The sequence below is a fragment of the Ostrinia furnacalis genome, unplaced genomic scaffold (assembly GCF_004193835.3).
Source record: "Ostrinia furnacalis isolate ACB-3 unplaced genomic scaffold, ASM419383v2 OfSCF3549, whole genome shotgun sequence".
NCBI lineage: Eukaryota > Metazoa > Arthropoda > Insecta > Lepidoptera > Crambidae > Ostrinia > Ostrinia furnacalis.
This window is the reverse complement of record NW_021133788.1, coordinates 106001-217011: the sequence shown is the minus strand read 5'-3', so window position 1 is coordinate 217011 and position 111011 is coordinate 106001. Positions and strand designations below refer to the sequence as shown.

Genomic DNA, 111011 nt, shown 5'->3' with positions numbered 1-111011 from the left:
GGCTCTATACGCAAACATCACAATGTCTGTGTTTTGTATCGAAACACATTTATTTATCAACAAAACTTAAGAAGGATGTCTCGGGTAATATTTCGGATGCGCTATTAATAACATTGATTTATTTCTCATCGATACATAATTTTTGTCCATCCATAATGTGAACGAGAAAAACTGAGATTTTTTCAACATATTACGTATTATTTTATTTTCCTTAAAATGTACCTATTTTATCTCAAATAATTGTACTTACTCGTAATTGCATAATCGATGTATATTATTTTACATCTGAAGCAGATTAGTCTTTACTAACCTATCCCTTATTTCATTTGCTACACGGCACAATAAAATAAAAAGAGTTTAAGTAAAACTTACTCTGATTAAATTCTTCAGAAAAGGTAGACAGCAGTCGTGTCACTCTCGGTGGGTGCGAAGGTAGACTCCTCGGAGGCCTTAGGTTTCAAGAAGTACTTTGTGGTCCAGTAGGCACCGAAAGCTAGCATGGCAGTCACTAACAAACTGGAATAATGTTACTAATTATTTATTTTCCACTGGAATTAGAACATCATAAATTCTTATTTTTTTAAAGTGAGTATTTAACTGGTGACCATTTCATAACACCTACCAGCTTTTGCCCGTGTAAACAACCTATCACAAATCGTTATAGATTATAGACTATTATTGAGCTTATTTTAAGAGAATGATCAGGATAATAATTCGACGACCTCATAAAGGTAGTGGGAAAGCGCTGGATGCAGACCACTAACAACCGAACCGGGCGATGTGGAAACCACTGGGGGAGTTCAGCAGTGGACGCCCTGTGGTTGAAATAATGATGATGGTCAAAAACTTCTCGAGGATATTTCAGGGGTACATTCCTATTCCTCTACAAAACCCGTGAAAACAAACAAATGCAAATAATGCTTAATTTCGTTTCGCATAAATATAGATTTTATAGATGCGAGGTGATTTCACTAACAGATAGCTTTATCATTAGGTACTTACTATGCGTATGCCATAATTTGTAGTCACTTTTTAAACTGTCTTCTAATGAATTTCATATTTCACGTCTTTTCTCATGGTACTTTCAAATGCTATGAAGTCATTCCTCTTCAAATAAGGGCTGTTTCACTAACACTTTAGGCTGGGTATTTCAACTTTAGTTGGGTACCCAACCTACTTACTAACTACTACTCGAATGTTTATGTTGTAATTCCCCATTATGAAGTCCATGATTTAGATAATAATCTACAATGATTTTCTACATCTTTCTTGAAGAATTACATACGATGTCTGTTCTTTACTAGTTGCCTTAAAGCTATTTTATTTATATGGATGTGTGATTTCAAAATGGCATAGGTATTGCCTTAGATATTCTGCCTGAAAAATTACAACAAACTTCAATAGAAAGAGGCAGAGCTATGTGGTTTGTAGGTAGGTACATTTTTAGTTACCCAACAGAGGTACTGATTTAATAAAATATACACAAAGCCCATGAACTCATCTATTTATTTAATAAACAAATAATTACAACTAGACGTCACTCTGCACCTCGCCTTATTCTAGACAAAACAATGCCAGTTTTTAAAACACGAAACAATAGGACTCTAATTTGTAAACATACAACCTCGGTTGACATACAGTTCAAAGGACCGTGAGAATATCATCAAATATGTATAGGCTGATTTTTCCAGGCGTAACAAACCTTTTTTTTAACAAATTGACTATTTTCATTAGATATTTATGGGACATAGTACGCAGAACTGACGGCCGATGAGGCAGCAAGGTTCTGGAGTGGAGGCCACGAACCAGAAAGCGCAGCGTAGGACGTCCACCCACAAGGTGGACCGACGACCTCATAAAGGTACCAGAAAGGCGCTGGATGTTGGATGAATGTTCTTATAATATCTTAAGTCTTCTTATATCTAAAAAGTACAATTAAATTGCCTTAAACTCTAATAAGTACAAATTTTACAAAAGACCTTATACATATTTGTAAAGGTCCAATCCAAATTCATTTTGTATAGGTACATCCAGACAAAGAATAATATCTATAAAATGAAAACATATTTTGTATTTTTCGAAAATGGGAGTTTGAAGTTATGAACGACAGGCTCCACTAGTCCTCAAACATTTTGAGAGAGTTCTATGGTAAGTATAAAATATTTCTTTATGGAAAATGTATACCTATACGAAAATTCCCGATCGAGCAAAGACAACAAATCCTGTAGTCGTGCATCTTTGTAATATTCTAAGACTTGTTTTACGTCACAGATGACGTCGCAAGCGCTACATCTGCGACGGCATTATGGTGGTGAGGGAGGCTCCCGTGGTCTTCGCCTCTGGTAGAGTCAGGAGGTATTTGGTCGTCCAGTACGCTCCGAATGCTAGCAGGCCAGTTATTAGCAGGCTGGAAAGAAAAAAAGAAATAATTTCAATTAGTACCATGAAAAAAAAAACAATACAAAGCAATAACAATTATTTTTGTCTATGGTCTTCATGAGTTAGTTGCATAAAATACCAGTCTAAAACTTCTTAGATGGCAAACACTGCAAAACTTCTTATGACAAAAAAGGAACGATAAAATAATTTTATAGTTCAATAATGCTTTTTTGGAAATACAATACTTAACTCCGGTAAACTTAATAGTAGTAAATCAAATAGAATTAAACTGCATATTACACTAAACACAAATCACGTCATAACACTTTAATTATACTTACAATCCAAAAGGCATTTTGAAGCAGGGTGACTTCAGCTAACTGACCTTTCCACTGACTCCAATACACTATTGTGTCTAGCATTGTTGAAACTTTATATAGATCACCTTATTGTTAGGCTTAGTGCATACTAACTGGTAAAGTGCATGCATGGGCACATCGTTCGTTACTTTCATATCAGCCAAATGACGTTTTACTGCTGGACAATTTGCGTTGGTCTCATCATAAATACATCAGATAATGGCGAAAAAAGACATCTTTGGATGAACTGTCATCATCATCATCATCATTTCAGCCATAGGACGTCCACTGCTGAACATAGGCCTCCCCTAATGCTTTCCACGTTGATCGATTGGTAGCGGCCTGCGTCCAGCGCTTCCCTGCTACCGTTACGATGTCGTCGGTCCACCTTGTAGGTGGACGTCCCACGCTGCGTTTTCCGGAACGCAACCTCCATTCCAGAACCTTGCTGCCCCATCGGCCGTCAGATCTGCGTACTATATGCCCTGTCCATTGCCACTTCAGCTTGCTAATCCGTCGGGCTATGTCAGCGACTTTAGTTCGTTTACGGATTTCCTCATTTCTGAATGAACTTTAAATCCTAGATAACCTATTGTCGTCTCCATAATAGGTACGTAAAAAAGTAACCTGCTAACTGTAAGTACTGTACTAAAGTACTGACTGTTCTTACAACTATCGGTTGCCTTTTTGGCTTGATAATAATAACCCACGATTGTACAGCTGTTGTAATATTAGTTTTGGAATCAAAAATAACCATCAACTGTATAGTTATTTTGTTCCAGCTGAGGATAGTTAATTTCAGCGTTCTGAGCCTGTAAATGGAAAGTTCACTTTCACGTTTGTGACTGAAAGAAAGATACAGACATTATTTTTATATTTCTTTTGCTACTTAATACTCATGTGGTGTTAATTAAGTAGCTAAGAATAAGCATCCGTCATTTACTTATTTCTTTCTTAACTTTTCAAGGGTTTATTTTACTACAAGGGTAATATTACTTTTCTTTTTAAATCTTATAATGAATATTATGACAACTCTAATATAATAATTAGTTTGCGATTGTGAGTCCGCGGTTTTATTCCTCGCCGTCTAATGTTGTATAAACAGTAACGTGTAGGTATAGTAAATTATTTGCAGCATTAAAACTATACGGTTATTAAATTAAGTTCACCTACTTTTAAACAGTTACATCATCCAAACATAGCAAAGTTTTAACAAAAAAATGTATCATAAACCCTTTTAAAATTATTCATGCTTATCAATACCTAAGGTATCTTCATTACTACCTTACAAATACATGCGTTATAAAGCATCTCCTAGTTAGAATAAAATAGAATTTAATGTAAAAAAATCATCTTAAAAAACTTTTAGGATTAAAATAATTATCCTAAACACGCCTTAGTGTACGTCACCTGATAGTGTAGATGTATTAACACGCTCACTGCGTTATGAGGTCTAAAAAGCCACATGCAGAACTTATCGCAGGTGCGGCAGTCATAATCGCGTTCTCTCACTCTGTGCGGGGGGCGACTATTTTAACATTTCTATGAGTACAACAGAGACAAATATATCAAATTGCTTCTCTTACGAAGCCTAGCATAATGACGTAGAAAATATTGTATGAGGTCGATTAGGTCCCATACGCACTGGATAGAAATTAATCACGTTCAGTGCGCCGTGAGGTCTGAACTGCCTCAAAAATTGCAGGCCTCATAACCGCACAGAGTGAGGCGCGGGCGCCGCGCATTTTGAGTAGTGATGTGATAAGTTTCGATACGTAAGCACGCTGTTAGCCGGTGACACATTAACACTGACTTTTTAACTAAAAAATGGCATTTGTATACACTTAACGCACGTATTTATTTCAGGTATTCCTAGTGGCAGATAATAATAATAATAATAAGCCCCGCAGGGCAGCTTTGTGGCGAGCTGTTGGTGAGTAGCGACACCACGGGGCCAGTTGTTAATCCGAGTGCTCCCGAGAGTCGGTCAAGACCCTCGTCTTCGGCTTGCCGAAGCGGAATCCGAGACGGTCTGCAGGACTTTCACCTCTGGCTTGCCTTAACCGGCCGTCCAGAGTGGAGTCGCTAGAGCTATATGCTCCAGGGGTGGAAGTGTTAAAGGGCATAACGCCGCGAGTAACTCCGGAGAAAGCGCAGCACACCTCTCTACACCCCTGAGCTGGCAGACGCCAATGTTGCCCCTCAGTCCGGTCTATACGACCCATGACGCCAGGGGGGGCCCATTTAGTCGCTGGCTAGTCACCGCCTGCCATTTTTTCAGTCCGAGACTATGAACCAGGCAGGTGGCCTAAGACTAACACTAAATAGCACTCAGGTTGCAAAAAAAAAAAACTAAAAAAATTGAAACTTTTTGTGTTCTGTGTGACAAATCCTACTGTTTGCCCTGTTTTAATGAAAAACACTTTAATTAAAAACAAATATTATAATTTTATGGTAACTGAAATTTTGTTTTATTCCCATCCCTAGTCGAGACACAAATTGGACTTTCATTCAGTGCGAAATGAGGCAGAAAAGATGTCATATATATTTTTTTAATTTATTCAATACCAAAATGTCATAACTGCGGGCGAAGCTAGTTTAAGGTTAAACATCTATTTAAGTTTATAATAGAAAAGTTTCAAGCCAATATTGTCTTTCCTGAGCTATATTTAAAGTATTTTTAGAAACAAAATTTTGTGAGGCAGAAAAGGTCTCATACGCACTGTAAAGAAGTTCAATATTGACTCGAAAAGACCTCATACGCACTGGCTGAAAGTCTACGAAAAATAGTTACGCAGTGAGCGTGTTAAAAAGTGAAGAAAACGTTACATTAGAAAAAGTATTGTATTTTTTTTCTAATTCTTCGGAAATATTGTCACATCGATGATGGTGCAGGCAAAGTTGCAGACGTCGGAGTATACAGTTGATTCGAAGGTGATGTTCCCGTACACAAAAGACCCACCGTAATACTGCTGACTTAAGTTGTTTATGTCGAAATAGTTGCTGTAGTTACCCTGAAAACACATATTTCACGTACAGAAGCTTTTCGTTTATCTCTTTCAGCCTATGATTTCATTCACGAAGACGCGCCCCACCATTCTTTCGATAATGTCTGACTGTTATCGGTACACGCTAAATCATCCATGAGTGCACACGCACAAATGACACTCGGATTGCTCGGATCAAAATCTCCGCATCCCGAGCTTCCGTCGACCAAAAATTGGTGAGGCGCGTCTATACGAAACGAACTATAGTACACTGCTGGGCCTAGGTACTTGGGCTTCTTTTATACAGCCGCTGCTATCTTCTTCGATCATTGGGCTTAAGTACCTATATTAAAATTTAACTCGGGGTCAGGTAGGAGAGTCAAAAGTTTGATACTTGGTCATCATCATCATCATTTCCATCATCCACTGCTGAATGATTTCAATAATGACAGGTTGGTAGCGGCCTCATCCAACGCCTTCCTGCTACCATTATGAGTTCGTTGGTCCACCTTGTTTGTGATGTGGGTGGACGTCCTGCGCTGGTCTTGGTCATACTACTCGACAAAAATATAGGACCAACATCATAATATATTGGTCTGATATCGAATGGTTCTAAATCACCAGTCTGATTTAAACATAACTTCAAACTTTGAAGTTTAAGGCTGGGTTGCACCATCTTACTTTAACTTCGACAAACGTCAAAAATCTGTCAAACTCCATGCAAAAAGCACCAGTTATCGTCATAGATGCCGTTAAAGTTAGATGGTGGAAATCAGCCTATGTCTAACATTAACAAATGAATTACGTAAATAACGCTAAATAAATAACATGTTCGAAACATTGTGTTATTTTTTTTTTTATGTGATAGGAGGCAAACGAGCAGACGGATCACCTGATGGCAAGTGATTACCGTCGCCCATAGACACCCGCAGACCCAGGGGCGTTACAGGTGCGTTGCCGGCCTTTAAGGTAAAGATACGCTCTCCTCTTGAAAGCTTGCAGGTCGTATCCGTCCGGAAACACCGCAGACCACAGTCCATTCCACAGTTTGGTTGTACGGATTATCATAATAGTTATTCTCGGATAATCATAATGTGAAAAAATGAGATAACAGGTGAGCAATATACCTTCGGGCACACGCAATTTTTTGTCATGTTGTATGTTGCTGAGAATATAGAACTTATAAATATATGTTGACAAGGATTTTTCATTTGCAATCTTAATAAGATTTTTCCGTTGGCTCTTATTATAACTTTACCCTGAAAAAGAAATATTACTTTATACTTATTACTTTAATCCAGACCGATGTGTTAATAATAATTACTAGTTATTATTTTCTTTTCATGATTAGTTGAACCATGAAACTATAAGAAGAAACTTAGTGAACCCTCATAATTTATTATCTTATTTCAAAAATGCTTCTGATTCAAATGTTTTTTCCTTGAGGCCTGACAGGGTGCCATTTTAATTTGGCAGCACATAAAAACGAAAGTTTTAGTTTTAGTGGAATTTGAACCCGCGTTCCTCGGATTTCGAGTCAGAAAGTCCGACTCGATACCAGTATTATAAAGTATTTCATAATATTTCATACTTTGGTTAAGGTTAGCTTCTCTTTAACAAGCACGTCAAATCGTACGGCGGTTCGATTAACTATAGCGTACCCCAACTCCGTACAGCTTTTATGCTTAGGACCTTTGCATAATGCGAAGTTGGTCAAATTCATATCAAATTTACCCTGAAACAAATACACGTTATTTACTTATTTTATTATTATTAATAGTTGTTAAGAAAAACATTCTGATGTGTATAATAATAGCGTAGAATTTGAACATGATTGAAATCGTTAATGTTTGGATATGAACTATGAAGTTACATAAATACACTCACTATTTTTTTGACATTAATTTTATTTATATTATTAATTTATTATTGGACATGATTTGTATTTATTTGTTATTGATTGATTCTGCAATTTGACTGTATTGATAATTTCACAATTTTACATGTAATGAATATTATAAATAAATTTATTATTCTTATCTTACTAAAAAGATACTACTAATACTACATACTTACTACGTCGCTAGTATAGGTCACATATTTAAAACACTTTTATGGAAAACTGAGTTTAGCATTTAAAAATGGTGGATTATTCTACAACTATTACGTGAACATAGTAAAAATGTAATAGATTTTGAAAACACTGGCATTTAATTGATACCCATTAGATAAAAGGGATGTCTACCTAACTAACCCTGCCTCTATCGTACTTACAAAGGTTTTTTCCTGCATGGGTTGTGTGCTGAATATACCAATCAAAAAAATAAAAATAAATACTTTTAACATTGTTTAAATAGTCCAAAGTGATACACCTTGTAAAAATTTTATACGAGTAGTAAAACCATTTGAGGTATTCAAACCATTTTTGTATAAATGATTGGCCAGCTTAACTTATCTGATTGTTCCGATTGTTACTCTAAATCATGAGCAAAATTAAATAGCCTTGTGCCAACAAGGCTATATAATCATATCAAATCAAAATTTATAAAAAGTACCTACATTTATAGTTTTTGACAGAGGTCTACTGGTACTACGCATTAATAATTCGAACTCATTAAATTTTAAACAACCATTCATTATAATAGGTACTACCTATGCCAAAACGCTATCCGTGATCCATGGTCGTGACGTCATTCAACATTTGTATGTCACTTATACATATATTATTTTCAACCAAGTGACGTCTACGGAACTACAATCCCCTCCCCCAATAATATTCTGTGACCATTAATTAAGTAGGTCTTCGGTAGGTACACAAAATAAGAACTATTTCTAAGACTAAGGCTGATGAGTTGCATCGTAATTATAACTTTATCCGGTATTTTAATGTGAAGTTTGACAGGCCTGACGTTTGTAGTTATTGTAATACGGTGCAACCCAGGTTAAATGTCATTATAGTGGTTTATTTGCTTTTCCTCTATTCCACGGACCAGCGTGGCTGAAAGTATTTTCATTTGTTCTTGAAAAACTTAATTTCTAATGAGAGCTTTGTAGTTAATAGGATTTTAGGATAATTTTGCATAAAGTGATGACTATTCTTAAAATCTTTATTTCTAGAAACATTCTTAAAAGTTAAGGGAATTAACAAAATAAAACAGTATTTTAATGAAGATGCGTTTATGTAAATGAGTAAGGACTTTAAAAATACAATAATAAATCAAAATTTTAATTCATTTCAAAATGTAAGTAAAGCTTTCTGTTAAAAGTCCGTTGATTGAAGTCAAATTAAACTAATATTCGTAATTTAACTATTCAATTTTGTTGTTAATCCTTCTTCGGAAATAATGCAACGTCGAGAATGGTGCAGGAGAAATTGCAGACGTCCGAATAAAAGACGGTGTCGAAGGTGATGTTCCCGTAAACAAATGATCCACTATAGTACTGTTGAACCAAACTATTGATGTCATAAAAATTTACGAACTTACCCTGTGGACAACATTATTACTTATTAACTATGTAAAATTAATTAAGACGTGGTAGTTTAGTCTTAATTTCTTTTTGTCTTCAGCCGAATGATAATGTTATTTAATGCTGATTATTAATAAATTCATATTTGTAAACGTGCATGAGTGCAGGCAAATTAAACTCGACACGCAGTGTAACATAATTTTAAGTATTTCTCTCAAGAAGTCCGCCTTGAAGTCTCAGTGCCACATTCAATTTTCTGAAATTCAAAGCAAGTCTCATTTGCTACGAATTTGCATTAAAATTAAATACCTTTGGACACAGACAATTCTTTGTCATATTGAAAGTTGATATGAACAGGTTTCGCAAAAACATATGTTTACAAGGATTTTTCATTTGCAATCTCAATAAGCTTTTTCCGTTAGATCTTATTAAAATTCTACCCTGAAAAGAACATAATTTTACATCATTAAAGGCAAATTAACCTCTACCAAAGCCTCTGCGACATCTAGTTCCTTATTTATTATGTAAATTGAAGAAGTAATCATACTTTTGTTAAATAAACCTCTTCCTTGACAAGCACTTCAAATCGTAGGGTAGTTCCACCAATTAAAGCATAACTTGTTTCGGTACAGTTTTTGGCCTTGGGACCTTTACATAGTCCAAAATTGGTCAGGTTTAAATCAAATCTACCCTGAAACAATTACACGTCGATTAGAACTTATTCGGTAATTTCTAAATAAGTAACAGAACAAATTATTAAGTTAGAGGCAAAAGACCAATCCCACTCTGTTTCCCACCACTGCAGCTCCGTATTTATATTTTTGAATGCAGTTCTCTTTGTTTTCAAAATTATAGGAATGTTTTCTTTGAGTAAAATTTTCTATCTACAGTATTAAGAGTACTTTCCCTCCAGGTGGCATTACAAAATTCCACCCTGTATACCTACCGATCTCCAATGAAATCCATCCGGCGTGATGTGAATTTAAATACTGTCCTTTATGTAACAAAAGAATGTCCCTAACCCTCCTATTACAAATCATACAGATTTCAAGTGACATACTCGTAAGTGGATACTTAAGTGAGTGTTACTTACAAAAGATTTTTCCTGCATTGAGTTTACGCTGGTTATACAATAAATAAAAATAAATATTCTAAACATAGTATAGAAAGTCCAAAGCTTCGTTTCTAAATAAAAAACTAATGGTCCTTGCTGCAAATCCCCTCTAACTGGTTTTTAAATAATTGTCAATTTCACTGAAAAGACATATCTGATTGTTCCGATTGTTAAACTAAATAATGATGCAATTATTCAAACTTTTATTGCCTTATTTAGGTACTATAGCCACCACTTACATGTTTTTGAAAATCACATTGAAAATCTATTTTTATAACTATTTTAAAGGTATTTTGAGTAACCATACTCACAAACAATTTTCACTGACATTAATATTGAACCTCCTAGATAGGTATAATCCTACTATAACACTAGCTAAATGTTAAGAGGGAGCGAAGTTATTATTAGGGCAAGTTCATTGATCGCCTTCAAAAGATTTATACTAAATTAATTTAGAACTTTGTAGATTAGTTATGACTAGATTTACTGGCTCTAGATTTAGTTGTTTAGGCCCAGTAGCTGTAGGTATAGACCACGAAAAGCACTCGATTTTTTTTAGTAAAAAAAAGCTAAATCGCAAAATACAAGCTGTTCATTATAAAATCTTCTTTCTTATCGAACAATCAGGTTGATTTTACAAAATACAAAATATTCATTTTTACGCATTCCTGCGTACCTATATTACGCGTATCACAGTTTATCTAAGTAGCAGGAAGGCGCTGGAGGCAGGGCGCTACCAACCGGGCAACATGGAAAGCATTGGGGGAGGCCCATGTTCAGCAGTGGACTGGACATCCTATGGCTGAGATGATGATGATGATGATGATGACAGCTTATCTCGTACCTAATTACATAAATAATTTCATTTACCAGCTTTATTCTGAGTTCAAACCTAATTCGAAGAAAATTGAGAAATAACCATCATAACAAACTGTTTATTAAAATTATTAACACAAGGTTTTTCAGGCAATTATAGCTGTCTAAGAGTTCATTTAAAAAAAAAGCAGATCCATTTATTATATCCTGCCACTGCTAAGTTTCTTAGGTCGTTAGTCCGTCAATTTAAGGAACGTGTGCTGAAACGTGATCTCCTATTAATACCACATATTAAATTTTATTTTATTTCAAACTTTATTGCAACAAAAGGTAAACAAAATGCTAAAAATTTCTCTTTATTTAGTTATTGATGCTTAACAGAGCTGTAAGTTCGGTGATGCTTATTAAGACAAAAGTTATACATATATTTTACATTACAGATTCCATTTAATCGTAGTATACTAAACTTATTCATTCTTCGGAAATACTGTGACATGTATAATGGAACAGCAAAAATTACACACGTCCGAGTGAAGAATAGTTTGAAAGCTCATATTCCCGTACATAAAAGCGCCTCCGTAGTACTTTTGGCTTAAACTGGACACATCATAATCGGAAGGGTAGGTACCCTGTGGCAAAAAATACAAATATCAACAAAATAACAACTACAATTATAAGCTATCTACAGAGAACTATATTAATTTAGTAGAGACAATATTCACAAATTCCTTGACAAAATTTCTGAAGAAATACAGGGTGGAATTTTGTAATGCCACTGGAGGGAAAGTACTCTTAATACTGTAAATAGAAAATTTTACTGAAAGAAAACATTCCTTTATTTTTTTAAAGAAAGAAAACTGCATTCAAAGATTTTTGATTTTTTTTTCGAAAATTCACTACCATACCATACAATTTTCTGTACAAAATTAAAATAATTTAAGATTTCATAGTTTTCCTTTCATTTGGTTTATAAATCAAGTTTGTTAGAGAGATTTCATCCTTATACTTAACCCTAACGATCGATGCAATAAAAATACAGGGTGTAATTTTTAACACATTTTAGTTGGTTCGATTCCCGTGTGTGGCAAGCAAATTTTTGGAAATCTTTGAATGCAGTTCTGTTCTTTTCAGAAATAAAGGAATATTTTCTTTGAGAAAAAAAAACTATCTACAGTATTCAAAGTACTTTCCCTCCAGGTGGCATTACAAAATTCCACCCTATATATTTTTAATAGCTCTTACTTATAGCTGCGTAGCTGCAGCTGCGCATTCCTGACAGCTGACAGAGTGGATAACAGTCAACATGTAAGGAAAGGTAGGGAAAAGTATAGCAATGCAACCCAGCCTTAGAGGAGTATTCCATACAAAAACTAAGTAAACTAGTATAAAACCAGAAAACTCACCTTCTGAACCAGACAATTCTTTGTCATATTAAAAGCTGCCATAAATACTGGTCGCAAAAAAAAGTGCTGACAAGGATTCTTCATTTGCAATCTCAATAAAATTTTGTCGTTTGATTTTATTAAAAATTTGCCCTAAAAGTAAAATGATGAACTCAAAAAAACCTTATAAAATATAGTAGCCTCAAAACCATCATAATTTATTTAGTTATTGATACATACAAATCATTTTAGCGCTCCTGCACACGACGCCGCCACCGCTGATGCGCCGCCGCCGCGCCGTCAAAGCCGGACCAGTGAAATTATGCTTTGACGGCGCAGTGGCGGCGCGGCGGCGGTGCGGTAGCGGCGTCGTGTGCACGAGCGCTTATTTGACATTCAAGCTAAATAGGAACTAAATACACAACTATTGTATTGATAACATGAAGATAGAACACGCTTATTCCAAACTTAATGGATATATAATATGTTTAAAATGAATAAACGATGCATACTTTGGATATAGTAGTAGGTTCGTGGACTACTAAATTAAAGAACACTGATCCTCGATTCGCCCGTACTTCACCAGATGTTACCTCTGTACAATTTTTAACTTTAGGCCCTTTGCATAGTTCAAATGAGTTCACTTTTAAATCAAATTTTCCCTGAAACAAAGACGATAAGATAAGATAAAAAATTATTTCATAAGTTGTTTACATACTATAATACCTACAATTATTCCAATTATTTTACGTATTACAAAACAAAAATCATAATATCAGACTTTATTTTATTTCTTTTAAAACAGTACCTACCTATATCTGAAAATTAAAGGTTCCACAGTATTTAGCTTGGTGAGTTTGGCTCTATAAAGTCTTACAGAGACTACAGAAGATTTGAATCTTTTGTTTTCCTAGTGCATTTTGCCTGAAATACGGATTTCGGCACGCGTGCAGATAAGATCCACCTGTGTCACAGAATACATAATAGTAGCAACAGAAATTGCACTTCTTTGTGTAGGATCAGATGCCGACATTTTAACGGTAATAATAATAATGCGAAATATCCAACGCACATGGTGCATTCGAAATCGCACCTTACTACTACGCTCACAAGAGCGCATTTTTTTTGTGTTTAGAATTGATCTACGTCACCGCTCAAGCGTCAGGGTTGTATGAGCAAAGTAAAATAAATAAAAACTTAATTTTAAGAAGCATTTATTGTATTTACGATTAGAAAACTTTAATCTAGTGGAGTTTGTATAATCGTACCATCTCTAAAGTACCNTTTTTTTTTTATTATTTAAATCACTACAGTTAATTATTACTCCTAAATATTACAATTTTTCATTAAAGAAGAATAACAGTGCTGTTGGAATAATAAACCTTAATTGCGACGATGATCGACCGAGCGTGTATAGAAATACGCGTAAGCAAACAGGCGCGTGGCGGCCCGGACTGATTTGCAACTTGAAGTTGTCGGGCGCTGTAGGTAATTATCTCGGCCGGCATAGGCGAGTGACGGAGGCCTGCCTGTGTGTAATAACGCTGCTGGTTGCACACAGGACATAGATTTCGCATTGTGTGCCCGCAGCCAATCCGCGTTCCGCGTGCGTGTAGCCCGCGTATTAGTAAAAACCATGTATGAAATATTAAAACGCGGGCAGCCCGCATGCGCAATTTAATCCGCACGTGTGCTGAAATCCGCATGAGAGGCAAAAGGCACATTGAAGATTTGGTATTAAAATCCATTCACTTACATAAACCTTTTCTTTAATAGAATTTATGCTGGTAATAGCAATTATCATTGTAAGAAATGATACTTTCAGCATGACCAAGACCGCCATAATCACAAAAGATTATCTAAGTATTGCGCGAAAACTATTGACGTTTACAACAAAATACTGAAAATGCCTTTTGACTGAAATAAAGACTTATCTGATAGTTCCAATCGTTGCTCTAACTAAACGATGGGCTAATTATGCCTTGTTAATGTACATTTGTGTTAAATAATGTAACCTAACCCTGTTTCGTCTGTTTCCAATATTTTTTTAAATACCTACAGTCTACACATTTTATCTTTTGTCCCCAGAAAAGTAATAATATTGTTAAGGCACTGGTATTGGTATTTAAAAAAAAATCCCTGGGAGCTAACGTCCAGCAGATTTTTGCAACAAAAAATATTTAATGCATGAACACAGTTTTATAAAAAATAAAATCCGAACCCATCAATCGCAGAGGTGATGACGGATGGGTCTATCACTCTGCCAGTGTCACAATGGTAGCAAAATCAGCATATATTCAGAGCAAGTTTAGTAATGGAGCACCTAACCTGGTATTTGCTGGTCTATCAAAGTACTCAGCAATGCCGTCCCTACGACTGCAACGACAGTGATATCTTCAGAAGGCAAAGCTGAAATGCCTTTGGAAGAAATAAAAAAATATATAAGCATATCTTTGAAATTGTTAAGTCTTGGATTAATCATAGCTGCTGGAGGATTTTGGGCTGGCGCAGGAGTGGATAGCAGGCCTAAATACAGAGATGAGCAGACCCTGGTAGCAGGAACTATTTGGAGCCAGATTTTGATCCCTATAGGCCTACTAATATCCACGATAGTGAATGAAGAGCTTGAACATTTCATACATGGATATTTCCTAGTTACTGGTTTGATTCTAAAGTTTTCTACGGGTATAGTTTTGGTTAGTAAAATACTTTTAATTTATTGTGAGTTTAGTATTGATTGGGATGATTGGTGAGCCGGGGGCAGGTTTAGTTTAACAAGCCCCCAAGAGTCCAAAACGTTTATGCCAAGTCGAACAAGGCTTCCATTTTATAAGACATGTGAATTGATCATCATCATCAGTCATGATACTTCACTGTTAGACAGAAGTTTTCCCCAAGGAACTCCACAAAGCATTATCTTCCGCTTTCTCATCCAGTCACTGCCAGCTGTCTTATTAAATCTATCTGTGGAATCGCCACATGGCTTACCAAAAGGGATGCTCGTGCCTACCCAGCCTCTATTTAACTTTTTGCTCTTTCAGCTATCCTAACTTTTGTTACAGATAACATATGAATGCCTGTCTATAGTCAGGCAAAGGCGGTCAATCAGGCAAGTATCCGACACGAATCCAAGGCGAAAGAGAGTCGTCAGGTTCGAACTGGTGTATGATAAGATTTACTTATGTATAGGAATTTTGTCCCTTTTGGCTGGTGTTTTTACTTTAACCGATTTTGTTATACTTTTGATTTAAAAGCTTAATAAATGATTCTCTTTGGTCATTTTGTTTTTATGTTAAGTCTTCATAAAAGTAAATACAGAATCCACGATTGCTTCGCTACGAAACTGCAGCCCCAGATAGTTGAAAAGGCGCATCTAACATTTTTTTCGGATATGAGTTAAACTCAAGGACAGCTAAGAATTATTCAATTCAAATTATTTGAACTTAATATCACCGTTTTGACTTGATAATTTGTATTAGACGCGGCCTTTTAACTATCGGGGGCGGACCTAGCTAAAATTGGGCCAAGTCGCTGGAAGACTCACACATTATCTGTGTCTCAGATCAAAATAGACTTCGGCAATTTTGATTTAGTGCAATTCATTAGGTTTTAAAATTAGTCATCAAAATGTTTGTTTAAGCAACCACAACAATTAAATAAACCATAACAAACCCATGAAACTGACTTAGAAATTACAAGAATTCTAAATGTACACTTTGCAGAAAAGTATCAAAATTTTCAAACGAAAAATTATTCTCTGCTCTTGGACAATGTATCCCAGACTTTAAATAGTGGGGTTAAAAGTAAATAATACAATAACCACCCATTTAGGCAATCATGTAGTTTAGTGCTGTTTTTAACATTACTATAAAATAGTAAAATTGGATGCTGCATTTAATTCTATACATTTGTTTTATTTTCATAATAAAGTATAGATAGGTAGGTACTTACGTTTTCCATGCGGTTTCAAATATATTACAATGAATATGAAGATCTTTATCATATTCATGGTTTCCCTGACTCTACGATTTGTTAGTTTGAAGCAGGAAAAGAATTTCGTAAGTAAATGTTTTAATTATGTGTTATCAAGATACTAGCTGTGATCGCGACTTTATACCTACGCGTGAAAATATTTTGAATAATGTTTCTCTCTTTTTGCAACATTTTTTTTACGTTCTGCCTTCCTCAATAAATGGTCTATCCAACGCAAAATCTTACTTAAATCTTACCATTAAACAAAGAGAATATGTATATGTGTACTGTATACCTACTTCATAATCACTAATATTTCAGGGAAAATTCAATTTAATACTCGATGTATTCGAAGGCTGTAAAGGGCCGAAGACCAAAGATTGTTGCAACATAACCATTCACCGCCTTAACCAAACCGCCGTAGACTATGACGTACGCTTGAATAGGCCTATGACGTTAACTAAAGTAAGTAACTTTCATCGTATTAACATAGTATAATAATGAGTTTAATACGTCCTGAAATACATTTTTAACAATTTAAGGGATTACCCTTTACCCATAATGTTTATATAGTACCCACAAGGTGGATCGTTGACCTCATAAAGGTACAGGAAGGCGCTGGATGCAAGCTGCTATCTACTATTGGGGAAGGCCTATGTTCAGCGGTGGATGTCCTATGGCTGAAATGATGACCATGAAGGGACTCCCTTTTTCAAGAATTTGGCCTCAATTACTACCTAAGTTATCCCACCTATTCACTGCACCATTTTAATGAATTATTTTTTAGGGCAAAGTCACTGCCCGTACAAATGGTAGCGACTTTTTCAGGCTACAGTTGAAGAATCCATGCAACCATATTTTTTTGATGTCGATTTTGCAGACCGCTTTAAACATTACTCGAAAATGTGTTATTAATCCGGTAAGTACCTATTACCTACTTTTGCAACAGAATTACCACAACTATGACGTATTTTTCTCCCTGGCACCTAAAAATATCTGGCAAAATCTGGTACGCAAAGAACCGTTTTAAGATGCAGCAGTTTGGCTTTTGTGTTTTCTTCTATTTTCAACCGACGCACATTGACTTTTGTATTTCGCGTTTAAATTTGATCAAACCTAGTGCCTATACATATAATTTCTTATTCCAGGGCCATTACCACATGATTGCTGATATCAACAACATCGCGCAGTCTTACTACGGGGGCTTGTTCCTCTACGGCACTTTCCATTTTAGATCTCTCTTCTTGGCCGAAGACTGTAACTACTCGTGCACTGACGTTGTAGTTACGTTTGTACCAAAAAAAACTTAGTGCAAATTGGGGCGAATCTATAAGTAGAGCTGAGTTGCACCAACTTACATTAACCATAACTATAACCAGTGTTTTTGTATGGAGTTTGACAGATATTTGACGCTTGTTAAAGTTGAAGTAAGAAGGTGTTACTCAGCCTAATACTAACAGAATAAATTACCCTAAAAACACGTAGATATTAATTGAAATCATATTAATAAAGCTATTTTCCAAACTCTACAGGATTAATTCTTTGTAAAAAATATATCTAATGCATCAATATACATAAATAAAACGAATGTTTGTTTATTATTTCTTTAATAAAGTTTTGCAGTATTGCTTGTGCACTTAAACTATTATAATCTATAATAAATTATTTACAACTAATAGTTAAATAACGTAATGTACTTAATTAATAAAATATACATTTAGTCGAATGGGCAGTCCTCTTCAAAGTTCAGTTTAACGCAGTACATACCACGGGAGCTGTAACAAAAATAGTTGCATTATTCAAAATTAATAAAATTCCAATATGGGATAGGGCTAGCGATAATTTAAGACGATATTTTTATGTCAATTTTATCGACAAAAATGCCCATATAGAATATAAGCCCACTCACGAAGCCGGCGTGTCTTCTCCCAACATGATGGACCGCCTGTCCAACCTGATGCCCCACTTCCCACTCTCTTTGGGGCAGGAGGTGTCACACGGCACCCCCACTAGCTTGAGCCTCCGTCGCACTGAGGCGGCGAAGTAACAGGAGCTCTTGAAGTGGCTGCATCGAGATATTCCTGTAAATAACATGTTACGTATAGTAGAAAAAGAGCAGAATAGAGAAGATACTTGTAATAACTGTGATCGCAATAAAAATCATTTTATTTGATAAAAAAAAGCGGTTACAAAGGAGCGACTGATGCGCCTAAATAAACTTTCTTTATAATTTCTGCATCAATTGAATCGAAGAAATCGATAAGTAAAGTAGTGGGAAAGATTGATTTTATTTAGTCTAATGATTTGACAAAGTAAGCCAGTTTAGGGAGATCTCAACTTAATCATTTCATCAAACATTGAATTTTTTGATAGATCCAGTTTATTCTGTAACCTATTATTGATACCATTGAATAGAGCTTGTGAAGCACTTTTAGAATCAGTATTTAGTCTAATGATTGACAAAGTAAGCCAGTTTATTAGGGAGATCTCAACATAATCCACTAGCTGCTACTTTTTCCTTTTAAGATCTACCTTTGCTGGAGGGTATGAAATCTAAACTAGACTCACGCCCTTCATCATCATATGCCCCTTGCAGATTGGTTGCAAACTGGTTGCAGCCTGCCCCCATTAACGCAGAAGTTTGCGTGGCCCACCAATCCTGTCTCCCCCAAGAACCCTGCGTTGGTGTAGATGACGTACACAACATTCACATCATCTCTCACTGGATCTAGAATTTTTTCATACTCACGCATCATATGCCCCTTGCAGCCTGGTTGTAGCCTGCCCCCGTTGACGCAGTAATCCGCGTGGCCCACCAGCCCAGTCTCTCCTAGGTATCCGGTATTGGTGTTGATAACGTTGTACCTACACAACATTCACATCGTCTCTTACTGGATCTAGAATTTTTTCATACTCACGCATCATATGCCCCTTGCAGCCTGGTTGTAGCCTGCCCCCGTTGACGCAGAAATCCGCGTGGCCCACTAGCCCAGTCTCTCCCAAGAAACCAGCATTGGTATGGATGACATGCACCACGTGTGCATCATCTCTCCCCAACCTGAACAAACTGGAACCATACGCGTTGACTAGGGGCCGCGCTGGATCTAATCCTGAAAAGATATTGAGAAATATTTTTAAAGAACGTGGAGTTAACCTTACCTACTATAAGTAACTTGCATTGGTGTCGAGATATACATATTGTGACAACAATATTTTCCAATGTTATTGTTCATTTCTATGACGTCACACGATTTTCCATGGCATAATCTGTTCTAGATTTGAGGTACTAAGAAGGTAAGTATACAGCGGAAAAAGATATTGTTGCCGTTATGTTTGTAGCCCACCAAAATCTTATAGTAAGTTTAGTTCGTTTAAATAAGGAATTATTTTATTTATGATACAAATAAGTAGGGGCTTGTTAATTGATATGAGTGTTCACAAACATTATTGATAATGTTGTACCTCTACGCACATAGAAACAAAATAAAAATGGAGAAATTCGATAAGCAAACTGATGCTTTCTTACAAAGTTTTAAAGGACCTTCAAATGTTATGGTTTATTGACATTTCAATCGGTTTGATAGTGTTGTAATTGCAGTTGTTATCTCCTTTGGTTTAATTAAAAGTTAAGTGATAGTCAAATGTTTACATAGTTATGACATTATGGAAAAAATAAGAGTTTATAAATCCTTCTCGATTTATCATAATAGGTATTACCTGAGTAATTATAATAATTAGCTGGGCTCGACACTTACTTTATAATTAAATTCATTATTTATTGCTACAGTTACATTATGATATTCTAAATATATCATAAACTAATTTAGCATTATTAAGAGGTCTTAAAATAAGATCTAATTCCAATTCCGCGTATGTAGGCCCTTTTTGCACTAAGGCGGTTATCACACTGCGCCGCGCTCCGCCGCGGAGCGCGGGGCGACAGATAAACGTACAAGTCCTTTTTTCCTATGAAACTTTTTGACTGAAAGGACAAATTGAATGTGTTAGTCATTGTATGCAAGTACCTCAGTTTGTATAGAAAACACGCGCGGCACTTCACACTGACAACGCGTCCGCGCGCGTGATTTTTTATATGAAAATCACGCGCTCCGCGGCGGAGCGCGGCGCAGTGTGATAACCGCCTAACACGTCCAGAATGTAGCTTACCATATCGTTCCTTACTAAGTAATATTTATTGTGCAATTTTGTTTACAACATGAAATTCAAACGCCTGAAAACAAGTTATCAACTACACCAACTCTATCGGGCCGCTCAGTTAAGTTTCATACACTCATATTATGTAACTACCTACAATAACATACCTATATTGCTTCAAAACAATCAGCGTGTATGCTCGAACGATAGACATAAGTACTAAAATAATGCTTCGTTTGTCGAGTCTGCCGATAGCTTATCCGAAAAAGTCATTATTACTGTGCTTGGCGTTATCTACGGTTATCAAGTTCAAGAAAAAACTTCTATTTATCTCCAGTTATTCTATTATAGGTGTAGTACCTATTGAGATTTCATTTTATAAACTTAAGCATGATAGGTAGGTACTCACTTTAAACTATTGACTAAAAAGGCAATTACCCACCTGTCTGTTTCTTAAAACGTAACGTGACTGATATGGAAACCTTATCATAGACCATTTTTGTACATAAAATATCATCTCAATAAATCTAGATGCCATATCAACATAATAATTATACCTATACTAAGTAGATAATAGAATTTGTCGCTCCTCGTTAGAGATGAAAGAGATAGTAATGAAAATAATAGAATCCTGTGTTCTGAAATCAACATCATAAACTGAATTTAAAAATCGATAAAGCAATGAATCCATTAGTAAATGTAATCCATACTAATATTATAAATGCGATAGTAACTCTGCCTGTCTGTCTGTCTTGCTTTCGCGCCTAAACCACTAAACTTATTTTTATGAAATTTGGCTTAGAGATTTGAGTCCCGGGACCTTTCTCGGGATATAGGATAGTTTTTATCCCGGTTTTTGAAACAGGAACGAGCGTGATAAAAATTTTCTGTAACAGACAAAATTCCACGCGGGCGAAGCCGCGGGCGGAAAGCTAGTATGACAATAAAACATCATTAATACATTTATCGGAATTTATAGTATCTTACCTTCCTGGCATGACACCTGTATATAATCATGTATTTTTATTTTGTTCATTTATTTATGCACGAAACTAGACCTTTCAAGCGTACAATGTAGGTGGCAATTGGTAAGATTGAAAATGCTTGAGTATCTAAGTAAAAACCAAATTGATATGAAAAATTAAGACGTGGAGCTAAAGATTATGTTATCGTCGGCTTATCAACCCGCGTGTTGTTGTGTGGGATCATATTTAACTAGAAGAGCCGGCCGGCTTCTTACTTCGCGGGAGACCGCCGGCTGAGACACACGTGGTGAACAGGAATAACGAAAATGGCCAAAGTTGAAGTTAAATACACTAAGGTTAGTTCATTTTGTACTATTTATTTTGGGATACAATTCACAGTATTTTTATTTAAGTATCAAATATTTTTGTAAATTGAAAATATTACGGCATACCCAAATATGTCATCAATTTTCTTTATACATTCCTCGTTTTGTAATTCTCATATTTCCGGTTACTACATAAATTCTCTAAAATTTTGAATTAAAAAAAAATAGAAATTGTAGAGTGGGTAGTGGGTACTCTACACTAAGGAAATTAAGTGCTCATTATTTTTATTCGGGTCTTGTTCTACTTTTCAAAAATAAATTATATCTCTAAAATAAAATAATATTTAAAAATAGCATTTAACACCGAGTTTGATAAAAAAAAATTGAGTATGTATCCAAATTTCATAGCGGACGCAATGATCCAAGTAAAGATCGAAATACTAGGTACATCCATTAATTAAAATTTATTTGCTTTTCACTAATTCACTTAAACTGTAAAAAAAACCTTGCCTCATGTTATTTCTAAACCTTAGGTACGTTCTTAGAACTGCATGTTTCCATAAACAACAACTCCTTGAAGTAACTGTACAATTCCTGATTGATATTTAATCAAAAGAATAATGGACATAGGTATTAATTGTTTTAAGCAAGTTATGTCCTACTAATAAATATTGAAGAAAACATCGGCAAATTCATACATTATTTGTATAGTATTTACTAAAATGTAAAATGTTTGTTAACATTTTTAACATGTATAAAAAATCATCTGGGATATTTCATTAAACACATTCATACCATGCATTCTTGTTATCAACAAATGCAATTCAAAGAACCATTATTATGTCCACACTTATTATGTCCAATCTCTAGTTTAAGTAGTTTGATAATTTGTAATTGAACTTTAGAGATTAATAAGTACAATAACTATTTAAGATTACCCCTCCCTTTTAGAACTATTCGAATTAAATTATTCACTATAGCGTAAGTATATCGTTACAACACACCCACACCAATTGAATCAATTTGTCCTTGATTTTATTTGATTTAACAGCATCGACTTGGTGTCGTCTTTATTTACACGTCGAAGTAAATTGTAGATACAATTTGAAATTGTGACTCATAGATGTTCTTTTGTCATTTTTATTTATAAAAATAATAATAATGTTATTCTAAACTATCCTATGGATGTTTATTTATTACTCTGTCACGAAAAAACTACTGAATGGATTTAGATGAAACTTAACTTTTTATACATCCGAATAAAATATATATACATATGATTAATAGGATATTAATTTATAACGATCTGTGACACAAGCTAAATTTCACGCGGGCGAAGCCGTAGGTAAAACCTCTTCTGAATTCAAAAGTAGGTAAGTAACCTAGTACATCTAGTCATCTCATAAGTATAAACAATGAAACAAACCCAGTCATTGTAGAAGTACGTCAATATTACAAACGTGCAAACGATGATTTGCAGGCCACCCAGCAGCGCAATACTGAAATCATTGTCAAGGCCGTGCGCTAAAAATAATCTTGAAATCCGAATCGGAACTGAGTGGAAATTCGAACATTACTTCGAAATTAGCATTCTTGGAGTACATTACATTACAAAATTTGGAAAATAAAAACGTTAGGAAAATCGATCTAAGATTTACAGGTTTAAATACGCACGTGCCAAGTGACAATAATGCTCATCCATTCATTAATATTCAAAATATGAGTTCACGTCTGTAAACATTCAAATTTATGTTAAACAACGACGAACGTGAAAACATTCATAAACAGGTAAGAATACTACCTAAAGAAAATAACCATAATGATTAATAAACTTTACCTTCGACTGTTCCTGGTATTGAGTAAAAAATACATAATAGCTAAACAAGGGGTAGCTGTTTTTGGTCTTAATTTCAAGCAAAAGTGAAATGTTTTTTTTAATTACCTAGTTTAGAAAAATAGATCTTTAAGTGCAGTTGACGTGACGGCACATCAAGATAACCATAGAACGTGCCTTTGATTTCACTGAAAGAGAACATGACAAAAGACACTTGAATAAGTAGCCGTGAGTTACAATACCGCAACCATTGTGTGCGGTGGTCGATGGGCCGCTGTAATTTCAAACTTCCGCGTAGGTAAGTAGGCAATAGCAATCAAACGCACCCAAGTGCTCATTGTTGACAATGATAACATCGATAAACACTCTATAAATGATGAAGTGGAAAATATTTACCTACCTACAGGGTGAATGTGAAATGGACTGATAGAGAGATATTGTAGGATTCGGATCGATACCTGTCACAGATCCAAATCTGTTGTACAAGTTATTGCTCCACAATCTTACGCTAGGTAAATAAATAAGATAATAATAGGTATCTTATTATTCCGTATTTCACAATGATTTGTAATCGGTTGTAGGTTTTGCAACTAGATATATCGATACCTCTGNGCATAGAGATAGTTTGAGTCCCGGGAAAGAACATAGGATAGTTTTTATCCCGGTTTTTGAAACAGGGACGCGCGCGATAAAGTTTTTCTGTGACAGACAAAATTCCACGCGGGCGAAGCCGCGGGCGGAAAGCTAGTATTATTTATAAATGCGAAAGTAACTCTGTCTGTCTGTCTGTCTGTCTGTCTGTTACGCTTTCCCGCTTAAACCTCGCCACCGATTTTGATGAAATTTGGCATAGAGATAGTTTGAGTCCCGGGAAAGAACATAGGATAGTTTTTATCCCGGTTTTTGAAACAGGGACGCGCGCGATAAAGTTTTTCTGTGACAGACAAAATTCCACGCGGGCGAAGCCGCGGGCGGAAAGCTAGTAATTAATAATGTTAGACTTACCTAGTAGGTAATATGGTCCATATTCTTTTAAGAAATTCATACTAAGTAAAAATCTTCTCATTTAACTTTTCCCACACAAAAAGATTTAGAACCTTAGCACCTAAATCACCTGGCTAGTGATTTTTACATACTTTATAATATTAAACGTAGTTATTATGTTTAATCATTTTGAAAAATATTTATTGGCATAGCTGGGCACCGTTAATCAAATAGTTAACTTCGTTAATCGTTAAACCGTTAATAAAAAAATTAACTTCGTTAAACGTTAAAACGTTACATTTCGCAAGATTTAACGCAAGTTAACGTTAATCGTTAATCCGTTAACACATAATAATAAAACGAAAAAAAAAATGTAGGTATGCAAGGTTCAAATAATTGCGAAAGCTTGTATCGCGCATGAAAGGACAGTGCCAATCCATGTATGGAAGTTGGACCAAGTGCTGCCCAGAATATAAATAATAAATAAATAATAAATAATCTTTGGACAATTTCACACAGCGCCAGCTAGCCCCAAAGTAAGCAACTTAATGCTTGTGTTATGGGTGCTAGCTTAACGGATATACTACTTATATACTTTTTTTTTTAAATACATNTAACTTCGAAAAAAAAGTGCATTCACGGTTTTTAGTAGATTTAGTCTCAACTGACACTATATTTTCCCATGTTGTGCAAATATTTTTCCTACTAGATTAATATTAGCTGATCCAAATAACTTTAGAAACTATACTTATTTATTATAATTGTTAGTACCTACAGTAAAAGTGGTTTGACCAAGGGCGTTAGTCAAAATTACTAGGAAATCATTAAAAACAATTGATAAGTGTAGCATTTGTGTGATTTGTGCATAGAAAATAACTACACCTCAAGGTACTACAGTAAGGTGACTTTTTTTTCTCATAATACTTTAACAAATCTAGCTTCTTAATTTTTAAAATTTTTGTGAAATCATCAAAAACATCATAAAAACATGCTATAACATGTATTCATTTTCTTAATCATCTTTTAATAATTTACCTAATCATCTTTTAAATTAACCTGACAAATACGTAGTTTCTTCAAATATGAGAAATAATAAAAAAGCAACATTACTTTACCCGATGTAGGTAGGTAGATGTCATCATTTAATATGTACAGACGACGGCACGTCAACGTAACCACTGTGGGTTCTTGAGCAGTTGTAATAGGGGCGAGTTTGCAACAAAAATGGGTAACCTGATGTGCTGTCGTATGTACAATCACATAAATACACTCTAAAATAGTTTTATTGCACATTTTTGATGANTGCTAGACCCAAAACGTGTTTGCATACATATTTTGTTAAAAATTCAGTCGCCCCGCCCCATTCGAATTCGCGCGCTGTAACAATCTGTAGTTTTCATTAATAAAGCGTATCAAAAATAAAACCGACTCCAAAAAACCTACACTAAAAAGTAGAAAAATAATTACTAATTACCTACTTATTCATTAGGACGAATTAATATTTATGTAGGTATACCATGATTGATACTTTTGGAGTCGGTGCAGGCAAACTTTACATGTTTCATAATCTTGGCACCGACTCCAGAAGTATCAATCATGGTATACCTACATAAATATTAATTCGTCCTAATGAATAAGTAGGTAATTACTAATTGAAGTCGGTTAAAAAGTAGAAAAATAATTACTAATTACTAATTAGTAATTATTTTTCTACTTTTGAACCGACTTCAAAAAAGGAGGAGGTTATATGTTCGACTGTATGTATGTTTTTTTTTTCTATGTATGTTCACCGATTACTCCGTCAATTGTGGACCGATTTTCAAAATCCTTTTTTTGTTCGATAGGGTACACTTCTGAGGTGGTCCCATTGTCACCAAGTCAGGATCTGATGATGAGTATTTGCTCCTGGAAATCATCATCTCATATTGATGAGCTGATGATAGATCTTAATGCTTAGGAGTTGGAGGATAATCCTTTAATTTTATAGATAAGGAGAGTTTGTAAAGTATTCAAGTGTTTACATCAGATATTCATCATCACGATGAACTGGTCATGGTAGGTACAACTCCTTAATGCTTAGGAGTTGGAGGATAATTCTTTAAATATTATAAGTACAAATAGACCAACAGTTGTATTCTTTCATGTTTTTAAGGTGGACTGACGGTGTAAGGTCTTTTTAGGTTTCCTATATGGTAACCTGTATTTTGTAGGGAATATTATTTTACACTAGACATGAAGAATATGGTCTTAGTGTACTGCCTACCTTCAGTGGTAACATCAAGGTAATAATTAAGTAGTTAACTAAAAAGTAAGAAATAAGTAAAATTTTATTAAAAAAAACCGACTCCAAAAAACCTACACTAATAAATAAAACATACCTTAACGACCTGGTTTTTCTTGTGTTGGGAAATAACTGAAAAAGGTGTGAAAAAAATCATGTTTATTTCTAATTAAATCCATTGTTACTCCCTTACAATGTATGAAACTTGTGTCTGTTTTCTACTTCTACTAAAAGATAATTTTACTGGCTATCGCATGATATTAAATATTTGCTTATTAATGTTAAGTTACCCACGCTATCACTTGTTTTTGAAGGAAGAGGTGAAAACTTAAAATTAAAAACTTAAATCCTTGTAAATATGCGAGAAATGGGTCAAGCCCCAAATTTAAAATATTTTCACCGATAAAATTGTCCATAGATTATGCCCTTAAAGTTTGATCACTACATGCCCGGACACACTGTATACATATAGGTAGGTACACCTATCATATTTCGAATTGTGCAATGGTTGAAAATTGAATATAGGTAGGTAGTGTGTAACCTACTTATCAATTAAATCTACGTAGCAATATATGAAAACAGGTAAAACATTAAAATAAAAGTTGTAAATTTTCATAAAAAGATTGATTTGAACGTTCTTCTAAAATACGCAAGAAAATTCCATTGTTACGAGTATACTACACAAGCTGTAAACAGTTTCAACCTGTGTCTGAAATGTTATTTTTATTTTGTTAGCTATAACTTTTATAGAAAGTTTTGTAAATTGTATTTATCACAGCCTACAATTCGCGATACTTTATATCAGGTATAATGTATTTTATATCAGTGTAGTTATCACTTGCCTACTCTTGCATAATGTTTTATATGTTTGACATTGAACTTATCACTGTATAAACAAACATGATTATGCTAGTTCATGATCTTTGTTTACATAGTTTTGATAGAATCCAAACCATAAAAACTAGTTTAAATATCCAACAAAACACGAAAAACAACAACAACAAGCATAAGAATTTTATAGCATTTTAGATGCAAATTGTTTAATCATTTTGTACGAAGCCTTTTTTGTAAAAAAAATACATCGGGGCTGATTCTAGTACATTTTCCTTTTCGGGACTTCAAGTTTATAATAATTCTGATGTCAAACAAATCTAACATAGAATTAAAGGTATGTTAAACACCGTAAAAGTACTGTAACAACTTAATACTCGTACTTTACGTCAGGCGTCTCGATAAACATGGAGTGCCTTCAAAATACAAAGTTCTCTTTACTAATACTTGGTTAATTCCTTTCACAGTTGTTCATCAACAACGAATGGGTGGATGCCGTCAGCAAGAAGACCTTCCCCACCATCAACCCTGTTGATGAGACCGTCATCGCTCAAGTGGCCGAAGGTGATAAGGTAACAAAAATAATTGTCATCAAGTTATAAGTATCTAGTGGCACATATCTTATCGATAATGATATAATAGATACTCGTGCTAATTTTGTCCTGAATTATTCGTGACTTGCAAAAGGCGCTTTAGTAGAAAATTTGAGAAACACCATTTATGTGTCCTTAAATAGACTGCTTAAGGTAAGGGTACCTCCCTTAAGTTAATTTACCAGCTCTTTGGACATTACACATAAATAAACTCATGTCTATTTCAAGGCTGACATCGACTTGGCCGTAGCAGCCGCCAAAAAGGCGTTCCACCGCTATTCAGAATGGCGCACCATGGACGCTTCCCAAAGAGGCCGTCTGCTGCTCAAGCTAGCTGACCTCGTGGACAGAGACGCCAAGTACTTGGGCCAGCTCGAGACCTTGGACAACGGCAAGCCAGTGAAGCAGGCTGAAACCGAAGCGCTATGGTCAGCCAGTATCCTGAGATACTTCGCCGGCAAAGCCGATAAAATCTTCGGGCAGACCATCCCTGCTGGTAAGTTATGCTAACATGCACAAGACAAAATTATTATTAAGTTCAAATAGATGTATTTGAAATACAAAGGTATGCTTTGTATATTTTTCAGACGGTGAAGTGGTCACTTTCACACTGAAGGAACCCGTTGGTGTGTGCGGTCAAATCCTGCCATGGAACTACCCCATCCCCATGTTTGTATGGAAAATCGCACCCGTCCTAGCCTCTGGTGAGTGGATTACAACCAATAATCCTTAGTTAAGTTAAAACGTTATCATTTATGTTGTTAAACTGAAAACACAACTCTTTTTGTCACCAGGTTGCACCACGGTTATTAAGCCAGCGGAACAGACCCCGCTGACTGCACTGGCCATGGCTGCGCTCATCAAGGAAGCCGGCGTCCCCGCAGGTGTCATCAACGTCGTCCCCGGCTACGGACCCACCGCTGGTGGTGCCCTGACCCACCACCCCGATGTTGACAAGATTGCTTTCACTGGATCCACTGAGGTGTGTGTTTTCGAGAGTAGATTTATTAGTTTTTCTTGCACCTTGACTATAGATTTTCATATACTTCTTGATCTTTTAAGGTTGGACGTATAATCATGAATGCAGCTGCTGCCGTCAACCTCAAGCGCATCACACTTGAGCTCGGTGGCAAGAGCCCTCTTGTGGTCTTCAACGATGCTGACGGTAAATACCATGACATTATATACACCATGACATTTTTACATCCGCTTGGTGCCTCTATTTAACAATCCTTAATAATTTGACAATTTCAGTTGACAAAGCAGCTGATATCGCTCACCGAGCTGCTTTCGCCAACGCTGGTCAGTGCTGCGTCGCCGGAACCAGGACCTACGTCCAGTCTGGTATCTACGACAAGTTCGTCGCTAAATCCGCCGAAATTGCCAAGAAGAGGACCGTCGGCAACCCTTACACTGATGTGGAACAGGGACCTCAGGTAAATTATATTACTTCATATCATATCTTCAATCATTTCTGCTTCGATTCGCCCAAAAACACCGCTTGCAATATTCATATCCCCTTTACACAAGAACCTGAATATGTTTCTTATACTTAGTTTTAATAATAAACCCATATTTTGCTAACAAAATAAAACTTAAAGTAAATCTCCCATTGCTTACAGATCGACAAGGAGATGTTCGACAAAGTGATGGGCTACATCGACGCCGGAAAGAAGGGTGGTGCCAGGTGCATCGCTGGTGGTGAGCGCCAAGGCAAAGTAGGCTTCTTCGTCCAACCCACCGTCTTCGCTGACGTCAAGGATGACATGAAAATCTCCAGGGAAGAGGTAATTTTTGGAATTCGGAATTTCTTTGACTGGCAAGTTTCTTTGACTGTTACGCCAAATATTCTGCACAATTTTTTATCAGATTATTAAATCTATAAGATTTTGATCATAGTTTGCACGCACAAATCAAATCAGTGATAAGATAATAATATACTATCTTCTAACTTATGAAAGCAAATATCTCACTAATTTCGATATCTTCCAGATCTTCGAACCGCTTCTTTCAGTATATTCTTAATAACTTATGTATTCCAGAGATCTTGGGATCGCTTATGTCAGTAGAGTCTCAATAACTTATTTCTTCCAGATCTTCGGGCCGGTGCAAAGCATCCACAAGTTCGAGACCTTCGAGGAGGTCGTGGACCGCGCCAACAACTCCAACTACGGCCTGGGCGCTGGTGTAATCACCAATGACATCACCACCGCCATGGCTTTCATCAAGCATGTGCGAGCTGGTTCCATGTGGTCAGTTTCTTAACTTATTTTTATTTATATTAAGAGTTAGGTATTTAACAGCCTTAGTGCGAATACCAAAAAGCAATCACAGACAAAAAATCGATGTTTAATTTTATTCTACTCACGGTAAAACTGATTTTTCAACATAAAAAATACTGCCTGATTGAGATTGGCACTGCCCTCAAAATTATCGTCCCGCCCGTATCAGTACCACCTACACACAATTAGATACTTATAGTGGGACGGTACAGTGTCCTTAAAAAAATATTAATTTCGTGAATTTGATTGCAAAATCACACCTATTACGACTACGACTAGGTACATAAGGTGTCCCGATTAGCCAGGTTCGTGTGCTGCACTATCTGTAACGAATAGTACCTACTCATTATACTATGCTAATAGTGAACGTTATTTTTTTTTTTTTTTTTTTTTTATATTAAGTAATTTTTTTATTTATATTTTTTTTTATTTATATTATTTAAGTTTGAATTCTATATTTTCTTTCAGGGTGAACACCTACGAGCATGTCACTCCCCAGACACCATTCGGTGGATTCAAGGAGTCTGGAATTGGCCGTGAATTGTAAGTATTCTTTTATATCGTAAAGAAAATTGTGATATTACAAGAACGATACTCAAAGTTAGGATACCTACCTAAACCTGAATGGTTTATAATCACCTGTCATTTCGATAATATCTATGAAGAATTTAACATTTTACTACTATTGTTTTAAAGGCTTGTTTGAGATGATGTTCCTTTAGATTTGTTTTTTTTTTCTTTCATTGAATCCCTTATTTTTCTGCGTGCATAGTGCTGACAGAAAGCTGGATTTTAACACATTATGAATTTTCTTTTTTAACAGGGGTGAAGACGGTATCTCCGCATACCTAGAGAACAAGACTGTGTCCTTCAGCCTCCCCAAGAAGCCCTTGCTGTAAACATAATACAGTAATACTGACTGATACCAAAACTTATCCATATTTACACATTTGTTTTTTTTTTTTAAATAAACCTTTACATTTTATACTTTTGTTTCATTTTATACGATTTTAATAGGATGTGGAATGTTAAGAGCACTATTAAGTACTACAAGTATTTTAGCCGTAGGAGATATAGAATACAAGGCGCTAAAAAATTAAAATACCAATATCCCGAATATAGCAACAATTTAAAAATAATTTAGAATCTATAGGAATGTTCCCATAGATTCCAAATTATTATTAATTTAGTAAGATATTATTTTACAAAGAGAGGGTCAATTTTATTTCCTTTTTCAAAATGAGCTTAGTTTTCTTCATTATCAAATTAAATTATTAAAAACCTAACTTTGTAAATATACTTGAAAATGGTATGGGTATGCCATAAACACAGATGTTTTGTTTAATATTTAAAACTAGAACCGCATAAAATTTAAATATAATAAGTTGTACATACCTACCTTTAACCGGTCGAACGAGCCTACAGTATTAGAATTATTGCCGTAGACACACACGGCCTAAATAAATCAGACGATTCAAAAGTATGATTAATTTAATATCGTACTTATTTTTAGTAGTTTAACTTGGTGCCTAGTCCTACAAGTTACAAGGTAGGTTGTAAAATTAAATCAACGAAACTGAAACGCAGTTAGACTGAACTATCCTCACAGAATAAGTTATAGTATACTATACCAAATTTTACTAATCTTAATATAAAAATAAGGTCATGAAAAATAATTTTACAAGGTACAATTACCTACCATAAAATTATTTGAAACAGTATTAATGTCTTTTAAACATTATCATCTTAGGTAGTAATAAATAAGTAATAAAAAGTGTCTTGTTTTTATGTCTGCACCTATAAAAAGTTGGCCAATTAAGTATTCAGATAAGCTTCTTCAACTATAAGGGCAGATAGAAACTTTCCAGAATAAAAAATTGGCCAAGTGCGTGTCGTGCCACGCGCAGTGTAGTGGTCCGTAGTTGTCTGTCGTTACCACTAAAACAAGCAATTACTTCATCTAAAGTCACTTTTCATATTTTCTTAGGAATTTTTACTGGTTAAGAAATTTTATAATACATGAGTCAAATGACTATTACTCTTAAACTAAGTGATGTATCTTAACCGTTATAGTTTTCCTTGAAATTTCATGAAAAGCAGTATTATTACGAATTTTTTCCAGATTTTTCAAGCCAACCGTAAATTGGCACTTTAAACTTTAATAATTTCCAAACAGATCCCTAAATGGAAAAATAGTCTTAGAATTAAATAGTCTAATGCCCGTTTTCACCATCAATCCCTAACTTTAAGTGACTCCTATGGTAACAATTCACAGGAATTTTGTTTACATATAGGGGTCACATAAAAATTAGGAATTGATGGTGAAAACGGGCATAAGCCATTTTAAAAGACCTATCCAACGATACCCCATACGATGGGATAGAAGATGAAAAAAAAATCATCCCTACTTTACATGTAACCTAAGGACAAAATTTTATTTTACGGTTTTGTCGGCGTGATTAATATACATACCTCCACAAAATTACAAATCCCTAGTGCCAATAGTTTCCAAGCAAAACCTCGAACAGACAGACAGACATATCGAAACTATAAGGGTTCCTTGTCAGGACTACGGAACCCTAAAAACGCAAGATAAACACCAGATTCTCTACCTACGAGCTACGAAGTACCTATGTCTAAAAGTATGTTTTGTTTGCATGCACATCATTAGGACGAGGCATAATCTGTTACTAACTTCACTGCTCTATTAATTCGACACAGAAAAATGGAATGTATTTTCAGAAGAAAAAAGATCAAAACTAATTTTATAAGGTTTGTCATCTGCGGGAGCAAATAGATAAACGACCGGCCGATAATCAGCTCTAGTTTTACTTGCTGTGAGATATTGAATCATAAAATGATACAAGAAGGTCTATATTCGATTGATGACGTTAACTGCGAGCCCAAACGGGCCAAGCTCGGACTAGTCTAGTTTAGTTCACGGACGATTCCAACCGGCTGACAGCTTACACGGATTATTGCAGAAAAGCTACGCCGAATACAACAAAATGGTGAAAATTGACGTGAAGTACACAAAGGTATGTAATATTTTAACAATAACAACACTGGGCAAGGCTTACATTAATAGCACTGTTGCTAATCGCGACTTGCCTCCTAGTTAATTTATAGTTCAAAATTATTTTTTGAGAAAAATTAATTAACAAAACACTACACTAGGTACATATTCCATTAGATCTACGAACACGAAAATAATTAGAATATTTTATTTAATGATATTTTATACTGTAGAATTAAGATTATTGTTTAATATAAATACCTACCTAACTAGTACAATTATTTTATTTGCAATAATAAATTGTTAATAATTTGTGAACATTTTTTATGCTTAATTCAAAAGATATGCATACAACACGTAATATTTTATCATTACTTTTCTGCTACATGTTTTGTTTACTCCGTTTAGTTAACTATGTAAGTAAGTAGCTATGCATTTGGGAAAACAAGATTACTTTTGACAACAACATCATTAAAATACTTCCAAACAAGTTAATATAAATTACATCACCTCGTAGATAATAAAAATAACAGTACATGATTTGATTGCTCTTACTGTCAACAAGTAATTTAACCATAAAGATTGTAGACTTTCTTAGATTCCAATTACCATTCAAGTTTAGATACTTACCTACTTTCAAAATAATAATTGAAATTTTGATTCATTTCAATATGTTTTGTACCGAAAAAGCGATAAGAAACAATTAGCTCTTATCAGGGTACGTACGAAAAAAATATTCCAATTCAATCAATGTCACCCTGAAAGTTATTACGAATATTTATCACCTCTTCAAATTCAAATTAACAAAGTATACCAACNACTTCATGAACATTATACGCCCCAAAAATTGTGTTTACTTGTTCTTTACTACCATGGTAACTGTACGAAAAAATCAAATGGTATTTACGTCCCAATTTTCACGATAATTTCTGTTTAGCTTATCAAAAATGATGGGTCGTAAAGGCACTTTTTTTGAGAATTTCGACAAACTAAATATACAGATCGATAGAGAATTAAATTCTGAGTAAAACTGTATAAATAACTCATTTTCGGTATTTTGTCCTTTACGACCTTTGAGCCCAGAGGTATCGATATGTTTATCATAAATAACTTAAATTAATAAACAATAGAAATTGTAGCTATATTAATACCAAGATTCATTTGAAATGCATTATGTAGAATAGACCTACTCAGTTGAATCGTTGAATTATTTTGGGTAGTATTTAAACGAGTGACTGTAAATTTATGTTGTAAGTGTCAAAAATAATTAATTTTGGCTAAAGAATTACTAAGTGAGCGACTGAGTGCGAGTGACGAAAAATCAAAAAATAGCAACTTAAAAAAAAATTGAGTTCCTTAAAATACAAAATGAGAAGCTTCATAATATTTGAGCGACCTAATATTTGATTGAGTATCAACGTTAGGTCTTGCATTTTTTTCAATATTTGGCAAATGCTTTTTTATACTGAGCGGTATTTTTAACTTTAATGAAGTGTTTCGAATGCAAAAACTACTTTGAAAAATACTATTATGAGCAGCGTATTATGAGCCCACATTTAAATATTTTTTTTTAATGNGATCATTCAATAATGTTACACGTGCTTTGACTTAATATCTTACGGTAAAAGTTCAGGAAATTTTATAGCTTATCAAGTACCTACTCATCTTAAAGTTACCGATTTTATTAGTGCAAAGCCAGATCAAGTTGGAAGGTTTGACATTTCTGGATATTGTCAACTCGTAGTTAATTCAATTTATCTATAGTTGAAACAAGTCATGGGCAAAAGCTAGCTATAAGTTAAGTAAGCGCATGTATAAGTATACGTTTCATTTCAAGATGGCAGCACCTTACAGGTCCTCCGGTCCATACTAATCAGGGCTAAAAGATTATTTTAAATCTATGCTAACAAAGTCACGGGCAAAAGCTAGCTACAAGTTAGCATATGTACACGTTTCAAATCAAGATTAGTACCTATCGGGGTTCTCCCGTCCATACTAATCAAGGCAATACGGTCCTCATTTGATTTCACCTTAGCTAACTAGTTTTGTGGTAAATCCAATCTCTTTGGTGACCAAGCTTAATACTAATTAACGATAATGTACTGGAAAGAGATAAATTGTTTTCGGTCTTTGCGAAAACGAATGAATAGGTGTGGCCCAAAAGATAATATACTTATATATCNAAATACATAAATATTATACATAGTCACACCCAGACCCGTCACAGAAATTAAAATTCATCATTTCAATTTCTGCCCGGCCGGGAATCGAACCCGGGACCTCTCGGCATAGTAGTCCGTTCTGAACCACTACACCAAATGGCAGAGAATGAAACTATAGTGCATTTTGTTCCTCATGTCAATACTAATTTGTAAACCGGAGCGCACTGAAATCTATCCCTGGAGTTAGGAGAAAAAAAGAGTTTTGTTTGGAATTATTTACATACAAAATACCATCGATGTATACCTAGTACGCATTAGATTTCGCGATTTTGGCATTAAATAACACTCGCTATGTTGGACTTAACCATACTGCATCCGTACACCTTACTTTAGTACGACTTCGACATTATTTATAAGCGATCAAGCGCTGTTGCAGTAGTTTGGTTAGTTGACCGAAATTAATTATTTCCAAAATGGAGCAAGAAGTTTTAGCTTACAATAACTTCAATAATCGATTGTAATACACCAATAAATTGATTTTTCGCAAGGATAGAGAACTAAAACTTCTTGCTTCATTTTGGAAATAATGATTTCTGTCAACTAACCAAACTATTGCAAGAGCGCTAGATCGCTTATAAATATTGTCTAAGTCGCACTAAAGTAAGGTGTATGGATGCAGTATGGTTGAGTTCAACATAGCGAGTGTTATTTAATACCAAGATCACGAAATGTTATGCGTAGTACGTATATATCGATGATATTTTGTAGGTAAATATTTCAAAACAAAACTCTTTTTTTCTCTTAACGCCAGGGATAGATTGAAGTGCGCTTCGGTTTACACATTAGTATTGGCCTGAGGAACAAAATGCACTATGGGTTGATTCTGGGCGGCACTTGGTCCAGACCCTGGCACTATCCTTTATTCTTCTTTTATGTTTGCGCTACAAGCTTTCGAAATTATTTGAACCTTGCATAAGTACAATTATTTTTTTCGTTTTAGTACAACTGCATTTCAGAATAAAAACTTGTTTTAAAAAAGTTTTTTATTATAATTTTATTTTACACTTTTTAGTAGTATCTCAGAGCCTTAGTTCAATTATAATACAATTTAGCACCAAAGTGCTCGAAAAGACAAATCCAGCAAACCCAAACTCGATAAGTTTCCACCGTTTCGTTTAGGAATTCCTATGGCCACCTCCTGACTCCATCATCAGGACCCTGGACATCATCTAGTACTAAAGAGCTCGAAAAGACAAATTCAACGAACCCAAATTTGATGCGATGCCGCCGTTTCATTTAAGAGTTCGTATGGCCACCTCATGACTCCATCATCAGACCAGCTCAATGGTACCATAACATTGCATTGTCATCGTACTTACATAAGTATACCAAATTTCAGCTCAATCGGTTGAGGAAAACTGGTCTTAAATTCAGTTGCAAGAGTTGTCCCACACATACTAACAAGTGTCGTTAGTGATCTGGTTACAAAAACTGTTGTTTTGGGTTCTGGAAGTTCTGGAAGCCCGAACGTACTTGTCAGAGCGCGTTTTTCTAGCGTTTTTCAGCGTGCCTGCTGTATCTTTTTGGTAAATAGTAGGTACTGGATTAACGATTAACGGACTTAGGATAATTTAACGGAAGTTAACGAGTCCGTTAACATTTTTTAGAGTTAACTTAAAAGTTAATCCGTTAATAGAAATGTTAACTTCGTTAATTAACGATTAACGGATTAACGAGTTAATGCCCAGCTATGTTTATTGGTACTTTTCCGACAATCAGAGGAACTCTAAAACATCAATATTGTGTTGCAGTTGTTTATCAACAATGAGTGGGTGGATGCGGTCAGTAAGAAGACTTTCCCTACCATCAACCCTCAAGATGAATCCGTCATCACCCAAGTAGCTGAGGGAGACAAGGTAAACCTACTATTGTTATTATGAGCCGATAAAAAGTAAGTAACGATCATAGCTGAAACCATATCTGAAATAATGAAAAGGAAAGGCCTGTCTACTGAGAGCAGTACACTGAACGATGTAAATCACTCACTTCATCTGCTTATAGTTTTAAATGACATCACAAAAAAATGCATTTTAAATGATATTTCAATTTGATCATTTAGTGTTACGAGGAAATAGTTTGTAGCTTTCATTAAATTTTTACAATATTGGTAGGCTGACATCGACAAGGCAGTAGCAGCAGCAAAAAAGGCATTCAATCGGTACTCCGAATGGCGAACTATGGACGCATCTCAACGTGGACTTCTCCTATTGAAACTAGCAGACCTGATCGAGTCCCAAGCTAGATACCTAGCTGAATTAGAGACGCTGGACTGTGGGAAGCCAGTGAAGATAGCTGAAGAAGAAGTGTACTACTCAGCATCGGTTCTGAGGTACTACGCGGGAAAAGCCGACAAGATAATGGGAAATACTATTCCAGCTGGTGAGTACTTAAAAATAACTCTGAATGAATGTAAAATGTTGGCACTTGCAGATTTTTACCCTATGCATGCGGATGATTTTGATTCTACAGGAAGTTCCTGAAGAAGTCCAAGTGTTCCAAGAAATCACAATGGTTAGAATCTTCATAAAAAGAAATTATCCCCATGTTACCTTTTCAGGCAAATATTTAAAAAAGCACGTAACTTATCTTTTTATTTCTCAATATAAAAGACTGCTTAAAAGTACCAATTTACTAAAAGTTAACCTATTGACTAAATTTTCATCGAAATTTTGATTTCTAAGCGTAACAAAAAAGTTATGTAATTTTCACTGACCATATTCATAATAAACATCTATCGCTGGCTACGATAGTAAAGGAAATTCAGCAATTCAGGGAAACCATTTATAAATGAAGGTCAAGTTATATTATAAAAGGCATATCCAACAAATGACTGACAAATAGAGCACTTTGACAAACAAGAGTCAGTTATAATCGGTTTAGTTCGTGATTTACTACGCATATCGCATTGTCTGAGACACTTGCTAGTTACTGTTTTACTTACAAGTTATTTATACAACGTGTTTGCCATTATTACATTGCATTGGAACTACTCATCTGTAATTATGCATGGTGTAGACGCAGTTTGCTACATCTGTAAATAATAATAGGTTCTTTTATTACGTATTCAACTTAATACGTTAATTTACTTTTATTTACATCTCATCAGTACTGGCAATTCTTTCCTCTTATCATCAGTTGATTGACGTCCTGTCACGCCGTCTACGATATTTCTGCGTGATCAATATATGACTCGAAAATTGGGCCACAGTCTTGCTCTTGGCTTGGCCCTGACCATTACGGGAACTATATCCAACATAATTATGTCGTTCTATTGGATTATTTGTTTGAATTTAATTGATTTTACTGTGTTATCTGGCCAGTTGTGTAACTGGCTTGCGCATGCGACTCCGTGCGCGTGTATCATACACTTACACGGGTTGCACCGTTTATGTTCATTTCTTACGTCGCAAGTGGCACACTAAGCTGACCGTAACAAACTTTAAAGTAATGAAGATGTATTAGATTTTTAGTAATCTATTGAAAACATTTTGAATTTGATATTTTGTAACTGAGCCTGCTACTGCAAATAATTACATAGATAATTTTATTTACTTGTCCTGATTAATGTTGTTTCGTGGTTTATTATTTGATTACAATTTCTGCATATTATAACGATGCATGCTTTACATACTTATACTTTGTTGTTCTATAAAATGTTATCAGAATGTCAACATTTTTTTACAGATGGAGAAGTCCTCTCCTTCACACTAAAGGAACCTGTGGGAGTATGTGGACAAATCATACCATGGAACTACCCTATTCCCATGCTGTCTTGGAAAATAGCTCCAGCTTTAGCAGCAGGTAAGAATCGAACGATGTATGCGATGTGGAAGTCATTGGGGGAGGCCTATGTTCAGCAGTGGACGTCCTGTGGCTGAAATGATGATGATGATGATGAAGAATCGAACGTAACCAGCCAGATAGTATTGTTATTGAATAGATAAGGAGGTTGCAAATCAGGAGAGGGGACATTCAAGAATTGAGAGATCAGGCTCAAGTTATCCTGGTTTTGAAGCTTTTTTAATGTAGTACCCCTAAATAGATTTTCATAGACTATTACTATGATTATGTCCACACTAAATCTATAAAATTGGTTTTTATTATTGGAATTTATGGAAATGCTAAACTATAACATCGTATCTTCCCCAAGGTTGCACAGTAATCGTGAAACCAGCCGAGCAGACCCCTCTCACAGCGTTAGCCATCGGAGCCCTTATCAAAGAGGTTGGGTTCCCACCAGGAGTGGTCAACATCGTCCCAGGGTACGGTCCCACAGCTGGTGCTGCGTTGACACACCACCCTGACGTCGATAAAGTTGCATTTACAGGGTCTACTGAGGTAAGACTTAATATAGAATTAATAGTAGAATCTTCAAATCTGTGTTATGGCAAATTATTCTTAATGTAGTTGCAAGAAAAAGCAAAGAAATTAAAACCACACTGGTAAAGACACAAGTGCACTGTACTGAGAGTGCCATCATAGACAATTATTCTCCAAAAGCAGCTTTCTTTGTACGTAATGGAATACCGTAATTTCAATAAAGTAAGTTGAAACGTCTACAGGTTGGGCGTCTGGTTTTGGGAGCTGCCTCAGTAGTGAACATCAAACGAGTAACATTGGAGCTCGGAGGAAAAAGTCCGTTAGTTGTATTCGATGATGCAGATGGTGAGTTCCTCCTACCAGATTTAAACGTAGAACATAACCACTTTTACATGTTATCGCTTCTGATAACAGAATCACTTACTGTAGACCCAATTAACTCAAACTTTGAACTATTTCAGTGGAAAAAGCCGCACAAATCGCGCACGCAGCGGCCTTCGCCAACGGTGGTCAATGCTGCTGTGCTGGAACCAGGACCTACGTGCAAGCTGGCGTCTACGACCAGTTCGTCCAGAAGGCAGCTGAGATAGCCAAGAAGAGATCTGTCGGAAACCCCTACGATGATGTACAACAGGGTCCACAGGTAAGAAAAACATTTGAAGGGATAATCGCAACGTAGCAGACAACTGACAAATAGACTGTTCACTTTCTTTAAATTATGAATAAAAAGAAAAACCCCTTTAACACGTGTGGGGTTACGTTATTTGAGTGGCAGAAATAGGAACTAAGAAAAAATAAGCATCTTATTATTAGAACAAATCTTAAAAATAGACATTTCGGGGGCAATAACCTCTCAATTTTTTAAAGGAGGATTTATTTCCATATAACTGAAATGCGACCACACTCGATATGTTAATGTGATGTTATCATATCGACTTTAGACTCTCGGCAAAACACAATGCATGCAAACGACATTACAAAAATAAACACACTTGTGATACGCGGCTACTCGATTGGAATCCATAAAACGTTCACATCATTGGTGCTGTAAATTCTAGTCATGTTTCAAACTATTTACACGTAAACATCTACTTACATGAGTAGTGCTATGAATGGGACTATTAGTATTAGTGGGCCAAGTATACTTTCCCCAAAACCGATCCGTATATCCGGTTTCACATTCTAGAATATTCTATGGATGTTACTTTATTTTGGGTTCATAGTTCATAGGGACCTAAGGTCAGCAAATAGATATTTGGAAAAGCGTTTTGTATGCCCAAAAAACTGGTATTACACACGGGAACCTAAGCTGGCAGCAAAGACAGTTGCAGACACATTACGCCGCAGGCTTTCCATTGCACAGATCCAGTGCAAGTGACCTTCAAAGGGTCAAAGAGCATACACTAATAAAATTTCCCCTTTCAGATCGACAAGGAAATGTACGATAAAGTTCTGGGATACATAGAAGCTGGTAAGAAGGGTGGCGCACGCTGTGTTGCTGGTGGTGGAAAAGTAGGAGATAAAGGTTTCTACGTCAAACCTACAGTCTTCGCAGATGTCCAAGATGACATGAAGATTGCGAGAGAAGAGGTGAGAACTCTCGATTTATTTGAAATACATTTGGTGATTTCAACAAAGGTGGAACAATAGATTAATCTCATGACGATTGTTTAGAGTTAAACTTGTGAAATTGCCTACAACTTAAATGTGTATTTAAATCCTTAACGAATGGTCAGGTCAATTTGGTCACAATGTATCGAAAGCACATCAGACTATACATTTTTGCTGCAAAATAGTGACTATTACAATTACATAAGATGCCACAGTGTTTAGCTTGATGTGCTATCGTCTGTAAAAATGTTTGGTCACATTACATGTACTCAGATAACATAATTTTTGTATGCAGATATTCGGGCCAGTCCAGAGTATCTTCAAGTTCAACACGTTCGAGGAGGCAGTGGAAAGAGCTAATGATACCAACTACGGGCTTGGCGCTGGCGTCATCACCAACGACATCACCAAAGCTTTGAGTTTCGCGAAGTTTGTGCGCTCTGGATCTGTATGGTTAGTAGTTTTACTAAGCCATCTTATTGTATCCCTCTTTTAAAATATTAGAGTCTATTTTTAACCCTCGATGCAAGCAAACAAACCTCCTAAGTCCCTAATACCTCGTTTATTGTATCTACTTCTTTTATCCAATGTCATAGTATACGAAATACTGACTTCTCTTTGTAATGACAATTCGTTCGTTATGTAACTATTACAAATTGTTAATCATCTTTTTATTTTGTGATTAATATTACAGGGTCAACACTTATGACCACGTCACAAGTCAGACTCCATTCGGAGGTTTCAAAGACTCTGGCCTCGGAAGAGAATTGTAAGAAACTTTTCTATTAATTAATCTTCTACTTTTTTACTTTCGCTAAATGTGCAAACGCAACCAAAGAAGACCTGATTTCTATGTAACATATATGATGCTTTGATTAAGATAAAGATATTGGCAATCAGCTTTTGTAGAACATGACGTAACCAGATTGTTTTTAATTTACAGAGGAGAAGATGGTATTAACCAATACCTGGAATGCAAGACTGTCACCGTGGCATTACCAAAAGTGCCTCAGTTTTAATATTTTTATTTTATTTCTTTTATATTTAATATTCTATATGTCACCACAAATATGACCTCAATGGTTCAAGGTATTTGATATATTTTTATGTTTACACAATCAATATTGTTAACAATAAATATGTTACATTTTTGATCACCTGTTGTACAGAAAATCACCTATCTATCAAATCGAATACAGATAAAAAGGTATTAATTTATAACAACGCATAAATCCATACTTAATTAGGTATCAGACAAATGTAAGAAGTGCACTCTACATAATAATGACGGCCGATGGGGCAGCAAGGTTCCGGAGTGGAGGCCGCGTACCGGATAACACAGCGTGGGACGTCCAACCACATGGGGGACCGACGACGTCATAAAGGAAACAGGAAGGCACTGGACGCAGGCCGCTACCAACCGGGTAACATGAAAAGCATTGGGGGAAGCATTGTTCAGCAGCGGACGTCATATGGCTGAGATGATGATGATGATGATGATGATCACAAATTACTCACCAACAATCTTATACTGTTTCTCGGTGAGGTGGTTGGATATCATTCCGCAGATGTGTGCCCCTAAGGAATGGCCTACGCACGTGGTCATCTTGGCCAGGCCCCCAGCCAGGGTTATAGATGAATAGAGCTGGGCTGTACATTGGGATGTCAGCCTGAAAACGGTCGAAACATAAAATTACAAAATGGTATAACGTTTCCATCAAACAAATCAATTTTTGAAATGTATAAGATCCAATAAACAGGTACAAAAATGATACAAAGAGGTTGGCACCAGTAGTTTTAAAACTAAAAACATCATAAAACATAAATGTATGGTTATTTATCTGATAAATAATGTATGAACAACACCGCAATAAACAAAGGAAATTACATAAAAAATCCCACAGAGAGAATAGGCATACAAAACCATCACAATCTGTGGTGGTAACTGCTTATTGAACTGAGACGAGTGAAAGGATTGTGTGGGTAGTAAACAAACTTACTTCATATTAGATAACGCCGACAGGTAGCAGGGAAACCTGGTGAGCGGCGACCAGTCCACCATGAACACGTTGTGGTCTTTGCGGGATAGGTACGCTGTAAGGTTTCACATTGATTTTTGTTTAACATCATAATAAAGTATTTACTTAGTAAAAGACTAGCACAACTTGTATATTAATTTATTACTTGCTTGCAATCGAAAATACATAGAAGATGAACGTATGCTTAGTCATACAATACAGTAAGTGAAAGTAAATTTTGTAGCGGTCGAGGAGGCAATTTCTAAGTCCTGAAACTTACCTCATCTCGCAGAATCTTAATGTCATACGATAAAGTCGTGCCAAATAAACCTTGAGGGAGGATACATACATACCTTCAACTAAAAATTGGGCAAATTCAAATGCTATAGAATTTGAATCATATGACAACAGCCCAGTAAATAATATTATTATTGCTATAAAGCTCACCATCTCTTAGTAGCGTCATAGGTGACTTGCTATGAGTCCCGTTGAACCCGTGGATGATCAGGACGTTCTTCCTGGAAGCCTTCCAGCCGTAGTCCACCAGGTGCTTCGGGTACCGCACGTCCACCCACTGCTGGTAGGGGCGTTCCCTGCTCGAAGAACACTGTTATACGTAATGCTATTTGACTGGTCACTAGAACCGTCTTGGAACATTTAGGTTGAGTTGCACCAACTAACTTTAACGGTATCTATAGCCATAACCGGTGGCTTTTGTATGGAGTTTGACAGATTTTTGACGCTTGTTAAAGTTAAAGTAAGATAGTGCAACCCGGCCTTAGAGTTTATTGGATCAGAAAATCTCAAAACGATTCATGTCTCTTTCATACTAACTTCGACAATAGAATGCCGTACTGGCAAGTGGCATGAGATGTTGAGACGTAATTTATAAAAGCCAGTAAATAAAAGTAAAATTCGTAAATTAAACTGTCCACCAGCAGTTTCACCGCACGTCCACCCACTGCTGGTAGGGCCGTTCCCTGCTCTGACATTCAGCAAAAGTACAATTTTAACTGTACGTAGTTTTGATTTTGAAACATAAGTAGGTACTGATTAGTCAGACTGATACTATATCTACTATGAAATTTCATTATGGTGTTTTTTTTGAGATACGTAAATTCAAATGTGCTGTGGAAAATTTTCTGAAGCCATTTGAACCAAATATTCTAAAATATTTAAAAGGTGAGTTGTTTGTCTCAATTTATAGGGCCGATGAAATTCTTGCCATTTAATTTATTCGTATTTCCTGTTCCAAGTCAATTATTTGCCATAATGATCTCGTTTATAAACGAAACTCTCTTTCCTCAGTCATGGTGTTGACCTATGGAGAAACGTCTCATTTCTAATTTATCTCCCTCGATCAAATTTCAATTATGACTGAATACCTACCTAAAACCTTAGTATCGAAATCAAAAACTTGATGGATGGATGGATGGAGGATCTTAATTTCTTTTAGAATAACAAACTGACACGGCATCATAAGCAATTGGTATGGTGCAACTATCGAACAATCGAAAGATTTGTTTAAAGCCATAATAACTAAACTATAAATAGAAAATAAGTAAAGATACTTACGGTGTAAATAGGAAGAAATTAATCTCACTGTCTGGACATTTCCACTCGCGCTTCATCACACAGCGCCAGTACCGAAAGTCTATCATGGACATCAAACTGCCTTCAGCATCTGGAACTATAATAAAAATCCATCAGCAACTGTTACAAATACAACTGTTGTAAATACAGCAGTCCTTTTAGCATTCATTCCAAACAGTATGCCTGAAAGCTGTGTAAGTCTCTACTTAGGCCCGGACTAAAACAAACCTGAGGCCAGATGAACATAGCGGAAAATCCGGGCCTTAAAAAGTGCCTAGAAGTGACCAGGACCGTCTGTCAAGAGTGAAATTATAGAGAAAAAAAGTTACCATATTTCTAAATTAATAAACCCTGACTCAAATCACTCAATTAAACGTTCCTTATGAAATGGCAGTCAAATTTGTGATTAGTATCTAAGATAGGTATTCGTATCACAGTCTAGAATCTATGTTTGAGTTACCTAGTTATTAAACTTCGTTTCATAATACGAGTCTTGTCTCTACATCAACCAGTTAGATTACTAGGTTAGGTATTTAGCTCAAGTTGAATGTAAAGACTTTATTTAATGTTAGAAAGGCGAATGTTACGCTTTTATAAAGTAAATGAGGAAATTAGTCTAGACCAGTATTGATTTTCTCCAACTCTACCTTTATCAATTTTGCTGCAGCTGGAAGTATTGAATTCAATAAGTAAATCGAAATGGATTTTGAATTGTATATAGGTAAATGAGTAATTTGTCATAATCTAAAATCATGAATATCATCATTCATCATCGATCCTCGTCTTATTGCGTAAAACCTACTCTTTAATTGTTTTCTTATATTCATACTATTTTAGATATTCATAATCATAATGCAAAATAACATCGTTTACAAATAAACCAATTTCACCGCTTTCATCATATGACTTAGGTTAACTAATCTTATTGAAGCTTGTTGAAGCCTATAACTATAAAATTAAAGATCACTATCAACCTTCAAACAGGTTTCTTCTCTTAACCAAAAATAGCTTCATGATGCGTACATTCTCTTCCTAGCAAATTAGACTGTCATATAAATCATCTGGCTCTAGAAAGAAAGTGAAATTTAATGATATTAAATATAACTCGATTCTATTTATAAACTCTACATTCAAATAGCTCTATTAGATAACTGAATTTCGTAAGCATACAAAATAAAATGTAGCAGGAAAACATCATTAGCATAAAAGTAATAGCATAATTTTAATAATCGTAGATATTTATAAAATTCATTATTTTTTAGTTGTGAATGACTACACACATTAAACGCGAAAGTGTGGACATGATAATTATGATAAATGTTTGTAATTGATTGTAAAAATAAAGTGCGATTTTTCAACAAAAAAGTACATTCTGACGTGCTATCAACTGTACTTGTAGAAGTACATCAACGTACCCCTCGTAGGATGCTCAATAAACCACGGACCACTTTCACCGCATGCTGGCCACGAGATGCACCTGCATTCAAGTTTAATGCAACCTACTTAACGCTCTGACTGGTTTCTCACCTAGTTTTCGACTTACGTAAGGTGATAAGGCAAGTTCATGAGCACTTTTGATTTGAATTTGGTCATTAAAATTGTACTTTATTTTATGAAGTTAAGTTTTTATCTTAATTGCAAGAGCATGGATTTACACAGTTATAATATGCAATTGCATTAAGAAAAACTGATACCTGAACGTAAGTAAATAATTTATCAATTATCAGACTTGTTCGAATTTAACACTTTCCGCTTCGTTAGCTGATCAGCGAAATGAATTCTTCGCCGAAACAAAAAATAACATCACAATAATTATACCCTTTTCTTAAATTCTTGACTTTTGCTAACACGCAACATCGGCATTGTTAGCTCAGTGAGAACTAAAAAATAAGTAGAGCTACAAATGTATAAAAAGCAGAAAACAATATAGCGCTTAACGTTGAAAGACGTGAAAGAAAGTTCCGATTTCTTAGTTTTTGTTTCTACCAACTTTTACTTTCAAAAGATAAACTTAAAAAATCAAATAACGCAAAAAATACATAATACTTATACGAGTACTTTAATCCTATCTGGCTGTAATGCAACAATGTTGGACTCAATTAAATTAAACCACAAAACTATTGTCTTTTTTATCTCTGCTCTACCACAAACAAGGCAAAATTATAATACTGTAATTTTAAAGCTTTGTTTTAGTTACGCAATAATCACCCAGAATAAAGACACTAAACCACAACTATTTCTATTCCTGAGCTTGACATAATTGAAAAACTCTCGATTAAATGTGTACGAAATGTAGTTCGCACAATACACGCGTGAATCGATGCGTGCAAATTGATTTGTTAAAATCATTCTACGAGCACAGTGAGTGAGGTTTATTACCATTACGGTAACGTAATAAACTTCCGTAACGTGTCTATTAAAATTGAGAAGGTGACACTACCTAACAAACAATTAACATACTTTAGCGTTTTAGAGCAGCTTGCCAGCCAAAACAATATTCCTTGAGGATATTTTTTCTCGACCTACAAATTATGTACCTACCTAAGTATTAACTTTAACATCGCTATTAATTTAAAAAAAACATTAATTTTGATGACTGGGTTTTAAGAAGAGTAAAAAGTGTTATCGTGTAAGATAGAATAGAATAAGAAAAAAAAAAGAGAGAGCCTTGGTACCCATAACACAAGTTAAATCTTAGCTTGGGTACCAGGATTCACTCAACATACTGTTTGTGTTCCTATCTAGATAGTTGTAATCCATTTACTGTGTTGTATAGTACTTATTATTATTCTGTGGTTGTATGTTTTAGTGTAACACTTTATGTCAATAAAGAATTTATTTATTTTATTATTATTTTATTAACACACACTGATTCGTTAAGCCATCGAAGTAGAGTAAGTAAGCATGGTCTTGGAATGTCAACTACTAAGCTGTATGTAGAGCAGTTTTTCTCGTATGCATGATCTGTCTATCATCATTCCATCACCGATTTACATTGTGTATGCGCAAACGCTTTATCCGGCCATCTGGTGGAAAAAACACAATTTCTCTTTTACTGAGCGCGGGCAACGGTGCGGAAAACCGGTCAAATGGGGATTGTCGCGTAATGTTCGCGGTTCTGTATCATTAAGTATCATTTAAATATTTTCTCTTAATTATAATCATTTTAAAGTTTACTTTACATAATGTAAATAAATATTTAAACAACGTTTCTAAAAGACGATGTAATTAGCCACAAGTAGGTAGGTAAGTTTTAATTATTTGACGTAATATTATTATTATATTCTTTATTTTTACAGGAAGTAATTAATGTTATATAAACAAATCAACAAGTGCATTATTAAATATTTATTCTCTTTTGTAAGCTAATGAACTTAATTTTTTTTCGTGATTTAGATTATGCGGCATAATCATTTAATGCTATTATGTTGTTTCTGAATTAATGTAGTCGAGTATGTGGTGTAAGTAAGTAAATAACAGTTTTGAGCTCATTAAAACCAGCTAAGTGAAAATTTTAACTTCATTAACACAGGCATTTAACTGTTGGCATATTAAAAGCATGCTAAACCTTACCTACGTTTTGTAGGTAAGGTTAAAAATAGTCCAAATTTATTCTTAAAATATCTACCTACAGTAATTTAAATTAAATAAGTTATTATTTTCAACTTTGCAAGTAAATTGTGTGTAAACATTTTACCTACCACACAAGAATACTTTTTAGATACCAATCCTGATGTCATGCGAAAAAGTATCTGAATTATTTTCCTAGTGCGTGTTCCGCGCGGTAAATTTTTTGCGGTTGATTCGTGCTTACTGCAAAAATAAATATCTTTTTGCGAGTGAAAATACAATGTAAGCAATACAAAGTGTAAAATATTCTTGATTAGTCGCATAAAAAAATGTAAGAGGGAAATGCTTGAGTTATTGTTAAATAAGTATATGAAAAAACAAATTACTTACACTTTAAATACTAACTTTATATTACGATATCAGTACATACTTTAGAAATATTTAGATGTTTTCACAATTCATAAATTAAATTAAAAACATAACAAATTATAGAAAACATTAAATAAATAAATGTTATTTTACATACCGACATCCAGGTAGAGCGCGAACAAGAAAACCAAAGACAATCCATAGTTTTTCATCCACATTTTACACACTACACATAAAACCTCCTTTGTTTACTTTTTTACATTCTAAGCACTAGCACACAGTCCGTTCATGTGTTCCAATAATTTTGAATTGAGAACGCGGTGACATTTGATACAGTTCGCGCGCTTTCGCGGAAGCAAAGGCGATCAAGCCTGCGCAGCCTAGGCTTTGTCTCAATGCGACAGTCGAACGCGGGTGACTCCGTCGGCGGAGAAATGCTAATAACGGCATGGGAGCGGGCGTAAACCGATTCAACCAAAACGCGTCCACTGAAAAGAAAGTAAAACTTATTTCATTTCGCATTCCAGTTAATTGTGCACTTACTCGTTTCTCAGGATTTGCGAGTACAGTAAAACAGATGGCCTTCATTATTTATGTTCTACTTAATTCAACTCTAAGAAACGACTTTACTTTGTGTAATTCCCAAATCAATTAGTACCTATTATAACCATATTAACCCATATCTAACGTAGTGGATTTTGTAAAATTTTTGAAACTTTTTAAGTTTTGAGAATTTTATGTACCTACATTTATTAAAAAAAAAGCAAAAATAACAAACCTCTGAAAATAAAGCTTCACTTTCCCGCCAAGAAACAAATTCAAACTTTTTGCTGTCAACTTACCACTCCGCAACTGAAATAGCGTCATCTATATTTTATGTTAGTACAACTTTTAATAAAAGGCTAGGATTCGATTGTCGGTGGATGTTTTAACAAACATCAAAATGTCATTTTAATCTTTCTTTCTCACAATAAAAATAACCTTTCATGAATGAGTGTAATGAAACCAATATCTGTGAATGAAACCTGTTTTATTTTTATTAACACTACTATCAATCTCTACTCTTCATTTAACTTCAATAAAAGCTCTAAAATTAGTAAACTTATTTATCTTAAATTAATATTTTTTTGTTATTTTTAGAACAGTCTATTTATTTCTTTACGTAGTTTAGTACGTGTATTGTACCTAAATCGTGAATAACGTAGTGACAGTAAAATTAAATAAATCTTTTATAATATTTAATTTTATGTGGATATTCAGTGAATTCCATTGTGGTTTAGGTACTGATAAGATAAAGACAAGTAGGTATGTAGTTAGGTACAGTCATAGCTTTTATTTAACTTGACTCTGAAAACATAACCTCCAAACATTGAGTTATAATGTACTACGTAGTAATATTACTTCAATGCCTCCAAATTAGTACCTACTCATAATAAAGTATCAGAAGTATAAGTCCTTTAGTCTACAATGACATAATTATAGTCTAGTATAAAAAATAATCAAACTTCATAGTTATTATTTTATATTTACTTTTGACTTTCAGATAATTATAATAGATATACTTTATTTATTTCTGAAGTGGATGCTTGGGTGAATCGTCGTCTTCATCTATATATATAAAAATGAAACCCGTTTCGCGTTGTCACGGCATCACGTGTGAACGGCTGAACCGATTTCGATAATTCTTTTTTTTAAATGTTTGTGGAAGTCCAAGGATGGTTCTTACGGAAAAAAATATTAAGAAAATCTCTACGCTAAGGCGGTACGAAGTTCGCCGGGTCAGCTAGTTTATCAATAAATAAACAAATCACGCGCACTCAATCTAGGGCTGACACCTGATTATTCTAAAGCAATATAGGTAATAACTGTATTGAATATCCTATAATTTTAGTATCTAAATTAATGAGTGAACCAAGATTAAGAAGTAGGTACGAAAGCATAGAAACCTCATTCCCAATTTTTGTATGCAGAATATTGTTTGTTGCAATTTTTCGAGATAGCCAGCCCTAAAGTGAATACAAATAAACTGGCGCATGTGCTTTAAGCAGACGTGCCCTTGATCTTGATTAAAGAAACTTCGGTAACGTTAAAAACATCATGATACTGTGTGTTGAGATAGGTTATAGTTCTGCAACATCAATACCTAAACTATTTTTTTGTCTGGCGCCGGGGATCCGGATTCGATTCCTTGTTCCACGTAATACCTACATAGTGGGCTGAAAAAATTTCAAGTATCTATACGTCATTAAAACGGTTTTTTCGTCAACGTATTGCACAATATTGAAACCTTAACACTAATGATTACTTAGAGTATAAAAATTACTCATCATTTTGCATGTGATATCTTCATAGCTCTGATTAAAGTGGCTATAATGATTTATCTTAAATAATGTGTTACCCAACTGCAGAAAGAGGAGTAAGAACTGAATAAGTATAAATCAGTTGTATCAAAATGACTAAAACCAATCCTGGACACGAGTCATTATTATTTATTTATTCTTAGTCATAGTAGTGGACCGACGACATCGTAAAGGTAGCAGGGAAGCGCTGGACGCTGGCCGCTACCAATCGATCAACATGGAAAGCATTGGGGGAGGCCTATGTTCAGCAGTGGACGTCCTATGGCTGAAATGATGATGATGATGATGTTTAGTATAAATAAGTAAGTATACTCCACGATACTATCTCGTGAAATTAGTGAATGAATTGTTCAATGAGTAAGGCAAACTCACATGATTTCCTTTACATACTTTATCTTGTTGACATTTGACTCTAAGCAGCCTTCGCACGATGTCTACATAAACATTGAAAATGTTGCCAGTTGTTAAATACTTCGTAATCTATGTAATAAAACATTGTTTAGAAAGAGACTTATTTCAGTGCGCTTCAGGATTCTAAAATAACGCTAAAAGTACATTAATTTAAGACCATTTGGTTTTAAGATGTCCAATATTATAATTCTATCTTCATGGATAGAATTATAATAATGGACATCTTAAGACATTAAGTCTTGCATCGTTTCATAAGAATGAGTTTTTTTTTACTTATTTCATAGATAAAATTTATAGACAGGTTTTGAATATCCGCGAAGGCAGTTATTTCTAGTAAGTAAATAAAAACAGGATCCTATTTCCTTCAACACTCAAAATCCGTACAGGAAAACGATTTTAGAAGATTTCCCAATGTTAAATGCGCGCGCTTTATCATGGTATCATTTTTGGTTTGTTGTGGTACATAAAGGTACTAAATGACTTCGTCACGAACACTGTGGTGTCTTATTTAATTGAAATAGAAGCTATTTTGCAACGGAAATGTACACATTTCGGCTGAACCATTTAAGAACCTAGTAAGGGACACTTTTTCAGATTTTCGTTTTTTGTCATAAATCACCTTAGAAGGTCTCCACAGGATGTGAAGACAGAAATCGCTCTATTACACTTAACACCGGAGAAACGCGTTGCTAAAAACCTAGTAAGTGCAATTCAAATCTGCAAAAACCATTATCAAAACCTAGCAAGTTACAATGACCATTTAAAACCTAGTAAGTGCATGGACTTACTAGGTTTCAAAATGGTCAATGTGACTTACTATAGGTAAAATGCTACTGTAATTAAAATATTATTTCGAGTTCTGTTGGCTGACACTCGATAACCATATCAAAATCTGGGGACTACATGAGTACTGATTCATATTCGATTTTTATTTTGATTTTTACGGGGCACTTTTGTCAAAAAAATAATTTTTAGTGTTAGTAAAGATCATAAAACTTGCAATTTTTAACTAAATATATTCTTTTATTCCATAAAGTATACTTTAGTAACTAATCTTTAATATAAACATCGGAAGTTATCCAAATCTTTAAGCATCTTAGCAGGGCAAATGAAAATGCGTTTTTTCGCTCTCCTGTAAAATTTGCTCCGCTGCACTTACTAGGTTCTTAAATGGTTCAGCCGATTTATATGACGTCTTCTGTACCAAAATTAACATTGTAGCCGGTAACACTGAGATCGCAGTTTCATAAACACATCTGTAGACAAACGCGCGCACGCGCGTTTTTCTTACACAAACTTGACGAAAACTTTAATAATTTACGAGATAAGTCATACAAATAAAGTTATATTAATAACTTAGTGACCAGTTAGTGTCAGTCTGTAAATTTTATTAAGTTAGTTACGAACTGAAGTGTTTGTTTTATAAATAAGAGGGAATTTAAATAATTTCGTGGTGGAATAACCATTGTTTACTTCAGTAAGTATTTAAATAATTTGATTACTTACGAGTACTAGAAAGAGGATTTAGGCGATTCCTAGCACACCTAGATGAGAGTTCATTTACAAAAGAAAAGTTTAGTGTTTAATTGATGCAACCACAAAGCCTTCGCAACCACAAACCTTTACCTTTACGGAAAGCTTCATGTGTACCTACTTATTATTGCGCTGAATGGATTTTTTATCAGACAATTAAAGTAATAACAATTAATTACCATAATAAATAATATCACCCGGAACTTACAGACGGTGCAAAATAAATTATCTGGAAATAGAAGGGTTACACTGGTTGAGGTGGCCCTTTTCAAGACTTGGAAGCTTGTGGGTAACAAACCATTGGACGTGGAGAGGGTCATTAATTATACGTATATTTTCTACTTTGCCGAACATTAGCGCGAGAACGGTTTGTCCAAAACATATGAATTTGGTCTTATTCAATGCAGGATTAAGTGCCCTTCAACCGTCATGAAGACCACTTTTTGATAGAGTAAGTCCTTTACGCGGTATAACCGGAAAACCGAAAAAACGCCGCTTTCGGGGGCCCCCACCACTTAAGCACAACTCCGTCGAAGTCGAAAACTTAGGAGAGTCTTAATGGGCAATTAATGAAGCCATTAAAACAATAAAATCTTTTGTAGGAATTATTTCCGATTTAAAGGTAATTCTACTGGACTATAGTGCAAATTAAATAATAATGTTAGTTTAGTTTTCAGACAAGACAAAACAATAGGTACCTAATTTACATTACTTTTTGTTTAGATAAATCATAATTATTTTTAATTAAAACATACTTAATAAGTAACATTTTTCCAGGTCATGGAGGCACACATGGAAAACAACAAAAGTGCGTATTTTAAAAATTAATATTCTATAAACACTATGTAAATATTTAAAATTCATCATCTTCAGATCTACATTCAGATTTCCATTACATTTTCGTGTTTAATTTGTTTGTTTTAATATAATCAATAATTTAATATGTATGTGTCAAAGAACATTACTTTGCTAAATCTTTTTTGTTTTGTTTATAAATACCATTTAAACAATAATTCATTTGTACAGTCAATCATTCGTGTCTACGTCCCTAAATATTTTGTTCTAATCCTTTCTACAAATAGACGGTAGCACATCAAACTAAACATTGTAATCTTTATTATGTACAACAAGAGTGATTTTGCAACAAAAATTTAGTCCGGTGTGCTGACGCTGTACATTTTACATCTTTGTTAATTTCTAATGCTTTGTTACTAAGTTTGTATATTTGTTTATAACCTTTGTTTTATTTAACCATTTCTGTTTATAGGTGTTCGAGTATATACGTTCATAGGTAATGTGCTATATCGTGTATTAATTGTTTATGTTTTTACTGTTAACTAAGTTGATATAACAGTAGGTACTTAATACCTAGGCTACTTTCGGTGGTGGTGGATTTTTATCTAATTAACCCCAAAACAAATGAAACTAGATGTTATCCATAGTGAAACTGTAATTAATATTCATTCATTATGAATATAATAAAATTATTATATTACAACTTTTTAGACATGTTTAGATATAATACTAGTATTATATTATCTGTGATATAATTAAGTGAAAATAATTACGTACAACTAGAAAGAGCGGTGAGCTAATTCTCACGCTTTACTTTTATTAATAACTGTTTTTCTTACGCAGATGACAATACAGATAACGAAGAACGCCACGGGAAGTAAGTATCTAGTATTATTTTAGAAGAAGTTTTCATTTATAAATGAAGAGTGAGAGTGAAATTTTACCAAGAGGAAATAGAATAAAAATACTATGTTCATAATTGCATTTAGAAGAATGCTCTTCGATAGTCGTCCTCAATAAGATAGCTGGCAGGAGCTGATTAAATAAAGTGGCAGTGTATTACTTTCTAGCTTTATGTTTAGCAACACACTACCATTGATTGAAATATAAATATAATAATATATCTTTAATGTTTTCATATAGCAATTGGTGGAGGAAAATATGTTTGCGCTGCCACCAAGCGGACTCAACTCCTTCCTGGCGCCCAACGTGGTGGAACCGGCTGTGCCCGTATCCTTACTTTTCAACTTACAGACAAACGGCACAACAGTTCTGCATTATAATGTTCTGTGAGTTCATTTTTTAAAGCAAAAATGGATCATTAATGTCCTATGTAATTTGGAAGCTTACTTCTTTACTTAACTACGTATATAAGTCTTACCATAGGTACAATGGTTTGGGAATTGGATTAAGTTTGTAGTTTTCAATATGATACCTATCTATAGCTATCATATTGAAAACTACAAACTTAATCCAATTCCCAAACCATTCGTGAACGTGATTGTGGTTTACTTTTTCAATTTTGACTACTTTGTGGATAGTTAAAGACTGTCTTCTTTGTGGATAGTTAGACACTATCTTCTGAATATCTTGTTTGAATTTAGTCTAACTATCCTATGAAAATATGTCTTTTTAGTTTTACTCACATGGGGCATATTTTACGTGGAAATCGGAGCACCAGTCAGCTTTCAAGGAGAACTACTGAGTATGAGCGTCCTAGTCATTGCAGCGTACTTAATCGGCTGGATATGGCTGAAGCTGACCACACTACCTGCTTTGATCGGCATGTTGCTGACTGGCATTCTGTTCAGGAACCTTGGATGGGTCACTATGACAGATGAATACAGGAAACTCAATCAGGACTTGAGGTTTGTAGTCTTTGGAGCTATGAGCTGGTACAGATGACGCGTTTGTTGCACGATTCTAGACGCGCGAGTAAAAACGCATCATCTGGACCAGCTCTAAGTAACGGGTATCATCTAATAAGACGTCATTTTATTATAGTTGTAATACTTAGGTAGGTACGCTTTTCCAAAAGAAAGTGTGTAGGTATTAGGTACTCTTATGCCCGTTTTTACCATCAATCCTTAATTTTAAGTGCCCCTATTCAAACAAAATTCATGTTATGTGTTACCATAGGGGTCACTTAAAAAACATTAGGGATTGATGGTATAACGGGCATTAGCCTGATAATGCTTGCCTTATTCGATTTTATTCCTATACAAAATAAAGGTGAGAGCCGCGCTTTGAAGTGTTGACTGTGGTTCCGGTTTAACTCTCAAAACTTTCTTAAATTGCTTAATCAAGATTGGTTGTTTTTCTTGCAGGAAGGTTGCTCTAGTTATAATCTTAACTAGGGCAGGTTTGGGTCTCGATGCTAACGTACTAAAGAAGCACTACGCCGCCGTTTTACAGCTAGGTCTTCTACCGTGGATTGTGGAGTGCATAGCTATTGGTGTTACTACACATTACCTCTTACATTTGCCATGGATATGGGGTAAGCACATGATCTGACATAGCCTTTATCTATAAGATATCTTTCTGTGGCCATCTTCACAAAATTTTAGTTTATTGCATCGTTGACTTTGGTGTCACTGAACTACGAGCACTTGTAGTGTAAATCATAATAATGAAACTACAAAAAAGTCACAACGATGTAAAGACACGAATTGTATGTGTATATTTACATTCCATTCCTTAATATGGTGCACCTTGACTCAACAATCAGCCTCAGCTTATCTAAAACCCTAACGACTTATATTTTATCAGGGTTTCTACTGGGATCAATGATAGCCTCAGTCTCCCCAGCAGTGGTGGTGCCATGTCTGTTTAGACTCAGAGATGTGGGGTATGGAGTTTCTAAAGGAATACCCACTTTGGTACTCGCGGCCACAGCTATAGACGACTCTATAAGTGTAGCGATATTTGCTATAATATTGAATGCCATGTTTTCTACTGGGTCCACCACCTACAACATTATAAAGGTAGGTATAACTATCACGGTAAAGTTTTTAACAAGTTACATTTTAATTCTATGCAACTTTAACAGCATTCATGATTTACTGCTACTATTTTTCAGGCTCCATTATCGATAATAGCCGGTATCGTTCTGGGGTCCCTGTGGGGAACTCTAGCATCAGTGGTTCCAGAAAAAGGAGACACCTACGTCGTGCCATTGAGATTTTTGTTTTTGCTTTTGGGGGGGCTTTTTTCACTATTTATTTCTGGGTACATTGAATGGAGTGGTGCAGGTAATCAACCACTTTCTAATCATGCTTTTATCTAAAGAAGAGCTTGTATGAGTGCTTGATTAAATAATAATTATAAATTCCTTTTTGTTTAGGCCCACTTGCAATAGTGTCATCAGGTTTCGTAGCAGCATTTTACTGGGAAAAGCAAGGATGGCCCATAAACAAACACCCTGTTAGCAACATCTTTAGAATTTTGTGGATATTCTTCGAGCCTATTCTGTTTGCTTTTACCGGTGCTCAAATAACGGTAAGCTTAATTCTTGATAAGATACGGTTAAATGGACAATCTTAATTAAGAACTTTCTCAAATATTTTTTAGATAAGCGAATTGGACCCGCAACTCATGCAAATGGGGGCGATATGCTTGGTCTCTTGTTTGGTTTTACGGGTCATAGCAACTTTCTTGGTGAGCTTCGGTTGTGGGCTCAACAACAAGGAAAAGTTGTTCATCGGGCTGACGTGGATGGCAAAAGCCACTGTACAAGTTAGTGTCCATCGTCCACTTGCGACGACAGTGTGACATCTATATTATAGTTCAGATGTCACATTGTCGTCACAAGTGGACGCTATAATATAAGATGTAGTTTCTACCACTGATTGTGTCAATGGGATACCTACCTACCTAAGATTTGCTTTTATTAGTTTTATTTTAATATACAAAATACAATACAATGCGAACAATGTGTAGGTACCTGTAGTATAAAGAAAATCAATAATAGTTTATTTGGTTCACTTCCAGGCTGCTCTAGGACCCGCCGCCCTCTACTTGGTGAACAACGGTGGTTCTGCAGGAGGGTCTGTCAGGGAAGAGAAGCAACATGCTGAGGCGTTGCTCGCTGTTAGCGTGCTCAGCGTGGTGATATCAGCGCCGCTGGGTGCCGTGCTGATTGCCATTACTGGGCCTAGGCTGCTGAATAAGGAGCAATGTAAGCAGTTATTATAATCACATTTACCCTTGAAACACCCACTGTAAGCTGATTTTTTTTATATTACAAAAGAATGGTTTAGAGGACAAGTTGTATTTTTATAGACGTGATCACGCTTAACATTATTTATTGTTTCTTTTTTTTCAGCGCCCGATAAAAAACTGGAAGAAAACATAACTGCAATTGATGCTATAAATAATTCCACTCATTTATGAGACCTACTTTCTTAGTTACTTATTTCAAAATTTATTAAAAAAAATGCTGTTGGATACGCTTTCACAAAAACTGTGGGTCTAGACAAAGTGCAAATTATAATCGCAAACCAGTCGAAAAGTGATCGAAAAGCCCCTTTTTTGTATGGAGTTTTGACGGATTCGAATTTCGATTCGATCAAAAAGTGCGTTTTGTCTAGGGGGGCAGTGGGTCTAGACAAAGTGCCATTATAATCGCAAACCAGTCGAAAAGTGGTCGAAAAGCCCCTTTTTTGTATGGAATTTGACGGATTCGATTTTCGATTCGATCAAAAAGTGCGTTTTGTCTAGGGGGGCTGTTTACTTAATTTTGTACTTACCGAAATACATCTAATACTCTGTGTACCTACTTAATAATTAAAATGAATGAGAAAAAGTACTTTAAATCTTAAATAGATTTCAAAGATCTGGATTATGGATAATAATAATAATACGTACTTATTGTATTTTTATTAAATTATAATACATTAAGTAACTGAAATATATTAATAATAATTGATCTGAATTAAATTATGATTTTATTTTGTATTTGATACAACATTTTAATATTGTTCATAAATGAAATAAATATACAGGGTGGAAACGTTAAGTGATCTCACTCGATTATTTGTAAACTATACAAGATATCGTAAAACTGATTACTGATTTTGAAAGTGCTTCACAAGCTCTTTCAAACGGTACCAATAATAGGTTACAGAATAAACTGGATCTATCCGAAAATTCAATTTTTCCAGCTTCCATACATTTAGTAAAACCACATAATATTAAAAACTTTACAAGATATTCAAAAACTGATTACTGATTCTGAAAGTGCTTCACGAGCTCTATCCAACGGTGCCAATAATAGGTTACAAAATAAACTGGATCCATTCGAAAATTGAATGTTTCCAGCTTCCATACATTTAGTAGGGCCACAGTCATGGCACTCATGTCTTGTTAATATTATAGCAAATAAAACCTAAAACCAACCTTTTTCAAGAATAATTTAAAATAAGAATGCAATTACGAGTTCATTTTAAGTGTTTATTATTGAATAAAATAAATTAATACTTCTATTATTGTTTGGTTGGCATACATTTAGTATGGAGGCTGAAAACATTACATTTTCGGATAGATCGAGTTAATTCTGTAACCTAATATTGGTACCATTGGATAGAGCTTGTGAAGCACTTTCAGGATTAGTAACCAGTTTTTCGATGTCTTGTACAGTTTAGAAATAATCGAATGAGATCACTTATCGTTTCCACCCTGTATACTTTATTAAATTGTTTTATTAGTTTTGCCTGTTCATCTAAAATAATTTAACTTAGCTAGCTGTTATAGCATCCACCCATCAGATATTATGTCAATATCTATCTTTTGTGTACTGATACACGAAAATTAGCTAATATTGAAAAATTATTATTCCTAAAACGCAGAGTAACACTCCAAGCTTAAAGAACCAGTCATATTGCTTCTCCATTGTCAATACTCGATGTTTTTTTAAAGTTACCGTAGGCAATCATATTTTTAGTACAAAACCCAATTAACAGATGGCGCTATTGCGTATTATTTGGTAGTACAAAACCAATTAATATTATAATTTTTTGTCGTTTTTGCCTGTCTGTTCTCTAATACAAAAAAAAAACAAAGTGTCATGTTCTGTTTTTTTGTTTTGTTTGTCGAGTTGTTGCGGAACGCGAATTGCTCAAAACTTTTTTCAAAATTTTATTTATTTAGGTCTATATTTATTTTTCATTCTATCATGTCGGTCATAGTAATAGCTGTAGCCAGTGAGAGTGGCGTGCCTATTTTTTCACGCAAACGCGGTAACAGCGAGAATGTAAGTTTTAAAAGTTTACAAAGAAAATACCTTGAATATTTCCAAAATTTACCTATACTTTTATTATAGGTACAATTTTCAACAATCGCTTCCCTCCACGGTATCAACATGTTCAGTAAATGCCACAATTTATCAATGATTAAAACACAAGTGGACAATGGAAATATACTTTGGAAAGAATATTGTAAAAGGTAAATATTTTGTATTTGTGGGTACAGACACTACAGATGTTATTGAATTGTGAGATTTAGCCGAAGTTTCCTAAAGGCAATTTTGTATCAAGAAGTCTAGGCCAGTATCAACTGCTTCTGTGTTAACTGTTAAGTCAATTAATTTATTTTTAATTTGCTACTTTTCAGTGTTACATTAATCGGTATAGCCACTGGCGGTTTAGAATGTGATCTGGAGCTCCTCCTATCCTGCGTACACGATGTAATGATATTCTGTATTGGCAAAAAAGAACTGGAAAAACTCAAAAATATTGACCAAATAAAGCGAGATTTGAGGCAGTGTTATCCGATACTAGATTATTTACTGGAGTCTCTAGACCCAAATACAGTATCAAACACACTGCCCACACTAACATTGGATCTTATTCAAAGTATGTTATGTCCACAAGCTCAGCAATTACAGGTAAATAACTATTTATTTTTCATCAATAAAACACCCAATTTTATAATTTTTTTGTGGGAAGAAGGCTATAAAATTCAAACCTAAATTAATTGCTTCTATACCATGCTACAGATCTGTTTAAGTTATTACCAAATTTTAAAATACAGAAATAATGACAAGGTAAGCCAATATTTAATTCCTTCTTTTAATTTATTACAGCAAGCTTTAGATCAGTATGCGGAGAGTGTGACAGGCCGTTGGGCTTGTTTGAGCATTCATGGCCAGTTGGTGGCAACCAGTTCCGACTTCCAGGAACTAGATGCAAGGGAGGCTCGGCTGATGCTCCTGTTGGCAGCAGCACAGGATGGGGCTCCGTTGAGAGACACTCCAGTCTATTTGCCGCAAATGAGTCCAAATGTAAGTAAATGGTATGCACAAATGAAAATGGAACTGGAAATTGTAACAAATAAATCTAAATAACTTTAGCACCAAGTAATTTTTGTATCTAGAGTAATCATTTTTTTATTGCAAGGTGAAGTTGAGGATACTAATCCCAGCCAGAGAGTATCCCTTAGTATACTATGCTATAAAGTTTATCATTCCATCAGTAACTGATAATTTCTGAATAATTTGCTACGTTATAACAACTGATGATCAGTTGTTATAACGTAGCAAATTATTAAAGTATGTTATTAATTTTTATTTTTAGGTAGCATTCAGAGCAGTGACCTGCAAATTATTAGCCGATGTTTACATACTAGTTGTATGTGGCGCCACTCCACCTCTGTCTGAAATCGATGAAATAGTCCTCCAGTGCTGGGAAGGATACGCACAAATTATAAAGGAAGCAAAGTTGGTTCATCCTAGAAATTTCCCCATGAGTATGTCATTTGAACCAAGTATTTTAGGGTAAGCTATAAAGCAGTGACTTTCAATTCAACATTGATTTCTGTGCGTCCAAAATCATTTTTGACAACCTGATGAATATTATATTATTTTACAGCATTCTAGCTATAAACATACCTAAAAGAAGGTGTGTATTTTCTCGTCATCTAAATGTTTCAAGTCAAAAAAGTCGCGGCATGTCTGGTGCCCACCGAACCGACATTCTTCGGACTTTTTATGTCACAACTGCAAGAGATTTGGCACCAGAATTAAAGTTGAAAGAAAATGATAAAGGTAAAATAAACTTATATGAGAATGTGTTTAATCAAAGTCCAATTTTGACTGTTCTTTTCCCATACTCTTGTATCCAATAAATATTAAAAATATTCTGACCAAGTCACTACTAGATTCTGAGTTTAACCAATCAAGTTCAATAACTTTTTTCATATAATAAACTCAACAAACTCAATTTCTTCCAGATGAGAGCAGCTTTAGCATGACAGAAACATACTGGAGTTCAGAATACCACAAGTGTCACGCGCAGAGGTCTGGCGCCTTGTTATGTTGCGTACTCTACTCATCCACTGTCCCTACTCACACCATGAGGTAACATACAGGGTGGAAACGATAAGTGATCTCACTAGATTATTTCTAAACTGTACAAGATATCGAAAAACGGTTACTGATCCTGAAAGTGCTCCACGAGTTCTATCAAATGGTACCAATGATATGTTACAGAATAAATTGGATCTATCCGAAATGTTTCCCGCTTCCATACCTTTAGAAAAGCCTCAAAATATTAAAAACTATACAAGATTTAATAAAACTGTTTACTGATCCTAAAAGTGCTTCACGAGCTCTATTAAACGATATCATTATTAGGTTACAGAATTAAGTGGATCTATCAAAAAATTCAATGTCTCCTTCTTTCATACATTTAGTACTACCACAGTCATGGCACTAATCTCTTGATAATATTATAGCAAGTAAAGCCTAAAATTAATGTTTTCCATAAATAATTTTAAGTAAGAATGCAATTTACGGTGTATTTTAAGAGTTTATTATTTAATTTTAAAAAATACACTTCTAATATTGTGTGGCTGGCATACATTTAGTATGGAACTTATGGAAGCTGCAAACATTGAATTTTCAGATAATATCCCGTTTATTCTGTAACCTATTATTGGTAGTTTTTCGATATCTTGTATAGTTTAGAAATAATCGAGTGAGATCACTTATCGTTTCCACCCTGTATATTAATTTACTTTCAGGTTCAGCCAAACCAACGCGTGCAGCCTGCGCGCACGTTGGCGGTGGCGATCAGTAGAAATCAGTAGTAGCGCCATCGCGCACGCAGCCTGCACGTGTTGGTTTGGCCGAACCTTTAGCCCGGGTTCAATTAATGACGGCTCTATAAATTTTGCATAGGACTGTATAGTTAGTTATTTATTTATAATATTGTTCAATAAACTCGTCTCTTATATTTCAGACTGATTACAACCCAGATATTACAAGACTTGAGCACTAACAAGGAAGTTTACTGGTAAATTGTTCCTAAAGTGATTTTTTAATTAATGTAAATATAGATATAAGCCTTGACTCCGTCCATATTGTTATAAATAAAACATCAAATTATATATTCGCTTTTATTTAATACCAAAACATTCAAACGTCATTCTGCTAGCAGGTGATTACTTGATTAATTTGTAAGTCACTAAAAAGGCAATTTAGTAATATCACCAAATCGGTACACACTGGCTATCATATCAGGCATCAATCCGTTCTATCTAATGTATAAATATAATGATGTGTATGTATATGACAAAAATAAAATTTCGCGAATGCGAAACCTAAGGTACGATTCAGACCGGGCAAAGTGCATTGAAAAATAAGTTGGAATAAGCGCGTCTTTAAGAACAATATTGGCTCCGTGCACGATTACAGCGCCAACTAGCGTCCACAACTTTGTGGGTTCTGTCACATTGACATTTAGGTCGTATAATATTGTGAAAAAATATCGAAATGAAAAAATAACAAATATTTTCAACTAATAAATTGTTGTGATACCACGATTTGGGTGGAAAAAAGGTTTTGAAATCATTTTGGTCATTCAAATCAAATGAGATAAGTCCAAAAAGTGTGTTTAATTTTGATTGTGTCAGGGTTTGTTTACTTCATTTATAGTTGTAGTTTTACAGTAAAACAAAAAGAAAAAGCTACTTTAACGGTTTCATTATATAACAGTAAATATATTTAAATGTTTCTGTATCGCTAGTAATAAATTAAATATCGTTTTCAGATCGAAATGAGTATCGTTTTGAAGACCGGGTTTGTGAGAGTTACAATATCAAATTCCAACCACAAACCGTATTTAAAGGAAAGTTGTTGGTATTGGCTGGACAAGTCCGAGATGTAGAAGAATTAAGAACAAAACAAGGGCAGAGTTCAATAATTCACGCTCTCATCATAAGGCAAACATCTGTGCACAACAACTACTGTGACTCATTTTTGTACTACCACGTTGTATAGTTTAGTTATTTCCAAATTGTAAACGGCTATTAAAACAGCCCTATCGAAATACAGTCCACTCTTTTATTTAAGTTCCCAGTAGGACCCTTTTCATGCGATTAATTAATGATATTAAAATGTATTATGTAGAATCGCTTTGCCATTGACAGATACATCTGATGACAGAGCTTACATTATTTCTACTTTTGACCACCATGAGCGCTGCGATAGATTATGTCCCCCCCACCTAGTACTTCGCACCCAGCGAATAAGCGCGCGCGACTGTTAGCCAACGTATCCCGACGGTAGCCGAGCGAAGTCGATCCCCTTCGTAGATTTATAAATTAATTGTAACTATAAACTAACTGGGTACCTACTGAAAAGAACTATTTTCTTTACGGTTCTTACGCTTCGCACGCTCGCCAGATCTGAATCTGTATCGTACTTGACATGATAATTTATGCTATGATTGGAGGTACTTATTTGGTGTATTTAGTTATGGTATTTGCTGCTTATAAAAATATATAGTACAAAGTAATAAAAACACCAAACTCACGAAAATACGAAACTAATCGAAGACTTAATCCATTTGAGATACATAATTGTGATAAAATACGAAAAGCGTTGCCGTTTAAAACTTTACAGTAATTTAATACTGATTGAAAACTACGAAAAATGAGTAGACATAAAAAACTAAGAATAAGAAAAGTGTACCTTGAGTTCTCTATTTTGCATCAAAATACTTATTATGTAAAAATAGTTTCTATTGATTGTGATTACAGTTCTGATATTTGGAAGGTAGGAATCAATAGACTCCACAATTTCTTCAAATGTTTGTCGGGAAGATCTAGTATAAAAATTACTGATTTTCTTGCAAGTTGCAAGTCGAATCACCATGCTAAATCTTGCTACTTTCGATTAGCTATGGACAAAACATGATTAACATAATTATTGCTTCCACAGGGTAAGTATTGTGTTCCCTCACGGATAGCAATGTACGATTCAATTTTAAGGGATTACTAATGTTTGGCCAAAAAACTTTTCCCAAATTATCACATCGCAAACAACGTTTCACAAATTTTCATTTGGCAAATTCTCATTTGGCAAAGCAACTTATTGCAAACTTTTCATTCGCAAATGTTGTTTTTGGCATATTATTGTTTAGCAAATTATTGTTTGGCAAAGTATGGTTTGCCAAATGTTTCATTAGGCAAAAATATTTCACGATAAACTATTTACAAAATAATTTGATTGGTGCATAGAATGGATACAAATTAGCTTGTGGTTATTATTTTGTTTAGTGGGTAGTAAATATAAAATTTGTTCTACATTAATTTCCTTATTTCATTCTTTTTATCTAAATTTCCAAACGATTCATTAACAATAGAGGTGATTCTAGCGCTCGGCGGCCGCTGCCGCGGCACGCTTTGCTCGCCTTCGCGCATTAAGGGTCACTGTTCTAACCTAACCTAACCTACTTTTTTCTGTAATACCTACTTTTTGCAACCATACTATTTCCTGCAATGTTTTTACATAAAATTCTTGTGAAAACCATGATCATGTGTCAATTTGACCAAACAAATTATTTGGGATATAATATTTGGCAACATAAAACATTTGCTATATAAACATTTGCCAAGTAAAATTTGGCCAAATGATAATTTGACCAAATGAATTAGTTGCGAAAAGCACAGTTGCTAAAAGTTCATTTGGGAAATGAAACGTTGGCGATAAGTTGTTTGCGAAGTGAAATTTGGCGAAAAGTAATTTGGCCAAACGGAAGGATACCAATTTTAAGTGTAATGCTTTGATATAAAGCTTATAATCGAATCGTACATTACACACACATGCATTCAGTGAGAGAGCACCTTTACAGAATAAATATTATAAAGCTAAAATCACGTCCTTTAGGTCACCCACACATGAGACCGTTATTAACATATTGTACTGATGAGTTAAGGTTATGACTAAAAAAAAGAGATACCAATAAGTAGGCGGGGTAAGAGAATGACACCATGCGATATCTTCAAGCTATTTCAGAGCACATCCACAAGTACAAGGATTAAAGATCTGAATTTTAAAGGCCACCGTTTTAAAAAATCAATTCCTAAAAGAATCGCGTTGGATACCATACCATGCTGTGATGTAGCATTAATTAGTTACTACTTAAAGCTACTTAACATTCTACATTGAGGTTGTTTGATTTTGCATTTCAGTTGTTGTATGAGGTCGAATATTTTTAGTGAGGGGCCGACTTTCATTTCTAGTAGTTCTATGATTTCGTCTTTCGACAGTTGGAGCATCATGGGGCCAGTGATGTGGCTGAAGTTGACGCAATAAGGTTGACAGTCGTTGACAGTGAGGAACTTAGCGACGTCTGCGGTGGTCCAGTTTTCTGGTTCGACGGTATTGAGCACGTCTAGAGGGACCGAGGTGTTGACTAGCCTGGGTATCACTTTGTCGTCCGCTTCGACCGGGATCGGCGCTGCTTCGGGTGAAGGCTGAAGCGCCGCTTGGCTGGATTCTTGCGAATAATCCGTAGGTGTGCTCTGGAAAAAATTGCATGCTTATCTACCAATATGAAACGTTAAATTCTGAACTGCTGATCGTAGTAGTGTACCATAAAAAGAAGTACATTGAAAATAAGATCGCGTTATAGATCATTTCATCCACGCAGACGCGCCCTACCACTTTTTGGGTGAGGGAAGCGCGGGGTGTGAGGAGTTTGATGCGTCCGAGCGTCATTATTGTAGTATGGATACTGACATGTCTATCTATGGTTGACGTCTGCACACACATTGTTACACATTGTTTAGAAACACTTTGTTTAATAATAAAAAATGATGGATTAGCAGAATGCTGTATCCTACTAATGAGGCCTACTTCCTACTAATATTATAAATGCAAAATATTGGATGTCTGGATGTTTGTTACTCTTTCACGCAAAAACTACTGAACGGATTTTGATGAAACTTTACAGTATTATTGTTTATAACCCAGAATAACATATAGCCTTTAATTTATGACGATCTGTGACAAACTAAATTTCACGCCGGTGAATCCGCGGGCAAAAGCTAATTATTTAATAATTGGCGACGTTGGACATGGAAATATGAAACGATCAAATAATAAACTTACCGTCGAATCTCGGTTAATAATATCCGAGAGTCTTTCTTCAATCGGCTCCAGTCCATTCTTCGAATCGTTGTCCACATCCATTTTGCTGGATTCCGTATCAGCCCGCGGTTCCGTATCCGCGGATATCTCGGATACACTAGTGGGGGGAGACAGGCTCTTTGTATCACCCATGTCTGAGTTCTGGGAGCTTTCTTCGGTCGTGTTCGGTGGTTGTACCACTGGTTTCGGAGCTGTAAAGAAAGGTAGGGTCCAAAAGATAAGGAGACATGTAAAGTGCCCCATAAGGGCTACCTTTTCTTTTTTTATTTTCTATAATAATATTTTGACGTTCATAAGTGCCACTTGTGGTCTAAACTGAATAAATACTTTTGATTTTGATTTTAATATTGATTTTGAAAATATGAATCATTATACTGTACAGGGTTAACCCTTAACCAGCTCAATAAAAGGCATTGGTTTTCAACCGTATCATCACAGCATAAAGTTCAATTGATGTGGGCGCTATTTGACAGGAGCTTGAATAAAGGTTAATTTCAGACATGGATAAATTACTGTCAACTATTTTGACCTCTATGCAGAGAAACGCGAAATAAATATGATTTATATAAAGCCTATTAAAGATCCAAGGTTGTTGCTTCTAATAGCGAATTATTTATCCGCGTATGTCAAAAAAGCATCAGTATAAATTACAATGTCTCAGTATAAATAGAATCTGTGCGAGGGCGACAACAATATAATTACGCGTGAGCGTTAAGGATGGGTAGATTGGGGTCTTGGACGAAATTTTACGCGACCGGACTTTAGATCAATAAAGGCTTCCACAGACCAAACGCAGGACAGTAGCAGCGCAGTTTGAATGCGGGCCCGCGCAAGTTGTAATACAAGAAACTCTTTGAAGTATGTCACACCAAATTTGAACGCTGGCCCGCGCTGCTACTGCCGAAATACAAACCAGGCGGCGCGGGAGCAGGACAGAAGCGGCGCGAACGCGGGCCCGCGCTGTTGTATTACTATGGCGGCCATATTAGCATGACACACCGGAGGCAGGGCGGTAAAGCCTGGTCCGTGAGCACGTAAAATTTTGTCCAATGACCCCTAGCTACCCATCCTTATCGCTCGCGCGTAATTATATTACTGTCGCGACTGTGCGACTGGCACCCGCAGTGAGTGTGCGAGCGCGATAGCAACATAATTACGCTCGAGCGATAAGGATGGGTAGCTTGGGGTCATTGTACAAAATTCTACGTGCTCACGGACCAGACTATAGCAGCGCGTTGAAAGCGGTTTTCGATGGGCACGGAATATACGCCTCACTGACCTGGCTGGCGGCGCTTCCTGCGCGGCTGCTTGGGAGGCATCTTGCGAACGCAGCGCGGCGCTGGCTGCAAGGGACCCTCCAAGCGGTGGCCCACGGCGCGACACCAGCCAACCGGGTACATATCTGTGCTGTGCGCCCACAGCCACTGGTCGTATTCTGTGCCCCAGCCGTCGAAGTGGACCTGGTGATTAGATTAACTTGGATTAGATTAACTAAGCAAACGTTGTCGTCTAGCCAGGTCGACGCGGCACACCAACTCGCCGTAAAGTAAATAATGCGACGGCAGCATTACGATGATCCGACGTTACGCTGCGCAAGCGCCGGCAAGATGGCGCTCGAAAGACACTAATGTGGTGTCTCTCAGCGCTAGGTACTGCTCCAAGCTGTATTAAGTCCTACCTTCAGAAGATCAGCGACAACTCTAGCGATGGTGGCCACGCAGACCAGTCTCGGATCCATAAGGTCGGCGCACTCTAGCCGCATGCCGGCCACGAACCCGTGCGACACCACGTGACCGCGCGCCGCGAACAGCGTCCGACTGGCCGCCCTACTGCAGGACTACTCCGAAACGCAGTTCTCATAGTTTGGGGCCTATCTGTCACCGTCGCTCATGCTGGCATCTTGCTTTGCGTGAGGGGGATGGCAACATTCGAAACCTTGGATAACTTTTTCGGGATAACCCCGCTGCGTCTGACTGCCGATCAGGCCTCCCCCACACTAGTCTTTCGAACGTCGTCATCTAGCCAGCGTCGACGCGGCACACCAACTCGCCTTAAAGTAAATAATGCGACGGCAGCATTACGATGATCCGACGTAACGCTGCGCAAGCGCCGGCAAGATGGCGCTCTAAAGACACTAATGTGGTGTCTCTCAGCGCTAGGTACTGCTCCAAGCTGTATCAAGTCCTACAGACGCGAACAGCGTCCGACTAGCCTTACTGCCTGACAGGTCTCCCCCACAATAGCGTCTTTCGAACGACGTCTTGTCAGCGCCTGCGCAGCGTCGACGCAGCGCACCAACTCTCCTTAAGCCACGTTCAGAGGGCTTAGTGTTTACATAAAACGTCGTAAAAAAAAGTAAAGTTTACATAAAAAGATTTTAGTTCCTTCCGCTAGGGGCGCTCTACAATCCGTCGTACATTTAATGTCACTTTTTGACGCAGTTGTCATCGAATGCGTTTGACGTAAACTCACACTACGCCTCCAGATGACGAGCGCTAAATGCGCGTATTCTGTATCAAATCCTACCTTCAGAAGATCAGCGACAACTCTAGCTATAGTAGCCACGCAGACTAATCGCGGATCCATCAAGTCGGCGCACTCGAGCCGCATGCCGGCCACGAAACCGTGCGACACCACGTGACCGCGCGCCGCGGACAACGTCCGACTGGCCGCCCTACTGCAGGACTACTCCGAAACGCTGTTCTCATAGTTCGGGGCCTATCTGTCACCGTCGCTCATGCTGGCATCTTGCTTTGCGTGAGGGGGATGGCAACATTCGAAACCTTGGATAACTTTTTCGGAATAACCCGCTGCGTCTGACTGCCGATCAGGCTCCCCCACACTAGTCTTTCGAACGTCGTCATCTAGCCAGTCGACTAGATGACAGTCGACGCGGCACACCAACTCGCCTTAAAGTAAATAATGCGACGGCAGCATTACGATGATCCGACGTAACGCTGCGCAAGCGCCGGCAAGATGGCGCTCGAAAGACACTAATGTGGTGTCTCTCAGCGCTACCCAAGTAACACAAAACACAATTATAAGAAGCGTACAACAGCATGAACCTACGTGCAGAGCAGTATATGAGCAGCATATGTAGCACTATATCAGCCGTATAAAAGTCTATAAGTGTCTTGTAAGCGCAATTTGGGCCCCAAATAATACGGCTTTGAGCATTATTAAATATTATTAGTGCTGCTAACCAGCGCTTATAATGTTATTGAAGACAGACATTAGTAAAGTTGTTAGATAGCATATTCTAATGTAAAAAGCATTTTATTAGATGTTAGTACAGCTTTGAAACAGCTTTCAGAATTACAATGCCAAAGTTACGTTTTATTCTAAGGCTGAACGTTTTATTTTGTTTGTTTGAAAGTATTCGAAAAAACTTATCGCATTTTATTGTCCGATTTGATTATTTTTCGTTTAGAGTATTGCAGTGCAATGGTGTTGTGAGGAGATGTTTTAATGTCTTTATTTAAAATAATTTATCATAAGGTAAGTATCATATTTTTTGGTTTCAAGAATGAAAATGAGCTGGGAGTATTAGTCTTATGTGAAAATATATATATGTTTGTGGTTTATAATTCACGCGCCCTCACAGAAATCCTTTTTTTAATAAAATAGGGACAAATTTAGAATCGACATATGACACTTTTTGTGATTTTTTTAACGATTTGATTAATTTTAACTTATAAAATTGCTTCTATCGATACTCCGCTTGTAAGAAAAGGATAATAAGTAGTATTTCATGCATATGTGTATTATAATTTTATTTTCTATGTTAGAGAAAACAGAAAGCAAATGGCGTCAGATAATATTAATGTTTTAAACTTTCAACTAGTGTCTTTTAATGTTGTCAGTCTTATTATAGTAAAAAGAAAATGGTTAAGTCATTCAACCTACATATAAAATATCTAAGTGATATCTTTAGCATTACTGTAACACTTTTTAGGTATGTTATAATGTTCATTAGGTTTAAACGTCATAAAAATGGATTGCTTTAGTGTTAATCAGGGTACCGAAACAATAATTTAGAATCCTTTAATCACGTCATGATCCCCTACTCCACGTCTTTCAATTTTATCTGTCTCCAATTAGGTAGGTACCTAGTTTGACAAGTGTTAAGTATAAAATCATTATCACTACAAATGTAATTTGTAATGAAACACGATATAGCTACCTATCTTATTTTTCGCTCATTGTAATAGTAATAATTTAAAGGAACTTTTTGTAACTAGTTAGTAGTGTTGCTGTAGTCGTTTTTTTAAGGGTATGCGTTATACGGGTAATTATTTAGTTTTCAGGTAACTACTTCTCTATTAAGTCATAAATAAGCTTATTTGTTTTTTTTTCAGATGCCTTTTAAAATAGTGCAAACGACCGAAAGGGATGAAGGAATGTTCTACGGAACTTCTTGACTCACACAACAACCGATTGTACTGTATTTTGTGTATGAGGTGTATCATTTTTTGGAACACGTTTTGCATTTCTTAAACCAAATATAAAGTTTGAATATTCCGTCTTTATCTTTCTCTTTACTCCACCTGTTCTCTTAGGCTGAGTTGCACCACCTAACTTTGACCGTAACTATGACGATAACCGATGTTTTTTGTATGGGGTTTGACAGATTTTTGACGTTTGTTAAAGTAAGTTGGTGCAACCCGGCCTTAAGTCTTTTTCCACTGTTTATTCATGTCAATAACGTGACACGTTCGACATAAATTTTCTAATGAATATACAGGACCTACTAACGCACAAATGAATATAATCATACGGCTCGTGGTTTTATGGCCAAATTATGACCTAAAGTAATAAAATATTTTTTTTATTTATCTAAATAGTGCTAAAAGCTTTAAAGTAACAATAAAATAAGAAGATAACAGAGCTAAAACTTTAGTAAATGTTTGGCTAATGCTGAGCAGTAAATAAGCATAAGAAAAGATCATAAAAATGCGTTCAATCTGTAAAATGTGTTAATATATCTGAATGCACTATAGAATATTTCGACAACGTTTATTTAATGCATTAGGTTTTCTTATTTACTAATATACGGTTTTAGCCTTTGTGTTAGTGTAAATGCTGTTAAAGGTGCTGTATATTAAAAGTAATTAATGTTTTAGTATGATTATAAGCCAATTAACTTAATTTTTTTAGACCATATAATAGCTTCATGCATTGTAAATTTTACCGCATTCTACTCAAAAGCATTTAAACTAAGTCAAAACTGATTTAAAGTGATAGTCTGACTTTAAAACGTAAATCAATCTTAATTTCAGTGAATATACAGATTGCGTGTTACTTGGGTAGGTACTGCTCCAAGCCGTATCAAGTCCTACCTTCAGAAGATCAGCGACAACTCTAGCTATAGTAGCCACGCAGACTAATCGCGGGTCCATCAAGTCGGCGCACTCGAGCCGCATGCCGGCCACGAACCCGTGCGACACCACGTGACCGCGCGCCGCGAACAACGTCCGACTAGCCTTACTGTCTGACAGGTCTCCCCTACAATAGCGTCTTTCGAACGACGTCTTGTCAGCGCCTGCGCAGCGTCGAAGCAGCGCACCAACTCTCCTTAAGCAACGTTCAGAGGGCTTAGTGTGAGTTTACATAAAACGTCGTAAAAAAAGTAAAGTACATAAAAAGATTTTAGTTCCTTCCGCTAGGGGCGCTCTACAATCCGTCGTATATTTAATGTCACTTTTTGACGCAGTTGTCATCGAATGCGTTTGACGTAAACTCTACGCCTCCAGATGACGAGCGCTAAACGCGCGTTTACAACTACATGTCGAAACGCGCGTTAGCATGTGTACTACGAGAATAAATTACATAGTTGTAAACGCGCGTTTAGCGCTCATCATCTGAACGTGGCCTTAAACTAAATGACGCTACGCCAGAGCCGCGTCGGCGCTGCGCGGGCGCTGGCAAGACGATGACGCTCGACAGACGTTAGTGTGAGGTGTCTCTCACCGCTAGGTACTGCCAGATAATTTCGTCAGCTGTATTAAATCCTACCTTCAGAAGATCAGCGACAACTCTAGCTATAGTAGCCACGCAGACCAGTCTCGGATCCATCGGTCGGCGCACTCGAGCCGCATGCCGGCCACGAACCCGTGCGACACCACGTGACCGCGCGCCGCGAACAACGTCCGACTGGCCGCCCTATTGCAGGACTACTCCGAAACGCTGTTCTCATAGTTTGGGGCCTATCTGTCACCGTCGCTCATGCTGGCATCTTGCTTTGCGTGGGGGGGATGGCAACATTCGAAACCTTGGATAACTTTTTCGGAATAACCCGCTGCGTCCGACTGCCGATCAGGCCTCCCCCACACTAGTCTTTCGAACGTCGTCATCTAGCCAGCGTCGACGCGGCACACCAACTCGCCTTAAAGTAAATAATGCAACGGAGACATTACGAAGATCCTACGTTACGCTGCGCAAGCGCCGGCAAGACGGCGCTCGAAAGACACTAATGTGGTGTCTCTCAGCGCTAGGTACTGCTCCAAGCTGTATCAAGTCCTACCTTCAGAAGATCAGCGACAACTCTAGCTATAGTAGCCACGCAGACTAATCGCGGATCCATCAGGTCGGCGCACTCGAGCCGCATGCCGGCCACGAAACCGTGCGACACCACGTGACCGCGCGCCGCGAACAGCGTCCGACTGGCCGCCCTACTGCCTGTCAGGGCTAGGTACTGTTCCCAGCCGAACTCGTCGGCGGTATACCTGTGGACGGAAAGTAAATGCAAAATTATAAAGATTACTGCCAATAACTTCTTTAACACGCGACATGAAAAAATAAACTACTGAGTCTTACAATGTAAAAAAATCAAGAACAAATCACCATTATACCAACGTTCAAGTTTTCTTGCATTTCTTTTAAAATTTATTCATTTTACATTGACTTTTCTTCAGTTAGGCGGTTATCACACTGCGCCCGCACCGCGCTCCGCCGCGGAGCGCGTGATTTCATATAAAAAATCCCGCGCGCAGACGCGTTGTCAATGTGAAGTGCCGCGCGTGTTTTCTATACAAACTGAGGTACTTGCATACAATGATTAAATCTGTCGTCCCACGTACCGCGGCGGAGCGCGGCGCAGTGTGATAACCGCCTTAGTCTTTTGTTTGGGCCTTTCTTTATGCACTTCAATTCGATCAGATTACATGTCGAGTGCTTACGGCACCCGACCCGACCTATAAGCGAACAAAACGAAAAGGTATCCTGATTGGAAGCGATCAGTGCGCCACAGTGGCTTACTTTTGCGACCGTTTATGGTCCAGTCAGTAGCAATTTGACTTACTTACTATACAAAAACTTACCCATTAGGAGGCACTAGTGGAATGTTATTCGCCAACGCGAAGCCGACAGGAAATATGCACGGAGATCTCTGGTGGTAACAAAACCAGTCTGCTCCAGATACGTCAGCCGGGTAGCAGTCTATTCGAATCATCATGTAGCCTTCATTCAATATCTGCATCACAGTAGCAGCACACACTGCTGACAAATTCAATGGGTCTATCGCTTCCAATTTCATTCCTTCAGAAAACAGAGGTGGCTCATTCGTTGGATACTTGTAGAACATCTCTGGTGTTGTGTCATTAGATATAAATCTTCCCGCAGCCACCCTTTGGCAATAACTTTGTGGGGCGTCAAGAGGATGGCCAACACGGAAAGCCCAGCCAACTGGGTGTATCAATGGTGAGTCTTCATGACACCAAAAACCATTGTCTTCTGGAGAACTATCATAGTATTTAACGTGCAATCTTTTACCAACTATCTCACATACACTTGCTACCTGTAAAATAAATAAAACAATTACTGTTTTATTTTATTACAAAAATTATAGAAAAATATATTCCATATTAGTAAGTAATTACATACCTTAACTTGAGAGATTCTATTTTTATCAACTACCTCCATAATAGACCCAATAGAAAACCTTGATACTAGGCTATCATTTAATTTTGTGTAAAAATTTGCAGGTAATGTCCTAGCACCTGTTAGCTGCTTTACTAAAAACCTAAAAGAGAAAAACAATGAAGATGTAGTAATAAAATGGGTTCAACAAGGTACTTTGAATCAATTTCCAATATTTTTACAAAACAACAAATATTTCTAGTTCTCAGAACACCAAGGACTATCTCATAAACAATATCTGAAATCAGAACTGTATTTAATTATGACTAGCTTTCCGCCCGTGGCTTCGCCCGCGTGGAATTTTGTCTGGCACAGAAAAACAATATCGTGCGCGTATTTGCTCACCGTTTAGTCCTACCCTGGACTATGACAAACATTTTAAAACCAAAATCAGCTCAATCGGCCCAGCCGTTCTCGAGTTTTTATCAGACTAACGAACATCAATTCATTTTTATTTAGGTATACAGTGTGTCCGGGCATGTAGTGATCAAACTTTAAGGGCGTAATCTATGGACAATTTTATCGATGAAAATACTTCAAATTTGGGGCCTGACCCATTTCTCGAAAAATTACATCGATTTAAGTTTTTAATTTTTAGTTTACACCTCTTCTTTAAAAAACAAGTGAAAGCGTGGGTAGCTTAACATTAATAGGCAAATATTTTATATCATGCGATAGCCAATAAAATTATCTATTAGTAGAAGAAGAAAGCAGACACAAGTTTCATACATTTTATGGGAGTAAGAATGGATTTAATTAGAAAAATACATTACTTTTTTCACTTCTTTTTCAGTTATTTTCCAACACAAGAAAAACCAGGTCGTTAAGGTATGTTTTATTTGCATTGTATTTTCAGTCAGATTACGCAGCAAGTAAACTAATTTAATTTTCGCTATTCAATCACACACTCACGATGGCAACCGAAATCGCCCGAATTGATCTGCCCCCTAGACAAGTGGCAAAATCTGACATTCTACTCGGACTGATTCGATTTTCGAAAAGTGTGACTAGTCTAGTCTACTAATAGACCCACTGATCGCGTTCGAAGCACCTGTGCGGCGCTAAACTCGTCACGACATGCAACGAGACAATGGGCCAACTATCCGGCCGCCGGATATCCGGTTATCCGGCCTAGCAGCTGGCCGGATATCCGGTATCCGGTATCCGGCCAAACAACTATCCGTTTCATCTCTAATTCTTACTCCCATAAAATGTATGAAACTTGTGTCTGCTTTCTTCTTCTACTAATAGATAATTTTATTGGCTATCGCATGATATAAAATATTTGCCTATTAATGTTAAGCTACCCACGCTTTTACTTGTTTTTTAAAGAAGAGGTGTAAACTAAAAATTAAAAACTTAAATCGATGTAATTTTTCGAGAAATGGGTCAGGCCCCAAATTTGAAGTATTTTCATCGATAAAATTGTCCATAGATTACGCCCTTAAAGTTTGATCACTACATGCCCGGACACACTAGATGACAAAAGGCATATTTTATTCCTACATCTAAACTAAAATACATACTTTTTCCAATCCGTATATTTATCTTCTATAGTGCAAGGCGGAATGAGTGGCTTGCCGCGAGTTGCACACCACCCGACAGGATGAACCTCGGAGCAGCATAAGTTAACCCAGAAGTCCTTCGAGTCATCACTTCCAAAACCTTCATACCGCAACAGGCCCATGTAGCCTTTTACCTGAAAAAATATGAGTTAATTACCAGGAATATTTAAAAAAATAGTAAAGCCAGTTCAGTTTAATACAGTAAAAGCCCTTAGATTTCCAATGCTTTCTTAGAAGAAGATACTTGATAAAGTTATTGAAACAAAAACAAAATATAGAAAACATTTTTTTTAAAGCATTGCTAGGTAAGGTTTGAAGTTACCAAAAATTATTTGTAGATTGTAGTAAATATATGTATTGCTAGTAAAATTTTAAGTTAATATTAAATAACAGCAGCCCAAAATCAACATAAGGACTTGACTAAAGATAAATGAACATTGATAATATACAAAACTTACTTTCAATACTGTGGCTACCCAAAAATAGTCACTGAGTTTCTCAGTATTATTTCCACAGTCTGTGTTTTTCACCTCAACCTTCATGCCCTCGAAGGTGTTGTCCCACATCTCATGCAGTGGGGCATGTTTGAACAGGCTGACCGGAGCTGCCAAGAAGTCACAGCCAAACAACTCATCCTTCCATTCATAGCTATTGGCCACTAAAGCTGCTGACTGCTTGATAGGGCCAGCCTAAAAAATATGGTCTTTGCATTAATTATCAATTATTTATTTATCGAAAAACTTAACAGCTTTAGCACTACAACATTACAATACATTAAGATAAGAATTTAAAATAAATATGATAATAGGTAGGTTAGTTCATTGTCATGCCTTACGAAAGTTGCATGGTGTTTATGTGTGTAAACAAAAAAAGTACATGCAACAGCATACCAAGGTAAAAAACTGGGACATCTTTGATCTTACACAGTTGTAAATGTTGTAATAGTGGTATTTTGCAATAAAAAAATATTGACAGAAAACTGTGGACTGCACAACAATTGAGTGTTTTGAACACAAGTTTTGGTAGTGAATATTTTGTACCTGTAAGTCATTCAAAGCAGCTTGCCATTGGTGCAGCTGAGGCAATGGTTCGAGGGGTATCAGACCAGCCATATGTTCAGCTCCTTCCATAATCTTGAATCGCCAATTACAGTGCCGACGTCTAGTTGCACTAACATAACATCGCAGATTGCAAAATCTATTATTTCGAGTATAAAAATGATCACGACGCCCAACGCGACCACATAATTCACATATTGCTGAAATATAGTAATTAGTTCTTAAGATAAATCAATTATAATGCAACTATATTCAGTAAAATGTCCTGCAACTATCTCGGATGCTTTCACAAAACAAACCAACATGCCGACACATCCGTCATCGATACTCACCAAAACTATTCTTTTCCAATGGAACTATGGTCAAATCATCTACGATAGAAGTTTCATCGGTCAAATCTGTAGTATTATTATAGTTCAAATCATTTTCGACGGTGTAACAAGCCATATTTGGGCTAAAGGCACTGAATAACTACCGAACACTGTGGTGGTAAACACTGCAATCCTCATGACTAAAGCCACAATGTATTTATTTTGAGCTATGAATCTGAGGTTCTATTATAAGAAATAAATAAAATTTCTGTACTTTTACTGGTCAATCACAATAAAATTACTATGTACAAACGAATAAACACTTGTTTTAAAATGGTTGTTTCACTGTTCACATCAAAAAATCACAAAGTAGGTAGCTAAGCAGAGAGTAAAGAGTTTGGTCAGGAAGACATCTTGTTCATAGACAATTTTTTTTAGTAAGGTGTCTTACGGCTCAGAGCCCCGATTACGGTAATTTTTAACGTCAACAATCCAGACACGCTTCTCGATTCGGCGATACGATTGGTCGTTCAACAGCGTACGTCAGCGGTTTTGACCAATCGTATCGCAGAATCAGAAACGCGTCTGGATTGTAGACGTTATAAAAGTTACTGTAATCGGGGCTCTGGGTGCAAGCTCATAGACAATATGAAAATGGAGAAGACAGATTATTAAATTATAAAACTAGACATTCCATATTCCATTAAGACGTTTAAAAAACATCAAATTGTCGATGAAAAAATATTATGTTGATTGTTGACATTGTTTTTGTTGATGGAGACTCGGCTTTCTGAGCCCCGATTACGGTAATTTTTAACGTTTCCAATCCAAACGCGCTTCCTCGATTCTGCGATTCTGCGATGCGGTGGTCAGCGTAATGATCAAAACAGCGTACGTCAGCTGTTTTGACCAATCGTATCGCAGAATCGATGAAGCGCGTCTGGATTGGAGACGTTAAAAATTACTGAAATCGGGGCTCTGAGCGCGTAAATTTAACCGAAAAGTGACCAATCGTGATATTTTAAATAATTTACTTATTTCTTCGGATCCTTTTTTGTCACAATAAGACCAAAAATGAGCATGAGTCAAAATCTCCTCTTCCTAATGAAGTTAAAAATTTACTAGCTTCAAATAATGATGAAACTTTTGAATTTATAGATGTTGATGATGATGTTGAATAATAAATGATTAAGATTGGAATGATTGTTAGCTTCTTTTTATTTTAGAAAATCAACAAATTATCATAAAGTTGCCTTATATCCATATATTTTGTTTACTTTTTCGTACTTTAGAAAATATCACTTATTATCCTAAACGGGGACGCACTGGGACAAAGTTGTTACTGTATTAGCTTCTATTAGTATGACTCTTTAAAACCTATAAGTAGTCATATCTAACAAACTAACATTTTGAATAAGAGCCTCGTACGTGAAGGAAACGTTTCGTACAAATAAAACACAAAACATGAAATATAGCAAAAACTACGCATTTCTCAGAAAAATATAACTTAAACAAAACGTTTTTTTATGACATTCTACACATGATACCATCGAAAAAAGTTAATAAATCGCTAATTCCATTTTTATCATTTCTTGAACCAGTGTGCGGCAGATTTCGCGGAAAAAAGTATGAAAATAGGTAGGTATAGCCTGACCAGGAACATAATAGATCATAGATGACCCACGCTGAACTGTCCCGCCAAACTCAATGACAGGGGGGCGCTACCATCGTTCAACTATATGGTTTCCAACATGGCAAAAATCTGAACCAGCGATCCGGTATTGACGGTGGCGCCCCACTGTCAATGTCATCGACAGGACAGTCCAGTATTTTGGAACTATAAAAACCCTGGCATAGAGGCGCGTCAATTGCATTTGATAGTGCAACACTGAGTACAGTCGTACCTGTGTTAAATTAATAGGTTAACTTTATGTATCAGGATTCTGGATTACGGGCTAATTTGATATTTTCATAAATTAACGAAAAAATATTATTATAGGTAACCTGGTTTAAATAAATTAAATGAAACCATCAATCGAGTTAGTAGGATTTATTTTATTATTCGTCAATAATCAAATTCAGAACTTGAATATTCAACTGCAATGTCTGCTCATGAACGCTTCAAACTCGGTACTTCTTTCCCAATTCCATAAAATTCAACACTTAGAAAGTGACAAAAAACTTTAAAATAGGTAGTTGAAACAAACCACAGCTAGTTTTCACAGTGGACTGTACTATACGATAAACATGTCAGTCAATTTGACAACCTTTGTCGGAAACATTATTCAATGAAAATATTGTCCGAACCCTTAGTATTTCTCTTCGACAAATACTTTAACACATTGTGAACCACTTTTCTTTCACGACTATAAAAATATTTTAGCAATTTAATTCACAAAATCAATTGCGCACATTTAAAATAAAGTTTGTTTACACTTTGACAGCATGGCAATAGACTGACATGCAAGGTGACATGTCAATGAAGTTTTCAGTTACTGTTGCCATTAAAAGAAATTAGTACCATTAGTTTTCCGCAATATGGCGAGGGTTTTTATGTTCCTGGTCAGGCTATACTACTGATCTATGAAACGTATGAAACATTTATTATACAAAATAAGGAAATAATTAAAATAAAATAAAATAAAATAACATAGATTTTTTTAAATATTAAGTCGTTTTTTTTTACTTAATAAAAATCCATCGAAACGAAATTTCAATTCTTCAGTTTTGAACAAAAATTTGAAATTGTGGCCAGATTAAAAATTAGGGTAGCTTACCGTAGCTTATCACTAACCAAATGAATTAATTAATTACGGGTATTTCCCCTTCTTGCTCTGATGATGGTTTCCATTTATCTGAGCATGCTGCAGTTAATGTTAATGTTAATGCAGACATTGCCCCAAAATACCCTTTGTATTTTGGGGCAATGTCTGCACTCCTCTAGTAACGCGTTTCTCAATACCCCCGGTGGAATTCTGAGTTTAAGACATCTTTTAAGAAAGTCCAAGACATGCTCTATAGGATTCTTGTCTGGGGATCTTGCCAGCAACTGCATCATGCATGGGTATATCCAAATGGTTTAAATAAGCCTGTACTGAGCGAGCACTGTGAAAACGAACATTATCGTGAATTAAACTAAAGGAGTCCCCAATAAATGGAGTAAATGGCACATCATGTTTTTCTAAAATGTTCCTACTGTACCATTCGGAAGTCATGTTTCCTCCATCGACCACCACTAACTCCGTACGAGCTCCCAAACATATTCCTCCCCACACCAGAATTAAGCTACAGCCATATACTTACCACGATATTTTCAAAATTAAGACTAAATGTTACGTTCTCTTTGTGTTTCCATATTCGCTATCTCCATCAATCTGGTATAAGAGAACTCTGCACTCATCAGTTAAGAGATCATGTTTCCAGGCGTTCAAGACCCAATCATGATATTCACGTGCAAAGTTCAATTTGTTTTTCGATGCTATGTCACAAGTTGGAGCTTTTTCGGATATGTACGGTACGACCCTGTACCAACTTCAGCAAATCTCCTGTGAACTGTGCGCTCAGCAGTGGCGTAACTATACCGTTCGAGGCCCGTGGCAAATTCATCGAATGGGCCCTCCCACTTTCCCAATATATAAAGAAGCTGAACCAACAACAATAGTATTTTTTATTTTATAATATTTATTTATACACTTTTATTTGTAAAATTTAACTAATTAATCACTACGTGAAGTACCTAGGTACATACAAATTTTTTTTTTACCAATGCATTGAAAGTTTAATACCTAGGTATATTTATTTTAGTTGTGTATGCAACTAAGAAGGTAACAAATAAATTAAAGACAAAACTTTTTTTTACTTAAGTAGTATGTGTAATAATAAATCCCATCAAAAACAATACTTGTCAAAAAAACCAAGTCTCGCAACTCAGTTGTTCTACGGTAAAAAGTTGTGAGATCCATGTAATACCAAGTCCAGGCCAGGAAATCTTTAACGTTTTACATAAATATATTGACTTGGCCATCGCACTAAATAATTTAATTTACACGTGTTTTCATGCGATGGCCAAGTCAATATATTTATGTAAAACGTTAAAGATTTCCTGGCCTGGACTTGGTATTACATGGATCTCACAACTTTTTACCGTAGAACAACTGAGTTGCGAGACTTGGTTTTTTTGACAAGTATTGTTTTTGATGGGATACCACAGAATAAGTAATAGTACAGGTACAGAAGGATTACTCCGCAAGACGATTTAAATAAATGCGAGTCTTGCTACGACGCGATACAGTGGAATTCAGCTCGCACAGCACTACGTACCTACAATTTTATTCACCTACAAGTTTTGTCTCTTTCTATCGCGTGCCTCTGAACTCTTCTTACGCTGCTAGGGTTGCTATGCTGTCTAGTGAAAAAATAGAATTAATCTACTTAGGTATTTGTAATGAGGTACGTATGTAGGTAAGTATTAGTGTTATTTTACCTTTGTAAAAATAACATTTTAAATATACCTACTTAGGATAAAAAAGTACTTATTTTAATACAATGTCTTCATTCATACCTATTTTAACATAAGACAAATAAATTAAACATACCTACTATCACAGAAGAAAGAATGACATCATACCTACCTACTTACTACGCAAATACGAAACGGCTACATCATAGAACGAGAGGCATCACCCGAAAATCATATTTGTATTTGGCTTTGCACAAACTTAATCTAATGTTACTCGCTGTACTTTGGCAACAATTTATTTTTTACTGAATATTGTTGGGGTACCTATGCATTATGGTAAAAGAACTAGCTTGTCGTAATTTGGTGTATCGATGTTACTCTTCCGTTTCATTTACCTACACGGAAAGGTAATAGTTAATATTTTAACGATAACATTCTTAAAACATCATAAATTGTATTCAAAAGAAATTATTTATTAAAGGCAAAACATCAAGTCCCGACGGGCGTGCGCGTGACACTCGACTGATATAATACCCGCCGGCGGGGCGCTCCGCTGTAGGTAATTATCGGATGTACCGCGCGGAGTGAGCCAGGCCTGCTCTTACTCCTCGAGTGTCTTTAAGGTCATTTCTGGCTTGAACAGCAGGTAACCGCGACTTTCTGAAAACTCGAAGTCTTTTTCTGACTCGTATTCTCCTCCTAACGATAGAAATGATCAATCTGTACCGTTTTGGTTACTGCCATGGGTCGTTGATACTATACTATAGGTAATCAACGAAGTCTTACGGCAGCCGATCTGTATGCATGACCGTTTCTTCTCATTTCATCTGCCTTAAAGATTTCTGACGGTGCTAAGCTGGGCATAATAAACTCTTGTAAGTAACTGAATGTTTACGCAACGAAATTCTCAGAAAATTTTCATATTTCGAATTAAATTAAAAAATAAGGTCATAATAAGGCATTTTTACCAAAAAATTATTATATTGATGCTTTTTTTCCGTTCCGCTAAATCTGCCGGTGTGTGTATGATCACACATTTCTGTAATCAACTAAAAATCTACCCATTTTAGCGGAAATATAATTTTTAATATTTCTACGGAACCGTCGTATCACTTGATGTACCACCGGCATATAACTGTGGTTAACTTAAATATCATGTCAGACAACTACTGTCAACTTTGACACCGCGCCGCGAAACCGAATAAAAAAAAATTTCAATCGATCACTTTTGTCTCTGATGTGTTCTTTACCTTGTGTATTTGTTGATTTTATAATTTGTCGCGAAATTACAGTGCTTGAAGAAATAATTACTCTTCTAGATTCTAGAATCATTGAAAGTGCTGTGTGAAACGATAGCCAAGATATTAGAATAATTGGATACTACGTTCCTAGAAGTTTGACTGAGGTAAGTCCGCCGTACTAAATTAAATTTCAATTTTATTAGGTAAATATTTGGAAAATCGGAAGAAAAACGGATGATGAACACCCATCATCGTATTTGTTCTGTGCCCACTTTAATTTTACACGTAGGTAGGTACGTAATATTTGTAGGTGCTCGATTTTATTGTAGTAAATATTGTGCCTTTTGCACTGGGACAGTAGATTTCATAGGGCTAAAATGCTGATGAATTGTTGTGCAATAAGATGTATGTTTGTCAATAGTTTAGAATGTATAATGATAAAACCTACCTACTGTTGACTGCATGCACAAATTAATTTGACCAAAAGTTTTCCATTAAATTGAGTTATTTGTAATTTTTTTATCAATCTCTTACTATGGATATTGTAATTCTAAGCGGTACTTTATCTATGCATTTTAGAAAGTCTACCTAGTTACTTCAAGGGTTTTAGTATGTTTAATGATTGTAATCAGTACAAAATTCATAGTTTTTACCTACTGTCTCGTGCATGATTGTTTTCTATTTTATAAAATACATTCACTATCACCCTATATTATGTCGTGCCCTGAGTGCCTGAGCAACTGCACACAGGAGGATTTAATGAATGCTGCTGACAACTCCACTCTAATGTGTCACTCGCCACTCTCAGTATGGTTTTGTAGTCTGTAGGTACACATTTTAACCACACAGTAAATAATTTAACTCCAGAGCGTAGTGTCCTGCGTTACAATAAACAATAGTATTCAATAGTTATATGTATTGTACCCTTGTATATGTTGGTGGCTGAGCCGGCCAGATTTATATTTGGTTGTAAATACACCTTTAAATAAATCAAATGTTTTATTGTTCCCACCTTCTGATGTGCGTTTTTGTGGACTCTTATTAAGAGAACATTAACATAATAATACATAGGTATATTAAACTTACATAGTTAGCAGAACCCCACATCTCTGAAAAGGTGTGCAAAAGTTATCAAAGGTTAAGAAGTTCTAGAAACTAATTGGGTCTACTAAACTTGGTAAAATTTTGACGTAGATACCGGTCATACATTGTGGTGCAAGCAAAGCGATTTGTTGCTATCGTTTATCTTGTGACCTGCAACCAAGTCATTATGTCTGTCCTCCTATTTATAGTTATAATGTGGACTCAAGGAGGTTAATTTAACACGAGTAAATGTGTACCCTCTATGTAGGTAGGTACCTACCATGTTTCACCATAATCTATTCACTGTCGTCTTTACCATCAGTTACCTGTGACTGAATGAGGCGAAACTTTTAACTAATTAATTAGAACAGTTTTGACATTGATAAGAATTCAATTTCTGGTCTTTCGAACATTTTGTCTCGTCAAGTCGGAACCGGTTTCGACTTGTCCATTCAATAATATTATGATAAGGAAAGTCTGAAACAACATGCTTATCCAAGATATTTTCTGATAGGTCCTTAGACATAGTGCTTCGAAGGGTACTTAACGCATTGTCCTCGCACAACAACCACAACAAAAACTCTTACTTATTTCTTTTCACAATTCCAACCCAAGTTAATTGATTAATTTATTTTGTTTCAGAACAGATTCAAATCAAGCTACGAAGATGGGGAGAGGTGAGAACGAAAATCTTCTAATCATTTAATTTCAGTTGCAGTTTATTTATTATTATTATAGCTTTATATTCCACATTTTTACAATTTGATTCAATTAATCTGTATCTCTTGTTTGTGGCCCCACTTGGGTAAAAGCCTCCTCCATCTTTTTCCACCTTTCCCTGTCGCTGGCTATGTGCATCCAATTTTTCCCTGCCTTGTTTGTTATGTCATCGGCCCATCTTTTCTTCGGCCGTCCTACGTTTCTTTTGCCTTTTGGGCCTTGCCATTTTGTTGTTTGATAGGTCCACCTCTTATCTTTATATCTTGCCAAATGACCTGCCCAGTTCCACTTCTGTTTTAGGCTAAATTTAAGAGCATCTGATAATTTAGTTTTCATACGGATGTCTGTGTTTCTAGTCTTTTGTATTCTTCTTAGTTTTAAGATACTTCTCTCCATTGCGTGTTGACAAGAGGAGATTTTGTTTTTTACTCTTTCCGTAAAGACCCATGTCTGGCTAGCATAAGTTAGGCTTGGGAGAATGCAGGAATCCATTATTGTCTTTTTTATATTTAAGTTATAATTCCCTTTTAAGATTTCTTTTTGTGCCCAGTATTTCTTCCATGTTATACCTATTCGTCTGTCTAGTTCGTTTTCGTTGCTGTTTGTATCGAATGACACCAATTTGCCTAGGTATACATAGTCATCTACATATTCTATAGATTTTTCCTCTATTTTTATTGTTTTCCTAGGACTGTTTGACATGATTTTAGTTTTAGAAGCGTTCATGTGTAAGCCGACTTTTATACTTTCATAGTTCACAGCAATATTTTTTCTAAGTCTGTAGCTGATTCACTTAATAGAACTATGTCATCTGCAAACCTTAGGTGTGTCAATTTATTATTATCTATCCATATGCCTCTATTTTTCCAATCAATATTCTTGAAAATGTCCTCCAGCACAGCTATAAACAGTTTAGGAGAGAGCGGATCTCCCTGCCGCACTCCTCTTCCAATTATGAACTCTTCTCCTTGTCTTTCCAGTTTTACTCTGCTTACGCTTTTGGAATAGATGTTTTTGATGATATTTATGTATGTTTTATTTATATCGTTGTTCCTTAAAGCAGTCCATATGGATGAGTGCACTATACTGTCGAATGCTTTGGAATAATCCACAAATGCCAAATAAAGTGGTTTATTAAATTCTTTAAATTTCTCCATTACTTGTTCTATTGTATGGATGTGATCAATTGTTGAGTAATGTGGTCTAAAGCCCGCTTGTTCTATTGGTTGATTGTTATCAATTTTTGATGCTATTCTGCTGAGAAGTATTGATGAAAAGAGTTTATATATTGCAGATAGTAGGCTGATAGGTCTATAGTTGCCGATGTCGAGTGGACTTCCTTTTTTATACAGTAAAATTATGTTTGACTTAGTCCATTGCGATGGTACTTGTTCTTCTTCCAGTACTAAGTTAAACATCTCAGTTAGATATGGGACTAGAATTCGCGCACCGATTTTCAGGGCTTCATTTGCAATGTTGTCTTCTCCTGGGCTCTTCTCAGGTTTTAATTTTGTAATGTGAGTCCATACTTCACTTTCCGTTATTGGGTTCGTTCACTTGCAGTTAACTGCAGTTAACTAAAGAGTTGATTTATTGCCTGAATAACTTGTTTAAAAGCTATTATGGGAAACTTATTTAAAATGCTTGTATTCCATAGGTAAGAAGGATAAAAGGGATAGAAGGAGTTCAACTCATGAAGTCGAGGCTGAGGTCGAAGCGATGTCGCTCAGTGACGCCCCGTCTACGTCACAAGCGCCACCGCCTGACCCCGAGGAAGAAGGCCTCTCCTCTGCTTCTGTTAAAAGGAAGAAGAAGAAGGAGGAAAGGAAAGCTGCTCTGATGTCTTTACAGACGTCCAAAAAACCTGAAGAAGCCAAGGTCATTGAGCCGGAGCCTGTCGCACCGGCACAGCCTGAACCAGTGAAGATGGAGGTAGAGGAGGAAGCAGGCTTGGGATTAGGACTATCTGGCGGGAAGAAAAGGCCGAAGAGGAAGCCTAAAGGTGCAGCCGCAGCTGAGCCGGCTCATCAAAGCTCTAGCACTACGTCGGCATCAATGCCACCGCCTGCCGGACCCGCCAGACAAGCTCCGGCTTCTGCGTGGCCCACTCCTTCACCTACAAGTGCTCCCGCCCAGGCCTGGGGAGGCCCGAAAGGCGACCGTCCCTCTACTGCGATCTCACAAAGCGCGTCTTCTGCGTCATCCACTTCCACCACCGCGCAAACTCCACAACCTTCTACGTCGTACACTTCGATTCCTGAATCGAAGTTACCACGACAAACCGACACCACTGTGGCGAGGCCCGAAGGGAGATATACCAAATATGAACCAGTCGCGTGCCGATTTAAAATTCCCAAGAGGATTGAGGGCAATACTGTGCCCCACAGGAAAGTTCAAATCTTGTGCAACTATTTGGCCATGACAATAAAGGGTTTGAAAATTGTAAGTATTGATAAACTACAATAATTGAGAAAGTAGTAGTAGACAATATATGAGAAACGCGGTATTTCTCAAAGAAGTAATTCTATTTACTGTACCTTATAATAATAATAATAAATACTCTTTATTGCACACCAGATAAAAAAAACAGAAAGAAAAGGAACACATAAGGTACAGTTAGGTTAGGCGGTCTTATCGCTATGAAGCGATCGAATTTTAAAATATTGATATATCGAATTTTATATTCAGCTTTGATTGTTATTTTCACTGTTTAAACATGTCTATAATATTATTTTTTGTTTACAGAGTCGTTATGACGTCTCTTTCAAACCTGATCGCCCAAAGAAGATGCTAGGAAAAGTATTTTTGGTCTCAAAGGCTCAACATTTTCCTAACAATGAAGTGGCATTTGATCAAATCAAAAATTGCTATGCACTGACTCCATTAAAAAACGTGACGGCCCAGGACCGTTATGTAACAAACGTAAGTATAATTAATGATATAATTTTGATTGTATTCATACCTAAAACAAGTAAATAAATCTAAATAAAAAAAAGATGTTGATATTCACGAGATTTCTGCGTACATATTTTCTAAACAAGTCTTATAGTTAATTTTACAATTAGATTCTTTTTATTTGTGGAATTTTACGTAAGTAAATAATATTTTTTGTTTTATGTTCAGGTGACAATGCTTGATCCTAATGGGAAAGAAATGAAATTCGAAGTGTCCTATAAGTTCACAGGAATTGTGGACCTTAACACAATCATAAAGTGAGTCTATGATAACATGCTTGTACAGGTACACTTTGTGATCGAGTAAGAAATGAGATATCCATATAAGAACGGTAATTCTGCAATGTCCAGTTACTTTACTGACATATCGGTAATCAGTTGGGGGCAAAAGCTGGTAGAACTCATGACCGTTGGAGCAATTCCATCATGTTATTGCCTTTATTTTTTATTTTATTATCTTTATTTTTGTGGTATTCATTAATATATTTTATTTCAGCTACATGGAAACCGGTGCCACGTCGCTTTCCCCTCCAACCGAAGCCATCCAGTGCGTTGACGTAATATTACGCCAAGGGACTCTGGAATCCTATGTCAAGGTGTGTATTTTTTATTTTACTAATTACCTACTACTCGTTGCAGAGATGAATACAACAATTCAGTTTTTCTTGAGTTAAATAAATTAATAAATAAATGGTGTAATTTACACGATTGTTTGGGCGTATACAGAAAAAATGGAATGAGATTTTTGTATTGTTGCTTTCAGGCTGGCCGTCAATTCTTTAAGCGGCCAGAATATCCTACGAACTTGGGCGACGGTCTTGAGATTTGGACCGGTCTCTTCCAATCTGGAATATTCACCTCCAGGCCTTTCGTCAACATAGACGGTACTGTTCAAATTCTTTACTATAGTCGCTTAACTCAGTCAGTGCCTGTGGTATGGGATCGGAAAGGGAGATTATGTCAATGTCACCCCTCCCGTGCCGCTACCATATAGATGACCCACGCTGAACTGTCCCGCCAAACTCAATGACAGGGGGGCGCTACCATCGTTCAACTATATGGTTTCCAACATGGCAAAAATCTGAACCAGCGATCCGGTATTGACGGTGGCGCCCCACTGTCAATGTCATCGACAGGACAGTCCAGTATTTTGGAACTATACCTATACTAAAGCCTGGTCCGTGAGCACGTAGAATCCCGTCCAATGACCCCAAGCTACCCATCCTTATCGCTCGCACGTAATTATGTTGCTGTCGCGCTCGCACACTCACTGCGGGCGCGCGTCGCACAGTCGCGACAGCAATATAATTACGCGCGAGCGATAAGGATGGGCAGCTTGGGGTCATTGGACGGGATTCTACGTGCTTTACCCATAGCATGTTTCTTTTCAGACAACACTTAACAGCTCATAAGACTAATTTCTATTGCAAATTCATCCGTATTACAGCTGCTTAAGGTCTTACATATAGCTAGACTTGCCTACATAGGCCGACCAAACAAATTTATACACGTTCTAAATATACCTCATCACCATATCGGGACAAAATATTGCATAGAGCTGAGAAGTGCCGAAAGAATCATAGTCACATTTGTTATCACACCAAATGTGACGTAAAACGGGACGGCGCCATTTTTTGATTACCTTAAAATAAATCTTAAAGTAACAGTCGTTTCAGATAGATTTAGCAGAAAAAAAGCTAATGACAGTTTATTTTTAAATCTTTTCAGTTGCGCACAAGGGATTCCCCAAAGAGCAGTGTTTGCTTGAATCATACAAAGAATTCAGGTTGGATTTATATAAACCGTTGGAGGCTCAACGGGGTCGCCAAGTTGAGGCCTTTACTAATTTCCTAAAAGGACTCCGCGTGAGTATAATTTATGATTAATGTCTATTTTTTTTATCTACAACGAGGTAGCTCTTGGCCTGATTTCACATGATGGAAAGTGATCAGGCTGAAGGTAGAAACAAGCTTTACCTCTGAACAGCAATGCTGTCAACATTGCAGCTATGGATTGCGACAGAATTAGGTAAGATGGTGGTAGATAGCCAGGCGGACTTAGAAGCCACCACCGACAAAACTGAACAGAAAAATCTGCCCCCTCTGGAAATCGAACTCTCAGCTGTTTTCTGCCCAACTTTTAATTCTTCATACAAATTATAATCGGGCTCAGCTACCGGCCGACTAAAAGTATGTAGTTTGCGGAGTGTATAAAGCTGAGTTGTACCACTTAATTTTGACGATAACCGGTGTTTTTTATGGAGTTTGACAAAACTGTTTTTGTTTTTGTCAAGGTGTCCGCGGTGATCAATCCTGGCGCCGGCAAAAACGTGCAGTCGCAAACGCGCGAGTTCGTTATCAACGGGCTCGTCGAGCCAGCTAACAAACTGTATTTCCCATTGGATGAGGGGGGAAAAGTTAAGAAAATGCTGGTCGCCGAATATTTCGAACGAGTGAAGCACGTAAGGTGGGTAATGTGTATCATTATTTTATTTAAATCAAATAATTTTACTTGCGGAACAAATGTCATGATAATACAGGTATTCAGTATATGAGACATATTCACTTGACATTGACTAAATCTGGCTCATTGATGGTCATGATCTTTATAATTTTGTTATAAAAAATATATTCTATTTTTTTTAATGATGACTGTAGGTACAGGTTCTTGTGTCACGCACACATTGTCGCATGTACAGATGTGATTAACCACATGTAAAGCTTACTCGGTTTCGTGAATTGCAACAACTACCTATAATATGCATGTTATAATAAAATCATTTAAAAATTTTAGGCTGAGGTATCCCGACCTGAACTGCGTCTGGGTAGGCCCGAGGGAGAAAACAATTTACTATCCGATGGAGTTGCTGACCGTTGTTTACGGACAGGTAAATTATAAATGCAAATATTATTTATCACGTCATACATCTATACTTGGACATACAGTCTATTTTACATTGACACTCGTTTTAGGCCCAGAACAAACAACTGAACGATTTGCAACTGGCCACAATGGTCAGGCAAGCGGCCACTCCGCCGGATGTGCGCAAGAAGAAGATCCAGGATGTCATCACCAGTGTAAGTCATCAATCATCATCATTTCAGCCACAGGACGTTCACTGCTGAACATAGTCATCTCCCTATGATTTCCAGATTGGCCGGTTCGCAATAGTGTAAGTAGCTAAAGCCCGGTCTGTGAGCACGTAGAATTTTGTCCAATGACCCCAAGCTACCCATCCTTATCGCTCGCGCGTAATTATATTGCTGTCGCGACTGCGACGGGCGCCCGCATTGGACAAAATTTAACGTGCTCGCAGACCAGTATAGTATAAGACTTTTTGGGGAGGAAGTGTTATTCATAATAAATAAGCAATTTAAATCCTTATATTGTCACTTAGGTATAATGAAACGTGAAGGTAGAAATTTTAAATGTTGGATAGTCATAATTGGCATAAAAAATCTTACAAAAACATAAGTAACCTAAACTGATATTGTGCTGTGTACTGTCCCCAAATAAATAAATACACTTAAATGTACACCACAAACAGCAGAAAAATAAAATAAATAAATATTTTTGGACATTTTACACTGCGCTTCTAGTCCCAAACTAAGCAAAGCTTGTACTATGGGTACTAGACAACGGATATAAACATACTTAAATATTTTTCTTTGTAAATACATACTTATTATACATATTATTATTTGTTTTATCCAATTAAATTAGTAATGTGAAAATGTTGGTAGATTGTTATCTATGATGTACTTGGTGCATTATGAGTAATCCAACAAACTGCGTGTGTAACTTATATTATAAGTAAGGGGATGTAAGTTTAATATTTGTATGTTAACTTTCACTAGGTAGGGCTCAAAAGATAAGGAGACCATGTAAAGTGCCCCTTAAGGGCTATCTTTATTTTTTTTTATTTACTATAATTTTGACGTTCATAAGTGCCACTAGTGTTCTAAATTGAATAAAATATTTTCGATTTGATTGATTTGATTTCATTTGACTTCTGCTTTCAGATGAACTATGCGCACAATCCGTATTTCCACAAGTTTGGACTGCACATATCCGACAAGTTCTATCCGGTCGACGCCAAAGTCCTGCACCCTCCGAGGCTAGAAGTGGGAGGAGGGAAGTCGGTTGAGCCAAGGTATGATAACCGCATTTATGGCTGGTTTTAGTGTCACGCGGACCGTACGGTGCGGACCCGCTCCGCACGGCCAATCTGTATGAACTTCTAGGGAGCGTTTTAGAGTAATGCGGTCCGGAGGAACCGCTCCGCTCCCTAGCAGTTCATACAGATCGGCTGTGCGTAGTGACAGTCCGCGTGACACTAAAACCAGCTTATGTCCGTACAGCAAAATTAGGTATAGATCGTTTCATCAACGAAGATGCGCCCCACCATTCTTCCGCTATTTGAGTGTTATCGGTACACGCTAAATTATCCATGAGTTGAGCACGCACACTACAATAATGACGCTCGGATTGCTCGGATCAAACTCCCCGCACCCCGCGCTTCCCTCGACCAAAAATTGGTGGGGCGCGTCTTAGTGGATGAAACGATCTATACAGTCAGCGTCAAATGGTTCGTGACACCGTTGTGTTGCGAACTTATTGCCTACTTTGGGACACCCAAAGCCATATTTGAACATCCAAAGTACTATTTGAACGAACTATTCGACGCTGACTATACTTTTTTCGTGCTGTCATAGTTTGAAGTTATTATTTTAAGGCCGAGTTGCACCACCTCACTTTGACCGTAACTATAACGATAACCGGTGTTTTTTGTATGGAGTTTGACAAATTTTTGACGTTTGTCAAAGTTAAAGTAAGATGGTGCAAACTAGCCTAAGTACCTATTTTCGTATTAATTTGCTAATGTCAAATGGCTTTTTCACAAAATATAAAAAATCAGAAAGGATACATTAGCTACGTATTTAAGTAAGGTGCTAAGTGCTAAATATACGCTTTTTTCTACATAACTAGGTTTATAAATAAAACAAAATGCTTGACTAGAATTTATTTAATCCTATATCCTGGCTACACAGGAGTTGCAGCGGTGGGAACGAGAGGTGGGAATAGTCCCGTTTACGATAACTACGTAAAATCAGGTGATTTGTCTTTCAGGCGCGGGGCATGGATAGCCGAACGCGTGCTAAAGCCCGAAGCGTTGACTTCTTGGGGCATCGTTGCGGTGGAGACTGAGCCAGATAGATGCGATTTCGATAACATCATCCGATTGGTAAGCTGCATCGACACATTCTATTGGCATTATAAAGAGATTGATAGATATAAGGTTTATTTGCAAAACAACAATAAGCAAAAAGTAAGAGTAATAACAGGAGTAGCAAGTAAAAATAGTACATTACAAGGAATAACAAAGATAATCCTACGGTGAGGTGTGAGTGTGCCCCGGGACAAACTTGACCTTCACTGGTTGGGATTTTATTGACGGCCAAATCCTGGCTACACAGAAGTTGCAGCGGTGGGAACAAGAAGTGGGCATAGTCCTGTATTTTAAAGGTAATTGCTGTAATAAGTTCTTGAGTGAAGACATACTATCATCATCATCATTTCAGCCACAGGACGTCCACAGCTAAATATAAAGTTTCCCCCAGTATTTTCCACATTGACCGGTTGGTAGCGGCTGTATCCAGCTTTCCTGCTACCTTTATCAGTCCTGTACACCTTGCGGTTGGACGTCCTCCGCTGCCACATACGCTGCCGAATTATAATTTAAAAGTTTTACGGTGCATCGATAATTTCTCGAGTGAGGAACGGGCAGCTTTTAGTTCTGAATCATCATCATTTAGTCTCCACTGCAGGAAAATGTAATTTGCTAGAGGTAAATGAAAGAAAGAAAGAAAGAAAGAAAGAAAGAAAGAAAGAAAGAAAGAAAGAAAGAAAGAAAGAAAGAAAGAAAGAAAGAAAGAAAGAAAGAAAGAAAGAAAGAAATAGAATTTATTAAACACAGTAAGCACAAATATAAACAATAACAACACAAAACGAATATATAAAAAATAGTGGGCCACTGTGTCAATAGGCTCCCGCTCAGCATTTATCCTGACATGCTCGTGAGGGCATGTCAAGAAGCTGGTCTTCCGCGGGAGCCCTTGTTGTGGCTTCGCGCATCCCTTCAGAGAGACATCGACTCGAGTTAAATGGAGGATTTGGCCTACACTTCCCATTCTGGCCAAATGGATTGGGGAGGCCTATTTCTCGCTTAGTTCCCTTCCCACCATCCACGGGAAAAGTGGGAGTAGTTCTAATCTACTCTGCTAAACCACGTCTTGAATAAAACAATCTTCTATTTCAGATGATGTCGGTTGGAAGACAGATGGGTATGAACGTGTCCCCGCCGGCCATACGGCGCTTCGACCTTAAATTGAAGGACCTCCATAGCGCCTTCTTGGGCGCTACCAAAGACGGGATCAACTTCATGTTCGTCATCGTCTCTTCCAGGGGCCGCGACTACTATCATAGGGTAATATAGCCTTTTACTTCACAATTAAAAAGGAAAATGAGTACTTAAAAAAAAAACTTGGTATACTCGTTTAATCTATTGATTTTTAAAGTGAAAACGATATTCGTTTGATTTACTCAATATTAGTTATGTGCGTAGGGATGTAAATGTGTGAACGTGAAATTGTAAACTCCGTCAATTTATAATATAACGAGTGAGATTGTAAACTAACAGTAGGTTAGGTTAGATTGTAATGTAACTAAGTCTCATTATTATAATCTGTCAGAATTAACAATTTTACGGTGACATAAACAAAGCTACTCATTCAGTTGCCGCACTCATGACTCGACTACTTCAAATGAAATCAAATTTAATAGTCATCTTAAATTATTCTGCCCTTACTTGTTTCTTTCAGTTGTGTAATTCCTGCTACTTTCGTTACGTTTTGTTAGGGTTCCGTAGCCAAATGACTAAAAACGACACCCTTATAGATCTTTAATTATGTTTTGTCTCATCTCAGGTCAAACAATACGCTGAAAGAGAAGTCGGTATCCTGACCCAATGCATCAAGGAGGCCACTATACAAACGCGTATGAACCAGCAAACTGCCCGCAATATTCTTCTGAAGGTAATGTCATATTTTATTAAGAAATCTTCTAATGAGGGCTACCGTTTTTATACTTAACAGTTGGCACCCCTGGCGATTGACAGGACCTTACTCTACAGTGGCGCCATCTTGATGAGTGCAAATGCGATAGTCCTTCTACCACTTTAGCGCTCACCAGTTGGTGCCACTGTCATCGCTACTAGCAAGTGACAGGACCTTACTGTACAGTGGCGCTAACTGGTGAGCGCTAAAACAATAGCCCTCATTCCACAGGCATTTTATTAATTTTTTGACATTATACGAGTGTTCAGAGACCAAGAGAGAACAGAGTTTTAAAAGAAGTCCAAATGCTGTTTTGCAGAGTTTTGTATGAGAGAGAATACCTACTAGTCTAAGATCCCGCTATACAAGGACCTTCACCGAGATGCTTATTTGATGAAACATATTTTATATTCAATTTAACATGTCAATAATTATATTGCTTAAGGGTTGCCTAATAAATTTCAGTCCAGGATATGATTAATTAATCATTAAAAAAAGTTTTATTTTTAAATATTTCATCGGTTTGATTATTAAACAAACTCCATACCAATCGAAAGTATGAAACCTATAGAATATGCAAACGTTAGGTTGCCTATTCTTTTCCAGTCATAACTCTCGGGTTGCCAGGTATAAACAGGTAAATTGATAGAGCATTTTGCATCGGTCTGATAATTTAATCAAATATAAATGAAAATAAAGATTATTTCATTATGAACACGGTGGTATAGGGTTGCCTGCGAAAAATCAGTCCTGAATGACGGTTGTCGAATTTTGTAAAGTGAAATTAAAACTGAAAGGTGACATTTTTCGAGTAGTTGGCAACATTTGGGAAAGACGAGTTGTATGAGGCGTTTGTGTGTCTTGTCAAGAGGTGTCGCTTGGGTGAAGAAATTTCTCCAGTGTTGCCATGCTTTCGGAGATTTGGTCCAAAAATGTCGAAAGTGGAAATAACGACTTCCGGTCAAAAATTTGGATGACGCCTCCTGCAAAAGGGTCGTACAAATGACATTTGACCATTTTCATTTTCACTTTAAAAAATTCGACAACCGTCATTCAGGACTGATTTTTCGCAGGCAACCCTATACCACCGTGTTCATAATGAAATAATCTTTATTTTCATTTATATTTGATTAAATTATCAGACCGATGCAAAATGCTTTATCAATTTACCTGTTTATACCTGGCAACCCGAGAGTTATGACTGGAAAAGAATAGGCAACCTAACGTTTGCATATTCTATGGGCTTCATACTTTCGATTGGTATGGAGTTTGTTTAATAATCAAACCGATGAAATATTTAAAAATAAAACTTTTTTTAATGATTAATTAATCATTAGTCGGCCGTTTGGTGTAGTGGTTCGAAACGGACAACTATTCCGGAGGTAGCGGGTTCGATTCCCGCACAGTACAAACATTTGTGTGCATGAACATATTTGTTTGTATTGGACTGGGTGTTTTTCATGTATACCAAGTACGTATTTATAAAAAAAAAAGTATATAAGTATGTTTATATCCGTTGTCTAGTACCCATAGTACAAGCTTTGCTTAGTTTGGGACTAGAAGCGCAGTGTAAAATGTCCAAGGATATTTATATTTATTTATATCCTGGACTGAAATTTATTAGGCAACCCTTAAGCAATATAATTATTGACATGTTAAATTGAATATAAAATATGTTTCATCAAATAAGCATCTCGGTGAAGGTCGTTGTATAGCGGGATCTTATACTATACGTTTGACGTCAGTTGTAGGTTCTGTTTTTCAGAGTTAACTGACTAGTTGACTGAATTAATTAAACAAATATAGCAAATGACCAGGTTTTTTTTACTTAAATAGTAATGAGTTACTTCAAAGAATAAGTACGATCCTCCACTGATTTGTCTGGCTGCATATCGTAGTCTTTTTTCTGGTCATTTTAAAAGTATTTTGAGTCATTGTTTTTCCTGTATTGGTGTAAGGTCATACTGTATCTATTGTGGCATGTATTGATATTATGTTATTCTACAGGGTGTTAGGTAAATGGGTATATGAGCCGACATTAGCCCATGTTAACATGGGCATATAAATGGTATGGTGAAGTCAGAAAATTGATATCATCATTTTATTTTTTTAAATTTTCATACAAAATAAATTTTATAAAATCCGATTTGTGTGAAAATTAAAATAACCCTGTATATCTTTTATAAATAACTTGAAAAAATCGAACTGCCTAAGGCGGAAGTCGAACCCACGATTTCGCTTGCCGACTGCTCTTCCATCTTAGCTACTTAACACTGGATGATCCAGTCGAAATTATCAAGTGTAATACGCTGTTGCGGCTGCGTTTTGTTTCACCAATGTTGGGTAGTACCACAGAATAATAATAAGTACTACGTACAGAAGTTTTACTTCGCGAAGGTATTTTAAAACATGTATGCTCAATGTCATTAACAATATGGTGTAATTTAGCCCGTCTCAAGAGTCAAGCACCATTTTGTTGACAAACGTCAGTGATAAAATGATGTGACGTGAGGTGCCAAACTGCGGAAAATGGCGGAGGAAATATGTGATTTAGCATAAATTATCATGAATAATATTAACTACTTATTTACCTCTCAGTGTCTTGAGGCAACTTAATACGCGTGCATGAGTCAATGTTCGCTCGTATGTGAGGCCTTGTCGAATAGTATCCTGTAGGTGGGCCATCGTGCGTGTTTTGTTTTCGATGTAAACTCGCGGAGATGAACAGGCCTGGTAGTACTACCCTTTTCTGTATATTTCTATATCTCTTGTTTCTAAAGGTGAATTCCAAGCTCATGGGCATCAACCAAGCGTTGGACAAGACCAGTATCCCGAAGTGTCTCCGAGACGGCGGCGTTATGGTTGTTGGTGCTGACGTCACTCACCCGTCGCCCGAACAAGTAAAAATACATTTAATTGTGTGGGCTTACTTGCTAAAGACTTCACTTACTCATCACAAAACCCATAATACAGTGTCCTGTGAGTAGATTGGCGGAGCTTGGGTAGTGATAGCTTTGGACAAAGATCTTTCAAGTAATTAAGCATATTGAAGTTTTTTTTAGTGTACAGGATTTTCGGTGTTTTAAGCGTTTTCTTAAAATATTCTTTAACAGTTAGGTATTATCATCATCTTCTCAGGTAATTTAGTCTCCACTATAGGAGAACAACCTACTCTAATTTGCCAAGGACAAAATAGAGGATTTGGCCGATACTCCCCACGCCAAAGGGTTGTGAAGGCTGATATTAATTAGCAAATTACTTTTTATTACTTATTTTCCTAAAAAAGATATCTTGTATACTCAAAATTTATAAGTTATGTTTAGTTATTTTGGAATATCTTTGTCAAAGGTATCACTACCAAATCTCCGCCGGTCTATTTACTACACCCTGTATATTAACGTGCTAACTTAATGTTGCACGCTAACAGTTGGCAATGGTGAGTATTTACCGTCTCATCCTCATTTACTTGCTTGGCTTATTTACTAACCATATCAAGGTGAAAGATGAAAAAAATAAATGAAACCTCAACAAAACAAAAGATAGAAATTAATAAAATAACAAACGTGTCACCTAAAAGGCATCCATTCAGCATCATGCTGATCATAGATACGTGTCCAAATATTTCAGCAAATCAACGAAACTAGTCCATTGTGTGCGCTATCTATGCAAAGACTGTTAAACATTTTTAACATTTATGGAAGTCGTATTGCAAAGTAAAAAAATAAAAAACATTGCAAATATCTTGCCACTTGTCTGTGATCCACCATACTTAGGTAAATGCATGATGTGTATGCACGTTTTGTTAAATGTATATTGCGCTTCTGAATTGGAAAAAAAACAAATAAAACGTGTAAATTGTATTTCAGAGCAACATACCGAGCATTGCCGCTGTCACGGCTTCGATCGATCCAAAGTGCTTCATGTATAACATTGAACTCAGTATTCAAACGCCCAAGGTAAGTTCTTTTGTTTTAATATATAGGTAGGTTTGCATTGCGACGGTGCATCTCTCGTTCGTTCGTTCGTTTCAGCCGAAAGACGTCCACTGCTGGACAAAGGCCTCCCCCAAGGATTCCCTCAAAGACCGGTCCTGGGCCGCTCGCATCCAGGCACCTCCCGCGACCTTCATCAGATCGTCGGTCCACCTAGTGGGAGGCTTGCCCACGCTTCTCTCGTAGTTAAAATCGACAATAACCAAACGGTTATGATCGTTCCCCGCCGCCGCTAGTCTATTGTGGTGAACCCACTCGTAACAAGCATTTTTTTAGCTTATCACGAGGGTTTAACGGGATTTTGTATTAGTAATTTGTATTTAGAAATTGATAATTAACTTAAAAATGGTGGTGAAATGCCAAGCTAGGTTATAANAATCAAGTTCTCCTTAACAAACTGGACCGCCTTCTCAACAGTTGCATCCGGTTCATATTTTGTCTACGTAAATATGATCACATCTCCTCCTACCGATCTGAGCTCAAATGGCTACCTGTTCCTCTACGGCGTAATGCCAGAATTCTCACTACACTTTTTACCATCCTAAACGACCCTAATGCTCCTTCCTATCTTAAATCTCAGTATACTCTTTTAAGTTCAACTCATGTAAGGCAACTTCGTTCCTCCAACAAACTTCTTCTTTCTACCCCATCCCACCGCACTGGTTTCCTCTCTAATTCATTCCTTCTCCAATCTATTCGCCTTTGGAACGCTCTTCCCGAGAACATTAGGCAGGCTCCCAGCAAGTTTGTGTTTAAATACTCTGTGCGCAAGCATTTCCTTGAACGTATCTCGTCGTCTTGATCTCTCTTAAACCTTCTCGTTATCCACCTTATATTATGTATATGTATGTATTTATGTAGGTATATATTTTGTATTAATATATTATAATATTTTATGTATTATATTAGTATAAGTTTTTTTGTATTTGTACTATTTTGCACCGCCTACTTAAATTCTCTGTTTTGTCTAATTTTCTGGTTAGCTGGAAGAGAATGCCACATGGCATTAAGCTCGCCTGTTGTACCACTGTTTTTTATGTGTGCAATAAAGATTTTAAATAAAAATAAATAAATAAATAACCCAGTATACTGGGAAATGATCATTGCACAATAAGATACGATCCACAGCTTACTGGTTCACTCCATGTTGCACGCCAATTTTTCTTATCCTTAAGAGTTTTACAATTTCTGTTTGAATCATCAACGATCAACGATTTATTTCTTTCAGTCTTTCTTGTGATGTAATAACAAACTTTATTTTTCTACTCCGTACAGAAAGAGATGATCGTCGAGTTCCAAGACATGATGGTGGAACACCTGAAAGTGTACCGCGCTCACCAGAAAGCTTTGCCCAAGAAGATCTTTGTCTTCCGCGATGGTGTTTCTGAGGGACAATTTGCTCAAGTAAGTGCATTTCATTTTGATTAAGAAATTGAGGCAAAAATTTCGTTCTGACGCAGAACGTCATATTTGCAAGATGTCAACGCGAATAATTTGGTCCCTTTCTCAAAAAGTCACTTTCGCAGAATGTCACTTTCTCAAAAGGTCACTTTTGCAAACCAAAAACCATTTCGCGATGATATTTTGCGAATATTATGACGTTCTGCGTCAAAACAAAAAAAAATATTGTAAGAGTCTGGTTTCATAAAATGTTACATACAGACTACACAACTTATTTGATTAATCTTAATATTATAAATTATAATATATTCGCTACTACGAGTAAAGTACATACAGATACCTTTAAATGTTTAATAAATGTTATTACTATGTATATTGTTGCAAATTCTGACATCAGAGCGACCTTTTGCTACAACAAGGAGAATGATTTTGGAAGCCAAGTTCAGCTATATGTATACTAATCTATGATTTTTGTTTCCTGAAAATCTAATGTGTATTTGTAATGTCAGGTCATGAACAGCGAACTACAGGCGGTGCTTGACGCGTACCGAACCATCGCCGGGCCCAATGCTAGGCCCGAGGTTCTGTTCTTGCTTGTGCAGAAGCGACATCACACGAGGTACAATAAACATTACATAAGTCTTAAAAGGTTCTGGAATGGAGGCCGCGTACCGGAAAACGCAGCGTGGGACGTCCACCTACAAGGTGGACCGACGACATCGTAAAGGTAGCAGGGAAGCGCTGGACGCAGGCCGCTACCAATCGATCAACATGGAAAGCATTGGGGGAGGCCTATGTTCAGCAGTGGACGTCCTATGACTGAAATGATGATGATGATGAAGTCTTAAATATGTAGATTTTCCCCCGCGGGTTAGCCCCACAGATCACAGAAACTAAAGGGAGATGTGACAAGGGGGCGGGGCCGGCGTCGCAGCAATATGCCCAAAAACAGAACACATTGCTCAAACAGCAATGATGACAGCAGCGACGACATAATGTAAACAGTTTACATTGCGTGCGTAGTACTAAAGATTATTCGAACGTTGAGTACTGATACCGCAGTGGATAATGAGCACATATTTTGATTACTTCGTGTGTGTGAATTTCTAATGCGATACTGAGTTTCGAACTCATTTCATCATCCGTTGACATCTCTCAATATCTCTATGGTTCGCCCGCATGAATTTTAATCTGTTACAGAAAGCTTTAATTGCGCGTATGCCTTTCAAAAACCTTAATAAAAGATGTCCTATGTTTCTCGCCGAGTTTAAAAATGTGAGAATAAGTAACAGACACATCGATAAAGAACTATATTTATGTATTGGACAGTGTTTGTAGATTAGTAAAGATATTTTATAGTTTCCCTATTTTCTCGTTTGCAGACTGTTCATACCGAATAGCGCCAACAACGTGGATCCTGGGACCGTGGTGGACAAAGATATTGTCCACGCTAGCGAGTTGGACTTTTATTTGGTAAGAAATCTAATTCTACTTCTATTTTTTATTCTATTATATTTCTATTAATATCGGTATGAGTTATTGTGACGTTATAGTAAACAGCACATCACACTATTCATACATTTTTGTTACAAACAAAATAGAACTTTTCTTAGTGCATCATGAGTGAGTATGCCACAGTTTTAAACTTGATTTTAGTGTGCAAACACTTTTAAGTCTTCTGTACTTGAAGCAAAATTAATTTCTTTATTTATTTATACTTTAATGTCATAATTTTAACATTATGCGAACTTAATGCCATAAGGCATTTTCATCTAATTTACCATTAGTCTTATTTCAATCTGTTGCGACAGGGTGGCACATACACTGCTCAGCTTATTATTTCCTCTATCTTCTTATGCTACTGTTATGTATTTTAATGTATCGGCGTGATTTCCTATTGCAATTAATATTTATTTGTTTAATTTTCTTCCTCAGGTGTCTCACCACGCCATCAAAGGCACGGCTCGCCCGACGCGCTACCACGCCGTGTGCAACGACGGCCGCATCCCGCACGACGAGGTCGAACAGCTGACGTTCTACCTCTGCCATCTGTACTCACGATGCACCCGCTCCGTGTCGTATCCCACGCCCACTTACTACGCGCATCTGGCGTGTCTGCGGGCCCGCTCGCTGACCCAGTGAGTGTCGTCTACACTACACTACGCTACAATATACTACACTACGCTCTCCTACACTACACTACACTACGCTATCCTACACTACACTAAGCTATCCTACGCTACGCTACGGCAACGCTAAGGGCACACTACGCGCATCTGGAGTGTCTGCGGGCCCGCTCGCTGACCCAGTGAGTGTCCTCTACGCTACACTACACTACAGTACGCTACGCTATGCTACGCTACACTACACTACGCTCTCCTACGCTGCACTACACTACGCTATCCTACACTACACTAAGCTCTCCTACGCTATGTTACACTACACTACGCTTCAATATACTACACTACACTACGCTATCCTACGCTGCACTACACTACGCTATCCTACACTACACTAAGCTATCCTACGCTACGCTACGGCAACGCTAAGGGCACACTACGTGCATCTGGAGTGTCTGAGGGCCCGCTCTCTGATCCAGTAAGTGTCCTCTACGCTACACTACACTACAGTACGCTACGCTATGCTACCCTGCACTACACTACGCTATCGTACACTACACTACACTAAGCTATCTTACACTACACAACACTCTCCTACGCTACGCTACGGCAACGCTAAGGGCACGGCTCGCCCGACGCGCTACCACGCCGTGTGCAACGACGGCCGCATCCCGCACGACGAGGCCGAACAGCTGACGTTCTACCTCTGCCATCTGTACTCACGATGCACCCGCTCCGTGTCGTATCCCACGCCCACTTACTACGCGCATCTGGCGTGTCTGCGGGCCCGCTCGCTGACCCAGTGAGTGTCGTCTACACTGCACTACGCTACAATATACTACACTACACTACGCTCTCCTACGCTACACTACACTACACTCTCCTACGCTGCACTACACTACGCTACTGTACACTGCACTACACTCTCCTACGTTACGCTACGGCAACGCTAAGGGCACGGCTCGCCCGACGCGCTACAACGCTACACTACGCTATCCTACCCTACGCTACACTACTCTACGCTACACTACTCTACGCTACCCTCGTAGCGCCCACGTATTTTTTGGATCCTCTTTAACTACGACCCGACCGTCCTTCTTATAGGACTTATAGTTATAGTCCTATCAGCCCAAGATTTTGAGTTGAAATTCGTATGTGTTAGAGTTACCGGTTTGAAGTGAAACTTTCAGGGTATAATTATGATTATATTAGCATGTGTTTTTACATTCTATTATTTGTCTACCTTTTGTTCTTTACAAAGGCCATCGGGCCACAAATTCTAGATTAAAAGGAAGTATTAAGTGATGTAAAATTAAATAATACAAAAAATTAGTAGTGTAAAGAGTATTAAATTAATAATAATAATAAATATAATAAATATTTTTGAACAATTTCACACATAACGCTATCTAGCCCCATAGTAAGCAATTAATATGCTTGTGTTATGGGTGCTCGCTTAACGGATATACTACATTATATACGTTTTAAATACATACATATTATACTAGTAACACCCAGACCCATCACAGAAATTAAAATTCATCATTTCAATTTCTGCCCGGCTGGGAATCGAACCCGGGACCTCTCGGCATAGTAGTCCCTTTTAGAACTACTACACCAAACGGCCGACAAATAATTAATTAATTAAATTAATTATTAGTGAAAGATAAGTTGCATTTTTATATTAGTAATATTCCATAAACCAATATAACACAAAGCCACAAACTAAAAATATCATGATATTTTTAGTACTAGCTTCGACCCAACCGCCTTCACAAAGTACATATTATTTCAAACCAAGATTTCGCAGAATTTCTGCCCTAAAAATGCAAAGTAATTATCTCTATTTAAGTAATACCTATTCGTTAGCAACTTTTTGCATAAAAACATACTCGACAACCACGGATTATCATTAAAAAATGCGATTTACTAACTACCGCCGTCCATACCGCCGGCCATTTTTCAAAAAATCCCATCTGTCAATTGTGACAGCCAATGGTAGCATACCGGAAACTGTTCCCTAATATTTCGTTCTGAACGAAATAGTAGGGAACTGATCGAGTTAAATTATTTCTTTAAGCCGCGAAATTTCAAAAATCTAGACAAAGTTTAATAATATGGCCTTCTGAAAGGCGCATGGGCGGTAATTGAAAGTTAGTTGAAAAAAGTTCTGGGCTGTAGTCGCCATGTTTATTTTGGGTTATCAAAAGGCGCGTGGGCGCTACGAGGCTACACTACTCGGCACTATGCTACGCCACGCTATCCTACGCTACGTTACACTACACTACTACGTTACGCCACGCTATCCTACGCTATGCTACACTACACTACACTATACCACACTGTATAATCTAATTTGCTGACCTAGTTGGCCTATTAGGAATTTTAAAAAGTGTCAGTTCAAAGGTCATTTGATTGATTCTAATTAAAATTAGACTACACACAAGTTCTTTCATCTCTAAACGCGTTGACGCAATATTCGGCTACATACTAATTTGGCTCCTAACGAATAACGATACTTTCACTTTTGGAAACATAATTGTGTAGTTGCATAATGTCTAATACATGATAGTTTTTTATTCGTATTGTCAAATTAATCAAACTGTTAATTAGTCTACATTTGGTGTGCCACTTGCGAAGTATAGTATAGATAGTGTATTTTTAAATCTGCTACTTATTATTATAACAATTTGTTATCCATCATTAGGTACTTCAATGAATGAATTTTATTTATTTATTTAAAGACTTTATTGCACACACAACAATGTTCTGTACAAAAAGGCGAGCTTAATGCCATACGTCATTCTCTACCAGCTGACCTTGAGCAAAACAGAGATATTTAGTAGGCGGTGCTAAAAAGCTACAAAAATGTACACAATATAATACATAAAATATTATAATATATATTTATACAAAATATATACATAAATACATACATATAATTTATATAAAATGGATGACGAGAGGTAAGGGAGGATAGGAGAGGATAAGGGAGAAAAGGAAAGAATAAGGGAGATCAAGACGACATGATGCGTTCAAGAAAATGTTTGCGCACAGAGTGTTTGAAAACAAACTTACTAGGAGCCTGCCTGATGTTCTCGGGAAGAGCGTTCCAAAGGAATTGAGGAGAAATGAATTAGAGAGGAAACGAATGAATGAAAGATTAATGGCCAAAGCTTTGAGACCGAAAAGGTTTTATGATATTGAATGAATGAAATTATTTATCAAGTCGTATTATAAGGTCTAGCGCTTATCTCAGTGCCTGAGTTATGGGAGCGGCACGGGAGAGGTGACATTGACATAAAATATTAATACGTGACAGAATTGCTAAAATCAAGTGGCAGTGGGCGGGGCACATAGCTCGTAGAGACGATGGCCGTTGGGGCAGAAAAGTTCTCGAGTGGCGACCGCGGGCTGGAAGACGTAGCGTGGGCAGGCCTCCTACTAGGTAGACTGACGATCTGGTAAAGGTCGCGGGAAGAGCCTGGCTGCGGGCAGCGCAGGACCGTGCATTGTGGAAAACCTTGGAGGAGGCCTTTGTCCAGCAGTGGACGTCATTTGGCTGAAACGAACGAACGTGACAGAACATACAAATCTGAAGCATATTATCTGAAGTCTCGTTGACGTTTGACCATCTCCCATATAGATGACCCACGCTGAACTGTCCCACCAAACTCAATGACAGGGGGGCGCTACCATCGTTCAACTATATGGTTTCCAACATGGCAAAAATCGGAACCAGCGATCCGGTGTTGACGGTGGCGCCCCACTGTCAATGTCATGCATAGATAGGACAGTTCAGTATTTTGGAACTATACAAATCTGAAGCATATTATCTGAAGTCTCGCTGACGTTTGACGTTTGAAATAAAGATGACCCACGCTGAACTGTCCCACCAAACTCAATGACAGGGGGGCGCTACCATCGTTCAACTATATGGTTTCCAACATGGCAAAAATCGGAACCAGCGATCCGGTATTGACGGTGGCGCCCCACTGTCAATGTCATGCATAGATAGGACAGTTCAGTATTTTGGAACTATACAAATCTGAAGCATACTGAAGTCTCGCTGACGTTTGACGACTGAAATACACCATCTCCCGTAGCTCAGGCACTGACCGAGAAACAATGTTCACTTAGGGTGGGTTGCACCATCTTACTTTAACTTTAACAAATGTAAAAAAACTGTCAAAATCCATACAAAAAGCATCGTTAAAGTTACCGGTTATACCGGTAGTTAGATGGTGCAATTTAGCCTTAGTCACTTGGTATTGATTGGATGCGGTTTATTATTTATTGTTTTTTTAAATTTAAACTAACGTATTTACGACTAAATTTGTTTCAGCGGCGAAAAATTCGACAACAAGGAATTGGAACGTCACCCCAAGCGACTCCGTGTTATGGACAAGATTCTGCAGTCTAGCCGAATGTTCTTTGTGTAATTAGCCAGTTAAATGTTGTAAACGTATTTTTACTTATTCTACATAATAAAAAAAAAAACAAAAAAATATACAAAAACTTGTACCAACTAGATATTTTTCTATGTTGTCCTTTCAAGCTTTGATAAAACAGTGTCTACGTATTTCACAATAGTCAATGATGTCCTTGCTCAGTAAACACACGTACAAAAAAAAAAACAAAAAAAAAAAAAAGAAATAAATTGCTTTTCTGTCTGTGTCTAAATGTACTTTTACAGCAGTTTTAAAAATATTTTAAGATAAGTAGGTACTAACTTTAATTTGAAATATTATGCTTCTTTTACTATGCCTTTCTTTGTTTTTATTACGTAGTTACGTTATATTTTTAATATTAGTTAAGAATAATTTTGACAGAATATACATACATTTGTCATGAATTTTAAAGTTAATAGCTGTACAGCTAATTATTGTCAGATTTTTGTTACTTGATTTCTTTTAATAAGGCTATACAATATAGGTGTACTGCATTTATTATTAGCATTTCCAAATAATATGCTTGTTTAAATTGAATATTATAATACAGAATAATATTATACCTTCGTACAGAAGAATTTCTTCGCAAAGGTATTTTAAAAATTGTCTTTCTTTTTTTATACCCCTTAGTTTTCAAATTCATGGCACCCCAAAATGTTTTTATTTTGCGTACCAAAATTATTTTAAGTAGGTCGAGTTACTGTGATTTGTTTATTTTATAAAATATTTAAGTATTCGTGTGTTTATGCCGCCTAAATTTTAAAATTTGATCTGACATTGGGGGAATATCAATCTACCCCGAATGGGGATGATGGGAATTTTCTTTTCTACTCTGAAATTCTCATTTTCTCACATTCGGGGGAAATCGGATATGATGGGATGAGAATGCCCCGACTTTTGTTCAGTTTCGAAAGATTGGTTTACTCGAAACTGTATGTTGAGTCTAGTCGGTAAAACGTATTTTACTCGAGGTAAGGCAATTAAAATTGATCTAAATAAAGACTACTAGGATCTCCCTGAATGCGTAACATAGATTGTCATATTCTTTCTAAATTATTATTCTCAGAGGAAACAGGGTATTCCTTCATTGAAATGGAAATCAGGACAATTCTCTGAAGAATGATGAATTCTGTATTTTTTCTTGTCACTAAACAATTTTAAGTATGTTTAACTCTACAAGCAAGATTTTAAACACAATACATAATTATATTAATCAGATATGATAGCAGAATTAAATGTTCTTTTCTATATTACTAGCAATATTGTAATCAAGTATTTAAATAAATAAATAAAATCTTATACCCTGGGAACTATGTTGTTTTCTTTTAAATAACTTTTCATAACCCCTTTTTCCTACTTTAAAAGTAGGTTAAGTATGTATAGGTAGGTAGTTCTCCAAAAAAAGAAGTGTAAAAATATGAAAGCGACGAGCAATAGAGTAAAGAACAGGCAGGCTATATCATGTTAATGATAATGCGTGATGTTAAACAGGCAATTAAGAAAGATAACATCCCGTGCTACCAATCCTGCCTCGCCTTGACATCACTCGCTGCATAATAACCACCCAACATCGAGGAGGGGCCGCAAGAAAAACCCATCGCATGCCGCTAATTACAATGTAACTTGTCTCATTAGAATTAAACCTACTTACGAAGGTAATGCTTGTTGCTGACCAGTCAGGATGAGCAATAAGTAATTATTGTCACGTAAATTGGACCTTTGATTCGTTAACGTTTTATTTGCCAATTAAGATTTTCTGTGCCCATCTCTACCTTACTCGCTCAGGTGTTTTGTTGTTCACTTTAAACGAACTGGAGCAGGTCATCTTTTCGAGATAATATATTTTCCAGTATTTTCCTATGGCAATCTAATAAGCCTTTTTCATGAGCATGATTGGGAAAGCCGACCCCGCGTAACGGGTTAAGGCGAGGTAGAAGAAGAAAAGGAGAATCTAATGCCAGTTTTGACCATCAATCCCTAATTTTTAAGTGACCCCTATGAAAACACAAAATTATTTACCGCGTACGAGATTCGAACCTATATCTCTGACATGACCCAGAGCGCGAAGCACTAGGTAAACTAGATGACCGCCACAAATCTACTAATCTGGGTACGGTTAAGCGTCAATGTCCCCGCAAGGCCAATGTCAGTGTTTCATATGTACCTATTTCGAAGACAACTAATTAGTTATCTCTTAGAAAAAGAACAGGATATGTCTATACTTAGTATACGCCCAATCAATTTACTTCGTGGGCAGACACGCTCGTTCCGTAGTAGTAAATCAACAGTGAATAATGGTATACGTTTTTACATGGATACAGCGATTATAAATGAGTATACGAACAGGTGTTCATATTTATTGTTTGCAAAATAATTCCTGCCTGGTTTAAGTAGGTATTCTAGGATTCTGAACTTGGTTTAGGAAACGCTCTCTCGATCTGTCTGGGTTCAAATTCCGATCGAATCTGGGTCTAGACCCTAAATTAAATTGTCACTAGCTTAGCTTAGCAGACTTGATGAACCGAATTCGTCATCATTTTTGGCAGACCACTGCTGGACGTAAGGGCTGGCTTACACGGAACGACACAAGAACGATCTTTTTTTTCAATCCACTGCTAGCTCTCTCTTTTATGGTCATCGGATTGG

At 36.5% G+C, this 111011-nt stretch overlaps 8 protein-coding genes across 16 annotated transcripts; 6 read left to right on the top strand and 2 right to left on the bottom strand.

Moving 5' to 3' along the window:
• Nucleotides 1-14791: 14791 nt before the first annotated feature.
• On the top strand, nucleotides 14792-15756 carry LOC114358000 (uncharacterized). The gene is made up of 2 exons (XM_028311850.1): nucleotides 14792-15201; nucleotides 15568-15756. The coding sequence occupies exons 1-2, from the start codon at nucleotides 14920-14922 to the stop codon at nucleotides 15754-15756; spliced, it is 471 nt and encodes a 156-aa protein (XP_028167651.1). The 5' UTR covers nucleotides 14792-14919.
• A 2329-nt stretch (nucleotides 15757-18085) lies between these two features.
• Nucleotides 18086-49908, bottom strand: LOC114357986 (phospholipase A1). Its single transcript, XM_028311826.1, has 8 exons — nucleotides 49605-49908; nucleotides 45491-45605; nucleotides 44363-44508; nucleotides 43898-43991; nucleotides 43416-43567; nucleotides 19396-19587; nucleotides 18387-18558; nucleotides 18086-18252 (listed from the first exon to the last, which is right to left on the bottom strand). Exons 1-8 carry the CDS (start codon nucleotides 49663-49665, stop codon nucleotides 18195-18197), a joined length of 990 nt encoding a protein of 329 aa, XP_028167627.1. The 5' UTR covers nucleotides 49666-49908; the 3' UTR covers nucleotides 18086-18194.
• LOC114357983 (aldehyde dehydrogenase X, mitochondrial-like) lies at nucleotides 21819-31713 on the top strand. The gene is made up of 11 exons (XM_028311824.1): nucleotides 21819-21953; nucleotides 28321-28425; nucleotides 28675-28942; nucleotides 29034-29150; nucleotides 29241-29428; nucleotides 29509-29611; nucleotides 29701-29882; nucleotides 30069-30233; nucleotides 30541-30698; nucleotides 31197-31271; nucleotides 31552-31713. Exons 1-11 carry the CDS (start codon nucleotides 21924-21926, stop codon nucleotides 31625-31627), a joined length of 1467 nt encoding a protein of 488 aa, XP_028167625.1. The 5' UTR covers nucleotides 21819-21923; the 3' UTR covers nucleotides 31628-31713.
• LOC114357984 (aldehyde dehydrogenase X, mitochondrial) lies at nucleotides 33658-42920 on the top strand. The gene is made up of 11 exons (XM_028311825.1): nucleotides 33658-33766; nucleotides 37718-37822; nucleotides 38078-38345; nucleotides 39651-39767; nucleotides 40117-40304; nucleotides 40529-40631; nucleotides 40748-40929; nucleotides 41712-41876; nucleotides 42193-42350; nucleotides 42592-42666; nucleotides 42841-42920. The coding sequence occupies exons 1-11, from the start codon at nucleotides 33737-33739 to the stop codon at nucleotides 42914-42916; spliced, it is 1467 nt and encodes a 488-aa protein (XP_028167626.1). The 5' UTR covers nucleotides 33658-33736; the 3' UTR covers nucleotides 42917-42920.
• Nucleotides 49909-50644: 736 nt separating the features above from the next.
• LOC114357993 (sodium/hydrogen exchanger 9B2) lies at nucleotides 50645-59045 on the top strand. Of its 7 annotated transcripts, none has more exons than XM_028311840.1 (13): nucleotides 50645-50657; nucleotides 54529-54559; nucleotides 55019-55042; nucleotides 55390-55423; nucleotides 55690-55835; nucleotides 56183-56414; nucleotides 56874-57043; nucleotides 57316-57530; nucleotides 57626-57797; nucleotides 57890-58044; nucleotides 58117-58281; nucleotides 58537-58723; nucleotides 58871-59045. In XM_028311840.1, exons 2-13 carry the CDS (start codon nucleotides 54532-54534, stop codon nucleotides 58936-58938), a joined length of 1596 nt encoding a protein of 531 aa, XP_028167641.1. In that variant the 5' UTR covers nucleotides 50645-50657; nucleotides 54529-54531; the 3' UTR covers nucleotides 58939-59045. The 7 variants fall into 7 exon arrangements, with proteins under 7 accessions (XP_028167641.1, XP_028167639.1, XP_028167644.1 ...); XM_028311838.1 differs by lacking the exon at nucleotides 50645-50657 and adding an exon at nucleotides 50712-50752; XM_028311837.1 differs by lacking the exon at nucleotides 50645-50657 and adding an exon at nucleotides 53470-53695.
• A 1582-nt stretch (nucleotides 59046-60627) lies between these two features.
• fy (fuzzy planar cell polarity protein-like protein) lies at nucleotides 60628-64172 on the top strand. The gene is made up of 8 exons (XM_028311832.1): nucleotides 60628-60796; nucleotides 60866-60987; nucleotides 61156-61429; nucleotides 61628-61825; nucleotides 62118-62317; nucleotides 62412-62587; nucleotides 62773-62899; nucleotides 63783-64172. The coding sequence occupies exons 1-8, from the start codon at nucleotides 60719-60721 to the stop codon at nucleotides 63838-63840; spliced, it is 1233 nt and encodes a 410-aa protein (XP_028167633.1). The 5' UTR covers nucleotides 60628-60718; the 3' UTR covers nucleotides 63841-64172.
• Nucleotides 64173-66841: 2669 nt separating this feature from the next.
• LOC114357988 (polycomb protein Sfmbt) lies at nucleotides 66842-79234 on the bottom strand. Of its 2 annotated transcripts, XM_028311830.1 has the most exons (11): nucleotides 78851-79233; nucleotides 78501-78718; nucleotides 77919-78149; nucleotides 77422-77594; nucleotides 75860-75998; nucleotides 75298-75773; nucleotides 74610-74703; nucleotides 70505-70612; nucleotides 69258-69438; nucleotides 67940-68169; nucleotides 66842-67350 (listed from the first exon to the last, which is right to left on the bottom strand). In XM_028311830.1, the coding sequence occupies exons 1-11, from the start codon at nucleotides 78963-78965 to the stop codon at nucleotides 66964-66966; spliced, it is 2352 nt and encodes a 783-aa protein (XP_028167631.1). In that variant the 5' UTR covers nucleotides 78966-79233; the 3' UTR covers nucleotides 66842-66963. The 2 variants fall into 2 exon arrangements, with proteins under 2 accessions (XP_028167631.1, XP_028167632.1); XM_028311831.1 differs by lacking the exon at nucleotides 70505-70612 and having other exon boundaries at nucleotides 74502-74703; nucleotides 78851-79234.
• Nucleotides 79235-84495: 5261 nt separating this feature from the next.
• On the top strand, nucleotides 84496-108414 carry Ago2 (argonaute 2). 2 transcript variants are annotated; one of them, XM_028311828.1, is made up of 22 exons: nucleotides 84496-84693; nucleotides 86260-86289; nucleotides 87990-88774; nucleotides 89078-89254; nucleotides 89456-89544; nucleotides 89783-89882; nucleotides 90050-90170; nucleotides 91015-91151; nucleotides 91580-91752; nucleotides 92080-92173; nucleotides 92259-92363; nucleotides 93309-93439; nucleotides 94417-94531; nucleotides 95606-95773; nucleotides 96273-96380; nucleotides 99182-99301; nucleotides 100268-100357; nucleotides 101669-101797; nucleotides 102304-102413; nucleotides 103177-103267; nucleotides 103730-103932; nucleotides 108260-108414. In XM_028311828.1, exons 2-22 carry the CDS (start codon nucleotides 86280-86282, stop codon nucleotides 108354-108356), a joined length of 3153 nt encoding a protein of 1050 aa, XP_028167629.1. In that variant the 5' UTR covers nucleotides 84496-84693; nucleotides 86260-86279; the 3' UTR covers nucleotides 108357-108414. The 2 variants fall into 2 exon arrangements, with proteins under 2 accessions (XP_028167629.1, XP_028167628.1); XM_028311827.1 differs by having other exon boundaries at nucleotides 86255-86289.
• The last annotated feature ends 2597 nt before the right edge of the window (nucleotides 108415-111011 follow it).

What these genes read in the sequence shown, in the direction of transcription:
- LOC114358000 (XM_028311850.1), top strand. Translation starts at nt 14,920, where the DNA reads ATGCCTTTGGAAGAAATAAAAAAATATATAAGCATATCTTTGAAATTG. An exon ending in TTTCTACGGGTATAGTTTTG is followed by an intron (nt 15,202 to 15,567) that starts GTTAGTAAAATA and finishes CTTTTGTTACAG; the next exon opens with ATAACATATGAATGCCTGTC.
- LOC114357983 (XM_028311824.1), top strand. Translation starts at nt 21,924, where the DNA reads ATGGCCAAAGTTGAAGTTAAATACACTAAG. An exon ending in CGCACCCGTCCTAGCCTCTG is followed by an intron (nt 29,151 to 29,240) that starts GTGAGTGGATTA and finishes TTTTGTCACCAG; the next exon opens with GTTGCACCACGGTTATTAAG. An exon ending in CTTTCACTGGATCCACTGAG is followed by an intron (nt 29,429 to 29,508) that starts GTGTGTGTTTTC and finishes TGATCTTTTAAG; the next exon opens with GTTGGACGTATAATCATGAA.
- LOC114357984 (XM_028311825.1), top strand. Translation starts at nt 33,737, where the DNA reads ATGGTGAAAATTGACGTGAAGTACACAAAG. An exon ending in CATTTACAGGGTCTACTGAG is followed by an intron (nt 40,305 to 40,528) that starts GTAAGACTTAAT and finishes AAACGTCTACAG; the next exon opens with GTTGGGCGTCTGGTTTTGGG. An exon ending in ATGTACAACAGGGTCCACAG is followed by an intron (nt 40,930 to 41,711) that starts GTAAGAAAAACA and finishes TTCCCCTTTCAG; the next exon opens with ATCGACAAGGAAATGTACGA.
- LOC114357986 (XM_028311826.1), bottom strand. Translation starts at nt 49,665, where the DNA reads ATGTGGATGAAAAACTATGGATTGTCTTTGGTTTTCTTGTTCGCGCTC. An exon ending in AATTTCTTCCTATTTACACC is followed by an intron (nt 44,509 to 45,490) that starts GTAAGTATCTTT and finishes TTCTTCGAGCAG; the next exon opens with GGAACGCCCCTACCAGCAGT. An exon ending in GAAACAGTATAAGATTGTTG is followed by an intron (nt 19,588 to 43,415) that starts GTGAGTAATTTG and finishes ATATCTTTTCAG; the next exon opens with GATTAGATCCAGCGCGGCCC.
- LOC114357993 (XM_028311840.1), top strand. Translation starts at nt 54,532, where the DNA reads ATGGAGGCACACATGGAAAACAACAAAA. An exon ending in AACGAAGAACGCCACGGGAA is followed by an intron (nt 55,424 to 55,689) that starts GTAAGTATCTAG and finishes GTTTTCATATAG; the next exon opens with CAATTGGTGGAGGAAAATAT. An exon ending in TGGCAAAAGCCACTGTACAA is followed by an intron (nt 58,282 to 58,536) that starts GTTAGTGTCCAT and finishes GTTCACTTCCAG; the next exon opens with GCTGCTCTAGGACCCGCCGC.
- fy (XM_028311832.1), top strand. Translation starts at nt 60,719, where the DNA reads ATGTCGGTCATAGTAATAGCTGTAGCCAGTGAGAGTGGCGTGCCTATT. An exon ending in TGGAAAGAATATTGTAAAAG is followed by an intron (nt 60,988 to 61,155) that starts GTAAATATTTTG and finishes GCTACTTTTCAG; the next exon opens with TGTTACATTAATCGGTATAG. An exon ending in GTTGAAAGAAAATGATAAAG is followed by an intron (nt 62,588 to 62,772) that starts GTAAAATAAACT and finishes AATTTCTTCCAG; the next exon opens with ATGAGAGCAGCTTTAGCATG.
- LOC114357988 (XM_028311831.1), bottom strand. Translation starts at nt 78,965, where the DNA reads ATGGCTTGTTACACCGTCGAAAATGATTTGAACTATAATAATACTACA. An exon ending in AAATATACGGATTGGAAAAA is followed by an intron (nt 75,999 to 77,421) that starts GTATGTATTTTA and finishes TTTCTCTTTTAG; the next exon opens with GTTTTTAGTAAAGCAGCTAA. An exon ending in CAGGAAGCGCCGCCAGCCAG is followed by an intron (nt 68,170 to 69,257) that starts GTCAGTGAGGCG and finishes CTTTCTTTACAG; the next exon opens with CTCCGAAACCAGTGGTACAA.
- Ago2 (XM_028311828.1), top strand. An exon ending in GACCTTAACACAATCATAAA is followed by an intron (nt 89,545 to 89,782) that starts GTGAGTCTATGA and finishes ATTTTATTTCAG; the next exon opens with CTACATGGAAACCGGTGCCA. An exon ending in CAGAAGCGACATCACACGAG is followed by an intron (nt 102,414 to 103,176) that starts GTACAATAAACA and finishes TCTCGTTTGCAG; the next exon opens with ACTGTTCATACCGAATAGCG.